A 144,179-nucleotide genomic window follows, 5' to 3' on the forward strand; every position below is an offset into this window, starting at 1 on the left:
ATGATAAAATAAATAACCGAAATACAGCAAAGTGATAAGACCTAACCGACATATATCAGCAGAAGGCAGAGAAAAATGTACAATATAAGATTAGATCCTGAGGATACTTGATTAAAAGTACTGGAACATAAAATTGGATCAGGGAGGCTTTTTCATTTGGGAGCACTTTCCTGAGACTACATTTAAATGCTCTAACAGGATCCAGTGAAATGTAGGGAACTTGTTACTGTTCTGGTCCCTATGAGCATAAAGAAAAGAATCGCCAATGCTAATTGAAGATAAAATGCTAGAATTGCATGGCAGACTGTGGAAAATAGGATTAAAGGCTTAGAGATGTGCGTATGCTGGAGGAAACAAATTGCGCAGAGCAGAAATACTCAAGACAGAAGACAAAGAAGATATACCATTGCCACAGCCATAAGGAATGTGTTTGTAAGAGGGGCACCGGAGGTATTAAAAACTTGGTGGCAGTTCTCTGTGAATAGGACTGACAGTGATAGGGATTCATTGATACTAACAAAAATGTAAGGACCCTTAAGTACAAGGTACTAGGCAGCTGTGCTTATACACTGGAAGGTATGACAATACAATTTTCCTAATGAGCTGCAAGGTTAAAGTAATAGGCAAGAATACTTCACACACATTGTCATGGAGATTGTTAACAGTAACAAGATAGCTTTAAAACCAAGCTAGATGGGCACTGCAAAGGCACTTACGCTGATGCCATCCACGAATAATCAAGGATAGATAATATGAAATGGGTTCTCATTCTAACAAAAATCATTTTTGCAGTTTACACAGTAAGACCATTTTCTCAATTCATGCCCCAGTGTCTCAAAAAGAGATTGGATCTACGAGAGAAAACTCTGTAACTCTATGAAAATTTTACCTAATAATTATTCTTTAGGCCTCCTTCTGCAGATCTGTGATTATTTTTTCAGGAAACTATACATTTGGAAGGGTGAGGATATAGCTCAGCAGCACAGTGCCTGCCTGGCTAGCATGAGGTCCTGAGTTCAAGTCCCAATACAAAAAGTAAATAAATAAATTAAATTAAAGGAAAAGAAAAAATTCAAAAATTGTGAAGACTTTCTGGGTACAGAAACAGAAAATATTGACCCTGAAACACAGTAGACCATTTTTAAATATTTTTTATTGTGGGTTAAACACGAGGTTTTTGCCCAGAACATTTTTGTTTTTTATTTTGAGACAAGTTCCCACTAAATTGCTAAGACATTTCTATAAGACATTGGCTCTTATGATTATGGAGCGTAAGAAGTACCAAGATCTAGATTAGGCAATTTGGAGGCTTAGCAGAATCAATAATGAGATTCTAGTTGGAGTACAAAGATCTTCAAATAAAAAAGCTGAGGGCATAAATTCTAATCCAAATACCAAAGAGTTTAAGATCAATTAAGAACAATTATTTCTGTTTGAATCCAAAGGCAGGAATAGAAAGACATCACAGCTAAAGCATTCAGAGAAAAAGAGTTCCCCATGTTTTTGAGACAGCATTTTTGTTGTATTCAGACCTGAAATGATTGGTTGAACTCCAATCGTATTAGTGGAGACAGTCTGCTTTACTTAGTCTCCAGACTCAGAGGTTAAATTCATCCAGAATCACCTTCACCAGCATGCACAGAATAGCCTTAAAGCTGATCCTTCCCCAGACAAGATAGCAAACATAAAACAATTTTGGATTTCAGAAGTGAAAAAAACTGGTTTCACTCTTAAAGTTTTAAAAGATGCAGAGGTAATAATCCTCATGAAATGTTCATTTATTTTATGAATATGACCTTGCAGAAATCATACAGTTTTTGCAGACAAGAGTAGAAAACTATGAATTCATAAGTAAGCTTGATTTGAACTACTATAGTACATGCAGTATCTTTACTAGAGCAGAAAACTATGGATTTAGCACCTTGAAAAGCACTCACTGACTTGGTAAGCATATTATTTTATAATTTATATTCAAAAGAGAACCAGAAAGTTTTATGTTCAAGTGAGATGGTTAACTTTCCAACCAAGATACGGCTTGAGACGTATGACTATGAATCCACTAACTGTTTTCATATCACAGCATATAGAACCTACTGATAAAGGGTCAAAATTTATGCTGAAGTGAAATTAAAACTCTATTAGAGGTAATAAGAGAATGGAATCGCATTTTCTTGAATCTTGAATACATCTTGAATCATGCACTCTATACATCACTGGGTACATGAGGAAAACAGATAAATATAGAAAAAAGTGGAAGCAACAATTGTTCTACCCCCCATGATTCCTAATGACTCACAGAAGCATTCTGTTTTCCATCCTCCCAGATCTTTAAGATTGTTGATTTTGTTGGTCATATTTGTCCAGGTACTTCAAAAAACAGAAATGTTTGACTAGAATATATATGTACAAATTGGCTTGTAAGGTAATGAAAACTGGCAACTGTAAATGTTCAAAGTGTGCACTAACTGACAGGCTGAAGACCCAGAAGAGGGGATAGTGCAAATTAGTTCCAAAGGCCACTTGTTGGTGAATTCCCTTCTGATTGGGAGATTGTGATTTTGCAGTTTTATTCAGTTTATAATTGATTGGATGAGACTCACCTGTATTGTCTGTACTTATATGCGCAAATCTCTGATCTCTGATAATCCAAATTTTGGATTTAATCCAAAATAATTCCCTTGATGACATATGAATTTAATCATTGTGAATCTCCTCCATGTCAAATTGATATCCATACTCTTTTCTGTAACCTATAGCTAATCTCTAATTTTTAAAAAATAACACAGTTATATGCTTATTTACCATGAACCACTATCTTTTGTAAACCTGAAAACACACTAATCTTTTTCCTGAAGGAGCTGTAAAAGTATTTGGATGATGTTTATATTTTCTTTGATGTAAAATTGAACAATACTTACATTGTATGATATAAAGTCACTATATCATATGTTACAAAACATAGTAATGACAATTACAGGATTTGTTTTCCGAGATGACAAATAGTTACAGCTAGTATTCATAACTACTTTCTTTAACTATTCTGTACTATCTTTGACTTAACAAGCATCTCAGCTACTTGTGCTTCTTTATCTGGTGGGATAACTCAACTTTTAATTCTTGAGAGTTTCACTTGGAATGGGTTGTTGTAGATTTTCATTGACCTTTTTCACAGAACTCAGTAGTACCATTCTGGGGTATCTCCTATATTCCAGATACAGTCTTACTGCTGTCATCTTGGGTGACCTTTCTTAGTAGCAGTATCAAATACTTCAGCTATTGCTCTCTTTGCCTGTTGACCCAGAGGCATGAAGAGCCAGAGAAGGCAAAATGACAGTCTTGATTTCCCATTATTTTACACACTTTGGAGGAAGGATAAACTTCCCTTTAAATTCTATAACTCTAGACCATCACTGTATAAAGTATTGGAAACAAGAAGTCAAAATATTATTAATTCATAACTCAGGGTGAGTTCAATAATGTCCATATCTGCCTTAATTTCTTTACCCTTGAATCTTTGGTATGAGAGAAAGATCACCATTCTGATTGAGAACATACATAGACTCCTGGAGTATCTTGCCCCAAAAACGTAAGATACTGTCACATACTTGGCCACATAACTAAGACTTCAAAAGGCCATTTCACCATTTTATGAAGCCAGCTGTTTCAAGATTCTGGGAAACTGGTCATACCAGTGAATTCCTTGAACATAGCCTCATTGCTGTATGTCATTTTCTGTGAAGCGAGTTTACTGACCAGAAGCAATGTTTTGTGGAAAACCATTTTATTAGTCAGTGTTGTCACTGGGGCAAAATACCTGGCATAAAAACCTACAGCAGGAAAGGTTTATTTTAGCTCGTGGTTTCAAAATTTCCAGCCGATGGTCTGATGATTCCAAAGGAAAACATCTGGCAGAAGGATACAGCAGCAGAAAGCCATGGTAGTTTTAGCAGAAGCAGCGAGTGCAGAAAAGGCCATCTGTACCCAGAGTAAATATTTACGGTAGCAAGAACATTATGCAGCCCTTTCCATGATGGGAATAGTCAAATGTAACAAATTTGTCACTAAGTAGCTGACTGACCACCCCACCAGACACAGGGCCACATCAGAGGCTTAGTGTTAGTCTAGAAGATTGGTCTAGACTAGATTAGTCTAGAAGTCTAGTGACCGCAATCAGGCTAGCCTTGTGAATGGAAGCCTACATTTCTGTTTCTGTTTCTAACTTTCCGTACGGCCAGCATGGTAAGTCTATTTATGACCTCATCAGAAAATGACTGTGACAGATAGGGAAACAAGCTGGTATCCACAGAATGTCATTCTATCCAGTTAATTACTAAAATGCCTCTCTGCCAAGGTTGCTTTTGGTGTTCATTTATATGAGGAACAAATATCTTCACTGCTTTTGTTCATTTATAGAATTATATCCACATACTTTCTCCTCAGACTTTGTTTTCACTAATTTTCCATCATATTCCTTCCAGTCCCAGGTCATTCAGTGAAACTATTTGCCACATATTGGGAATCAGTATGTAATTGCATATTGTGAGGTTTTTCTTTCTAAACAAAATGAATTACCAGTTTCACTGTTTAGAGTTCTTCCAAATAGAAGAATTTCCTTTACCACCACCTTCTGGTATTTCCCAGAAATAGCTGTAGTACTCAGGCTGTCTGCTGGGAAGTGGGATCAGCATATGATACAGAACCATCTACAAATTGCACCCTCAAGAACAGATAGTGAGGGACTCCCTTTGAAGACACTGCTACTGGCTGGCTAAGGTGAGTGGGGATCATGGAAGTTTTTGACCTCTTTCTTATGTAATTGACTTCTGCCTTTAAGGCCTGCATCAGTGAATTGCTTACCTTCCATTTCTATTTGGATATAGAGTGGTCTACTGTACACGTCCGCCTTTATAGTTTAGTGGGTCATATAATATCTAATTCGTGTAGGTTCAGGTCATGTGATACCTTCAGAGCCCCTGGCTAAATCTGAAGTCTTCATGGAGGTTTAGAAATAGGCCAAGAACTTCCCCAAAGAAGACAAGCTATCTGCAGATGTTGACAAGGATTTGCTACCAAATCTTAGAGGTTTGTACTGTAATTTGCCTATATAATTCTGTACATGCCACATAACAGCATCTGTTGGCAACATTGGTGGTATGAGTACAACTATATGTGCTGGATCACATGCCTCGAGGGCACAGTAGCTTAAATCATGGCCTGGATAAGCTGGAGGGCCCTCTCTTGTTACAGGGCCTACACAAAACTAATTATTTTTCACACTGCTTGGATATTGAGTCAAAATAACACAATACACACACACACACATGCATGCATACAAATTAAAACACACCATGTTGCCTTACTTTTAGATGTAGGAAAGACAATATGTAGGAAACTACCTCTAATCTTCAAAGGAATATCTGTACCTGTCCCTGGTTTTTTCAGTGAACAAATCTTGCACATTTTTGACAGATATCTATGTACTGGCACGTGAACATAATACCAGTAAATCTGTAGTTGCTACTTCTTGTTTACTTGATATAACAAATATTACGCTATCAATTTGAGGAACAAATCTATGTCATTAGGCTGTATTTTTGATATGAAACTAAAGTAGGACATGGAAAATACATTGCTTTTATTTCCAGGTAAAGGTAAAATGTTTCTGATTGTCTTTACTAACAGGTATTGAAAAAAAAGTATTTTATAGATTAATACTTGTGTATCAGATAACAAGGCATGTGTTAAATTGCATTAGCAATGATACTACATCTAGTATGGAATCTATAATGGAGTCACCATCTAATTAGGTTAGAAACAGTCTGTTACCATTATCTAAGATCCATCTGCTTTTTTAGAAAGCCATAGAGGTGAGTTGAATGGTGATGAGAGTGATGAGCTGAACGGTGATATGATGAGAGTCAGTATCCCACATCTTTAAAGTCCCTGATGGTGGTACTAATTTGTGAAACTCGTTTAAAAATGTTATGTAGCTTTTTGGTCTACTTTTTTTTTTTTAAATATAAGCAATTCTTATAATTTTCAAATTCTTTTTCTCAACATAATATTCTTCACCTCTGTAGACTAGGGAAAAACTGTGGGGATTTCATAGCTGCTGAGTGTATCTATTCCAATAATGCATTCCGGAACTTGGGCAAACAGGATACATGCAGGGACACACTTCCTTCCCTGAGACATGGGTCTCAGCTAAAGCTCTGTGGATCATCTGGCTCTGGCATTGCTCTGTTCTAAATGGTAGTCAACAGTGATGTTTTGGGCTTCCGGTAGTGTCAGGTCAGAGTCAGTGGTTAATATTCTATGACATATTTAATTATTTCTTTCCCATAATAGACAATCACTCCAGTAAAATGCTTATAATACAGGGGAAGCTCTTAACAGATATTGGTATTTTTATCTTTTGGTGGTACAGTGCTTTGCACACTCCAGGCAGGTGCTCCAGTTTTAGTGTCTGTAGAACTGTATTTCTTATACCTTAGAAAATTGATTTTGGAGAATTCCCTCTTACATAAAGAAGTTGGTCTTCTTGTTCTATCCATTCTTTCAACTAACTTGATAAGCGCCACCTATAATGTGGAAGAAAATATGAGGAAATTTAGATCTTCCTTCCCACAGGTCATTTAGGCTGAGGCAAAATACATTAAGGGAGGCCATTATAAGAACAGAATCCTCTGGGTGTTTTTTCACAAACTTTACTTTCCAGTGTCATTGTTGGAAAAATCAGGGACTTACTTCCACCTTTATCATGAGAAACTGGTAGGACTTTTATAAACAGAAAAATAAAAAAGATAAAAAAGGTAAGGGGTGGGTTCTCTTTAATACAGGTTCTGCCTTATAGTTATCTCTCAAACTTGTCTGTATTGAGCATCCAATAGGCTCTCCTTCTTCCTCTGTCCTTGCTCTGTCAGCTGTTTCTGACCCTAGGCTTTTCTGTTCTGTTTTGATTCTTTGTGTTCTGTTTTCCCTTTCTCCATTTCTGAAGACACTGATTTGCTCTATGATCTTGATTCTGTGATGGATCTAAGAGAAGCTGTTGCTTTTCAGTTTGTTCACGTATCTTGCAAAAATGAAGTGATGTCATTGAACCTAGACAGCTTGTTAGAAATCTAACGTATGGGCTTTATATTTGAAGCAGTTCCTGTAGTGATCAGCACCATAACAATAGACTCATGCTTCACACAGATTCTCATTTGCTGTTCTCTCAAAATTTCAGGTGACTACTTATATAGCAATTTTAATAGATGATAAAATGTTATTGGACTGACTTTAGTTTTCACTTACGAATATGACCAAATGAACAAGAATTGGTTTATTTCTTATGGTAACAATGATATGTGAATAAAACTTAATAAAAAACAATTCATGACAGTTGTGAGAATAATTCCTGTTAAAAGGAACTCCAAAACAAAGCTGAACTTATGTGCATAATTTGACTGGTTTGAAAGTTTTATCTAAAGAAATTAGAAGGTAAATGTGAATTTAGAAAATTTTTAAAGAAAAAGATGTGTTTTCATTAGTTGTATGTCACTTGAACAAACAAAAACAAGAGAAGAAGCAATTTAGAAATAAAAAAACTTTCATAAGAAATCAGTAAACTTTTAATTTATTAAATACAAGGCAAATTAAATTGTATTCCTGAATATCCACAAATATTGTATAAAAACCGATGAGAAAACAAAAGTATAATGAAAGTAAAATAGTAAAACATTTAACAAAAAATTAATAATATGAGACCTATTTTCTCTTTTAAAAAAATAAAAAATTTATAGGAGGGTGGGGAATAAGATACAAATAATTGAAAACTTCATAGCTTGTTTCAGGATGTAAAACCTTAATATTGTAAAGGTATTCAGTCATACCTAGATAATATGTAAAATTAATCCGGTTTTAATCAAAAGTTGGTGTTCACATGTTGAATAATTAAATCCATGTAAATATTAATTTTTATGCATACGTAGAAACCATTGAATCCACAAAGGAGTGCATATAAAATCACCCACAGCCAACTGTAACGAGGATGCTAATATGTCAGTGTTGCACATGTAAGAAAATTAAAATTCTGAGTTTTTTATACCTTGTGCCAGAATCAATTTGGAAAATGCAAAGCAGGCCAAGAAAATAGGAGAGAGCAATGGCATAATACAAATAACTAAGGAAGAGAAAAATTTTATTTAACAAATCAAGAATTCTGTTATTTGGAGAAATGGGTAAACAAAATCTGAGACTGATTCAGTAAAAAGTGGTTAGTGGGAAAACAGAACAGAATGAGATATCACAGACTAACAAGGACAGTCTTGTGTGGGGCTTTCTTTCTAGGAATGGAGCACTGACTTAGGGCAGAAAGACCTCTTGGATACCTAAAAGGAGGCAAGGAAAGTTACACACACAGAGAAAATATCACTCCTTTAGAAACAAAAGATTATTATAAAACTGGAGCAACAATCATATCCCACACACAAAAAAGCGCCATTCATTAAAGAAGTTAGTCTACCATAAAGGAAGTAGTTTTGAGTTTTTTTCAGGTTTCTACTCTTAGTTTGCATATAAACAATTGACATTTTTTTTTATTTTGTTCTTGAACTATCCTTTGAAAGGATATTACATCGTAAGAATACGTGTAAAATAGGAGAAAAATGCCTTCCTTTGATGGGTGGCTTGGCAGCTTTGTTTGAAACTCATTTCAGAAAATTTTTGTTTCCTAAATTCTGTTTTCTTTAGCCATGCGTGATACAAATTAGCTACAAGGGACGAAGTGTGGTGGCCCATAGGACTCTGAATGTGAGTGAAACTGAAACTGACAGTACCAGAGGAAGTGATGCTTGCTGAGTTGACTATTAGAGCCTTTTCTCTGAGTCTTTTAACATGTAGAACACTGTGGCAATCTCCCTCCTAATAAACAAATATTCCAGAATCTGAATCTCCACATTTCTACACAGTATGAAGGACAGCAGGATCATTTTGAAAGAGGAATATACATTTTGATATTATAACTTGGAAGAATTGAGAAAAGTGCAAAAGAAAGATAATATTCAAACAAAGTTTTTTTTTATAAAATTAACAGTGTAAATTAAAATGTCAATTAATAGTGCTAATCAAAAATAATAATAATAAATAACCACAAATCAAATGAAAATGGACAAAGTAAATCCTTATCTGAAATAAAATCCATATAAGAAATTAGAAAAAAAATTGACAATGGAAATGAGAGAGAGAGAGAGAGACAGAGAGACAGAGAGACAGAGAGAGAGAGAAGAGAGAGAAGAAGAAGAAGAAGAAGAAGAAGAAGAAGAAGAAGAAGAAGAAGAAGAAGAAGAAGAAGACAAGGCGAAAGGAAGGAAGAAGGAAGGGAAAAAGAAATTAAAGAACTGAGAAAATGAAGTGTTTCGGTATCATAAATAAAAATCTTTAGCACAGTATGATCATGGAACAATAAATTGAGAAAATAAATAAAAATCATTGTAAAGAATATTATTAAAAGTTAGAGTTGTATACTTAGTGAAAATTGCATTGATTATGAAAAACTTCAGAAATCTAAAAGCGGTATTACATTTTAACTGTAAATATTTTCCAGGTCACATTTTTGAAATGTGAAACATCTTCAATAGACTCAATTACCAGTCTCTGTTTGTATTGTCCAAGAAGCTGAACATGAACGATACTTTGTTCAGATATGAACATACAAAAGCATTTTTAGGAGCAACATCTGTAGAAATTAGGGCGAGTTCTGGATTGGAAATGCCCTGTCATATGCCTTGGCTTTCATATCACCCACATTGATCAGTCCCTGGATTCCTTATGGGAGCAAACATAAGAACTCAAATGAAGAAACTCTGTAGCCGAGGCAATTCCTGAGGGACAAGAATTTACAGCTCTTGCAATCCAAACAAGATGTAAAGCAAACTCTTCATTCAAAAGGAGGTATAAATGTCCCACCATGAAGACTACCATACCAACAATGCTTATTATCTAAATGAATGTTTTTTCCAAGTCTTTTTTTAATAAAAAAAATTCAAGCATTGCTAAATTGAAAGAATTGCACAGTGAATAACCACATATCTCCCATACAAATATCTTATTATTCTGCTGTGTCATACATTTATACATATACCCATCTCTCTATCATGTGTTTCCACTGTAACATTTCTGCATTATTAGCTTAAACTGTCATTATTTGTTTAGGTTTATGTAAAATTTATGTAAAATGAAAGATGCATATTTTGAGTGTACATCACAGAACTTTAACAAATACATACACACATGAGACCCAAACCTCTATCAGAATATAGGGTTATTCCCAACCACCAAAGTTCCACCATTTCCCTTCCTGGTTATCCCCTTTGCCCATGTAAAATAAACCACTGTCTTGACCTATTACTGCCATAGTTAAATTTTTTCTTATTCTAGAATTTAATATAAAGAAAATCTCACAGTGTAGTCTCTTTTGTTTAGGGATGATTTCGTCTCAGCATGTTTTTATTTATTTGTTTCATTGGTAGACTGTAGTTATTAGTCCTCTATAGCTTTTGTGTTAAAACTACTATTGTACAATAAATTACATTAGGCTTTTGTAATTTTCCTATTTATACACATAAAGACTATTTCCAATCTTGAGCTTTATAAATAAAGTTTCTAAGAACATTTCAAGCTCAAGTTTTTTTGCAAACACATTCACATTTCACTTGTATAAATGCCTTTCAGTAGAAATGCAGGGTCACGGGAGACATTTAAGTTTAAATTTATAAGAAATAGCCAGGCCTTTTTCCAAAGTAATTGCACTCTAGCAATAATTTATATTCTGACCATGTTTGAGATTTTAAGTTTTTCCACACACTTGCCAAGAATTTTAGTTGTCAACATTTTTAATTTTGAATATTCTAGTGCCTGTTTAGTCTTATCTCATTGTGTTTTAATTTAAATACCCATTAATACCACATGCTGGTCACTTTTTCCACACTTATCGGTTCTGGCACATCATCTTTAATGAAGTAATAATTCAAATATCCATCTAATTGTATTGGATTCTTTGTCATTCTGTTGTTACATTATGAGACTTCTTTATCCTGAATGCTTATCATTTATCAAGTACATATTGTGTGTGCGTTTTTATTAGTCTGTAGTCTGCCTATATATTTTCTTAAATGTATTCCGAGATAAACACATGTTCTTAATTTTGGTGACCACTATTGTTGGTTTGTGATTACTGATGTACGTGATGCAGCAAAGAAAAGTATTTTTTATACCCAGGCCACAATAGTAGTCCATTTTCCTTTGAATATAGGATAGCAACTTTTCTATATAGGTCTATGTTTCAGTTCTAATTAATATTTGTGTAGACTTTGAGAAAAAAACCCTCAAGGTTCATGTTTTTCCCATAGGTATAGGTACATTTGTACATGTTTCATATTCTAATAATGTTTGTTCATAAATCTAGCTGTTCTGGTTTATTTTTGTTCTATTTTTAGATGAATTGACTATTATTTTGCAATATCTTTATTTATATACTTGTACTTTTAGAGAATACTTGTATCTAGTTTATCTCAACTTGAAAAGTTCATTGTTTCTAGCTTTTTTACATATTTTTACAATCTTTGTCTTTTGACATGCATTTTTAATGCCTTAATACTTAACATAATGCTTGATATGCTTGGATTTACATCTATATGTTCTTGATATAGTTCCAGTTTTTCTCTTTTACTTTCAGTTTTTGACTATTTGTTCAAACATTTCTTCCTTTCTTTAGGCTAACTGGAGTTATTTGGGGTGAAGGGATTTGTACTCTTTGCCTTATTGGTTGTTCTAAAGGTTATATATTGGAGCCATCGTGTTTAATATTGTGTTTAGAACTAGTATTGTGCCATTATATTTCTTTTTCTTACTCACATTATTCCTTTTTATTGTGATTTGAAGAACTAGAGCATGATGGAACAGTAGTTTAAAAACTATTTTTTTCTTTTAGAACTATCAATGTTCTTTCAAGTACAGTCATATGAAACTGAAAACCTAGATTAACACAGATGTGTGATTGAAATGAGAACAAGCTTGTGTTCTTCTGAAGCACTGCTGGAGAATTACTACTGAGCCTTCTTTTAACACTGAGAATTACTAATAAAGAGACTGAATTTAGTGCTCTGTGACAACTTTTCTCCACTCTTACTCTATCTTACATTATCATTTTGGTACAAATTTTAGGAAGAAAATTGTAAGCCCTTGGAAGTGAGGGTCAAGGTCATAAAATCCTGAGGGTCAAGCTCATAGGTCCTTCCAGGCTTATTGCTATTACCAGTGTCAAAGATGATCATATGAAATAGCACTCACTGTTCTCAATTTATTATTAAGTGAGACATCATTGCTCTGGAAACTCTAAAGTTTAGATGGTTAAAGCCATTCTTTCCTACAACAGAGATGAACAAGGATCCAAATTATAATTTACAATTTACTACTCTGGAGAGTACACAGTTAAAGCAAAAGAGATAAAAATGTTCTTACTGTTATATGTTTTTTTTTGTATTTCTGTATTATATGTAACCTTACACTGCTTTGTTTTGTTTTGTGTTTTTCTCTTTTTCCTCTTAAATAAAAAAAAAAAGAGATAAAAATGTTCTAAGAAAACATCCTTAGGCTAAGATTGTTGGAGTCTTTTTCCTAATACAGAAAGTCTTTTCAAGGGAATAAAATTTTGTGCTATGAGTCAGGTACTAACTTGGTTAATTATAAATGTATATCAACTAATTTTTGCATTTAATCTTCAAGGTTGTGTTCTTTAGGTGATGCATTATTTTTCTTGTATTTCGTATGTGCTGCATTAGTTTGCTTAGGATCATGGTGAAAAATTACTAAACACGTGGTGATTTTCACAAGTAAAACTTATTTTTATTGTCTGAAGACTAGGAATCCAAAATCAAGGTGGCAATAAGATCATACTCTCACATTAAAGGCTAAGAAGGAAGAATCTTTCTCTTTTCCTGAGTTGTCATCATTTTGGCAACTTTTGATATTCCTTGTTATGCAGCTTCATCATTGCATTTTCTATCTTCATTCTTAAATGACATTCTTCCTATTATGGCTCATGTCTAGATGTTCCTCCAAAAGTCTCATGCAGTCGTAGAAGGGGTTTTTCAGAAGTGCCTGGATCTAGAGTGTGTGATTGATTCAGGGCACAATGCTAGGGTTAAGGGTGCTAAGACTGAGAGTGGCTGACTACTAAATCAGTCTGCTGATTTGTTTAGCACCATGGTAGTTCTGTTAGCCTGGATACAATATAAGGACAGAAAGAGGCTTGCTGTATCCCTTGCTTGCTTGCTTTCCTACCTTCTGTCTGCCATGAACTGCTTCTTCTCTGTATTGATGGATGGTCTACCATGCCACCCTACCTTGGAGCCAGTTGGATCATGGACTGAAAACATTAAAAACTGTGAGCTAAATAAACCCTTCCCCCATTAAATTTGGGTGTCAAATATTTTGTCCCAGTATTGAAAAACGTAATTAAGAATTTTCTAAATCTATCTCTGTTTTCAAATAATATACAATTTTTTTTATGTCTCTGTGTCCAGGGTCCCTGTTCCCGTGATATATGATATCAGTCATATTAGATTTAGGGTTAACATTAATTCTATAAGATTGCACTGTATCATAACCTAACTGTATCTGGAAATAAATTTCCAAATATCATTGCATGCAGAATTTCCTGGTGGGCATGACTTTAGCAGGGCATGATTCAGCATAGGATATATTATTATCAATTTGTCTAGTCAAGCTTTAATTCATGTATTATATAAATAGCTTTATTTGGCTTTACTCTACACTTTGATTCAAGACAAACTTTTAGTCAATACTTTATAAGTTGTTTTGAATATATATGGTAAGTCCTTAGTTTTCTTTTGGGTTCTTTCCATGTCTTACTTTATTGTTGAGATACTACCTTGCTCTCTAATACACTGATTTAATGTTGTTTCTTATCTTTACTGTTTCTCTCTCTATTTACTCATATATTTTTTGGTATTGAGAATCAAACTGAGGACCTTGTGTTTGCCAGGCAGGTGCTTATACCACTGAGCTATATCAGCTCTCCCATTTTTTTTTTTTTGTTTCTCAAATGAGTTATCTCAACCATATCTGGCTTCCTAAGATTCCTAACCTACCTGAGGTATCCTTGTCTCTTTTCTCACTTGCAGTTGCTTTGTAATGTGGAAATAATTTGTTTTGAGTATTCACTTTAAATTTTAATTAATTTTAAGTGTTTACAATAGTAGAAAGGATAACAATGAGAAACTGCTACCAGAATTGAAATACAGAGCTGGTCTCATAAAAGGTTACATACATTATTTAAAGGTTCATTAATTCTCAAAACCATATTCTAAAAAATAATTGTTGTTTTCATTTATTTGATATATTATAAGGTTTCAAATTTATTTAAGAAATTTAGGTCTGAAAACAATCTCTCTTTCAACACATTTTCCTAGAAGGATTTTGAAGTTTTATTCAAAGTATAGAGATCACAAACTTAAACAAATATCAAAATAAAGCCATTGACTATAAGACTCATGATATTCTCATAGAAATTTCAATTAGTCATCAAAATTAAATATGAAACCTTAAAGTTTTATATGTTCAGATTAAAATTTGTTTTTTGCTATTTATATACATCATGTAATCTACCAAATAATTAAACATTAGAGTGACTGGCTGCAAACGTTTTAATCAATGACTGAGGTTGCCTGCAACGTATCCCTTGCTGACCTTCTTATACCTCTCTCTGTTTTTCAGTCACAGACTCTTTCCATGATATCATGACTCATGCAGCCCTACAGGTTCCTTGGGTGAAGGGCTGTGAGAAGATGAGAAAATAAAAAAGAAACAAAGCTGGGATCAGGCAGAGCCCTTACTCTCCAAATGGGAGGCAAGGAACTGCCCCCTCACTGTAGGGGTATTTATTTATACATTTTAGCAGAACTTATAATGTCACAGAAAACCCTGTTGTTCCAGCGACACACTGGAAACTTTGTTTTTTCTGCTAGCCTGTTACTACTATCTGAAAAAAGGAATTAAAAAACTATAGCGTTTGTGATTTGACATTAGTGAATTCAGTTCTTTGAGGGTATAGGTGAAACATAGATTTTAATAATGTTATTTCAAACTCAGGGTATGGGACAAAATCTCACTAATAAAAAATCTTAGCTATCCTGTGTCACATAAAAATGTAGCTTTGTTGTTTTTCCCTTCTCGTATGAAAGGCATAATTGTTATTAAAAATTTGAAGCATTTACTTATATGTCTTCAATATTCTCTACTTAATCTTTTATAATCATGTATTTTATAGCATTTATTATATGTAGAATTTATAAATCACTCAATGTATACCTTGAGAAAGTCAACTGTCCTTGCTGTTTGCAAATTTTTCCTCAGTTCAGAAAAATTTGGTGACCTTATTGTATAAATTAATCGGCAAGGGACATATTTCACACTAAGATTCCTGAAGGCAAAAGAAACACTATTTACCATCTGTGTTCTCTACATTTATTCTGTACTAAATCTCACTCTTATGGTTAATCTGGGTTGAAAACTTGACTGCATTGAGAGATGTGTAGAACACTGATAAAGTACACTTCTGGATATATTTGTCAAGAAACTTCTAGAAACAATTTTCAACTGTATCAACAAACTGAAGGGAGGAATGAACCGTGAATATGGGTTGCACTATCAAATAGGGTGGAGCCTAAAGGGAGCAAAAAGTGTAGTAACTTCCATGTATGCGAGCACAATTCTTTAGCAGGTACCATTTTTACTGCTGCTATCATCCATGGGATGCAGCCACTCTATCCTCCTTAGCCATTATACATGGATGCACACCAGTAATCCCCCAATAGCTTTTCAGCCTTCAACCTTACACTAGGGGGTCCATCAGTGATACCTCTCATCCTGAGGCTTCCAGCCTCTTGGACTGAGGAACTACTGCTTTCCCCAACTCTCCATCCCACAGACAGCCATTATACGAACCTCTGAAGGTAAAAACCAACCTAATAAACCTCTTTTAATTACATGTGCATTCCACTTTTGTTTCTCCAGAGTATAATAACTTATATACTCACCAGAATCGAACTCAGAACACCTCAAGATGTTGCATTGAGTTTAAAGTTGGTCATTTTTAGAGATTCTATGTTTAAATCAGGCATCATAGAATGATCATTAGGCCATCCTGTGTGAGTTTTCTGACTTTTTGCAGCTTCTGTTTTTATAGCTGTTTATTAGGCCATTTCATAACTTAATGAAAAAATAAGAAATGATCTATTGATTGATTAGTTTCTGCACAAAATATTAGTTATTAAATAAGAACTAAGTTTATTTATTTATTTTGGTGCATGAGATCAAACTCACGGCCTCACACTTGCCAGGCTGGCACTTATGCTGCTGAAATAAATCCCCAATTTACTTTAGTTATCTTTTAACCTTTCTAAATCAAAAAAACATCAAATTCATATGTTTATGACATGCAATGCTGGTTGTACCAAGTTATGTCTTATGTGAACAAAATAGTAAGTATAGAAACAGATAAAGCATGTCGAAACAGTAGCACAATTGATTTGGGAAACATCTCAGTGCTCGTGTGATGATACTGATATCATTCATAATAAGTTACAATGGTGCTGATCTCAGCAGTGATGAAAGAACTGATGAGAGTTGATGTTTAAGCCAAGCAAAGTATACAGTTTATCTGGACAAATTATATCCTCAAATAAGATTTACAGAGAGTTACACGAAATAGGATCTTAGGATTTAATCTGGGAATGCCACTAAAAACTATGATACTGACTGTATTTTGCTTCATTAGGAAGAAGTTGAAAGAAAAGAATTGGAAGGAAAATACAACCAAGTGTCACCAACAGCTTATGAAAATTGCAGACATAAGTTTAAAAATGAGAATGTGACAGCTTTAAGGCATTTTGTTGTCATATTGTATCAGTTCTTCAATGTCATCTATATCTCAACACATGTTCTAAATTTAGCATTTCCATTTTAAAGGTAAGATTGCTGAGAAAGGAAAGCTATCCAGTTTAATATATAAATCACTTTCAAATCTGAGAAGGAAACTGCCTTTCCTTGGTAACCCAAGTTTGTGGGTTACACACATAATATATAGATAATATAATATGAACTAATAAAATAGTTTGGAAGAAGTTCCAAAAACAGTTATAGAAAATCAAATAAAGAAAATAATGAGGAAAAGAAAAGCATTCTTTTGAGATGAGATCATATAATAAAATAACTCTAAGGGTTTCTCAGACATAATAGTTTGATTTTTGATGTTTTTACCATAAAATGGAAAATATCTTTTGCCCTAAGAAATCATTGATATTAAGACAATATATAATACTGTGTTTTAAATTACTCAGCAGGTACTGTAATTTTACCATATCTTGAAATTGTTAAATGCTTTCTTTTTTAAAGACAAAAAAATTTAAAAAGTAATATTCTGGCTTTTTGGTCCTATCTTTAAGAGTTTGTTGCATCTGTTTTTTTTTTCCTTGAATGACTTAAATGAAGCATTTTTCCGGCTATAATTTGTGATGTAATCCATGTTGATTTTAAAAATTATATTTGAGAGTGTTCTAATGCCATTCAAAGTAAATAAACTAATTTTGAACTTTTTATTAAGTAAGAATATAAATATAACTCATTTCAGTAAATGGGTGAACCAGAGAATCGGAAGTAGCAAACTCAGAAGTAATAATCTTATTTTCTTTGGAATTCTATCATTCAATATTTTCACTATTACTTTTAATCAGTTCAGTACTCCATTCAAGAAATGCCTACCATCATTTTAAGATTAGTATTTTAAAAATTCTTGGAAGAAATCCTATTTATTATTCAGAGTAGGTTTCATTTTTTAGCAAATATTTATTGAATACAACATTGATTAATTCACAACAAATTTTTATCAAAAATATTACTAACATTATTATTTATTAATATTAGTTAATAAATTAAGGAATTATATTATGTACATAAAATAATATAAAGTATAACACAATAAGTAATTTACTAAAAACTAGCAAGTTAAAGGCTACTGAATTTTATATTCCTGTGGTTGGTAATATTTCACAATGGGCTCTCCAACATAAAAAGCTTGACACTCTGCATTTCTTTTTATTTAACATTTGGGTTCACCCATTTTCATTCACAAGCCCCACCTTTGTATTTTTTAAATTGAGTCTTAGTTCAGAATGTTTTCCTTCAAAATTCTTGATTAAGCTCACAATGTGTATCTACTGTAATTTAGGCTTTTAAATATAAAGTAAATGAACTTCCCTCACTTATTTCTACACTTTCTTCCATTACAAGATTTTTCCATCTTATTTAATGTATTTTTTTTGTCTTCTTGGAATATAGACTTTATTTATTATTTATTTTTTGGTACCAGAAGTTAACCTCAGTACCTCACGCCTACCAGACAGATGCTGTGGAGCTGAACTGTCTCCTTTGCTCAATGAACTAACTCATAGAATGTCAACCAACTTCATTCTGTGTCTTGGACATTCTCCAATGTACAGGTTATTGTGGAAAAAAAGAACTCTTAACAGTAAAAATTACATTACCACCTGTACCAGAGTTTAAAGCAGCTTTCATAATCCCTGAATCATAATTGTTCATAGTCCTTTAATAAAATTGTCTATCTTTTGAATGTTAACACAACCTATTTCTTACTTCTATGTAATCAAATAAAACCAAGATAAAGATATTAGTCAGTTTCGTGTTACTCCAACAAAATACTTCAAGCACTTAATTAAAAAAAAAAAAAAAAAAGGTTAAAAGATCCCAGTCCAATTATCTCATTGTTTTGTGTCTTTGGTCTTTGGTGGTGGTGGCTGTTGTAGTCAGGTTCTGCAAGAAAAACAATTTAATGTAAAAAACATAACTTATAGTCTCATTTTATGATAGTCACCCAAAGAGTCAAAAAAAGTACAAGACATCTGTCCACACACTGAAGATTCAAAGCATCCAGCTATGGGTCTGGATTCTATAGCAATATGAATGAATGAATGAATCCAGCTGAAGACCTAGAGCCTATGACACTTCTCTTAAAGAGCTCAATTGGAGGCCTAGAGCCAATGACATTGTCTCATGCAAGTCTGTTTCATGAATCTACTCTGGAAGGCCCAAAGGTCAAGGGTTGAAGCTAGAAAGTCTTATATCAGAGGTATAAAGGGTTTGTGTCTGTAAGCTAAGGGATCTGTACTGGAGCCAGACAATGATGCTCAAAGTAAAGACCGGAGCTCCCCGCAAAAGTACCATTGTCTTCCTCAGTGACTGTAAGATCCTGAGCTTCTCCGACAAAAGGAACAGCCAAGTTTATATAAGAAAGCCAGTGTCACAAGCTTCTCCAGGATAATCAACCACACCATCTTCCTTTCTAGAGCAAGGAAGCAATGCTCAGTGGATGGACCAGAGCTTCTGCAAAGTGAAACGCAGCTGTTCTTAGTACAACAGGTCTTGAGCTCCTCTGATGATGAGAACAGCCAAGTTCATATCAAGAAAGAAGCTTGACTAGCTGCTCATGAAGAACCAATAGCAACCAGAGAACAAACAACACCACTTCTTTTTCTCCAGTTTTCCTTTTTATGTCGTTGGCAACAGTCCTCAGGTGTGCCATCCATGCCAATCACCATGCTGCTTCAGTTCAGTTGGGTGTAACAAGTTGACCACCAGTTGTCAATCCACCAGAGTGGCAAATGGTATGGAATTGGAGCACATTACTTACATTTCAAAAAGAAGCAAAAGTGAGATACAGACATTGACTCTGCACACTCCCTTAGGGATACATATCCTATAACTGAAGGATTCCTGCTAAGGCTTTTCTTTCCAAAGGTTACTCAGAGTGGCACCATCTGCTGAGCAAACTTTTAATGCATGACCTTTGGGGATACTTAGCCAAATGATGCCAATAATGGAATATTATTCTTATATTACCTGGTATGACAAATGTGATCTTATAGTTCTCTAGTGATTAGGTTGCATTATATAAAAATGGAGTTCTAGAATCTTATTTCTTTTCCTAGTTAAAAAAAAAAAAACTCAATAATGTCAGCTTCTGAGAGTTTTAAGGAAATAAATCCTGGCATGGATCAGTATAAACTTAGAAACAGATGCTTCTCTGTCAAGTACACAAGTGAGAAACAGAGCTGACTGACACTTTGATTGCAGCCTTTTAAAAAACCCAGATAAATCTGGCCTCAATTCCAGATCTGCATAAATAGTAAAAAAATTAAATGCATGTTTTTAAACTTTCCAATTTTTTGTTATCATTTACATAGAATAAAAATAAATACATATTTTTACAAATAAAAATAAATACATAAATAAATACATTCATTACATAGAATTAAAATAAATACAAATAAATACACATACATAAAAAATTTTTTTAAAAAGTCAAACCTCCCCGGGCTAGGGATTTAGCTCAGCGGCATAAGCGCCTGCCTTGCAAGCAGACAGTCATGAGTTCCATCCCCCGTACCGATAAAAAGGAAAAAGACAAAAAAAAAAAAAAAAAAAAAAAAAAGTCAAACCCCCAATACCAGATCCAAAAAAAGGCATCTGAGATGAATACACACTTCTAAGATGAAGCAATAAAAATGGCAAATAAATACATGAAACAATGCTCAACAATATTGTTTATTCAAGAAATGCAAATTAAAACTACGCTGAGATTCCATGTCATCCCTGAAAGAACGGCTATCATAAAGGAATCAAGCAATTAAATGCTAGTGGGGCTGCGAGAGAAAAGGAAACCTTCTTCAGTGTTGGTGGGAGTGTAGACTGGGACAACCGTTGTGGAATCAGTGTGGAGATTCCTCAAAAATCTATAATTGGAGGTCTCATTTGATTCAGCTATTTCTCCTTTGGGTATTTTCCCAAAAGACGTAAACAGATCATTCCAGAGAGATACATGTGCATTTGTGGTTATAACTGTACAATTTTTAGCTAAATCTTGTAAACAATTAAATGTCCAGCAACTGCAGAATGGATAATGAATATGTGGTATTCTTATACAATGGAATACTACCCAACTATAAAGAAGGATAAACTCTAGGCTTTTATAAATAAATGGGTTTAACTTGAGACCATACACATAAGTGAAAAAACTCAGACTTGTGTGTGTAAACATGCTATTGTCTCTGTAGTGTAAAATACTGAAAGATTAAATAAGATTCAAAAGGTACAATAGATATTGTGAATATGAAAGGGGAAAATTGCTCAAAAGGAAGTAAAAAATGGGATGGGGAAATGAAAAAAGAAAGGAAAATATTATGATATTTGATATGATAGGCAATTATACTACTAATCTATTAGCTCACCAAAATAATGGTTTATACTTTCATTGTTTGAACATTTTCATGCCTCTATTTTGTCATCTGAGCAACTACTTGGAAGTACTTTGAACTACTTTGAAGATAACGATGTACAATTTATTAGCCATTGTGAGTCTCCTGTAATTTGTTTTGAAATTCTGTATCATCATTTTTATTTTTTTTCAAATTAAAATAAAAATTAAATAAGTACAGGTTTGATATCTGTGAATGTTTCAGTAAAATCATAACTAACAATACAGGAAGGCCCTAAAATGAGACAATGAGAAAAATTTTAAGACTTTAAACTTTCTAAACTGTACTGTAAGGCAATTTTTGTACACAGCAAAATTGAGTAGAATAAGCAGCATTTTATTATATCTCCCTCAAATCTCACCCATTAAGATCCTTTACCAGAGCGGCTTATTGGTTACAACAAATGAACCTACACTGGCACTGTGTTATTACCTGGTGTCTACAGTTTACTATGGGATTTATTCTTGGTGTTTATATTCTATAGATTTTATAAGTATACAATACCAAATATCCATTAGTGTATTACCATCCACAATAGTTTTACTGACCTAAAATCCTTGAGATCTGCCAATTCATTCTTCATTTTAATTTCAATTGACCACCAACTTTTTCCTTGTATTTTTTCCTTTTCTAGACTACCATGTTTGAAATATTTAGTAGGTGACTTGTGAAAATTAGCTTCATTTACTTAGTAATGTACTGTCAAATTTCTTGTTCATCTTTTTAAGTTGTGATAGTTCATTTAATATTGAATAATATTCCATTGCCTAAATGTATTACCATTCTCCTGCTGAAGAACATTTTGAAGGCTTTCAAATAAGGTTTCTGAAACTGTGACTATACAGGTTTTTCGGAAGAAACTAATAATTATTTCAGGTAAATAACAAAAATACAATAACTGGATTATACAGGAGGAATGTATTTAGTTTTGCTCTCTTCAAAAGTATCTGCACCATTTCATAAACACAGCAGCAAAGTGAATGCATCTTGTGTTCACATATTGACAACACTTGGTGGAGTTAGCATTCAGATTTTGGTCTTTATAATTTCCACTGCCTCAGTGACATAAAAAGTTGAACATTACCATAATGTTCTTATTGCCATTTGTATCTTTCTTTGATGAATTCATCTGTCTAGGTCTTTAAACCAAGTTGTTCGTTTTTTTTTTTTTTTTCTTTTTCTTTTTCTTTTTTAAATACTGAGTTTGAAATCTCTTTGTATATTTTGGATGACCATTTATTTTCTGTTTTGAGTTTGTCAACCATTTTCCCCAAGAATGTGACTTTTCATCCTCATAATGGTGACTTTCACTAAAAACATTTTTTTTAATTTAATGGATTTCAGCTTATTGTTTCTTTTAAGCTCAGTGAATCTAGCATTTTATTTCATACTTTCTTAATTGTGTGGTCTCATAGTAATTGTTTATTTAAGGTTTTGTGAGTCTTTTGACTTTATTCTTTACCATTAAATTGACTGTTTGATGTCTTTTCCCTCTTCTAAATTTAAAGAGTCAATTTATTGATACCCACTAAATAATTTGTTAGGATTTGAAATATAGTTGGGTTGAATCTCTAAGTCAAATTGGAAGAAACAACTTCTCTACAGCAATGAATCTTAGTATCTTATATGTGGAATATATCTCCACTGAGTTTTTCTTTGGTACCTTTCAAAGCATTTTACAGATTTACTGCTATGGATTACGTATATACACAGTTTTTAGATTTATAACAGCATAACTCATTTTATGGACATTAACATAAGTGAGATGATGTTTTATATTTATGTTGCAATTGCTAATTGAAAATATACAAAAGCAACTTTTTATATTAACTTCTAATCCAGTAAATTTCTATAATTGCTTATCAATTCCAAAAGAACTTTTTTCAGTTTTAAATGTTTGCTACACAAATGGCAATGTCACCTGAACAATTTTATTTATTACTTCTCTAACTGTGTAGACTTTTTCTTTTCCTTTCTTCCTTTGTTTAATTGGTAAGATTTTTCAGTATGATGTGTAACAGTAGAAGAGATGTCAGATTTTACAGTTCCACATTTTTACAATTAAAACTTTCCCTTTCTCACCACTAGAATGCTAGCTGCAGGATTTTATAGATGGTCCTTATCCAGAAGTACTCCTATATGGTTTACTGGGAGTTGTACAAATAGTTGCCTTTCTTGTTGTCAAATTCTTTATCTGAACCTACTGTTATAATCACATTTATTTAATTAATTACATTAAGTAATGCTCAAATGTTGAATTACCTATTCACTTTTGAAATAATTCCTACTTGTTTTTTTTTTTTTTTTTTTTTTTTTTTTTTTTTTTTTTTTTTTAATTTAAGAGGAAAAAGAGAAAAACACAAAACAAACCAAAGCGGCGTAAGGGTACACGCATGTGGTAATCATGATTCCCCATTAGGTGGCCTTGAAGCCTTATAAAGTTTTCACTCATTAATTAGAAAGGCTTTATTCTGGGCTTCTTGATATGAAAATATTTGAAGCTAGAGTATATGAAGTTTTACCCAAATAATTCCTACTTGTTCATGGTGTAAGCTCTTTTTCTATTTTGATGGATTCAGTTTGCTAATATTTTGTGGAGGAGAACTGCATTTATGTTTTTTGTTATTTTTTCATAGTTTTATCTTCTTTTAATGTATTTGGTATGAAGGTAATAGGCTTCTCATAAAATGAGTTAAAATTATTCTATTTGTATTTTCTGGAACATATTTATAAAATATTTGGTGAAATTCATTATTGAACCCATGTAGGTCTGGTACTTTCTGTTTTGGAAGGTTATTATTCATTCAGTTTCTTTAATAAAGTTAGACCTGCTCAGCTTATCAGTTTCTTCTTATATGTTGAGAAAGTGACCTGTTTTATCATGTTACTAACTTTGCAGGCATAGAATTATTCATGATATTACTGTTCTTTTCATAGCTGAGGATATTCTTTTCATAGCTCCCATGTCAGTAATTTGTGTCTTTCTGATGTCTTTCTTACATTTCTTAGAAGCTTACAGACTTTCTTGATCTTTCAAATAATGAGTATTAGGGTTTATAATCTTTCTCTATCGCTTTCCTATTTGAAATGTCATGAAATTTTTGCTATAGTTTTTTATTTTATTTTTTGCTTATTTTAGGTTTTTTTTTTCTTTACTAATCTTGTGGTGTAGGAGCTTAGAAAAATATTTCTAATATATTAAATGTTATAAATGTCCCTCTATACAAAGACTGTACTACACAACACATTTTGACTATTTATTTTCATTTACATTTAATTCAAGATTTTTTTTTGTTCCTCTTGATATTTGTTCCTTTAACACTATGTTATTTCAAAACATATTGTGTCTTCTAGTATTTCAGAATTTCCATTCATCTTTCTGGTACTGACTTCTAGATTAATTTCATTGCGGTCCGAGAGTAGGCTATTGGTTTTCTATTCTTCTACATTTACTAAGATGTGTTTTGTAACCCCACATGTGCTCTATTTTGGTGACTGTTTCAAATGAAGTTGAGAAAAATGCAACCTGCAGTTGTTAGATGAGTTAGACTCTGCCATGTGTATCCACTGGATTTATGAGCACTAATGAATTCAGTTTTATCCACACTATTTTTCTGCTGGCTAGACCTGTTGCTTTCTGATAAAAGTCTGTAGATATCTCTAACTGTAATAATGTTTTTCTATATATTACTATCTTTTTTGCCTCAAGTAGTTTGACACTTTGTTTTTAGGTAAGATATACAAAATATTATCATTTTTTCAGAATTATGAGCCTCTTTACAATGTGAATTCCTAGTAACTTCCTCATTCTGAAATCTATTCTGTCTAAAGTCCATACAGTTAATTTGAATTCTGTTATTGAAATATGTATTTCATCATTCTTTTACTTCACATATGGCATAGCACTTACCTGGTGAACCTAAGGTCATGAATGTAAATAAATGCATAAATAAACAAAGATATATATTATTTTTATCTACTTCGACAATCTCTGCTTTGACCACTGAATTGAAACTATTGATTTAAAGTAATTATTAATGTAGTCTGACTAATGACAATAATGCTTGTTATTGATTCTAACTTTTTGCTTTTATTCTTTGTTTCTATTTTTGGTAACAACAATTTTTCTGCCTTTTGTACAGTTAGTAGAAAATTACTTATAAAATCAAGTTCTTCCTTTCTCGACATATCAATTATACTTTCCTTTTGAAAAGTAATTTTTAGTGATTGTGTTAGAATTTATGATATTTATTTAAAACTAATACAAATTAAGCCTCTTATAACACTCTACTGCTTCATAAGTAGTAAAATACTTTAGCAAATATTCTCAATTTCTCTTCCTATCTTCTGCATCAGTGCTGTCACTCATTTCAAGCATGCACACACACACACACACACACACACACAAATACACAACAACATGCATAAACAAAGACATTGTTGTATTTATTTCATGAATACATTGTTATATATAAATAAAATATATTTTAAAATTTTATTTTCAGTCTTTTATGGTCTTTCTGTTCTTTTGTATTTCTAAATTTCTAATTTGAATCATTTTCCTTTTGTTGTTGTTTGCAACTTAAATATAATGGGAACAAATTTCTCAATTTTTGATCCTTCAAGTTGAAAAATAATTTTATAGAATTGTAGGTTGGTGGAATTTTTTTCTTTCAACCACTTTAAGTGTCTCATTCCAATCTTTCCTTACGTTCAGGTTTATTTTTATTACTGCTTACGGTAGGTGAGGTTTTTTCCTTCATTCTGATCCCTTTTTCTTCTTTTTTGTTGTATTTTGGAATACATATTAATTGCATTCATCTTGGAGAATCGGCGCATACACGTATCGCATTTTGATCACTTTTACTCACTTCCCCATACACTTCATTCCATTCTGAATACACTTTTGCTTAAATTCCTTTCCCATCTCCATAAACTCTCTGCTTATAAAATTAAAAATGGCTCAAAAGTAAGTGAGGAAAAAATATTGGAAATGAAAGAAAACAGGATTATTGTTACCTAGTAACAAAACTTTAGTAAAATTTTCTCCTGCCATTATACTGTGAAAACTACATGAAACTGATGAATTTACCTAGGTAAGGAAGAATACTTGCAAGAAAGAGGTGAAGATGCTACCTGATTTCTTCTTGCTGCTTGGATGAAGTCCTAGAGTGTATGGTAAATCTACAGAAGTATGTCAGGGCACAGACCCTGAAAATATTAAATCAAACTATAAATTCTCTATAGATAACTATTGTCTTTTTTAAAAATCACATTCTTTAGAAGTCAGCTGCTTGTCTGATCTGACACGTAGAGTAACAATATTAGCCCAGCCCAAGAAAATCCATCATCAAATGGAGGGAGTATATGTAAGATGAGGCTCATCCTGAGTGCACACTGCTGCTGTGTGAGGAAATGGCTCCAATATCCAAGGGCCCTATTCCTGCGATTTTGCCTTTTCTCATTCTACTTCAACTTCTATGCTCCATGACCAGTTTACTGAGGATGAAAAGACATTTGTGGAGTTAACTGATACTTCTTCATGATGATGTGAGGAGACAATTATAATACCTCGTTTTCAGTGAGAAACAGCTTTGAAAAACAGCAGTGAAAACAATCAAAAGGGGCAAATCTTCAAGCAATTTGCCTTATTTCTAATCATTATGAGAATGAAAATGAAGATATAAGACTATTGTGTTTCATAGGCAATGACTAATAATTTTGCTGGGTAGTCATGAAATTAAGGAAAACCCACTGGAAACCAATGCCAAGAAAATCTGGGTAAGAGGTTTAAGGAGATATTAATTTGGATGAATATACATATCTGTGTTACATAAGAATGCACACCAAAAAGGACCTCAAGAAAGGAGTGGAGAATGTGCTTATGCAGGGAAGTAAAATAACTCAGCATGTTTCTCAAGCCTCTATCTATCTACTAAGAAAATCTTTCTTTCTGTGTCCAACATGTTAGGCTTTGCAAATTTTGATATCTGGATTATAATAGGGGGACTGTTTTCATAAAACATAACAATGTACCTGTTAAACTGAAAGTCCAGGCAACTACGTGAAGACTTTGATTTTCTCATGCTTCTGAATTAATAGGCAAAAAGAGGAGTAATAGTACTGGCTGGGGAGATTAATCTTATAAAGGTAATATTTAGCTTTTATTAAATAAGGTAATTAAAGAGATGTATATGTGGATTATAGGTAATATTGTGTCTTGTGGCTAACTAAATGGAAAGCTAAAACCAAATTCAGTCAAGGGTATGATCCATAGCCTTCACAAATAAAGATTTGGTCATCCCACTAGATGAAGAACTCTGATTAGCCAAAACACTGAGGACAAAGAAAATGAGATGAATAACAGAACAAGAAGTTACACAGATCAGCTATAAATACATGGTTAGCTATAAAAATAAAGACAAATGCAAGAGTTATAATTATTTCTTTTTAATTTTTATTTGGTCTGTATATATTAACCAACTACTTTTCTTATCTATCTTATCATTTAAGATATTTTATTAATATACTGTATATTTTGCTTCCTTTTTTTTTTTTTTTTGTACCCTGGATGGAACTCATGACCTCATGCTTGCCAAGCATATACTTGTGCCACTGAGCTATATCCCCAGCCCAACAGACTATATATTTTACGATATTTATGTTACACAATATCAAACAGGGAATGTAAATAAGCGTGAGCCATTTTTTTTTATCAAAAGACTTCATATTTATTGATTGGAGCTGTGACAAATGGCAGGAAGCAGGTCCACGATGCGCTGCTGTTCCCACCATCGACTGGGAGCTGTAGGAGCCAGCAGGAAGCAAAGTCTGAATCTGGTTCCATCTCTCACCATTGATGGGACTCAGGGACCGGAGTAAATCCAATAACACGGTAAGACAATGACTAGAGTGCACATGATGGGCAAGTGGGGCTAGGGGCAAGCAAAAGTCCAAAGCAACAATAACAATATGAGTCAGCAGATGGTAAGTCAGGTGAGCCAGCTTCGTGCTTGGGAGAAAAACATGCAGAACAGGAGTGGGCGGGGATTGCCAGCTTCTTCGTTTTTTTTTTTTTTTTTTTTTTTTTTTTTTTCTTTTTTCTTTTCTTTTTTTTTTTCTTTTTTTTTTTCCCCCTTCTTCTTCTTCTTCTCTTTTTTTCATCTTCTCAGTTTTCTTTCTTAAATGGCTGGGGGGAACTCCAGCCATGTAAAACTTAGTCCATCCCCCAAATCAGAGACCAAGACGAGACCCGAACCCAGCACAAACCCACCTGCAATCTTGGCTACAGTACACACTCTAGGATCAGACTAGACCTACCACAGAAATGCAGACACTAGAGAGCAGACACAACTTTTATTTTCCTCTATCTGCTGGCTTTTTCTCTTGGAGGTCTGCTGCGATAGTTTATTTTGTTTTACTGTTTATTTTAATTTTATTTTTGTTGTTGTTTATGTTTTTGTGTGTATATGTGTGTCTTTTTTATTTTCTTTCCTTTCTATTTCCCTGTATTTTTTTACTTTCAGTATGTTTGTTGCTTTTTATCATGTGTATGATTATTTTTGTTTCTTGTTTTCTTTTCTTTTTCATTTTTCTCCTTTCTTTTTTCTTTCTCTTCTGTTTTCTATGTCTTTTCACTCTCATTCATGATTTAGAGCTCTAAATGTTCCTTTTGTATAGTTCTACTTTTCTTCCTATCTTTCACCAATTGTTTTCTTTGATTTTATGAGACTTTCACTGTCTCTTTCCTTTCTGATTCAATTCAATATTCATAGATTTTCTCTTCCAATCACTCCTCTTGTATCTAGCAATTACCCAAAAGTTGGATGATCATCCTTTGTCCACCAAATTTGTTTCTATTATATTTAACCTCATCTACTTCTCCATTCTACATTCTGTCCCTTTTAAGCTTCCCACACACAACAGGATAATATCACTCTACTAAGCAGGAAAATTTTGCTTACAAGTTCCTGGTGTAAATTGGATTATATTATATAACTATAGAACTTACTCCTATAGTTAAAGATGTTAGGCTAAAAGTTGCCACAGTTTGTTAATGGATGAGCTATGCTTGAGTCTATTTAGTTATTGCTATGTGTACTACTTTAACCAGGATGCTGTACCTTTTATAATCAGTTTTTTCTCTCCTGTATGACAACACTGAATTTGCAAGGCACCATAGGCATCACCATTGTCCAGTACCAAAGGAATGGGCCTTAAGACATATACATAGCAATCTCATATTCTTAATATACTAGGAAAGTAGATTCTTGGGATAGACAGAAAGACCAAGAAATACCTATAACTAGAAGAGATCCTTGAAGAACAGACATCTCCCAGGAAAGCATTGATACTAGGGATAAAGCTATCCCACATAAGCAGTCTACAAGCATCACGAAAGAAAAGAAAACAAAAGATACATTAAAATGTAGAAAATGACTAGAGGAAGAAACAAAATACACCCCCAAATACCCAGCCCACCCAGGACAAGTTCAGAACACAAAGAGATAGAGAACATCAGAAGCTAAACATTTGAACTCTCTAAAATGATAGCAGCAAAAGTGAAAAACCAAATGGAAGAGGTTATGAAAAATTAATATCTAGGCTGGGGATATATTCAGCCATACGATGATGGTCAGACAAGTTTGAGATCCTGAATTTGATTCCAGGTAAGAGAGAGAGAGAGAGAGAGAGAGAGAGAGAGAGAGAGAGAGAGAGAGAGAAGAGAAAGAGAGAGAGAAGGAAAAATAGTATCTAAGGTGCAAAAAGAAGTGACAATCAAAATGAAAGAGATTAAAGCAGACAGGCAATAGAGGATGCTAGAAAAATGATGCAAACTATGAAAGTCCAACATAATAAAAAAAATCGAATGAAACAGATCTCAGTAGATCCAGGACATTAAAAACTCCATTAAAAGTATATATAATAGATTGAAGGAAGACAAGGATAGAATATCAGACCTAGAAGACAGGAGCATCACTAGTGACCAGAAAAGAAAGATATTTTTAAAATAGCAAAGGACCGTGAAAAATCCAGCAGTTATAGATAAAGCAAAGAAGAACAATGTAAGATTTATTGGAGTTTGTGAGAAAGTTGGAGACAATGTAAATGCCATTAAAAAGCTCTTCTCAGAAATAATGGCAGAAAACTTCACAAACATGGATAAAGAGTTTGACATGCATAAAAATGAAGCATAGAATTCAAATAGCCATAAATTTTAAAAATCTACAGCAAGGCATACAATAATCAAGATTCCATGAATTCAACACAAGCAATATGGAAAGCAGTTAAAGCAATAAATCACATATAAAGGAAAGCCCATCAGACTCACAGCAGACTTCTCAACACAAACCCTCAAATTAAAGAGATCTTGAATTGAGATACTTCAAGCAAAAAATCTTCAACACAGATTTATGCATCCTACAAAACTATCTTTCAAATCCAATGGACAAATAAGACACTTCTTTTTTTAAGATACTTCTATAATAAAGAACAGCTAAAGAAATTCTTAACCACCAAACCAGCATGACAGAATACTATGAAGGATATATTAGAAAGAAATAACAAAGACCACTAACACAAAAACACCAATAGAAAGAAACTGCTAAACAGAGAAAGCTATTAAACAGAGGAGAAAGAGGAAACCAATAACAGGAAAATAACATAAAAAAGAAAAACCAATGCATGTCATTTATAACATCAATGTATATAGTCTGAACTCACCAATCAAAAGAAACAGAATGATGGAATTGACCAAGTAACAAGATCCATTAATATTTTGCATTCAAGAAACATATTTAATCTGAAAATAAATTCATAAACTAAAAGTCAAAGTTTGGAAAAAAATTTTCCTGTCACAGAAACCCAGAAAAAAGCAAGAGTAGCTCTTCTATTTGAAGACAATCTTTAAGCAAAAAGTGCTCAGAAGATAGGAGAAAGCTCACTGCATACTTGTTAAAGGACAACTCCTAGAAGAGTTAAAAAATCATATGCACACATGGATTAAACACCAGTGCATCTGACTACATAAATACTAACAGACTTGAATAACATTACAGAAAATTGTAATAGAGTGTCTTTATTTTAACTAGAAAAGTGTCCTTTATGAAAAACCAAGAGCTAACATTATTCTAAGTGGTCAAAAATGGAAAGTTTTTATTCTAAAATCATGAACAAGACAAAGTTGTCCACTATCAACTCTCCTATTCAACGGAGTCCTGGAAACATTAGCTAGAGAAATTAGATAAGAGAAAGAAACAAAATGAATAAGTATAGGAAAGGAAGAATTTAAATTATTATAATTTACAAATGACATGATACTGTACATAGAAGACCACAAAAATTCTACAAAAGACTGAATTATTAACCAAGTCCAGTAGCAAGATAGAAAGTCTACGCTCAAAAATCAATAGCATTCCTATACAAAAGAAACACACTCACAGAGAAAAAAAATTAGAGAATCCACTACCTTTACAAAGCATCCAAAAAAATGAAATACTTCAGAATTAATCTAACAAAAAAATCCATACATTGAAAACTACAGTATTCTGAAAAAGGAGACTGAAGAAGATGTCTAAAATGGAAAGATATTCCTTACGCATAGATAGAAATAACCAATACAATGAAAATGACTCTACTCACAAGACTATTATACAGACTTCCTAACACCATTAGGTTATGTACAGAACTAGAGACAACATTCCTGAAATCAGAGGAGACCTAGAATAGCAAAAGCAACTCTGGCAACAAAGGCAAGATAGGAGACATCACAATCCTTGATATGAAAATTACACTACAAAGCTACTGTGATAAAATAAGCATACTATTAGCAAAAATCAGACCGGAGGAACAGAAGAACAGAATGGAAGAGGCAGGCAAAAACATACTAAACCAGGTTGCCATTGAACAAGGAGCCAAACATGTTCAATGGAAGGATAGTCCCTTTAATAAATGGTGCTGGAAAAGCTAGCTTTCCATATGCCAAAGTTTAAAGCTAGACCTGTGTTTATCTCCATGCACTGAAGTCAAAATGGATCAAATAACTAGATATTAAAACATAAATACTAAATTTACTGGAAGAAAAAATAGGTAGCAATCTTAAAGACATAGATGTAGGCATAGAGTTCAAATAAAATCCAGACTGCATGAGAAATACAATGAAGAATCAACAAATTGGTTCTTACCTTATTAAAAAGCTTTTGACAACAAAAGAAATCACCAAAAAAGTGAAAAGACAACACATGGAGTAGGAAAGCATTATAGTCAGGTGTCCCTCAGACAAAGGACTCATATCAAGAACAATAAACGAATTGAAAAATATCAGAACCTCAAATTCAGATACAATCCAAAAAAAAGTATTTTAGATAAATATATGTAAAAAATGTTCAACATTGTTGGTCATTAGAAATGCAAATTAAAACAGTACTGACATACTACCTCACCCTGGAAAGAATGGCTATCATCAAAAAAATGACCAATAACAAATGCTGGCAGGGCTATATGTGCATCCATGTTTATTGCAGCACTATGTGTAACAGCTAAGTCTTGGAAACAACCCAAATGCCTATCAGCTGAGAAATGGATAAAAAAAAAAAAAGATTTTTTTTTAAATCTAGTGGAATACTATTAGCTATAATAAAAAGATAAACTTGAGACATTTATAGGTAAAGGGATGAAACTCATGATCATAATTGTAATTGAAATAAACCAGACCTACATATGTAAATATATTGTTCCATTAGAGTGAGAATCTCAAACAGTAAACAAGATGCAAAGTGTACAATAAATATTGTGAATAGGGAAGAAACTTTTCAAAATAAAAGAAAAAGTGTGATGAGAAGGGGAAAAGAAGGAAGGAAAAAGGAAAAAATATAAATACAGGATAATTAACACAGTTATACAGTGATTTATTTTGGTCCATTTAGGGTACAGCTTTATTTTCTGGGCAATGTTTGATCCTGGTATCTTGTAGTCTTAATAACTATTGTGACTGTAACAATGGACAGTGTGTTATTGTTATTTTCCTACCACTCAGTTTTGAAACCCTGTTTTATTGTTATCTCTTACTTTATTTCTGTTTAAAAAAAGACATTGTATTATATCTCTAGATAAATTTAGTACATTTTGGTTGTATGCATGGTAGTTGTATTAAATGAAATTATATATTTGAAAAGCCTATGTGTCTACATACCAGGTTGATAAAAGATGGACTATAATCCATGTGGACAGCCAAAGTATATTCTCAAGGATTCTCTTTCAGTGTCATTCCAGTTAACATGGAATATAAGAGAGTTTTGTTTCATTTTTAGCAAGAACTGAAGAATATCAGCAAGGAAACACTGATTGTTATCATTTATGGACAATTTCATCCATGCACTTTCCACAAAACTTTATTATAGATGTTGCTGTAGAAATTTTTCAAATCTAATTAAGCTGCCAAGTGAGTTGCATTTAAATTAAACAAAATTAGGATTTATCCTGGTTAGGTCTGAATAAATAAGGGAAAGACTTGTAATTAGAAAAAGACTTTCACTGGAAATTAATGTCTCAAAATTACAGGCAACTTAGGTTTCTTTCACTTTACTGAGCTTTTTCGTTCTTGGCTGCTTGCCTGTAGACTTTGTGATTTAGTCAGTTCACACAGATACATGCAGACACACACACACACACACACACACACACACACACACACACACACTTTGTAATGGTTCTCCCCTTTTGGCCAAAACCCTACTTAGACAGCAAGATCCATTCTTATCTACAACTCTTACACATACTACATGTACACACTATTAAAAAAATCACCCAACACATTTTCATCAGTGCAGTGCTGTCCATGAACATAGGGGAGATACTTGGCTTGAAAATCTCGCATCAGATGCACCAAGTTTTAGCAGTGTCAGAACACGATGCGGCATTATAGAGCCCTTCTGTCCCTGCCATTTTGAATCACTGGTGATACATGTATGACTGTCCCAACAGAAACTTGCCGTGGTGGAGGGAATGGTGCAGTCATGAATGGGACAGTCATGTATGTACCATGTGTTAAATTTTAATCTAAAATAAAAATGAATTACTTATTTCCTTTTTTGTTGTCATATCTGTAATTGCTTATTGGACCCCTGCTAGCTATTATACATTTAACATTGATAATGAACATTTTCTGAGGGAGATTTTGTAATAAAACTGCATTAAACTTCAATGTTCACATTGCTATAACATATGCATAAAACAATTCTTTAAAGAGAATTTAAAAATTCTAAAACAAAATACATATTTTGGTGAAATCTATGAATAAGAGAATATTTTAGTTTTCTTTCTTAGGATAGAGCTCTTTTATTTGATAGGCAATGATCCAATTATATGCAGATACTTATTAGAGAATTAAATGACATTATTTAAGTTTCCTTCACACTTTTTCTAACAATTGTTAACAGGTGTGAGTATTTGGTTTATTCTCTAAGCATTTTATTTAGAAGCAATAAAGTAATTCATGCAAACAACATGCTATTTGCAGAACACCTAAAATTAAATATGGCTATGTAATTCCAAATCATAAAATGTATGTAATGTTATGTAAATAGGCTAGGAAAAGTATTACAGCTAAACATGACCACTAGTTTTCTGAAGGCTTGCCAAATTCCAAATAAAAGCAGCATTGAGTAGAGTGTTTAGACATCTGGATACTTTTTCTTTAAATTCTAGGAAAATATTCAGCTTCAGTTTGAAATGTGGCTACCTACGACGCTATTTCCAGCACAGTCAAAATAGTTATTCTTTGTAATTTCCTGTTTGTCATATTACCTCTTTTCAACCATCTGATGATCAAAGACAGTCACAATATTTTTTAAACTGTTTTTTCTGTCTAATTTTCTAGTTAGTGTTTTAACAGGCTTGCATTGGCAAGTTAACTTTTCCTTTGACCTGCTCAGGCTTTCAATCGTCAGTCTTCACTGTGCCGAGAAAACTACGCAATTTATTAAAATTAAATTGAAGACTGCAAAAAATATTAACAAAGTTCAGCAGTTCACCAAAATTAATGTTGAAGATGATTTTTCCAGTCATGCTTATGTCACAGGAAAATTTTTGAATTCTGAGTAATTTCAATCTACAATAAAACCAGAAATAGGCCTTATATTCTGTTTGACCTTTTTCCTTAAAGTAGTCTATGAGTGTCTCTTAAAATTGAAACGTTCTTGGTTTAATTTTAGTACATAAAGTACATTTGGTGTCATTATTTCACCAAGAATCTTCTAATCTTGGCACTAGCTCCACCAACATTTAATATAATGTTGATAATATGATATGCAGACAGGGTAGTATTCAAGACACGGCTTTACAGTTAATACAGCTTCTGCATGAAGAAATTGGAATTCAAAAAGTGAAACATATGTTCAGCAGAAAATAATGCGTCCTCACAACTATGTCAGATGTATTGCAAAGTTATGTCTCACTTGCTTCTAAACACCAACTGACATGTGCACAGACACATGGTTGATATGAAGGGATGCTCCATCTAAAAACAGAAACATTTGTTCACTCAGATTTAACAAAATATTCAAAACATGGATTCACAAATGACCTATATATTATGTAAGCTTGATGCATTTTTCCTTCATTACATTACGTGGAGTTTTCAGTGGAGACTGAGAATGCTAAGTATGCTTTTTGTCACAAAAACATGTCATCACATTATCATCAGAGAATTGAGCTATTTTCTCTTTACTTTTTTGCTTGTATGCATATAGAACCCATAATTCTTTCATGAGTTAATCAATGTAACTAAGAACGAATTCTAAATATACCAAAGTAAATTTTATGGATACTCAACACATCAAAATGGAATGTGTCTTAATTTCATTTGAATTAATGTGTTCTCTTATAAGACTATTTGGAATCACATAGATATTATAGAAAGTTGTTACAGTTTTGATCTAAAATGATCCTCAAATACTCACAGGGTGGGGTAGGTTCTGATTGGCAAAGGGAGCCCTCCAGGGTTGTGAGATGGAAGCGTATGTTCTCAATCCCAGCTCCTCCTTTTCATCTCTGCTTCCCTGCTGCCACATAGTGAATAGCTTTTCTCCATCATTCTGTTCTGTTATGCCCATGGCTGTCTGGAAAAATGGCTGGCCATAGACCTAAATCATTGAAACTGTGAACCAAACTATACCTTCATTCCTTTAATTATGCGGGTGTCAGATATTTTGTTTCAGTAATGGAAAACTGGTTAATGCACAATTTAGTACCAGGGAAATGGGGTGATTTCTGTGATGGTACCTAACCATGTGGCTCAGAAACATTCAGCACAGGTTTCTGGAGTTCTAGAAAAGTTTGGAAATGCGGGCCATAGAAGCCCTAGAACATTGTGAACAGTGGTTAATTCATGCTACTGGTCAGTGCTCAGAACACAAAAATGCTGATTGGATTAAAGACCATAAAGTCCAGAATCAAGAATTTGGGCACAAGGTGGGCACAAGGACTCTTTTGATCTACAGGACATGTCTATCATGAATTAAGTCCACTGAAACTGTGAGCTACAATAAACCTCTCTTTAAATTTTTGGTCAAGTGTTTTGTCCCAATGAGAGGAAAATGATTAATACAAAAGCTAATTACCAAGAGATGCTATATTATAAATCATAGGAGAAGAAATAGATGCATTGTTTTCAAATAGCTCATGAGCATTTCATTACTTTATTGTGACTTGTGAAAACAGAGCTTACACAAATATAAATACTTGTCTTATCTCAGGATTGGTGACTTTCATTTATTATTCTACTCTAGTGTGTGGAATGAGAAGAAGAAATGCATGAAAGCATAGTTAAATAGATTTCACTTTGTAGGAAGGTACTGATAGACTACCACCTGCATTAGAATGTTATTAAACTCTAACCTGAAGTCAACCATATGATCATTGTACCACAAATTTCATGCTTTTTCTGTTCCCTTAAAATTGTTGATTCTTGTAATTATATTTCCTTGAAAACATCTTTGTATTCTATTTTGTACATTATCAAGATCCTGTATTTATCATTCAACACTTTAAACTGCTTTAAAATATTAATGGGTAATTTACTAAGCAAGCACAAAAATTTCTATCTCTAGATGACATGCAACAAATGTAGATAAGTTGTGTGAAAGTGCCAAACAAAATCTGAATTTAAGAAGAAAATATGTAGCCAGGTGTGATGGTGACCACCTGTAACACCAATAGGAGACTCAGGCAGAGTATCTCTGTAAGTTCTTACCCAGTCTTTGCAACTCAGGGAAATTTTGGCTCAAGATAAAAAATAATAATAATTCTAATAATAAAATGGCTGATGACATACATAGCTCAGAACATATTCCCCTTGGTTGAATTCCCAGTACCTCATAAGAAGAAGAAAGAAGAGGAGGAGGTAAAAGATGATTTCTGTACCAAACTCTAACACTAGTATTTAGAAGAACATGTAAATAAATTAGGGGATTGGTTTAGATTTTCTAACATCTAGTAATAGACAATAAAAACTCTAAAGGAAGGACAAAAAGATAAGATTTTAAATAAATTAACAACAGTGTACAATGATTTTATTTTTAGCATAAGTAAATTAACATTTGATTAGTAACAGACATACACATTTTTGATATTTATAAAACAATTTAAGCATTGGTTTCAAAGACTGGAGATGGAAAATGTCTAGAGAAAGAACAATATTTTATGCTGTTTGAATGTTAGAGTCTTTTAATTTTGTATTTATGGAATAAATATAATAAGAGAACCAAATACTACTAGGTTTGTATTATCACGTGGTAGTTGAATGTTTGCCCAGCACACGTGAGGCCTTAATTTAAACCTCACTGAAAAAAAAAAAAGGAAATAAAAGAGAAGAGAAAAATAAAACTATGTAATTGATTCATCTAAATGGGAAATAATTTTTTGATCTTGCTTTTGCCTCTACCAATTTCTACCATCAGAATAGAAATAGGAAAGAGTAAAAATAATATTTCTCTTTAATAAACTTTTTCTGGAGACTTCTTTGATACCTGGTGTACTATTTTATAGCTGAGCAATGCTACTATAGAATTCTTCAAAAATCCAGTGCTAGAAAAACAGTTGGTGAACTGACAAGGCAATCAGGACTCAACATCATGAAACATCATGATGTTAGATGATGTTAACATCATGAAAAGTAGCAAATCTAAAAGTGGTGATACTGTAGTTGAGAAACCAATATGTTCTGAAACAATTTATAGTAATTAGTGTAATGTTCAGCCCCAAAATTTCGACAGAAAGGCATAATGAGAGTCCATTAGAAGACACTACACAGTACTGAAGAAGTAGAAAACAGAGTTAGAGCTGTGGAAACAATCAGGACATACAAACTAACAATTACTAAGAAGTGATGCTCAAAGAAATGAACTTGGTGTCCAACAATTTACCTTACTGTATAAGAATTCTTAACCTGCATGATGGAAAAGCAGCCTAAAAAACTAAGCAAATTTTCTGAAGAACCATAGGGCCATAAAATCCTATACTCCTAAAAAGCAACAGAGTGTACAGTTCAGGCTGCTGAAAAAGAAGTTGCCCACTAAACACCAGAGATCCAGCTCGTGATTCTGCAGAGCTACAATCAGAGATAAGTGGGACCTTTCAGAGTCTCAACTCCAAAAATCAGGTGAGTACACATTTAATTGATAATTTTTTCCTGAAATCCATCTGCCTATCATAAGAAATGATAAACAGCCTTAAAGATCGCATCATAAAAATTTCCACTATTTATCTTATAGAAAACATAGCATTCAATTTGAAATTACTAAGCACACAAAAGCAGGCAAACACACACACTCACACACACACACACACACACACACACACACACCACATACATATATTTCACAAGCACAAACAATAACAAAACAGACTCAGAAGCAGCACTTATAAATTTTAAAATACCCGTGAGTTATATGTTCACAAACAGATTAAATAGAACACACAGCAAACTTACTAAAATAAAATTGTGAAACAAAATGCAATGAAATTATAAGTAAAATGAAATTAATGGACTTGGGATACAGCTCAGAGGTAGAACATTTGCTGACTAAGTGCAAACCCCTGTATTTGACCTCCAGCACTAAATTAAATGAAATTATTAAATTAAGACGAGTGTAGATAGAAGATGGGGCCAAGCAGAAGATAGAATTAGTGAACTGGAAAATTGGCAGGGTTAAGGGACAAGGAACAATGCTCAGGCAGTGTGGTGAAAAGAAAATGTGTATGATAGCACACAGAGAAAACTGTACAACTTAAGTGTTAAAAAAGAACAAATCAAATAAGGCAAAATCTGTGAACACTCAGTGGAAATTTTACAAAATGCAGAAAAATATGCAATCATTTATTCAATAATACAGATGAAACTAAAAATAACATACTTTTTAGAAGTACAAAAATTTAAAAAGTAGCAATAAAGCAGCAGCAATAAGACAAACAGCCAGTTTCTGAAGGATTGTGTTGTAAAATAGCAAAACATAAATAGTTGATGTGTTCCAATTAAAACATTACAAAATGGACAAAGATAACAAGACATACATCCAAGCAGAAGAAATTTTGTATGGTTTAACCCAAATATGAAAAAGTGGCTGAAAGATCATGATGTTTTGTGTCTGATATCTGTGGCAAAAAGCACTTACTGTGTTTTGGAAAATTTAACGTTGTTGCTATAGTAGAGTTCCTCTGTGCTCTGTCCCCCAAATGGTTGATGTGGCAAAGGATTGCTTCTAACAGTACTGCTTTTGGAAGACAATGCAACCTTTAGGAAGGGGCTGGTGGGAGGTCTTTGGATATTTGGAGCATGTCTTTAAAATGCATTGTATACTTCTGATCTACCTCTTAATTTTTGCTTTCCAGGCACAAAGTGGTAAAGTTTCTCCCACCATACATTCTGAACTTGCTGTGCCATCAAAGACCTAAAGCAGGAAACCAGCAATTCATTAACTGAAGGGTCTTAAAGCTATTAACAAAACTAAATATTTTCTCTTAATAAGTGATTATCTGAGAATGTCTTACAATCAATAGAAAGTTGAATAATAGATTAGATTTCCAATTATCAAATTAAATTTTTCACAGGCGTAGAACATTTAAGATGCCTTTAAACTTTGACATATATTCATTAGTTTCTCAGCTGAAATGGTGGCAGAAATATAGAAAACTGTACTGAAACACGGGGCTATCAAAACGTTGAGAAATTTGGAGTATTATTTAATGCTTATGCATTCTTAAAATTATGGCCCATTTCAGTATGATGCAAGTTTCCTAAAGAACAGTTTTGAGGTGATCATAAATGAGTTAGAAAAAGTAATAAGAAAAAAAAAAGATGAAGTAATACTGACCCAGATTTAGAAACCAAACCTAAGCTTGGCAGATTAGCTACTGATTGGGAGCAGCAGACAATGCCAAGGTTCTAGGTGGTCTAGAAGGTGCCTCTGGCCTCTAAGTGACCATACCTATTGACATCGTCCCCACAAGGAGAAGGCAAAAGGAGTTTTTAAAATGAAGAGATTAAGGCAAGTTCTTCCTAAGTATTAGGTTTCTTTAATTACAGCATGTCAACTTCTACCATTTTGTGTTCATCATGTTTATCATGTCATTTTCATTTCTTACAGCCAGAGGACAAATATTTGCCCTTTATAAATTTTACACTGTGCATACAAGTAGCACATAAAAATATAAGTGAATTCTGGCAATGTTAAGAAAACGTTTTCCTTTTCTTTAGATTGGTTTCAAGCATGGTGTCATATCACAACTTTAAAATTTTGATTAGGTTGTTCCATGCCCTAGGGAAATAATCTCAAAAGTGGTATTAATAAAAAAGTCATATATATCACTTTTATCATTGTATGATTATTATGAATATCAGCATGTATACTTTAGTAGGCAATCCTGCTTGTCAAAAATTCCTTTAAATTAATCCAGAATGATGACAAGTATAAAATTTTCTCAACTCTCTAGGATAAAAAAAAAATGTGACATTAATGTAGGATAACATACAAAGAAATATTTTTTCAAACTGAAGTATAAAAGACAGTATTGTCATTGTCTTCATTTTTCTAAAATTTGATTATATAGTCAACATTTGATTATCTGCAAGAACTCTTTATCATTTCACTTATTCTGAGCAATACTTCACTTCTTTTCATTTCTTTCTGTTCTTTTTTTTGTTGTCTTTGAATATCACTGAAGTCAATTTTTTTTGTCTTTTTGCTAAATTTTGCTCATGGTAAATTTAATCCTCTACTATGGAATTTAATTGTTTAAAAAACAAAATATACAGAAATGTATATCACTGAATATTATAGTTTGTGTTTAGATGTTCCTCCAAGCCTCGTTCAGTCATGGGGCAGGCTGTTCACTGGTGGGTGAATCTAGAGTTTGTGACTGACTCATGGTTCACTGCTAGGATTAAGGTGTGAGTGCTACACCCACCATAGAGCAGATAGCCTGCATACAATAAAAGGGGCAGAAAAACACTTGTCTCTCCTGTTTCCCTTGTTGCTTTTGGTGTCTTCTGAATTGCTTTCCTCTATGAAAGCCATCCTGCCTTGGAGACATCTGATTATGGACTTAGTAAACTCTCAGCTAAATAAACCTTTCTTCTGTTAGCTTTGGTTGCCAGGTATTTTGTCTCAGTGATGAGCAAAGCAACTAACACACTTAATGCAGAGGATACGCTGTGAAAAAAACATATCATTAGGAAATTTCATTATTGCACCAATTCCATAAAATATCAAGACATGAATTTAAATTCTGAGAATGTTTTATGGTGAAGTAATCTCGTGGGATCACAATTACATACACTCTCCATTTTTGACTGAAATGTCATTAAGTGGCTGATGACTGGAATCATCTTCCCTTAATCCTCTCCTTCTCACTTCCCAAGGAAAAATTGAAAAGAGAAGCAAAAATCACTGATCTAAACCAGAATAAGTGTCTCAGTCATTTGGGAGATGACAATGGAAAAAGAGTGAGGCACATATACATGTCTCACATAATTGATGCTTCTGTAAGAATAACCCTTCATTTATTTTTAGGTGACTATTGTCAGTGGGCAAAAACAATATATTTAGTATAGGGATTTTCACTTTGTTTTCTTTTTCTTTTTCTTTTTTTTTTTTTTTTTTTTTTTTTTTTTTTTTTTTCATTACTAGGAATTGAACTCAGAACCTTGTACTTGCCAGGCAGGACTTATGCCACTGAGTTATATCCCTGGCCCCTAATTCATTCTATCTATCTTTCTTTTTTCTTTCTTTCTTTCTCTCTTTCTTTCTTTCTTTCTTTCTTTCTTTCTTTCTTTCTTCCTTCCTTCCTTCCTTCCTTCCTTCCTTCCTTCCTTCCATCCTTCCTTCCTTCCTTCTTTTATCATGCTGGGTCTAGAATCCAGCTTGCCTTATGCATAGAAGGCAAGCTCTCTACCACTGAGTCACATCTTTAGCCATTCAGGTTTTTTCTAAGATGAGGTAACTTTTCTTTTATCATTAAATACTGACATTTATGGGAAAAATAAATAGACACAAAAGGCTACAAACATGCAAATTATGTGCCAGTGTGTTTTTCAAATGATGTGAAATTTTTTAAATATATTAATTTGGTACATAAGATACATATTTTATGTTTTACATAGTAAAATTAATTGTGATGCATTTAATTTTGTAATATAATATTTACATATATTTTATCTATACCTCTTTAGATGAATAAGTTTATAGATAAGTTAGATAAATGCAAAGATAGATATGTAATCCAACTTCCCATACTACAGGCTTCTACTGGTTATCCTAGATATTATTTCATCTTTTCATTTACTTTCAAAAACTTTTTTCCCATTAGCAACCTGTGTGCAAACTAAACAATAATGAGATATTGAACACAAAACAATGCATCTGAAAGCAGAGATCAGATTATCTTAGTAGTTTATGAGGTAGTGAAAAGCAATCCTATCTCAAAGTTATGGCTTGTGTCTAGCTGTCTTCCCAAAGCCTCATGTGGTCATAGGTATGGAGTTTCAAAGGTGGTTGCATTAGGGTATGGAATATGCACTAAGGGTGCGATACTGGGATTAAGGGTATGATTAATGGAACTGCCACCCTGGGTGTGGAAGGCAACAATCAATAGGCTTGCAGACTGGATGCAAAAGGACAGAAAAACAAAACAAAACAAGCAGCTGCTGTTGCTGATGCTCACTGCTGTTTCCTGATTTCTTTCTCATGTACTATTTCTCTCTTCAATGCCCTTCTGCCAGGCCACCCTTTTGAGCCAGCTGACTATGGACTGAAACCTCTACAAACCTTTCCCCAATTAACTTGTGAGTGTTGGGTATTGTGTCTCAGTGATGAGCAAAGCAAGTAAGACACTCAAGAATATAGATATTCTTGCTAAAGGTAATTATCCATTTTAAATGTAGTGGAGGGAAGACTGTATAACATTTTAATCTTATGAATGTCATAATAGTACAATATGAATAAATTATAGTTATCTACATATGCATATATATAATTATAAATGCAAACACTTATGTGTGAATATAAGTTTATATGTATTTATATACACACCTATGTATTTTACAGACATGTCTATATTATGTAAATATATATACACTATTATACATATACACTTATATATATATACACTAATTTTCAGGAAGTTCTAAGTAAATTCAGGGAAAAGAAGAATGAGACTAATCCCTTTAAATGAGAATGAGACCTGTAGACTAGCTATACAAATTTTTCACTTTTTGAAACCTTAACAAGGTCTTCTATTATGATTATCTAAATTTAAAAATAAGTTGATTGTTTTTGCTAAATAAAGCCTACTGAATTCCGAAATGGTAAAAGTAAGTTAAGAAAAATAAGATTAATTGTACAAATATTCTACTTTTGATATAAATAATGACAGCTATTCAACTAAATATACTTTGATGGCTATGTTTTAATATTTTAATTTTAAATAAAGAGCATATATTACTTTTTCAAGTAAATTCAAAACACATTGAACTAGTGACAGAAATCACACAACTGATTTTTTTTTTTAAAAAAAGCAAAAGAACCTCAATTGCATAAGAAGTAACAACACAAATCAACAAATGGGATTATATCAGACTAAAAAGTTTCTGTACAGCCAAAGATCAATTAGTAGAGGAAAGAGACAACCTACAGCATTGGGAAAAACTTGACCAGCTACTCTTCAACCAAAGTGTTAATATCTAAAACGTACAAAGAACACAAAAAAATGTAAAGATTCTAAAATTAAAAACTCAGTCAAGAAATGGGCAGGAGAAATAAGCAGTTGTATCCAGAGGAAGAAGTTCAAATGCATGACAATTATATGAAAAAATGCTTAGCATCTCTGGCCATTAGAGAAATGCAAATTAAAACAATGTTCCAATTCTATCTTCTGCCAGAAAGAATGACAATCATTAAGAAATAAAAAAATGCCGGCAAATCTTTAGTAAAAAACTTTATTGTTGATGGGAATGTAAAGTAGTATTACTATTATGAAAATCAGTGTGACGATTTCTCAAAGAACTGAAATTAGAAATTCCATGTGACCCTATGGTCCCCCTGCTAGATATCTTTCCAAAAAACTTAACATGTTGTACTACAGTGACGCGTGCATAGCACTGTTTATGACAGTACAATTTGTAAGAACTAAATCCTGGAAGCAGCTTATATACCCATCAACAGATGGATGGAATAAAAAACTGTAAAGTCTATAAAAAATGAAATACTACTAATCTATAAAGAATGATAGATCTGAGACTTTTCTATGAAAAAGGGTGGATCTAGGGAACGTAATGTTGACTGAAATAAACCAGACACACAAATTTAAATACCATATGGAACCTCTCATTTTAGTGAGGCAAAGTAAAAACAAAGAGCAATAAAGAATTGATAGAAGAGGATGAGGAGATGGATCTATTGAAATAAGGAAGTAGCTCAAGTGAAAAAAGTGCAAGAAATAAGGAAGAAGGAAAGGGGACAGAAGTAGAAGAAAGATGTGTGACGTACAAGGATCAAATTACCTCAATTAATGTAAACATCGTACACCATAACGAGCTAAGATTGATAATATCAATAAGAATAAAAATTGGAATAGGGGAATTGGAGAAGAGAGGGAGGGAAGAGAAGAAAAATATATTTAAGAAAAAAAAAGAAACAACCTGTAGGATGTACAATATCTACCCTTAAGATGACTACAAATTTCATAAACTGCAAATATGTATTCATAAATACAAAAAAAATTAAAAGTGAGAATTCAGCACTGAACAAGATTGCACTTTGCTTCCAACAAGCATATGTCTTGGGGCAAAGGGGACATCACACAATAGATAATGAAAATTCCAGGGGAAAAAATAAAAAAATAAAGATGCCGCTCATGAATTTGAGTTATAAACAGGCAATAAAATAAACATTAATTTCTGCAAAAGATTTCATTTTTTTCCTCTAGAAATATTACTTTGCTTCCCATTCACAAACATATTTGTGTGCCTTAAATTTGGAATTTGTGATTATACAAATAAACAATAAGTTGCAAAGTCAATTGAATCAAATGGAAACATGTGACTAATTTTGCTATTATAGTTGGAGTCTCATACATTAACTCCATGTAGTATCTAGGAAGCCACTTAGTACCATAGAAAAAGCCACCTATTCATGAGACCCACTGCGCAGAGAGACTTAATAGAGTCCCTGTGGCAAAGCACTTTACTCTCAGAAAGCTCCTTCTCTCCACTTTCTGCCCACCATAGGAATAGGTCAATTGATAATGATACACATCTCTGAAACTGCTGCAGTACATAAACATTTCTCCAAATTAATTTCAGCCGGATGTAAAATTTTCAACCTATGGATTTTTCTTTCTTTTTTTAGTCTATCTTTGTTCAAAGGGCCCGTATCTGCAGACAAAGCAGCTCTCTGAGGCTTGCATGCCAGAACCTGCCTGGGTAAATAGAGAAAGTTAAGACATTTCAAACTCATGAAATGATTCATCAAAAGTGTACAGATTTTTTTTTTCTCTTAGGCTACATCTATATTTCAATTTTAATCATTTCTGCTTTTATTCTAACCCTTCCTTTACAATCAATGTCATAATTTAAAGGAACAGTAACTTGCTCTTCCTATTTGAAATACAGAAATAATCCTGTTAGAAAACTGATTGTGGTAATTTTGAGGTTTTATTATTCCTGCTAACATTTTTGTTGTTGCTATTGTTGTTTGTTTGTTTTCTTAAGACAAGGTTTCACTGTGCAACTAATGCTGTCCTTGCTTTCACAAAGATCTTCCTTGTCTCAGCTTCTCACGTGCTGAATTTACATGTGATGCCCAGTTTTAACAGTTTTCAATATTCTAAAACTTCCTAAAATAGTCTACATGTATAGATATGCTTCTGTAAGGAAATCAAGTGTTAAAAGTATGGCTTCTCAACCAGTGTTAGTGTAAACATACTTTTACACTATTGACATTCTGGTGGAATGTCATTGACAAATCTGGTGAAAATTTAATTCTCACCATTTTCTACATGAACTTTCATCAACTGTGTTAAAGATTCTCATCAAAATTATTTTAGTTGAGGTAGAAAAACGCACCCTTTGAAGAGAATTCTGTGATTGTGCTTTACAGTACAATTCATTTGCCTCATTTATTTTGAACTTTATGCATGTGAGCTAAAGTTCATTTTTATTCACAGTCTTAAAGAAACGAAGATGCAGATAAAGAGCTAAAGAGAGGCACTTCCTCTCTTGTGTCTTTCAGGCTCTGGAATTTTCAAGGAATTATGAACTTCAAGGAAACTGATATTTATGATCTTTTATTATCTTGAATATAAAGATGAAAATAGCAGTATAACAAGGAGTTAAGTATTTTAAAAGAAACTATAACACAAGATTATCGATGATTTCAAACTCTTTGTAAGGTTGTCTATCTCGGGGACTGGAGACTTAGCACAGCAGGCATAAGCGCCTGCCTTGCAAATGTGTGGTCCTGAGTTTGATCCCCGGTACCCATTAAAAAAAAAAAATGGCTGTCTAACTCTGGTGTTAGGGTTTGTGTCTGGATGTCTCCCCAAAGCCTCATTTGATAATGAGGGGTGAACTTTTCAAAGACAGCTTGTTAAATCTGAACCTCTTGTTTTCATGCTTTCAAGGCAGAAGACAGAGTACAGTGTGATCACTTTGTAAACATGCTCAGCCTGTTCAAGAGGAAAAGGATGGAGACAGTGTGAGTGCTCCACCAGTGCCAGGGTGGGCCACTTGCGTACAGTATAGAGCAGGAAAAGAGGCTCACTCTCTTTTTGCTTTTGCCACCTTTTCTATCTTCTGCCACCGTGAACTGTTGCCTCTGTGCCACCCTGCCTCAGAAATAGTGGATTATGGACTGAAACTGCCACAACCTGTGAGCTAAATAAACCTTTCCTCCTTCAACTTTGAGCATCAGGTATTTTGTCTCAGCTATCATAGAAATATAACTCAGATGTTAGGTGTTTCTGAAAACAGTCATATATTCTAGATACAAAAATACTACGTATATTTAAGATAAGAAAATATTTCATAGTCTTTCTCTTCCCATCTCACTAGATATCACCTGATGTTCAAAGCCTCAGCACCTGGAACACATTAGCAGGGATGGTATTCTAAAGTCTACTGATGACCATATAAGCTTGAAGTCTGAAATAAAGTTTTCACCATTGCCTTTGCACATCATTTTTCAGTTTCATGGGCCTTTTGTGCTGACTCTGCAGCCTCCCAATGTGGACTCTTCCTGACACAGGCCCACACTGGTGACTCCAGTGAGTTTCTGGGTCTCCCATCTTTAACTTCTACTGCATCCTTTGGCAGTGCAGTGCACAGAAGGTCGTTTTGGATTCTTTCACCTCTGACCCTGAACATGGCCTTTGTTCTGAAAAATGGATAGATTTCATTATATAATTACAAATGTATTTATATTCATTCTGTTAATGTAGAGAACTCTCACTAATACAGGGCCTCAGGAACTTGGTAATATAACTCTGTCTTATGAAAACTAGAGATTTCAAAATAACAGTGCCCAGAGATAATTCATAGTTTAGTTGATGACTCATCTCATCAAGGCAACACGTAACATGAAAGGAGGACTATTGAACATGAGAATTGTCATTGCCACATGGTGACTTTGTACCGTAATACACCAGGACTCCCTCCCAAGGGGTAGTGAAGATTTGTAATTTAACTTTCAGTTCATAGGAAGTGCAAAAGATAGAGAAAATATTTCACATGAAGAAGAAACCATTAAAATATAATGTGGACAATATTACAAGGCATGGAACTCAATTATTTGAAAAGTTACTGCAGAAAAAATATTTTTAAAACATATTTGGGTGACAGGAACTGCTCTACATTAAGAAAATCATAGCACTAATGGGACAAATGGATTTGGATTGGATCCTGATAAAAAGGATCCAATTATAAAGAAATATAATAACTGATGATATAGGCAATTCTTTCTAAGATAGCAAGAGGCATTATGATAACCATTGTTGATCACCTTGTATTTTGTTTTTACAGTATGTATTATGTCCATCCTTTTGATTTGACTGGCTCTGTTTTGTTATGTCACATTTGGTTTTATTCACTTCAAAAAAAGTAATAAGAACTGTGGGAGTAATAAAACCCAAAATGTGTAATTGTCATTGTACAGAAGAGTGGAAAAGAAAGTGCTCTAAAGGATATAACTGCATGTATATTTAAGTGTATAAGATAGATAACCATATTACTGAGTTTTGTTGGATCGTCTCGCTGTTTGAATGTCCACTTTATATGCTTTAATTTTGTAACTTGAACAACTATTTCTAAGATGAAAATTTGTAATCTATTAACTAGTGATTTCCTACTGTTTATTTTTTCTGTAATTCTGTATAACTTGTACCTTTTTTTTCTTTTTCTCCTTAAAAAGAAAGAAATCAAGAACTGTAATACAGACTGATACTAGTTTATATCAAGATTAAATATGCTAATTGGTAATTATGCAAAAATTGTCTTATGCAAAAAGTACTTTATATCTGTACCTATACATGTGTATATATAAACATGAAATAACATAAAATCTGATAATTATGTTAAATATTTCAGAAAACAGACAGTAAGTGAAACAAGATTGGGAAATCTTAATAATATTTAAATCTGGTAAATGTGATATAGGATTTATTAACTTATATGTTTATGTAGATTTAAAACCTTTTAAATAAAAAATTTAAAGTGCTTTCCAATAACTTCCAAGATCACTTTGGGTTTGATACACAATTTCAGGTAAGTGCTTTGCCAATTCCTTAATAAAACCTTTATCAATATATGAAAAAAGCCAAGAACTGTCAATCAGACTACGCACTGAGGACAGGGCAAACATAGGGATCACTTCCTTGAAATTAAAAATTAGTAAGACTGACAGGAGAAATGCAACCCAAGGTACCCAAAAGCATGGTGGATGACATTTAATATATAATATAATTTGAATTTGCTTGCTCTAATACAGTTTAATCCAGATTATAGTGTACTTTAATGAACAGAAAATTCTCTACACTTATCAACATGCTGGGGATTAGCTGCAGAACCTGTTTGAGTAATGACACCCTCTTCCTTCTGCTTGTCCCTCAGATATTCTCTTTGTATAGTGCTCTAGAGTATGTATCTATCAAAATGGAACATTGATGAAGGATATGTAATTGGCTCAAAAAATGTGTTATGCATTTTTAAAAAGATCAAGGACACAAATTTGAAAGTATTGTATTTGAGCACAAACCAATATTAAAGTACATCATTTGGCCAAAGATTAACAAATTGTATTGTATATTTTAAACTATACAAACTTTCATGAGAAATAAAATATTCAATTTACATGGAATGGCTTAGATAATAATCATGAACATTCTTGCTCATGTTGTCTATTAATTTTGAGGGGAAATATTTCAATAGCTAAATGAAAACTAAGATGGATACTGTTTTTATACTAGTTGTGAGTAACCCCTTCTTCATTATTCAGAAATATGAGGGAGGAAAATAAATAATATAGGAAAAAACTTCAACATTCATAAAATAAAACCCTATTCTTCAGACTTAGAAATTACGTATGACTTTGAAATCTATTTACTGCAGGTTACAGAAGGAAAATTTAGACAGTAGCTACTTGGTATTATAAAATATCAATATAGATTAGACTCCAATAGATATTAATAGAACGGAAACTCAACTACAAACACTAAGTAAAATAAAAAATAAACTAGAACAAAAATATTAACAATAATAATAGAATTAATTTTCTAGAGAAAAGATATTTTCATTATGGAAGAACTCACCCTGTTCCATGCATACAATGTCCCGGAAATACCGTACTGGGAGCACAGTGTAGTACTAATAGATTTAAATCTTTCAAAAATACTTTGAGCAGGGAGCACCTGATTATATAATACTATCCAATTATTTATGAGCAACACCTCATGACAGCAAAAAGCATTAACAGGGTAGGAGGTGAAGAATAAATCAGAGCCCCAGTTTTCTATCCACAGGCAATGGATGTATCTTTGCCTATAGTTGCTTGGACAAAACAAATCAAAAGAAGAATTATGTGAAAAGAAGAAAGGGATGTTGCCAGGTGCTACACTGGCAATTGAACAGATATGAATTCAATTTGTAGAGTACAAACATAATTTTTAAAACATGACTGTAGTACAATGGTAAATAATGGTCTATAACGTTACAGTGAAATAGAATTGGATGATTATGGGTGTGTGATTGATTTTTATATATTTGACAAGTTAAATATGCTTTGGGTATATATAAAGGTAATTGTTAATCACTAAAGCTTACTGTAATATCTTCATCTTTTGATGAGTAAAGAAGAGAAAAATAAATACATGAGATCCAGAAATAAAGTAAACGTTATGGAAAAAATGATTTGCAAGGGTTAAAATAACAGTAGAAAAAGAAACATTATGCAAATACAAACAAAAAAAAAACAGTCAAGGTTTAGTAATAAAGGATAATGAAATTAAAAATCAAAGTACTAATGAAGCAATTGAAAAATATAACCCAAATAATTCATTTTAAATATGACACTATTGAATTTATATGCACTAAATACTGTTGAATCATTGTTACAAAATAAGGAAATATTAGAACAATTTAGCATAAGCTAAAAATACAAAGGAAAATTTTAATAGCATATTATTAAGATCTATCTAGATCTACTGGACAAAATCTAATTAAAAACAGAGATGAATGACCTTAAAGTGTATTTAAATTCAACAACTTTTATATCATATAACTCATGCTTCTATGTTTTTGGAATCTGTTGCAAAATCTATTACATACTAGACCATAGTACAAGTTTCAATTATTTTGAAATAAATTTTGAAGATAACATTTTCTGAAAACATGAAAACATTAAGATTTATACTGTTGTATAAATGCCATATTGTCTCTCTAGTGTAAGAAACTGAAAAAGCATAGACAATCCAAAATCTACAATATATACTGTATAAGGGTAAGAAATTGATCAAAGAGAAAAAAATAATTGGGATAGAGGAAAGGAGGAAAGAAAAAAGAAAAAGATATAAATTTGTATAAATATGCATAGGATAGTTTAAATGACTATACTATTAATTGTGTTAGTGATTGGAAAGGAACAGTTAATATTCACATGATTAAATCAGTTTTAAATGTCTGCATCTGTTAATCATTTTTTTTTTGTAACAAGAGATCAAACTCATGACATAGTGCTTGCAAAGCAGATGCTTATGTCACTGAGCTAAATCCCCAGCCCTTGTATCTGCTAATCTAAGTAGCCCTTTTGAAGGTAACAATTTGCAACATTACAACCATTGTCAATTTCCTGTCATCTTGTTTTGTAGCCCTGTATTGTCATTGTATTGGGTTTATTGTTGTTGTTTGTCTCTTTTGCTTTTTGTTTTTCTTTTCTGTGTCTGTTTTTCTCTTTATAAAAGATACATACTGTTGAATGTTTTGAAAGGAGAAATTTTGACAAATGTTAATACATGCAACTAATTTAAGATACAATCTCAAAAAGTGTTAAAATTAGAAAGTCACCAGTATATTAATTGGCTAACTTTTAAGGTAAAGTATTAATGGTCAAAATTTATGCTTTTGGTTTTCACGGGTTTGTCCTTGTTGTATTCTTCTAAAATAATTACGAAGGCTTCATAGTAACTGTACCATGAATGAAGAAAATAGTTTCAGTACTAAAGAAACTAAACTCTAAAAATATTATAGCATCTCAGAAAAAAAAAAAACTGAGTTTTCCATTTCTTACTAGTCATATATCATTAGACTGGATCTAAATGTTCAATTGTCTAAATTACTTTTCTTGCTTCTGTGACAAAATACCAGACACCCACGGTTAGAGAAGGAGAGGTATATTTTGTCTCACAGTTTGCAGAGGTTTCAGTTCATAATCTGTTGTCTCCAAGGCAGGTTGGCATGGCAGGGGTGCTCACAGAGGAGAAATAGTTCATGGCAGGAAGAAGGCAGCAAGCAGCAAGTGACAAATGCTAAGCAACAGGTAACCCACATGTGTCCCTTAATTTCATCCAGGTTACCCATCCTTAGACAGGTAGCACTCAGGGTAGCACTAACACCGAGGGTAGAGCAGCTTTAATCAATCCCAGCATCACATCCTTGATTCCAATCACACTCACCCTACATGCAGTCGCCTCTGAAAAGCCACCCCGTTGACCTCATGAGGCTTTTGGGAGACATCTAGATACAAGCCACAACATGTGTAAAATATTTTTTTTTACTTTGTATTGCTTATTAAATATCACTTCTAATGACTGTTTCTGCACATCACTAATTAATATTCAGGTTACATAGTAGTTTTTAATTTTTTTTTTTTATTTTAAGTAGTTTAAGACAAAGTAGAATGTAACAAAGCAGATCAGAAAGAACAAAGTAAGCAACACAGTATTTCACCATAGGACAGCCTTAATTTAACAGTAACTACCACAATGTCTCTTTCTTTGAAATAGTTGAGCATATCTTCATATACAATAATATCAAACATAACAAAATAGTATAAAACCATTCAAGAGAATGAAAGTATTACAGGGCATTCAGAACCAAATAACTGAGAATGAACAATGACTACTATATTATCTTCTTTTCCATGAAAAAATTGTTTAGACTATCACACATAATAAAATCCAGTAAGATACAATATGATAGAACAAGTGGAAACAGAAGAACAAAAGCATGGTAGGACTTCAGAGTAAGATAATATTAAATCAGCACTGGCTATTTTAATGTCTTGTTTTTTTCAAAATAGCTGTTCATGCTATCACAGAAAATAAAATCAAACAAACCAGGATAAAACCATTCCAACTAATGAATGAAAACTTTATAAGGCTTCAAAGCAAAGTAATGGGAAATCATGATTACTATAAACTCTTAGGTACTCTTACCATTTCTTACACTTGGGAGACTATACGGTATTTATACATGTGAGTTTGATTTATTTTGCTTATGAATATGGTCCCAAGTTGTATCCATTTATTTATAAATATCTCAATGTGATCCTTCTTTATAGCTGAGTAGTACTCCATTGTATAAAAATACCACAATTTTTTTATCCATTCCTCAGTTGATGGACATTTAGGTCGTTTCCAAGATCTGGCGATTACAAATTGTGCTGCTATAAACACAGGTGCATATATATCACTGTAGTATGATGTTTTCAGTTCTTCTGGTGACATGCCTAGAAGTAGAATAGCTGGCTTGTATGGGACTTGCAAATCCAGCTTTTTGAGAAATCTCCAGACTGACATCCACAATGGTTGCACCAGTCTACACTCCCACCAACAGTGTGGCGAGTTCCTTTTTCCCCACAGCCTCTCCAGTATTTGTTGTTGGTGGTTTTCTTGATCCTGGCCATTCTTTCTGGAATGAGATGGAATCTCAGTGTTGTTTTAATTTGCATTTCTCTAATGAGTAATGATGATGAATATTTTTTCATGTATTTATTTGCCATTTGTATTCATTTATCTGAGAACTTACACAGTATTTTTGAAGTTTTATTTTTATTGGTGGTGCTGGAGACTGATGCCACGGTGCTGTACATACTAGGTACCCTTTCTATCACTGAGTTACATCTCAAGCCCAGAAATTTTTATGTTATTTTGAAGCAATATAACAAATGTTCATAATGGCTCACCTCATTTTGTCCTCTCAGTCTTTGAGACATATAATGTAACATCAGAGCAGAGTCTTCTTACATCTGAGAAGCATAGAGTCACACCATGAATAATACAGCTTTTTAAGGAAATAGATTTCAACATATCCAGAAGAATGCAGCTCAGGAAACGCTCTTAGTCTCTTACCACAATATTACATGCAGGGCAACAAGTAACAGTGGTTTCAGATGCAAAAAAGCATGTATTTAGAATTAAACACATTTAGAATTTGACATTGCAGTGTTCATAAGTACTACCTTATATCCCAAAGTGTCCAAATTAATGAGCAATGGAAAAACTTATGTTCTATAATCAATATTTTAAAATATCTACTTAGTCTACTTTGAACAGAGAAAGAATTGCACACATTTTGAGGAAATAATGTTATGGTTTTATTTACATAAATATGTTATCTTATAGAAGAAGCAATCTGAATAATTTTTCATGGCCAAATATTCAGCATCTTCCAATGTGATTTAAAGAGAACAAAAAGAAAAAGGCCACCCCCTTCTCTGTTTCTTGTTCATTTAAATTTTTTTTAAAAAAATTTAATGTGGTGCCAAAATGAAGTACTTCTTTGGGGATATTTTTTTATTTCATGATTTAACAAGTGCACTGTACACTGACCCAAAAAATTCTCAGGAGAGGAGACAGGAAAGAGAATAAAAGAAGTTGCATATCATCATCATTTATTGATAAATGTGTCCATATTGCAATTGTGAAAGCTGATGCAATAGCCAATTATGTATAAAAAATACCTTTGATCATACTTTGTTTCCTAGGGTTTAAAGTTTGAGTTGTTGCACTGTCAAGTGTCTCCCCATGATTAAAATGCCATTAGGAGTGCATTTAGAAGTTGCAGATAATCAAATAAAATGTAAATGAAATTGAAAGCAGAAGGTATTCAAAGCAAGATGTTCATCTGAGTCTTAAGGAAACAGTTTTATCTCTATTTGTGTCCAATGTCCACTCACTCATAACATCATGTGTAACTTTGTTTAAAATTTCCTACAAACTTGATATCCTCAAAAATCTTAAGAAGGGAGAACCAAAATGCCTGCTGAAGGTCTGGTATCCCTCACCTGTACATAATGCTGCCATGATGATTTTCTTTTAAAACAGTAAGAGGGAGAGAGAAAGAAAATCAGAAGTATTTGTCAGCAAGATTCCTTAATGCCCATTTCTAAAGTCACAGATTACAGTTTAAAATGGAAGTCCCCTTTTGAACAAAAAAAGAAAGGTTATGAGAAAATACAGTTCACCATCACTGATGTACAAAGCTAGTTCCGATTGCTTCTGTCCTGTAGCTCCCCCACATGCACCACTGGGATATTGCCTACCTCTTTGAAAATGACAGGGACAGAAGCTTCAGCCATAGTTTCCCTGCAGCTGCTGAAATCCCAGCCTGAAAAGCATCACACCCAACCTCTCCTTTTCTTATTTAATGTCCTTTATAGACTGTTTATTAGGTGGTCTCAGTGTGGTTTGCTCAGTTAATCCTAAAAACATGAAAGTTATCAAGTCATAATTTCAGAAAAAGAAATAAAGTCAACTGATTTCTGATCATTCTTTTCTCTTGTTCCAGTACCTTTAAGAACATCCAAGTGTGATGAATATGAACTAGAAAAAAAAAATTCTGTTTAACTACACTTTATCCTGGCTAATAACAGCAATGGTTTCAACTTTTGCCTCACGATCCATATTTTTTGATCTTTCTATCTCCCTTTGCCCTGCCCCATTTCTCTCCCCTTAGCATAGGCCTTTGCTATGAAAGACTAATAGTAATCAGGTTTTAACCCTATGGTCTGTCTTTCCCTTCTCATCCTCTAATACACGAGGGAAGGGATTTTCAGAATAGAAGCAGACTTCTTACAGTGCAAACTACAATTATGTTTTGAAAAGTAACAATATAAAGAATATAGCACTGAATTTTATATTTTGTGACTAGCTATTGGTCATAAAAATAGTATTTACATCTTATACTTTAGTTTCTCTAAGTTGGAAATATAACTTTTTCTGTGTCTACAACCTTCTGCTTAACTTGCACATATTTTGCTCTTCGGTTGTTAAGAGACAAAGCAAGGATGGCCTTCTGTGCATCCCTGGTAAAAATAGTTTGAATGTCCTTTGCATTTACATAGATTTCTTGATCCTCTTTCCTCTTGTATGTCACTATTCATTCCTAAGTATATTTATCTACATTTTGTTAATTGCAATTTACAATTCCATCTTAAAAGAAGTACATTTATACCATAGTAATCTTGAAGGCGAGCAGTTATTTTATTGGGTTGTCACTCTTTCCAGAAATCAAACCCTCCCTGTCACATATAAATAGATTGCTTGATATACATGCAATATCCTGTCGGTGTCATGCACTCTATTCTTTAATCTGAGTGACACGGCACATAATAAAATGCTCACTTCAATATATGTCTGTTGCACTTTGCCTAATTCTAGGCTTAGTTTAATATTAGTTATGAATATTTCCTCCAACTAGACATGCATTTGAATATCTATAAAGCACAGTTTATGTTCATACTAAAGCAGAGACTTCAACCTTATTTTTTATTGCTTACCCTGCTTGTGATGAATTAAGTCATCTTGAAGAAAGAACTGAAAGCAACAGGGACCAGAACTGGTATCTTTATCCACAAGTCAGGGAGAGAGTGTGGGGGTAAGATTCAACTGCTGTGCTTTGCTTTTCTGAGCATCAGAGATGAGAGTTGGAGAGATCTGCTCAGTGGGAGAAAAATAACAACAGATGAAGCCATGTTACATCTCTGGATTTCTCTGAAGCCAAAAAAGCCACAGTACTTTCTAATACTCAAAAAAACAGTATATTTATTTTGTGTTTTTTTTTATCATGGATATATTATAAAATGATTTTATCATTCTTTCTTCTTAATTTTTAACAGTATCTCCTAATTAAATTTTTGAAAGAAGAAAAACTCATTAAAGTGATTTGTATTTTATATATATATATATATATATACATATATATATATACATATGACTGTGCACATTACATGAGCCCTTAATATGTGCATATGTACACTTGTTAATGTTCTTGCATGAGTAAATTTATGGTCCTACAAACTCAAGTCCTAATAACTTGAATATATTCCCCGGCATAAAATAATAGCAAAAACTTTTGAACATTTATCTGACCCATGGAAATACAGCATAAAAGGCAAACCTATTTACATTTACCTAGAATTTATAATATAGTTTATATATATATATACATACCACATTCTAATAACTTTAATATTGAATCAATATTCCTTTCACCTATATAATTTCTTTCTTTCAAACTGAAATGCCCTACTATTATATGTAAAATGATAAACCACACACTGATTGACTTTCTTATACTGCTATCATAGTGCTACATAGGAATATAAACAGAAAATCTCTATTATGAAATATCCTTTTATTCTATGGGTTCAAAATTATATAGGGTAAAATTTCTTTACAAACATTGAAAAGCAGATAAATATACCCTCTGAAGCTAGAAAGTTTTTAAAAATATCATCCACTAAACCCTAAAATAATGAATATTTTTGTCAATGTATTTGACATATATGCATGCGTATGTGTGTGTGTGCACGCATGTGTACATGCACGCATGCATCTTACTTTTGGACACCCTTTTTCTCCTCAGAGATTTTCCTGTGATACATTTATTTTATGTGAATATTTCCTGTGGTATACTGATTTCATAGAAATATGTGAAATATTTTATTTCATATTTTATCTTTGTTTTGCTTTGTTTTTACATTTTACATCACTGTTACACAGAAATAAGAGAACACATTACTTACATGATGGGCAGCATGGACTCCCAATGGACGTAGACAATGTATAAAATGAACTACTGGCTAAAACAGATTAGATGCCAAACTCAGTTAGCCCTTGCCTAATTCTATCAAAGTATGACAGTTAAGGACTTTCTTGACCTAAGGAAAAACAAATCTTGAAAAAATACCCTAGCTGATTGCTTATTCCAAACTGATTATGCTGTAGTCACTACTCTATGGTAACAAAAAACAGTCATGTAAACTTAGCCCTTTCCAACTTGTGTAAAGAAATTGCCATTCCGAGGGATTTTATGGAATGAAAATAGCAGCATTGAACAGATTAATTATAAATCTGGACAATGGAACAGATATTAAACCCTAGCCAGACACAATTTTGTCAGTGTTCCACATTGTTGTTGTGGAGAGGTTTTGATATGCCTGAAGGGTCTCATGACACAATTGTTCCAAAAACCCTCAGGATCATCTACAGTTATTAACTCGATGCCGCAGGTTTTATTAGATAATTATTTATGACACCTAAGTGGTAAGAGACTTAGCAGAAAGAAAAAGTTAAATATTTTGGATAAAATTAAAAACACAACCACCAGTCTCAGTGGCTAAGCCCTTGTGCAAGAAGCCACTGAACACGCATGCTGGAATTGCCTTGCTGAGGGTAAATGCTATAAAAGGCTCAAATTAGATGATCCAAAGGGGATGAGAAAAGAGTTTAGAATTGGAAATGGTACTTCAAAAAATGAGGCTGGGTCAAGTATTATATGAACACGAACATGAGTATGGAGCATAATATCTCAACTTGTTTTTTGAAACCCTGGGCTCAGTCTCAGGTAAGCCTATTGTTCCCCAAAGGCCACTTGCAGTTACTGTTAACACACTTCCCTGCTTTCACCAGAGCCCTCAGGAGCTGTGACCGTGCTTGCAAATGTGATGCTCATGACAAGTCCGTCTCCTTCCACAGCGTATCAGAAAAGCTGAACGCTATTAATAATACTAATGGAGAGATTGTCTTTAAATCTGCTTCTCTTTCTTCTTTGAAAATAAAAATCAGAGGTTTGTTTTAACACCCTGCCCTTTGCATAAAGGGTGCATGAAGCACATGAGCCTCTGCAGAGCCGTCCTTTTCAACTTTCCTGCTTAATTAAAACACTGCATTTAGTCTAAAGTGAACTTCTCACTAGTGCATTTTAAAGACATAAAGCATAATAGATTAATATAATGACATAATGATCAGTCAATTTTTATAAGAAAAAGAGTGTACTTGTTAGGTCAAGAGGACAAAGGGCCAATTACATAACTTTAAAGTGGCCGGAAAAGAGGTTATGCTGTGTCATTTCTATATTATGGCTTTCTTCTCTAGGGTGCCCACCTTAAAAGCTAGGTAGTAGCTAGGTAGTAGCTACAAAATGAAATACATGTGCAAATTTCTATAGAAATCTATAGTAGCAAAAAATTCAAACACCATTTAGGATTGAAAAAATAAAACTTAAGACAAAAAATGTGCGCTCTACTTTGATGTGTGATTATGTGCTGCCTCTAAACTGATGGCATTTAACATAATACACATATGACGAAAAAGATAACCAAATTCAGGCTCTTTTAAAAATGAATTGCTGAAGTTCTCCATTCCAATTTCAATTCACTCTCTAAAAGGAAATATTTTTCATATTTCCTGAAATAGGGCCTTGTGCAGAATATATATTCAAAGAATTTTGTAATTCTTTGGCAGAACCATTTGTCTGAGTATTTAAAGCTCATTTTCTGTGTTACACAACAAGAAGCATTTTATGTTCTTACTCTCCTTTATGCTTTTTAAAGCTAGAAGTTAAACAAATCATTTCATAAGACAAAAGCAGGAAGGTCGTATTGTTTTATCTGGAATAGTTGCTGAACCCCTGTGCTTGTCTCCTGCACATGTTGGCACTCAGCCTGCCTTTCTCTTTTGTCATGGATTTCAGCTATAAAGAGTGTTTGTCCTTAAAACTAAGCTGCACTGTGTCATACATTCAACCCTGCTCCATATAACCCAACACAACTTATCACACTCTGACAGCTAATATTTAAAAGAGAACACACACGTATTTCGAGGTTTGATAACTGCTATCAATCTCGATAATGGGTATCCAATCCAAAATTGTGACAGATATCTAGTGGATTGAGCATCTAGCAGGAGCAGCTAATGTTGAAGTAAATGAATCAGTGAGGCAGCTACTTCACACCTATAATTAAAAATGAAACAAATAAATGCCACACAAATAACGGAAGCCAGGAAGTCTGTCATAGCTCCAAAATGCACCCAAAGATGAAACTTGCAGTTGCCAGCTTCTAATTCACCTTTCCTCTTTCGCTGATTTTTAAAAGTGGAAGATTGCTACTTTTTTCATAAAATTTTTAATAGTTAAAATTTCCAGTTTAATACATCATTGTATCATGTTTTCATAGAAACTGTCAATAGAAAATAATGTGAATTCTGAAACAGCATTGCTTTGATCCTTTTAAAAATGCTCTCTTTGTACAGAGTAAACCGAGATACAGTAGTTTCCCAAAGCCATGTTGTAACACACAGCAGAATGGTAGTGCTATGTAAATTCCATGCATGCAGCGGGAATGTAAGTATAGCAAGACCAAATGATAGCTGCTAATGACCTTGAATTGGATTTCTGGATGTACCTTATTTTCATTTTCCCTTCTTTTGAAAATACATTTATATGAAACACTATCCATGCCACAAATGAGACTGAATAAATAGTGCACATTTCTGTATAGTCACTATTATACTTTACACTAAAAGATTTGAAGCACTTCCAAACTGTTCTAGTGGAGATGATACACACATCAGGACAATAATCAAATTCTGCTTTTCAGTTTAGAGACAAATTTCCCTACAAAACCTCCCCTTCCCCAAGACAAATGTTTGTTTAATATCTGAATTTAGTCTTTAAATTATTAGAAACATAAATGAGAAAGGGGGAATCATCAATATGTTTGATTTGGCCTTCGAGTGTCAGTTCCACATTTAGCAATAAATTATTTGGGAATAGAAAGAAGCGTATTGCATATTTTTAATAGCCATTTGTTCTGAGAAGTTCAGCTATTGAATATTATAGCATCATTTTTGCACTTGAAATGAGTTTCAGTAGACAGGTGTTGCATTTTTGTTGAGATAAAATAAAATGAAAATGTTTCACTATGAAGTCTACCCATGATTCTAGTTAGGATTTTAAAAATAAATCATAGTGAGAACTTCAAGAAAATATTTATTGTTTTTCCCAAGCATTAGAAGAAAAGCTTCTCTGGACCTGTCAGTCAAAATGAATCAAGATAGCACTGTTCAAACACTGCCAGAATTGCTGAGACATTGTCAGGAAGCACACACCTGGAGAAAAGAGTTCCATTGTCTTCAAATTTACTAACAATGTGCTGTGTGTTAGTTGAGTGAGAAAAATAATGTAGAAATACTGTTTATTGTGGAGAATCTAAAGAAAGTTCAAAACAGCCTGGAGTCTTTTTTCTTGTAAGTTATATTATTTCTTAAATTATCAGAATACTTAAGTAACACTAGAACTCTTCTCTCATGTTGTGATTTGGGAGGTTTTAGTCACACAAATATTTGTGCTTCTGTCATATAGCTACATTAAAATTCATGCTATAGGATATATATATATATATATATATATACATATGTGTGTATACACCTATGTATTTATATATATGGTCATACAATATATATATATAGGTGTATATATATACACACATCTATATATTTATATATATATATATATATATATATATATACCCTCAACTGTTAAGTGTTTTGGGATTTATATTATATTAATCAACTAAATTATAAGGTAAACAAAATATCACTTTAATGTGTTATTTCTTCTAAAATAGTAATTTAGAAAAACAGTAATTTAGGGATAATTTTAGAGAAAAATTCATTTTCTATTTTGATAGTTATAATCCATAAGCAAAATCTTATAGATAGAAGGAATGCTTCTTTTTCTATACTAACTCTGCCTCATGAATAGTCACTCAGATTTACTTTATTTTCCATTATTGTTTTAGTTCAAGACAAAATAAATTAAACAATGAATAGGCTACAGATATTTCCCACGGGGTAAGGGTACTTGATTTTATTTTCCCCTCTTCCTAGATAATATTGCAATAAGTGTCTTTTGAAACTTATGGCATGCAATCTATGTTGGCTCCTTTTTTTTAAAATTCCAAAATACAGCATATGCATAAGTCCTGTCAGACATGAATATTTTTTCATTAAATATATTTGCCCATTAAAATTACTTGGGTACAATTTTAAACACATTTTGGCTCACATAGCCCATGTGCATTCTTACAGCACAGATAATCCCCGCGCACACATTCCCTGTGAGACTGCAACAAAGGAACGCAGCACAAATCAGAGAGCAGCTCTGCTTGATTTTCCTGGGCAGTCATTTTATCAGGGACAAGGAATATTCCACAGTGTGCCCAGATGAAGGCTGCATGCATTTCCCAGCATTGCATTGTGTAGAAAATGAAAAATCTAATAGCATTTTGATGCATTCCAGTTAGGTTTTCCATTAAGAGAAATAGGTGATATGTTCACACCATTTGTCAGGAAAAGAAGAAATGAAGAAAATGTTGACAATTTCATTACACTCTGGTTATGGGGTGATCTGAACTTACCTATTACAAGATAAAAAAACTATACCCCATATTATTAGTTGAAAATATTATTGTTATAGTTACTTTAATGTGTGCTACAACTGTAGAGTTAATATAACTGTATAAGCTCAGTTTTAAAATGAAATATTTTATATCATTTACCACTTCACTTGAAAATTTGTATATTTTTGAATGCTATAGCATCATACTAAGTTGCACATTGCTGGACATTTCTCTGATAAATCTACTCCTAAAGAAAGGATGCACAAATTTCATAAAATGTTTCTGAGTATATCATTCTTTTCTTGACTCAGGTATTTATTCAGAAGATCTTTTTCCAATTTCTTACTTTTTTCACTTTTATTATTGACTATAGGACTCCAGGATTTTCTGCCAAGAATATTTCCCTAGGGAGAAGAGTCATTGTCTATTTAAAATCAAAGTTAAGAATCAGAACGTATTTTCCAGGGTGCCAGAGAGACAAGTGTTAGGTTCAATCTATTCAAATGGATGTTGAATTATACCTGGTCATTGATGTTTCCTTTATGGATTATTGTTAACTGTGATATTAGGCATTTAATACTATATTTGGTATATGCCTTCTAAAGCACGCTTACTAAATATTATTAGATTTTGTACTTTCAGGACGAAAAAAAAAATTAAAATGCACCATACATATAGTGCTTTAAAATATTTGGAGGTCACATATAAGACTTCATGAATGTAAGATCCTTTACTCTTAATTTTTTGCAAAGTGAATAGTATGCTAAGCAAAAAAATAAAAATTAGATAATGAGTTAACAATATGTTTTTAGCTGAACACATCCACACATTAGAAGTGTTGTAAAAATATTTCTGCATTAGTATAGGAGGTCCTAAACATGAACTAGCACAGAGAGCACCAGTCTACTTAAATGACACAGGAAAAATCCAATAGATCACTGGGGAAACAGAAGGCATGCAAGGAGGCTGCCAAAAATACATAATGTCACAAGTGACAAGTTAATTGCAAAATAATTTCTCCACCAGTATGTAATGTTGTATTCACACAATAATATCATTTTCTTTCAATCTCATAATATTTTGCAGCAAAACATGTTAGTATATTCAAATTTTATTTAGTACTCAATATATTGTGGCAGTTATTAGAGACTCACAGATATTTAATAAAGAAAAAAACTCAAAGATACACATCAGCCAAGGCAGTTTTGTGATCTCCAGTACTACTGAGTCTTAAAAATAATAAATAAAAGCAAAAAACAAAACAACATTTGTTTTTGTATTTTATTTTGAATCCTAAAATACTGACATTTTGTGATAGTAAGAATTAAACCTCACAGTGAACTCCATCCTCAAATCTTCTTAATTTTAAGATAAGATTTCACCAAGGCCCTTTTTCTGACTTGAATTCATGATCCTTCTGCCTCAGCCTCCCTAGAGTAGGGAGGTTATAAGCTGATGCCACCATGCTTAGTTCTGGAGTTTTTTACAAAGCAAAATGTTGAAGAAATTGAAATTAAAATAGTTGTAAAATAATGGTTTAACAATTTAAAGACAAACAAGTTGAATATAAAATAGGAAGTTTGCTCATACAAAGCAATTAATGCCAATATGTAACATCTTTATATTTTTCAGTTTACAAAGTGCTTTTTTAGATATGATTTCTTTTCACCTAAGTCTTGCCCTGATACATATGAGAGCTGTGTACACAAATTCTAGATCTGTGCTTCCAAAAGCATGATGAACTTTATCCATTCCGGCTCATTTAAAGTTAGAATTGCCAGATGCCTTACTTTGTTCTATGAAATATGATCAAGGTGTTTCAAAAGTGTTATGAACCACTTTCTGGCAGATGTTTTATGAGTTGCTGTGTACATTCTCACATTTTTTTTTTCTTTCTGCCTTGGTAACTGGCAATATCTTTGATAGTGGCTATCAACTTTGATCCGCAAATAAGGTCAGCAACACCTCAGAGCTGAGCCCACCTCTAATTTGTAATGAACAGGTAACATGAGTGGGAAATAATCTTTAATATTTTAAGCCACTGAGATTTGGAGGTTTTTGGTTGCGAGAGTTTGGTTGCTAGAATGTAAATATGTGATGATTGATACATTTCTGTTATTCTCAGTACATTTGCAATTGTATTTTCAAGCTAGGGAATATAAGGTTCCAGAAAAAAAATATGAAGATTTTCTGAAAATATATAGCCACCAAAATTTAATGAAATAATCAAAAACACAGGTTTACTGACTTCAGATAACGTGCTTCTGAAGAACTGCAGTAACTGAAGTTTCATGTACATATCAGTATATTATGGTCTGTGAGCCAGGAACATCCTGAACATTTTTCCTAAGCATCTCTCAATGATAACCTTATGTCACCAACATAATAATAGCCTGAGATAGTTGACGTTATACCCATTTTCCATATAATGCAATTAAAACTTAACAATACAAAATTACTTGTTTGACACAATAAATAATAAGAAATACTGACATCCTTTATTTTTGTCAATCTGTCTGGATTTTTTACTTATATCTAGTATACTTTATTTCTTTTCATGATACATTATTGTTTCCAACTTATAAAATTTTAAACAATTAGTTTTAAATCATCATTTTTCTAATAAGCAATTATGACTATTCTACAACAAAACTGATGGAAATATTTTTGAAGTAGATTTAATTCATGTCTAACATTCTTTTTGTTCCTGTCAGGTGAATATAATAAAACTCAAGTGAAGAAATTAGGAGGAAAAAAATAGTGAAGTACGCAAATAAAAACGAAATGGCATAAAGAAGGTCACAACCCAAATATTTATGGCACACTAGTATCAGTAATATTGTGTGAGAGAGTCTGAGAAACTCCATGATCGCACTTAGGGATTTTAATATGCTTTTTTCCCAAAGTCTTCTGTCATCGAAATTAAGATCTACTGCACTAAGGGTGAAATTTCACTATCTGACCACCTTTCTAATGTACTTCCTTGACTTATTGACTGGATCTTTGGGCTTTCCATTATTACAAAAATTAGTCTATAAAATTCTCATCTGTTAATTGGAGCCCCATTTAATTAACTCATCACATTTAGTTAAATTTCTTACAGTGCAATGCTGCATGTGAAAGTAGAGCCTTGGAGATCGCTTTTAAATCCAATGTTAATGTTACTGCTAAAAACTTGATTTCGGAAAATTCTATCTCTTGAAACAAAGCAACAAGAAAATCTAAGGAAAGAGATTTCTCATAATTATATTTTGTTTTTGAAAAACAAGTTTATTTTCATTCTGTTCTCACACATACAGAAAGGGTACTGGCATCCTAGAAAGGCCTAAATGCATTCTGTAAAGAACAAAAGAATTAGCTCTTTTGAACACATGAAGTTCATTCGTAAGAATAAAATATGGAATCCAAATTTGGTCAGTGATATTGAGGATGTACCACTGCCAGTGACTAGCTTTCACAGTTTTCTACCTTTTGTCATTTATTCCTTATGCGAGTAAAGTTAAAATGAGTTTAGAGACAATAGAGGAAAGGGACTGGACACACTTGTCAGCTGCGATAGACACTGCAAGCAGAGCATCAACCAGTTGCGGGGTTGTGGCTGCTGAGGTCAGATAGCAGCCCTGTGCTGGGCAGTGGGATAGCCAAAAAACGGGCAACTTCCTTTTCTCCACAATGTTGTCTTTGGTATCAGTGCTGTAGGAAAAAGACATACGGTTAAAATCATCTGGCATTGGCATCAGACATAAACACTAGCATTAAAGGATCACTCTGTAAAGTTTGAGCCCTCTAACAGCACACTGGAGATTGAACCCCCAGACCTTCACTTAGCCTACACAAGCATTGTAGGTAGATACGTTCCCAGTACTACCCAACTTCCTCTGCCTGATTGTTCTCTGTCTCCTTTCTCTCTCTCTCTCTGTCCCTGTCTCTGTCTCTCTCTTTCCCCTCTGAGGTCTTGTTAAATTGCTCAAACAAGACTTAAATTTTAACTTACCCTGTTTTAACATCTTCAACATTCCAATTAAATTAGCTGGTATTACAGTCTTGCACTATCATGTTCAATTGAAGACTTTTCTTAAACTTCATTTTCTTCATTTATCTGAAAAAATCAATATTATTGTCATTATCTTGCATATGATGACATTGTGTCAAAATTTAAGTGAATCCAACTCCAGATCTACCGATTTTACTATTTCACAGCTACTTAGATATTTGACTGCATCTTTATTCACCTGTCATTATAAATATCAAGACCTCTTAGAGAGTTTTATGCTGGTGATCAACATATAATGTAGTTTAAAATAGCTCTCATTCAAATGTAATATAATGAATTCTCCTGTATAGAAAATTCTGTGGACAATCACAAAAAATAACACTTTGAAAACAGTTATAAGATAGACAGAACAATTTAGAAATTTTTTATAGTATGACAAACTGCTCATCTAACAAATGTCAACATCTTTTACAATCCAAATGATTAAAATAAATTTTCACTATTGCAACATCTCCAATCATTGGTTTAACTCCACTTTTTCTTTTAAAGATGACAAAGGTAAATGGAAATACATCAACAAAATAACACCACGTAAAACTTTCTTGGTTAGCATATATAATAAATGTGTAGCACTAAATGATTTACAATTGTAATTTGAAAGTTTATCTCATTAATAACTAGTACAAACTACAATTACAGAAAGATATGCAAAATCTATATATTAACCTATATAAATCATTTGTAATTTCATTTTTGTTGGAACATTATAAGTAAATAATATGATGGACTCAAAGCAATCAGAATAACAGAATTTTCTAGTAGAAGAAAATACTGCTTGAATGTAATACAATAAAAAAAATGATGAGCCTCCAAAATGCACTTATTTTGCATCCATAGTAAAGCTTCAAAGTGGTTAGCATCAGACACAAAAGGTACTGTTCTAGATGAATCTACAAAGTACAAAAGAACTGGAAAAAATACATGTGTGTATATATTAATATATAATTTTAAGTAGAGGCACATGTACAATGTTGAATACACATAGTTCTTGAGGTTTTTAATGATCTGGCTAATATATTCTGCCTCACACACTAGACTATGTGTGCTTTTTTTCTCTAGTGTCCCTTAAATTTAAAAACTCTGTCTTCCTGCAATTATTATAGAACAGAAAATATAATATATAGATACTGTGCTGACAGTAGTTAAGGAAAAATACAGTACTTCGAGATTAAAGATCTGTGTATTATAAAGGTTTTCAAAATAGAAATCATTGATTAATAGTTAGTATAAAAACAAACCCCAAAACAATGGTTAAAAAGAAATAAGGCTGATCACCTATACATGAGTCTCTTGAGTATTTAACTATAACAAATAACTGTGACCACAAGGAGGAGCTTTGAGTTTTCCTTTTCTTCAAAGAATATTTAGGATGAGGTACTCAACACAAATATACAACTGTTGAACTAAGTCAGTAGATGCTAGCCCCAAATGGCCAGAACATCTCAGGGAACCTTGTGAAGCAATTAGATTAGAACAATAATTCACTAACTGGAAAGGGTTTCACTGTAAAAACAAGACATAAGCCTTTCAAACCATACATGTATTTGAAATACTAACTAAATAGTTACTAAAATAGTAACTATTTTAGTTACTGAAATAGTAACTAAAATTAAACCTCGTAAGTACTTGTACAATATCTACAGGGGCATTAAGATTTATAGCAATTTTCTCTTTCTATAATAACTCAGTATGATCTTGAAACTAAGCAGTTAGTCATCTCAGGAGGGGTCACCAGTCATGTTCCGAGGAAAGCAGAAGGTTGGATTGAGGTATGAGTCACCTAAAAGGAGGACATCGGGATAGAAGGAAAATTCATTTTATGTACAGCTCATCCACCCATGAAGCTAAAATTATCCACACATGTAAAACAAGGACACCATCGCTAACAAGTATTTCCTTTTTGATTTTTAGTGTTCTTGAAATATCTGTGCTATCAGCATGTACTGGGTGCTGTCATATTCCATTCTTTCTCTGTTTCCTTGGCTTTATGTAAGATGCACGAACACCCTTGGAACCCTAGATTCTGCCATTATTCATGTTTGGATCATTGTATATAAAGCCTTCTTGTGACAATACCATATTTCCAAAACCTCCAATTCATGAGCAAACAAGACAGTATTCCAGAGAGAAAAAAAAATAGTTTTTACTTCTCAAAGGATTATTTACAACAGCTTCTGCCTCTAAATCCCCATTTAGGTGTTATATTTAATACCATTTCAAGCCTTAATAGGTTTTGCACTCTATTTTATACTTTTCTCTTTCTTTCCTTGTTTTGTTTTGTTTAAAAATTTCCACCCAATTTCTCCTTACATCTAACAAGGGAGAGTATCATTCAAACAAGTCTCCGTTGCATATATGAATGTACAAAAACAAATTCAGATACTCACTTGAGAGATGAGAAGGTAGCACAGCCTTTTGTAATTAACAGAAACAAAGGTACCTTATGATTCAAGAGTCTGAATATGTCTCCCATTAAGAATAATGCAGTACTAGAAATGAATGCTGTGGATATGTGAGACCACCACTTCAGCACCAGAATATTTGGTGATTGAGTTATAATCCCAGAAATTGTATATGTGTCTAACATTATTATTTTCTGCTTTGTTTGATATAACTTTTAATATAAGCTTCCCACTTTCCTAGCTTCTCTAATAAAATAAGCATAATTTTTGGCTGACATGGAAATGTATTATTTCATTCTTATAATAATGTGATGCTTTCAATGGACTCTTCACATCAGTTTTTTTTTCCAAGCAGTCGTCTGTGAGCATTCTAGATTTCAAACACAAAAATCTACACAATAAACCTCAAGTTATTAGTGTCTATCAAACTGTTTACTGCCCTTAGTTTTAAATATTGTTCAAAATATTTTGACAAATTAAGAAAAATAATTAGAACATTACTTAACAGTAGACTTGGGAAATACAGACATCCAAAATAACTAGTCTTTTGAAGAAGCAATAAATATGTGGCAAAATTTGTAAAATTTAAAAAAAAAGTTTAGAACTCTAAATATTAATCAAAGGCTGACAACAACTCAAATCAAGTTTATTAATGAGTCAAATATTCCATTGCCATTATTGATCACTTATAATGCAGAAAGCATAAACAGCTAATTCTTTTCCCTGGGATAGCAGAGCCTTTCCCTTTAATAGCTCAAAGTCCCTACCAAATACCTTCATGTCTCCCGCATATACTTTGATAGGAAAGATCCATGGTGGTCCTTAGTGATCTCTGCCCCGTGTTATTCAGACTTTGTGGCAGTGCTCCAACAGAGTGATGAACAATGTATGTGACTTAAAGGACTTGTTGAAATAATATTATGATTGTTGAGACTAAATCATTGAAAAGAGCTGGGATCCTGCTCTCTGAGTGCAGTGAGATATTGGACTTCAAACCATGCTGTGGAATGCACCATGGGGGAAAAATGGGGCTCTGTGGGTACCATTCCGGCCAACTTGTAGGCCCCGTGAGGGAGCGAACCACCTGGAGAACAAATCTTCTTCTCCAACAGTGTCGTGTGGAACTCCAGCTAGTGTTGCAGCTCTCCTAAATGGTACTGAGGCAAAACCAGCCCTGTCCCACATTTCTGACAGTTAAGACATCATAATGTTTTATTGTCCTTTAAGCCATTAAGTTTTGGGGTGATTTATTATTCAGTAATAGATAACTGGCAAAGCTTTTGAGGTCTAATATCAGGTTGCTTAATGCCTTGACAAAAATGAAAGTACCACTCACATGTGATTGTGAGTCATGGGCATCATAGCAACCTCAAAAGCTCTCAGGAAAATGCTAGTGAAAGAACAGATCATTAGCTTCTGCTGAAGACCATCAAAGCTTGTGTTGGTGAGGGTTTAAAAGACAGAATAACATTTTGTTGGAAACTGTAAGAAATAGAATACTTTTTTGTAGTAATGAAATTTTAGGAACTAGGCTGCCTATGATCACTTAGAAAGTAGGTGATATGCCTAATGAATTGATACACACACACACACACACACACACACACACACACACACACAAACGCTTCCAGGTGATTGTTTTCAGGAGTAACATGAATATTGTTTGCTTGCAATGAATTCTGAGATGAAAATGATACGGACTATCTCAAATAAAGGAGCTGAACTTGCTAACTCTGGAACTTTCCAATTTTTCCAGATGACAACATATCCTGAAATTGAAGAAGCGATTTTTGCATAAAGAACACATGCTGGAATGGTTTGGGCAGTGAGGTAATGGTGGAGCCCAGTGTGCAGACCTAAAACATGTGTTAGAATTTCAAAAGTATCTAAATACTGCCTAAGCTACAAGTCAGATAAGAGGTTTTAAGAAGTTTAAACATTTTTTAATTCATCAGAGACTGCATAGAAACCCAAAATAAAGAGTAGTCATATTGAATACATTTGTATGGTGTTTGACTAATGGATTGATTCATAGATGACTCAGAGAGTTTTTAAAGAAAATTATATCCACAGACACACCATAAATTTGGACTTTAACAGCATGAGAGATTAGAAAAGGAAAAGTTTTAGATTTCAAAATTTCTATGGAAGGAAGACTTGTTTGTAATACAACTACGATGCAGATATGAGATATTGTTCATGTAAAAAAGAAAAATAAGTCAGAAAATGGAACCAAGGTTCAATGGGCAAATTCACAAGCCATGGAGTAGTCAGATTCTCCACATTAAGCCCTACTGAAGGAGTTGTTAATACATTGCCTGCTAGACTGCAGAACTAATTTGGACCAGTGACTTCTTCTGACTCAAATTTATCCCATTTCTTAGCAGAAAATGTATATAGTGGTTATATGTATATATTTTCTACTGTATGCAAGATTTAATGGAAGAGAGTACTTGGTTTCTTTGGTTTTCATATTTTCAAAATGACAGAATTTCAGATTAATATACATATATCTATATACCTTATATTTAATTGAAATGAAAAATTTATATTGAACAATGTTTAGCATACTGGAAAAGTCCAAATATGATTATTCTTCACTGCTTTGCATACTAAGCTTACTTTTTATCACATATATATGTCAGCATATTTTGGTTACAATTAACAAGAACTCAAAGACAATACATAGAACAATTATAAAACTCAGTTAATTTAAAATATTAGAGTTACACTGAAATTAGGCATCATCCTTATCCTGTTTTGATTCTCATCTTCAATTATTCAAATTTCATGTTAATCTCTATAATCAAGATCAGCAATAAAGGCAGTGTTCTTCACTGAATTTTCATAGTAAGACTACTTGTTGATTAAAGCCCTCAGAGCAAAAATATTTATATTTTATCATAAAAATGAATAATATCAAATATTGGTGAGGTTGTGGTGAAAAAGGAATCCATTCCAACTATTACAGGAAAAGTATACTAGAATAATCACTATAGAAATCAGTATGGAGATTCTTTAAAAAGAATCTAAAGCTAGAAATTTCATTTGACCCATGTATTCTACTTCTAAGTATCTTCCACAAACAGTTAAAGACACTGTATGACAGGCATATGTGCATATTCATAATTATAGCAGCACAGGTCTTAAGAGCTAAGTTGGAAGAAGCCTACATGCCCATCATTAGATAAACAGATACAGAAAATGTGGTACCTACACACCATGGAATATTACTCTGCCATAAAGGATAAACTTGACTTCTATCTAGGAAAATAGAACCACCTTGAGAATGTAATGTCAAGTGAAATAAATCAGACTTGCAGTGTAAAATACCACGTGGCTTCTCTTATTTGAGAAACCCAAAATATAACAGCAGAATGAAAGACAGATAATGGAAGTAGATCTTTCTCAAATGTGGAGATTAAGAGATGGAGGAAGCAGGGAAAGAAGGTAAGGGACCGGGTTGAAAAAAGAATTCAGGTGTGTTATGCACATGTTCCAAATTCTCACTGGGAATGTCATCAAGTTGTAATGCAATCATATACTGAAAAAATAAGTATTTTGAAACACGCACACATAAACGCATAGTTTAAGTCTCATATCCTTTCTGGAAACAGGTACACAGACTGCATTCATTGAGTTACTTAATCTGTGTCTGATTTTCCTAGAAAAGTGTAATGGTGGAAAGATTCTATTTAGATCCCATAGAAAATTCTAGATTTCTTGAAAGGAAAATTAAGGAATGAACAAATGAAGATTGTGTCCAGCATTTTGTTTTTTATTTGATATTTTGTTGTTTTTTTTTTTTTTTTAAATGAGGGCTCCTTTTTGGTTATATGATTTATTTCTGGGATCTAAGTAATGAAGACAATTCAAAAAGAAGTAACATCGTGTTGTATCTCTAGTATAATAACAATATAATAAAATATCTGTAGTAAAATAATAAACTGAAAGAGTAATATGATCCAAAATATATAATAGACATTGTGATAATGAAAGGGAAAGAAAATGCTCTAAAGGATGTAACTGTGTGTATATTTAAGTGTGCAAGATAGACAAGTTTTTGTTAGTTCATCAAACATAATGGTTTATAATGTCATTATTTGATTGAGCACTTTTTATGCTTTGATTTTATAACTTAAACAACTACTTCTAAGATAATTTGTAGTTTATCATATAGTGATTTCTTACTTTTTTTTAAAAATTCTGTCTTATTTCTACCCTTTTTTCTGTTTTGCTTTTTATTCTCTTAAGTGAGAAAAAGAAAAGGAAATGATCCAGCTAGGATATGGTTTGAACAAGGTTTCAGCACTTGCTCTTGATCTTTAATGTACTGTGTGCTTCCTAATAAGCACCCTTGTAATGCATTCTATGGGAAACAGATAGCTACTGTCAAAGGGCTGTGACTGACTGAGTTCCCTCCTGGCAGTCAGAAAGATGGCTGTGGAGTGAGAATTTCACCTCAGAAAAGAGGCAGGTTACACATTGTGTTCTTCAACATAGCAACTAGATTTCTGGATATAAAAACTAATATTTCTAAGAAGAGAATCCTTGTTTCTGTTTTCCTAAGGTTATTTTCTTGATTTAGAATGACTTATGATGGACACATTCTGGAACTAAAAATTGATGACCATGGCATACTGGAGCATGTCACATCCTATTGTTTCAGGCAGCTGAGTTAATATAGAAATATTCTAGACAGTCAGGGCTTGTCCTCAGAGGAGCCAGTGCAAAAGCCCAGAAACTTGCGACCATGGGGGGTGGCGGGGGGCAAGTACCTTCTGCTGTGGCCCAGGCCTCAAGACAAAAGAATGAACACATACACCCACATCCTAAGGATTGATATTCTAAATAGTTCTCTATCACCCTGAGAAGGTCAGGAGTTCCATCCCAGTCCCCTACAGGAAGAGTCACTGCTGTTAAGCATACCCACTTGCTAGTGATTTGCCTCCCCATTTGTTCCTGATTTAATCAATTTTACCTGAACAATTAATCTTATTGGTGGTTAACCATACACAGTTCTGCCCTACCTTATACCCACCTCATGAGTTCCTTTATTCCCCACCTTGACCCCATCTCACATATGATTTACTCTATAAAAGTCTCTAAAGAAGACGGAACCCCTGGCAACTTGCTTGGGACGCCTATGCCTCTCTCAGACAGAAACGTTCTTTCTCTCAATAAATATATTCTGTTCTTAACCTCCATGGTTCCTGAAATTTGTTCTTTGATTTTACAGAGCAGTGAACTCATACTGTCCATATAGTAGGTCTGGAGTTTCCCCTGTATCACTATGCTCTGAATCTTAAGAAATATGACTCTTTAGGTGGCTTCCTAGATCCACATTTCAGACTGAGCTTCAGATAAAGTACACAGTTCATGCAGTGTACCCATCTCTTAAGTACTAAAAGGTAATTTGAACTTAGACTGCGATTTTTAACGTGATATTAGTTACCACTATAGGAAAATGTAAAATATTTTCTTGGCTGTTATTGTCTTACAACTTTGGCTATAAATAGATATATTTGCATATATTAGAGACATATACTTCAGGAATTAGTGAGATGTAGAGGCCCCATTTCTCTAAAAATCATATAATCTGAAATTATCCACAAATTATGGAGCAGATAAATTTCAGATAGCCTGCCAATCGGCATGTGTACAAAATGGAAACTTGAGTGAATTCGAAAGAAATACTAGAATGTTTTAGCATTTCTGCTTTCACTAAGGGTTTAGAGATTTATATACTTCAGCCCCACGTTCTCCATGATTTAAGATCATCGTCTTAGCCTCTTCTTACCCACCAAACACAAAATATTTTTAATTTAGGAGATAAACTTTTATTTCAAACTTCTTAAATTAAAGGTAGCAATATAGAACATTAATTTCTTTTTACGTTAGAAAATTTAATTAATTTGTTCTCACCTCTCTCTGTTGTCATTGTAAGAGAATACAAGTTACTCAGTCATTGCTTCTTTTTCCTAGTGAATTGATGGAAATACCTGAAAGTGAGGTGGATTGTCCTAAAGACATCATCCTATTGAAACCCACAGGAAATCCAAGCAGTAATAAGGACCACCTGCACAGTGAGATGGCAAAGATTGTCTCTATTTCCATCCATGCTGGATCTCCCATGAAAGACCCACTTTTACTAAATATTCATAGCTTTTAGTCAGTTCTGAAGAACACAAAGCAAATTCAAAACTACCGAATCTATTTTCATTATCATCTATATTCAGAGACATAAAGGATAGAATCTGTGCATGGTCACTACAGAATCAAAAAACAGCAGAAATGATGACAAATTTTGTTAATCATAAAACAAAAGGAGATAAAACTGAAAACAGAAGTCATATTAGTAAAACACTGATACCATGTTTGGTAATAAGAAGGACAAAAATATTAAAACAGTGATAATAATGATAAAGATATTGTTAACTTAATTACACGTCTACTAGTGTACATCATCAGATGTGTTTTTTCTGTTATTCTAATTTTTAGTGTTTGTCTACAGAATATATTTTGCACTGATGCATAGCAGATAAATTGTTAAATATGCAAACCAGAAAAAAATCTTTGTGTTAGAAGAGAAAAAATAATTTGAAACTAAGAATTATATGACTGTTTTGGATTTTCACTGTAGTAATACAGCATTTTTGTGATATCTATTTTTTCTCAAGAGTTAAAAGAGTCTGAGGATGATTTAACAAATATTATTTTGTAACAGTAGAACTCTTTAGATTTAATTGGAGATAATGTCTTTGAGTTTCAGAAATGTTTCCATTTAAAGAAATTAAGAGCACGATAGAGGAAGGCACAAAAGCAACACTTCATGTATGGAAATATCTCTGTGTAGAATGTATAGCTAAAAAGAGACCAACGCATATATATCTATCCTACATATTCTTACATGTACATGTTTTGAGAGATCTGTAAACCAGAATCCTTAAAAGTAACTAAAATAACAGCAATGTGAATTAATCATGTATGGATTTACACAATGTTGATGTCAACTTTCAACACTTAACAGCATTCTCTTTGTTTTTATATATACAAATGGAAATTTTAGCTGATACACATTGTCTTTCATAAAATTTTATGGTTTTTTTATATGTGGAACACATGTTATGATCATTGATAGCAATAGTATCATTAACAAAATGTTTAGATTAGATAATTCCTAACAGAATTACTTAGAAAATTTACCGCAGTTGGTTGGACAAAAGCCTGGGATATATGAAAATGCATGTCATACTCAAAAAGTCTGAAAAAGCCTTACTACATTATGTCAAAACATTGCATCAGCTTTCATGATTTCTTTGTTGTCTAAAATTTCTAGGCATTTCTCCAATAAGTTTTAACAAATTATTATTGTAAATTATTCTGATGTCACAAGATTATTTGGTACATTTTTCTATTTAAAGGTAACTATTACATTAGAGGTATATGTGTACATGGAATCTTTACATGATTTCTAAAATCTTGGTAAACTGATTCATTGCTCTGTACGTAGGTCCCACAGGACCCATAAAAGTTTGATTCTCGGGCACTCATTGATATCAAAACCCATGTATACTCAAATCCCTTATATGAACAGAGTGAGTATTTTTATTTAGCCTATGCTTAATTTCCTATAAATCACTTTTACACTTTTTAAATTCACAATCCAATGTAAGCACTGTGTAAATACTTGTTATTCTCTATTAATTAGGGAACTTTGATAAGAAAATAGTCCATATGTGTTCAGTAGAGGTGTTATTATTTTTCTGTAATGTTTCTATATGATATTAGTTGATTCTATGGATATGAAACTACAAAAGCAGGAATCTGATACTTGGTGCATAAAAATGTCATATATATGTTTATATGTCATTTATATATATGTATATATGTAAATATAAATTTACATATATAGGGGAGAAGAAACCTGAGTGGATGTGAGAAGGCAAGAAGACAAGCAGACTACTGGTTGCTTCTCATCCTAGCATAAAAAGCCCATTTTTATGCAGTAAAAAGTAAAGTTTGCATGTATGTCAATTCATGTTTCTACTACTGACTTAAATATTTGTTTCACAAACAGATTTCACATGTGACATCTAAAAATCCAAATTGTAAATCATCTGCCTTCTTATTTTAGCACATATATTTCATAGAATTTACATGGAATTGTGGTTCCATTTTTTATTGGTTCATATGTTCTATGTAGTAACAAGTCTATCTTGCTACCTCAATGCTCATCTTAGATGATGAAAACATTTTCTGACATACTAGTTGACTTAGTAAATACATTACTAGGTGAATAAGTAAAATTGCCTCTACGTTTTTCTAATGTTTAAAATATTCTTTCATATCCCAACTAAAATGCATTCTTTCTCTCCCAACCCAAAACATGCTTTTTCTGTCCCAATCCAAAATACTTGACCAATTCAAAACACTCAACCATGTTCTCTACTGTTTTGTTCAACTTTATAATACTTAATGAGATAGACAATTCTTTTTAAGGAAGCAAAAGGCATTATGGTAACCATTGTTGATAGCGTTATACTCTGTTTTTACATCATGTGCTATGTCTATCCTTGGTTTTGACTGACAGCTTTGTTTTGCCATATTTGACTTTATTCTCTTCCAAAAAAAAGTGATAAGAACTATGGAGTAATAAAACCCAAAATGTGTAAATTTTGTTGTAAATAAGAGACGGAAAAAAGTGTTCTAAAGGACACAACTGCAAGTGTGCTTAGAGGTGTTAAATAGATGACCATATTAATGTTTTTGGTTGGATCGTTGAACACAACTGTTTGCAGTCTCACTGTTTGAATGCCACTTTGTATGCTTTGATACTGTAACTTGAGCAACTATCTCTAAGATGATAATGTGTAATCTATTAACTGGTGATTTCTTACTTTTTTTTTTTTTTATAGTTCTGTATTACTTGTACCCTTACACTGTTTTGTTTTGTTTTGTTTTGTTTTCTCTTTTTCGTTAAAAAAAAAAAAAACACTCAACCATCTATTTCATTAGTATTCGTGGATTAGTCACTTGTTTTATACTATTAATTTATAAATGTATTAGCTTTATGCTTAAATTATGAAATGATGGGATATATAATATGAAGTTTATGAAAGACAAAATACACAAATTTATAATCTTTTTTCTAATTAAGATATTTTCCTGCATAGAATGTGCCATTGTATTGTTTTACTCACCATTTCATATTTATTACCACAGCATTCTGGGGAAGTGTGTGCTCATTTATTTTTCAGTTCCATGTCTTATGTGTTGAGAGAGGTTTGGCTTGCAAACTGGAATTAAAGGAGAAATCCAATGTATGTAATTTTCTATTTTATTAACAGCGAAGTCATTTAAACTTTAGAAACTTTCATCTTCTATCAGAGTTATTTGCCTAGTTGTATAGTTTAGAAATTGATGCACATGCTTAAAAGATTTTCTTCGCAAACAATTTGGTTTGCAAACCGAAAGCACTTGGCAAAATTTTGTTTTTGTTTGCAAGCTGTATTTTAGGTGACAAATGCAATTTTGGCCATCTTTTTCACAATTGTGAAATGAATTAAGCTTATGAGCCCAGGTACCATTTCTATATGTAATAATAAAGTAATAAAATATACTTTATTTTTATAATGTTAATGATTGACATACACGCTATCAAGTTACATGACTTATGTGGTATTTTAGAATATATTATCTAGGTTTATGATAGAATATATATGTTATACTTGATATTTAATGTTTCTAAGATGCTAGATTATTTGGAAAATCTGACAAATACTGTTGAATTTCCTTAAGTGTTTTGGTGTACATAGATGTTTATGTATAAGCATGTACATAACTATATTGCTTTGTGCTCTATTTTACTGTACATGAATAGCTTACATCAGCTTACATACAAAGCTTTCAGAGTAGAAATGCAAATTAGGAACCACCTAAGAATTGAATAAAATGAGTTAATAAAAAAAAAAAATCGTGCCCTATCCTTTAAAAAATTAGCCAAACCTGTAACACAGTTTTAACCTCAAAATAAGTATATATTGGAACCAGAAAGATTCTGTTTTGCTTGGAGGATCAGAGATATCCTGTGGGTTATCTGGAAAATACTGTGTTCTCTATAACATTTGGGAGGATTGATTATATTGAATCAATGCAGTACTTGCCTTTCTTGCTTCATGCATCATGGCTAAAATCCCTCTAAAACAGGGGAAAGTAAAAGAGTGAAAGAATTCACTATAGTCTCTTTCTAAATACAGTATCAGTCAAAGCTTATCAGTGATCTTTACAGAAATAATTGTGGTAAGTGCCAACCATAAAAAAAAAAAAACAGAGTAATAATCTTCATGCCAGCGTTGAGAGGATTCTATACATATTGCTCCTATAGAACCCAGTACAGTAAGGATCTCCATGAGTATTTCCAATGGATAGTAATAGAAAATTTGGTGTGAATTAAGTAAGTGAATTTTACATAACTGAAAAGTCAAGTTATATCTCTAGACACGGTTTGACTAATTCTACTAATTTTTCAGCTATCTCTACTAACTTATCCAATGTATTAAATCACCTATCTCTGAATTTTTAAAGACTAAATTCAATTACTCATAAAAGCAAATTTCTCTAAATAATTAAAATTACAATCAGTTTAATAATTTTATTTTTGAAATATTTAACCTTTAACATAGGGTCAACTTCTTAGTTCAAAGGTTTTATCATCTTTCATATATATCTATTTTCCATTCAAATAAGTGCACTTGGATAGATATATTAGCTTTTCCACCTATCATAAACATGGTAATCACCCACTCCTATTAATTTATTTACTGAAAAGATCTCACAATAGTAGATTGAACAGATCTTAGTGCACTGAGGGCTCATTTTGACCCCTCCAACACCAGATGACACTTTGCGATGCTGATATATCTTAGTCACAAACTCCCAGTTTTTTAATTGTATTCGTGATAGTTGCTGTTGATTTCATTTTTAAATGTCACTGCTAGTCAGAATTGCTAATAAGCTCTTTTTTCCTTTTTTCTTTTCCCTTTTTAACTCATGACCTCTTAAGTTTTGCATCTAAATACTTCTCACCAGAATAAATACATATACAAACTAAGGCCTAATGAGAGCAAAGTTTGGCTGAAAATATCATTATGAATTTAATACTGTTGCAACCATCCTGAGATTCATATTCAGAAGGATTTTCTAAAGTTGTAAGCAAAGTTTTCTCATTATTTCTGAAAGCAAAGCAGCCACCTAGTCACTAATATATACTGAGGAACTGTTTTTTTTTTTTGTTTGTTTGTTTTGTTTTGTTTTTCTTTTTGTTCTGTTTTTATTTTAAGGAGAAAAAGAAAAAAAAAACAGAAAAAGGGCACAAGTAATACAAAATTTTAAAAATAAACAGTAAGAAATCACTAGTTAATAGATTACGTATCTCATCTTAGAAATATTTTGCTTCAAGTTACAAAATTAAAGCATATAAAGTGGACTTTCAAACAGTGAGACTGCAAACAGTTTTGTTCAATGATCCAACAAAACTCAGTAATATGGTTATCTATCTTACACACTTAAACATATATGCAGTTATAACCTTTAGAACACTTTCTTTTCTTTTCTTTTGTACAATGACAATTACACATTTTGGGTTTTATTACTCCCACAGTTCTTATTACTTTTTTTGAAGAGAGTAAAACCAAATGCAACATATCAGAACAGAGTCAGTCAAATCAAAAGGATGGACATAATAGATAATGTAAAAACAAAATACAAGGTGATCAACAATGGTTACCATACTGTTTTGTCCAGTATTTTTCTGACTAATGCAGTGAACAAGTTAGGAAAATACCTCACTTTTCTAAATCTTACTTTTTGCAGTGCTGAGTGAGTGGGCTTAAGATTCATGATAAAGAAAATCAGCAAGAAATGAATTTTTTAATAACAATGTAATTTAAAATAGCAAGTGTTATTAAATTGAGAGTAAAACATGACAAACTGAGAAGTGTTTGAATTTGGTATTTGAGAAACCCCTTCTCCTGGGGGGACATTGGAAATGATTTCTGAATTATGCAAAGTACTTGTCACTATAGACAGTTGAAAGCAGAAAATTCCAGACAAAAGAGAATATAAATAAGATAAATATTCACTTAAATATGCATATTTCCTTCAACTATTAGCTACAGAATTTCAAAAAAGTTCTAATACTTGAAATGTACTAGAAAAATACTGACCTAATTTTTTAAGGTATATTGTTTAAGCAGGATAATTTAAAAGTGTGTCACCACTTCTACAAAATATATAAGAGGGCTATGTAAGGAGGAATCTAATATTTGGTTTTTAATCTCATTGTCGTGAAATTTGAGAATCTGAATGTTCAGCTCAACAATCTTTTACTGCCTGTCTCTTAGAAAGTGTACCAAGTTAACTTAGCAAATGTAAATTCATTGATATGACTGTCTAAAACATTTTTGTAAACTATTTTTGAAATGCTTATACTGCTCCTAAACTGTAGTATGGAATGTTTTTTTATTTTGAAACTTGGTTCACACACACCCACATAGAAATAAATGAAAGACATTCACATTTTATTCAAAATGAACTCTAGTATTTTATTTTCCTTTTCATCTTTTAAAAGTTAATCGCCATCTGCTACATTGATTTTAAGACCTCCCAAATTGTCACAACTTAAATTGAACACCCTGTTTTGTAAGTCAATCATCAATCCACTTGAATCCATGTACTAAAAGCACTTTCTATTAAAATTCTTTATTCCTTAAGAAAAAATTTTTTTTCAATACTTTGACACACACTAAATCAAGAGACATAAAACAAAATTAATCTTTTCTTTGCATGCCCACAACTTCCATGGCAGCATGGTAATTCTATGTTTACTAGAAAGACAATATATGCGTTTAATGGAGGTGAAAGAAGAGATTCATATTTATAAGAAAAAAAGTTTTTCACTGGAACTGAAATATTGCTTTTAATTATATTCTAGAATGATGAAAAGAAGATTTTAAGAGTTTAACAGAGAAATCGAAAGAGACTTACAGTAAAAGAACAAAATGGTGTATGGTAAAAAAAATAATAGTAACAGTGAATCAAAAATATACAAAATGAAATTTTGGCAGTCATATCTGAATTTGTTATACAAATTTATTTCTGTATTTTTGTTACCTAAACTGAATTATTTTACAGTAAGTTTTTATATAAAAATCCTCTTGCATCAAAATACATGCTTTCACAGATACTTGATGTTACCTACCCTCAATAGTAACTAAGTGAAGTCACACGTAAGTATCTAGATTTCAGGAGACTGAGGGCCAATCTTTGTGATATCTTTCCCTTTCCTTTCTCAGCTCTTACTTCTCAGAGCAAGTGTTCTCAAACTTGATACAATAGACCAGTAATTGTCTGAAAATTAAGATATGGCTATTATATTTAAGAAGTTGGAAAAGTGAGTAGCTTGTATTGTAAGTCATATCAAGCAAAGCAAAAAGTAACAATTTTAGACAGAACCATGGCTTCTGGAATCATATCTCAATTAGCAAATAATTTGGTTATAAATGCTGGGTCTCTCATATCTAGAAAAATACATTTCAGAGACCATATTGTACTGAGAAGACAACATATTAGTATCTTGAACCTCAAGATAACTTTGGCACTGTTCATTAGTACAGTGGAAACAGTTCATGAACTTGTCTTTCCATGACTCTGGTTGGAATTTGTTCCATGATTCTGGTTGCAACTGAATTGTAAACTTTAAGTTTGTGAGCCAACGTGTGACTGACTATACATGAGATACATGGGTACTCAAATCTCAGGCCACCTAGTGGTCCTGGTCTGCAACATACAGAAAACAGCTGCTGAGCTGCAGAAGAATAGCTGGAAAATGAGTAGAACTTCATGTGTATTTACATCTCTTCCTGATTCCTCCCATTACTGCCTGAACCTTGCCTACTTCAGATCAGAGGATACATTAGATTTGCATAAGAATGCAAATCCTGAAGTTTCACATGTGAGGGATCCAAATTGTATGCTCTTTATGAAAATCTGATGCTTGATGATCTGCTATGAAGCTGAGGCTGTGATGCTAGCACTGGGGAGTGACTGCAAATAGAGATTAGCATTAGCGAAGAGGTTTTACTACATAGAAACCATAATAAGTCAATAGCTTGTGGATTCATTAAAATTCTATAAGTAGCTGTTAAATGGCAATAACTACATTTCATGACAGGCATTATAGTGTCAAGTGAGTTGCTGTGCTTCATTTGTATAACTGCCTTTCTGGGCAGGCTTTAAGTCTGAATCTAATTTTTTTTTTTTATGAAAAAAGATAAAACATAATTTCATAACACAATAATAGGATAATGACAAGACTTAATGCATTGTATATTGTCATCTTCTAAGTAGTTACTTAGAGTTCAAATATCGGTGCAAAAATTTTCCAATTAATACTAGTATGAACCTTCATATTCAATGAACTAAGAGACAATAATAGTAAACTTGCATTTTTCTTCCTTTTATCATCCTTCCTTTCCCTTTTCTCCCACCCTAGCAAAATCCAACACTTATTTTAATCTGCATGTGCTCAATATTTGATTTAATACTACCTTCACGCCTCTTTCCTGCACTACAAACATGTCTCACTCAGTTTAGTTAAGCCCATAAGCAAATCCCAGACAAAAAGGAAAACCAAATATCATTGGAGAGTTTTTGTGAAAATGGAGAAAGATACATTGATTGAACCACAGTTGACTCTAATACTGCCAACAAAAAGAAGATCTATAAGAAAGAAAATAAGAAGAGTCCTTCTTAAATTATGGGCTTATTGCAACAGGCTTATTCTACAAACCCATTTTGTTTAATGCAATATCTGGCAACCGCCAATCCAATGAAGCCATGTTAGTTTCAAATCACTTTGCCACATGGAGACCAAGTACATGGCATTAAATGACAATCTTTTAGTTTTCAAAAGAAATGAACACAAAGAATAGAAGCAACTGTAGAAGGTCATTTCATCAACTGTTATGCATTGAAAACATCATTTTTAGTGGCTAACCCCACTGCTAAAGCTAAGAATCTCCTCTATAACCTGTTAGTTCCTAAGGGCATTTTTGTGGGCTTCTAAGAGAAACTGCAGCTCAAAAGTTGACGTTTGTTTCTCTTTCAATTAGTACCAAATTAGACATATTCAAGAAATAGCAGAGCATCTTGATATAATAAGGTGGAATTAATGAGACACTGTGGTATCCAATATCCAGGGTGAAAATCTACTAATGTTAACAATAAAATTAACAATTGTATCATTTCGGGTAATACAATTTTTTAGGAGGATATGCACATCAACGTGTTATATACTTTTTTCTTGCCAATCAACACAGTAGCTGCAGAACTATTCAAGTGTTTGACTGACTACATATCAGGAAAACCAAATTGTTCATTTTTTGTACCTGGGTGGAAAGGCTTCTATGACTGGACAGCTTTCTGGTTACACTATTCAGGTCAAGGGAATCATTTCTGAATATGAGTATATGAATTGTTACATCCATAGAGAAATGTTGGCTAGCCAAAAAAATGTCACCTGAACTTAACAACATTTTGCAGGACGTGATTAAAATTTAACTACGTTAAACTACCTACCCATAACTCATTTTTATTTATACAGTTCTCTGAGAAATGGATACAGAACACACAGGTCTTCCCTTGGACATAAAGTGAGAAGGCTTTCTAAAAGTGATAGCTAGCCAAACTTTTTGAGATATGAGAGACACTCCAGAGATATCTTTTAGAAAAATATTTCCCACTAGCAAAACATTTCAGTGACATACAATGCATCACAAAACATGCTTATTTATGTGACGTATGCTACCTACTCGACAAATTCAATGTTTCACTCTGAGAAAATTCTATTAAAGTAGGCAGATAAAATGACAGCATTCAAAGCCAAATTGGAGTTGAGGGGGCAAAAAGTGAGTCATTTTATTTTTTACATTGTTTACATATTATCGGTAGGTTTGAAATAGTCTGAGCCAGGGCTTTTTTTTTTCCTCCCACCTGGGAGTATGATCCTCTATCGGAGAGGAGATTTAATAAGTTTGAGTACTACCCTCCAACCACAAATGATCCATAAACAAAGAAGAAATGGATCCTTGATCTATTTGTGAATAAGCCAGGTGTGTTGTTATTTTTTATTTCAGTAGAGGATCGACTACTTCAGATAAAAAAATAATTATTATAGGCTTGAAAGTATGTTTTAGATAAATTGGAATCTCCATATACTCTGGATTAAAATCTAAGAATAATCTCCTGAAACTGGAAAAAAAGACAGTGAAAAGTCTGCTTCCATTTCCAAAATCTTATCTTTGTAAAGCAAGGACTTCTGCAGTGACAAGAACCAAAATGAGATTATAGTATAGGCTGGACATAAACTACTCACAGTAGCTGTCACTGTCACCTATCATCTCCAGCTGAGACCACTTAGTTGAAGGAAAACAAGCTCAGAAGTCCTGATGATTTTGTATTATGGTGACCAATACTATATTTCTTTACATATGCTTTATGTATTTTGCATATTACAATGCAATCATACTATAAATAATGTACACAATAAGTATAATGTGTTTTAACCATTGTGAAATTATCTCCTGCACCAGTCTGCGAAAAAACTGTCTTTCATGAAATCAGGCCCTAAAACCAAAAGATTTGAAAAAAGCCATCTTAGAGTATTATTTTTCATGTGCTACATTAAGTTTTTAAATATACATACTACAAAATAATGGTCAGTAAATGCATGCCCCAGAAAGCTCAATAAGTTATATAAATTTGTTTAGCAAAAATCTGATCCTGAAGTGTGTCACAGGGAAACGTCTGTGCCTTCTGAACTATCTTTTAGTCTACCCGTGTTGCCAGCAAAATTTGGGTCCCTGCCTTCTTCCCATTACTCCTCTAACTCTCTGTGTTACCTGGGGCCAAGGCACCAATTTTACCATAAACATTAAGACTATTATAGACTGAAAGCTGTGCAGAATTCCATATCATGCATCACACAGACATCACCCATCCACTGACTCCCTTATTCTGCCTACAAACTTAGTCATCCAATTCTTACCTTTGCTTTACAACAAAACATTTTGGCCTCACTCAGCCATCTTGCATATGAAATGTCCATACCATCTTCAAGTCTCCCCAGAAAAAAGTTCTCAGAAAAATCCACAAGCACAGTATTACCTCTACACCTGTATTGAAAGTACCTCTATACATGTACAGAACTAAAAAGATGCTCAATCTAGATCACTGCAGTTCTCTTCAAAGCAGGCTCAGCTTTCACCTCCTGTTAAATGACAAACTGTAGACAGTTCAGCACCAGAAAAGGACAGATGTCCAAGTCCATAGATGCATTCTGGTCCCTTTTCTCTATTAAGAAATCACACCAAAATACTTTTTGTGGTGGACCATATGATCAAACCTCTATCTATGTGTGCTCACTTTGGCAGCACTTATACTGAAAAAAGAAACTATGTATATAGGCCATTTTTCATTTTAAGGCAATTTTATTGAAATATGAATTATACAGAATAAACTGCATAAATATGAATATATATTCATATATTTCATATATTTTGACAGATTTACTTACCTGTGTAACTCCAATCTAATCAACATCAAAACCCTTACATTACTCAGAAAACTTCTCAGGTCACTATCCATTTTTGGCCTATGGCAAAAGCAAATGCTGTTTTCTGAATCTATGTATTACTTAGTTTTGCAGTGTTTTACAAATTTACACAAATAAAATCATACTATATATGTGATTTAATTTAGACCCTCTTAGCACATTCACATGGAGACTGAACATGGGAATTGATTTATCATTATGTTATTACATTTATCATTAATTTGTTCCTTTATTGACAAGTATTATTTCATTACATACATAAACCACAGTTTATTAGCTTTCTATTAATGGTGTTTTAAATTTGAGAGTATATAAATTTTCTGTAACTTCTAAATTTGATAAACTATGTGAAATGTATGTAAGTGCACACATTATGGGAAACATATTAAGTAAAGAATTCCACAAAGAAAATTCTGTAAACTGTTCTTAGATTTCTTCTTTACTATTGCACTAACACAACTGAAAAGAAAAATGAAAGAAAGAATTGTGATTTACAGTCATCATTTTCACTAGATATTTTCTCAAATTTTTACTTTATTTCCAGCATCCAATTCTGAAGTTTTTAAAAATTACTATTGCTTTTAAAATGATTATACTTTTTGGTTCACAACAATGTTAAATTAATTTAGTATCCCATTTGAATTAAGTCAATGCATTAAAATTTGAATTTTATTTTTCCTTAAACAATCAACACTGCCCTTATTTTTTCATCACAGATTGCAGTTCAACATGTTTAAGCATATTGTTACATGAGTATAAAAGTGTAATGCTCTTGATCTGAGGAAACAGCTAAGTAAATATCAGTTGGTTTCCAAGAACTAGTCATCTGACTATTAAAATAAACGAAATACTCATCGTCTGGTTCATCATAACTCAAGTATCCTGTAAACTGGCAGCGGTTAAAGGCACTGTGAAAGAAAGAAAGAAAGAAAGAAAGAAAGAAAGAAAGAAAGAAAGAAAGAAAGAAATTAGAAGCATCAAAATTCTTGCAGAGAAACTGATTTGCAGACTCCACAACCCAATGCCTATTGATGTAAACTTGTCTTATGAATTGAATAAGTATGTGACATGCGTTTCTCTATTCTTCCCATCTGAGAGTACTTACTCCTCTTTATATTTAAGCAAAACATGTCAGATTGTTTTCTGGGATGCAGTTAGTTCAAACTAAGTGAAAAGTAATCGAGAAAATAGAAACAATATTTGTATATTGGGTGCCCCTGGCTCCAAGGATACAATTAAATCAAAGTGGAGAATCAAGAAATGACTGGAAAAACAAATTTGTAAAAAGACAATCAGGAGAGAAAGTAGGACAGAGACAGTGTAAGGCCTTCTTCACTGTCTAGAAGAGAACTAAGAGTGATTGTTCTTCCCCCTTTGGAAACACTTTCAGGAATTAACAAATGTTATCACACTACACTCTTTTATATCTGGCTTTAACTCTTTTATTCCAGATAAGCTTCAAACTTGGACTTACCAAACTCATGGATAAGCTGTTTTAGGATTTTGAAGTCTTTCAAGGAAATGGAAGCACAGAGCATTGAGAACCTTCACAATTAAGTACATGCTTCTACTTATTATTGTCTTTTTGTTATTTATTCTCTGCTTCAAGGCATCCACAAACTTGACCAAATCGCCTTCCATTTTTTCTTCATACAAATTAATCAGGCATTATAGACAGAAAGGAGGAGGAATTTATTCTTAACCCACCCAGCCTGGTTTCTGGTGATCATCCTTTTCCTTTTAATTTCCTTGAAGTGACCATGATTTCTCTAGAATCATTCAATGAGAAAAATCAAAATTTTAATTCCTTCATGAAAGCAATATTTATCTCAAATGTCATTCATAACAAAGATATAATTTTAAAATTCCTAGTTTTTCTCCTACCTGCACCTCTTTGCCATGGTAGCCAAAAAGGGCTGAAAAATACACAGAGAAAAAGGTGGTTAAAAAATGGAATTCAGAAAAGCAGACAAAAGCCAAATCCCTGCAAGCAACCTATGTTCTCAGTGTCACAAGACAACTTTTAAGGTATTTTGGGTTACATGACCTGATTTTATTTAACTAAATGAGAGAAGAGAATTGTCTTTTTTTTTGGGGGGGGAGGAGGCTGGGGATTTAGTTCAGCGGCATAAGCACCTGCCTTGCAAGCAGGTGGTCGTGAGTTCGATCCCTGGTACTGATAAAAAAACAAAAGCAAATCCTCTTGATTCAAGAATTGTACTGTGCTAATCACCCACCTTGTTTCAGGAGGTCTTCTGGCGGGGACTATAGTAGAAGTGTGGAAGTCAGAGGACCTACCAAGAATTTCACCAGTTCTTATGCATAAAGCTTAGACTATGGAGATTTTAAAATTCAGGCTCCATTCTGCCCCTATCTTTATTTCAAATGTATTTTTTGTTTTATATGATATGTAGTATTTATAGCATTACAGGAAGGGAAACAAATAGGAAACAAATTCAGACTACAGAAGCTGTACCCAGCCATATCCTTCTAAGGCAGCTGCTTGTTTCATCTGACCCCATGAGGGAATTCTAATAATGTTATCATTTGATTTCCATTTCAGGCACTTTGCATTTTTACATATGCTAAAGAATTCAGCAAGTCATCCAGCTGGCATAAGTAATAGGAAAACTTCCTTTAGAGCACAGGTGTACAAGCAAACAAATCCTTTCTGTGCTTGAAAACTGATCCTTCCATATAGCAAACTTCTCAGCAGTGTGCTGAACTGGCAAGAAGATGAGGAAAAGCTCATCTGTCAGGTAGAGGGAACAGATGGCCATCACCTCTTCTCACCTTCAGGCTCTGTAGGCAATAGATATTGTAACCCAGAACTGTCATTTCCAGCCATATTCCAAAGAAAGGAAGCAGCACAGCACTAAGGTCTGTTGGCCAAACAAGGATAACGAGCTGGTTAGCTCTGATGCCTTGCAGAGGTAATCTCACGTTATAAAGGCTATATGGGACAGTTAAGGGGTGTCTTGTAAATACTTTTAAAAGGAGCCTGTATCACAAATATATCATAATGCAATTAACTTGAAGAGTGAAACATTATGCAAATGCTCAAAGGCAAGTTCCAAATTTTATCAATAGAATCCGAGTGGAATTCCTATGACACTAAGCGAACTCTCTTTATTATGAGCTTGGGTATGGTTTTATTTGGTTGCTTTGTGGCACAAACTAAGGTCCCACATTCATAAATTCAATCATTACCTCCTCAGATCCACTGTTTTTAAAAAGGTAAAAATCGGAAGCAAGTCTAAGTTGTAGTGACCAGAGATTAATAACATAATTTTGTTTAAATGGACTAGACAATTTGGCATGGAAGCCACTTTAAATAGAGAATGGTTTTAGCGATTCTTCTGCCGATTGAACAGTAAATCTTTGTCTTGCAATAAACATGCACTTTTTTGAGGGTTGGCTGCATTAACCTTTTTTAACACATTCTGCTTTCTTCAGCTGACTCCAGAAACACTAACCTGTAACTGGATATAATTAGCTACTTCTCTTTGCTCTCAAATATTGATAATATGTAGTGTGAACCAAATGAGCAGGCCAAGGACACCACACCAGCTCATACATCTAGTACACTGCTCTGATTCTCCTTGTATTCCTCCTGTATTTCTGAAGTGTGGACACTCAAAGGAGCCTCTGTCCTTCCCTAGCTAAATCTTTCATTTGAGTGCTTCTTTAAACCTTGGTGACAACAAATTTAAGACATTCCAAACCTCAATGAACATTTTTCTTTAATCTCTCAACTAACAGTTTTGTAAGTAAAACAGTGCTTGCAATCAAACACGTGCTACCATTAAACATTTCTTGAAACGTGAATCACAGCACTTGCTCTTACAACAAAACCAGACTAAATTTTATGTTGACAACAGCAAGCATTTTATCATTTTAAAATTTTCTTCACTTTCATTTAAACTTTTGTGCCAGAAGTTTGAAGATGTCTGCCAAGTCTAGTTTAACCTAACTGTACAGCATTCAGCAGCCTACTGTTCCTTTTTATTTTTCTACCTGAAGAACTGATAATAAATATTTTAAGGTAAATTTTTGGCTAAGCAGTGTTTTCAGGTCAAATAGAAATTGTTTATTTTATAGACATTGTATATTAAAGTACATTCTGCTGCATTTGAAAATCTGTCAGCTTAATTTGTACTGGTATTCAGAATCTTTTCCTTTTTGACCAATGTTATATAAAGTTCTTCTGGGAAGATAATGTACATGATTGCAGGCTTGCCTTGTTAAAATCCATGGCTTTTTATGCATCATGTTTTCACCTATGAATAATGCATGAAAGAGGATCTCATTACATTTCATTTTCTTTACAGCAGCATCCTCTCTTCTAGACATACACGGGTTCCCATCAGCAGAGCTCCCCTCGCTCTGAGCTTGGCTCCATCTTGATGCCTTCATAGCATTTGAGACAAAATGGGCGTGTTTAACTTGTCACCCCATGGTTGGTATAAATTATTCACTGGAGCTTTGCAAAGATTTGTGAGATAACCAGCCTGGATTTAGAGAAATTGCACAGGCTGAGTGTGGGAATCTGACAGAGACATCGCAGGCCAGTTCTCCAGCACTTGTCCAAAGCAGAAGTCAAAAACTGCCTTCACTCCAAAAATCAGTGTCATTTTAATGCTTAAAATCCCCCACTGTCCTCATAGCAAAGAATTAGCTATAAATGTTTGCCCTCGATGTGCTTTTGTGTTTCAGTATTTTTCCCAGAGCTAAAGGTCACGGAACAAAGTCCCATTCTTGTTTTCTTTTGTTTTTTCTTCTTTTGAAATGAAGCCATTGGTCTTCCATACCTGACAAGATGAATTAAATGTGGAGAAAAGATCACAGAATTTAATCAGCACAGTCATTCAGTGTGTGTGGTCAAGAGCAATCACTCAAGGAGGCATATGGAAAACTAGGTTAGTATGCTTGTGTATGAGTATGAGAGTGTCTGTGAGTGTGTTATTATGAGGATTCTTGAGCCAGCCTCTAATATCCAGCTCCCCACATTTCTTTATAAGAAAACCAGGTTAGAATTGTGATCAATTTAGCCTGTGTCAAATTATGCTTTTCATTATACTAAAGTCATTCTGTAAAAAGTTGCATAACATTGGCAAGTAAAATAACACGCAAAAAAAAAAAATCAAAATTAACATCAGACAATGTGATTAACAAATCTGGCTAATTTTTCTATTGAATTAAGTATTTTTCTTGAAATCAATGAAAATTATACAGGTAACTGTGGGCAACTTTTCTTTAATTTAGAAAAGTTAAAGACCCACTGAAGCATATATCTAAACAAAAATAATACTTGCTCAATTTTCTTTTGTATTTCTTGCAAAATGCAGTCATGATGACAAAAAAGCCCTGATGTATCTCTACTGTCATATATTCCCTTTATGAACTGAAAACTCCTTAAAGTGAAACCCAAGGAAATGACTCATAATCTTTTTGCTCTGAGTAGTGGTAGTAGATCTTGTGATTTTGACACTGAGCTTTTGAAATATATTCCCCGTATATGGCATTCTAGGATATGTGAGTTTATTATAAAGTTCTATGCATTGTAAAGTAGATATGTTTTGCACTCCTACACTACTTCCATTATTGTTGCATGTTTGGTACATTTTCTAAACATGTTTATACATACTTATACATAAAAAATACATGTGCATAGTTTACATTATATGTATATATCATATGCATGCATAACCTTTACACTTGATGCTCAAATATTTTGCTTTGACATTGTTATATAATTAATGACAAATAACTAATGTATCAAAAGACTTAGTCCAGTTCATTGTTAATCTCTGTAAAACTATGTTTTATTTTTAATTGTCTATTTTTAAACTATAGTAATGTTTTCCTATATATTCTTCTGACTACAAATATTCTTCACAAGAAAGCTTAATAACAATATGTAATTATGATTTTACATCTAAAAGTAGGATTTGTCTAAATAATGGCATGTCCTTGTGACAAAAGACTATTTCTTCACAATGTAACTGCTACTGTACATGAGGTAGTGACCAGTTATAAATTAGAGATAGATCTAATGAATCAGAACCTCAGTCTCTTTTCATGCAAGTACAAGAAAATAACAGGAGTTGACATTTGCAATGGATTGCAGTTTCCCTTGAAAGCTTATCATTTGGCACAGTGACTGGCATTAGAAGAATGCTATTTTACTATTGGCAGAATGAGATGACTTAATATTATAGGTAGCCCTATAACATTTTGGAGATTCACAAAAGATATGAATATAATTCAATATGAATATGGGCGGAGTGGAGGCAGGTAGGTCAGATTCTAATGTTTTCTTTCAACATCCTCTCTATTGTTTCCCAGCAATAACTACTAGTGATTCAGCAGAGGATTTGTTAAACTTCATTTGATTTCTAGGAATTTTATTCAGTGAAATGATTTGAAAAGGTAGGGCAAAAGACATCATTATTCTTTTGATGGAAAGCTTGCACAAGAGTGTTTAATATTAAGTATTATCCACTGTAGTCTAGATGGAAATTTGTTCCAATTTCTCTGCATACTTGCTCATTTTAAGTGTCATTAAAAATAATCAGGATGATTTAGTTGAAATGAAATCTTACCTAAAGAGCACTGTTATATTTGCTTACTTATGTTATCTCTTATATAAATGATTGGTTTATGTCTTTCACAGTGCCCACAGGAGAGGGGCTGCTTCCTCTGGAAAGAAAGCGCATCAGTACCTGAGAGTATAAAGCACAAATGATTCATGCCTCTAAATGGCACAATCTCACTAACTCTCTAAATACCAGATCTTCCTTACCTCTGAGAGGGGCAATAACCTTGAAGGAAATTTTGTCTAGAGAAAGGCATTTTTCACTTTCTCCCTCATGTTTTCATGTTCTGACAGAAAAACACCAATACTGATAATTGCATCTTATAACTGTGACTTGCAATAGTAGAAAAAAAGAATTAGACGTTTCATGTCTAAAATCAGACTTTTCATCTATAGGCATGAGTCTGCAGATATCTCATCACTGGAACTGAAAATCTCAAATTAATTTAGTATTATTTCCTTTAAATTTGTGTCTTGTATTAAAAAGAGCTTATTGAAAAAAGTCTTTTGTTTAACACGGTAATCTTTAATACTGACTTCCTAACTCAATATGCATATTTCTATTCCTAATATAGCAATATGTATACTCAGAATTTAAAATGCAGGAGAAGATGAATCAAAACCAACTTTCTACTTAACATTTTTGTAGTGGAAAAGAGTCTTGCTTAATTAACTGAATGATCTATCAATTGTATTATAGACTGAAACTGCAATAGGGCCAGGGAAAAATATACAATGCATATGCACTGTCTTTTGTTTGGGTAAAATATAACGTGCCAGTACTTTTATCTTGATTAATTCCAAAATGCTTCTTTCACTTATCCCAGTGCCTCACCCTCTTTTCTAATCACATTGACATGTGAACTTTTTTGTCCCTGCCAAGTGAGTAATTTGCAATGGCAATATTAATGTATTTGAGCAGAATTGAATCAAGTCGCTTTCAAAAAAAGATATAGTTATGGGGTCAAATCACATTATATCAAGAAAGTATTGCATATATTTGAGATGAAAAAGGCCTGTCTAGATTTAAATAAGGCTAAAACTGATTTGGAAATCATAAAGAAAGTGACTCCACGAATTTCACTATGCTGTTTAAATATGGAAATATTAGTTCTGATACATCACAAAATTTTATTTAAAGTATAATCATTAAGAAACATAGATAACAACTAATTTTCAAATGCAATCTAAAGGAAAAGAAGGCTTAAAGTAAGGTCTAAGACAGAGAATCTAAGAAATAAGACACTTGCAACTTGCCAGTTTTAGTGATCTACAAAAGACTAAGCCAAATAAAATTGCCTTTAGTTACAAGGGAGGATTTCTATCGAATGTCAAGTTATATTTTTCCTTTCTCTGAGCACATATTGCCTGAATCAATCATTTGAGAATAAATCACATATCCTTTTATGACTTCTCTATTGCTTTATCAAAGTGTTATTTTGCATCTTGTATTGTTTCTAGCTTTTCTTTTGTCTGTGAACTTATGATAAAACACTAATTATTTTATTCTTCACAAGACAGATCTTATTTTTTTACATAACAGTCTCCATTGTAATATACTTTAAAAATGGGATTGATTTGATTTTCATACCTGTTGTCTTGAAAAAGTACAGAGGTAAGTGTGGTCTGAATAATCTTAGGTTGTCATGCTTAGACTCAAAGGAATGAGAAAGATGATCTTTTCGATGACCTAAGTGTTGTTTATAATATATAAGGCATGATTACCAGGCCCTATAATAGCCTCTAAAAGAATAAAAATTGAGGGTTAAAAGTGTAATGAAATGCAAATGAAACTGTCCTGAAAACAAACTGCACATTTTATTTGTTTCATGCAGAATCTAGGGCATAGAGAGTGTTAAAATTAAATACTATCAACATATCCTAGTTTTAAAATAACGGTGGAAATAACTCATAGTCTAATTAAAAATGTTACTTTTAAAATGAACCCCACCAAGTATTTGGAAACTTAATATGATTGCATGGATTCTACATTAAGAAAGGTTTATAATATTTCTCTCTGTCTTGTCTTTTTGTCTTTCTGTTTCTGTCTGTCTCTCTGTTACATTTCTTTGTTTTTGTCAGTAAGTTGTGTAAAATTGAAGACTACATGCAACTTCACATATTTGTTTCGCATTTGATTTTAAATCAAAGATAATTAACGTTTAAAATTTAGAGTGATCATTCTTACCTAAGACATATCTCCCCCTTTACCCTAAAAATTTTTTCTCTTTTAATGATGAAATAAAAGATACTAAAAAATGCATGACTTTTATAGCCTTTTTGAAATTTGCTCCATTTCAGGTAGATGTTGTTTAAATAGTTTTTCAAACAATGGCTATTTTGTGTTGCACTTCATTAAATAAAGGATGAAATAATGCAAGCTAAATATCTCTGGACTTAAGGAAATCTACTTCTACTGTATACATTCGTTCTTTATGGGATCTTGCACAAGTCACTTGACCTATTTGGGCTGCAATTTTCTCAAATGTAAAAGAACTTTTGATTTAGAACATCTTTAAGGGGCTTTGTTAATATCAAACCTTTATAAGTTTCATAACTTGTGAAACTTGTTTCATTGTTTAACTTTGGCAATGCAAGCTTTTCAAAAATTATTCTAATGATAACTATACTTAAACTCCTGAATGAATTATTCTGAAAACTATAAATTATCATTGTACATTGTTATCATATTGAGTCACAGCTGGCACTAATAAACTTAGAAGAATTAAGACTGTGGAGAATAGAGAGTTTTCAGGAGGGTAGTCCTAGTTTATTTCATGTCTCTTATTTCAAAAATGACATTCAGGGCTGGGGATTTAGCTCAGCGGCATAAGCGCCTGCCTTGTAAGCAGGCAGTCGTGAGTTAGATCCCTGGTACCAATAAAAAATGAAAAAGGAAAAAAAAAAAAAAACATTCAGTTGAATTTCTCCTTCAGTCACGTTTTACAAGAAATATTGCTGTCCACAATAATAATCAAATAATAATAAATCTTAATAATTTATGCCATATATGAGAAATTTTTAGCACATCTGAAATCTAAGTTTTGATAACAATGCTTCCGTTACCTGAAACTGTTTGAAATGTGAAATTAAGCAGCAACCATTGACAGCTCCCACCATAAGATACGGCAGTTAGCTAAGTCCTTGTGGGATATTTACTCTAGGTCTATACCCCATCTTCAAAGAACTTAAAATTTAAATCAGGAGAGAAAATAAATTTTGGAAAAATCTAGACAATAAAAACAGATGGTGGAATATATGTCAAAGAGAGCTATACATTACTTTGAACTGGGCAACTTTGTAAGAACTATCAAATTTCAGATAATAAAAATATTTCTTTAGGCTCAAGTGGTAGATGAATCTTCTACTGGAGAAGTCAGTTATGTCTATGGAATAGAACTGAGACTTAGTAGTTCCAAATCCATGTGTCCCCCTATTTTCCCTAACCTCCTTTTCATTTAGATGCATGGTACCATACCAGAAGTGAAATATGCCTTTTGAGATCATGGCAGTTTCATGTTAATAGATTTTTTCATCATTCTTTTCTGCTTTCATAGCTTTAGAAGTCATTAAGTACCCTAGACTGTGTAGCTACCAAATGAAACAGCCTGAACCGTCTGACTCACTGGAATTTGCATGAAGGACAGGTAAATCTTGGTTGTGATGAACTGAGGAGATATAAGGCATCAAGATTCTGCTGTAGCAACTTGCAGGATTTGTTTTGACTAGCAAAAGAGATGAGTAGCATTTAATTAAAGAAATAGGAAGGGAAATACATTATAGACATTTGGAATCCTAAAAAAATACTATTGTGTTGAAAACTGCAGAAAATACTATACAGTGACAATACACAGAGACACAACAAACATAAATGCATGCAATTGAAAAAAATGTAAAAGGTACAATAATATAATTTATATGATAATTACGATAAGTTTATGAAAAATTTATTGACGATGTAGCAGCATGGATTTTACCCTGCAAATTCTTGGCAAACAATGAAGATTCTTCAGAAGCATACAGAAATTGTCAAAGAAATTCAGGAGCTAGCAAACAAAGGAAGGAAATTAAACTTTAAAAGGTTATTTGATGAAGTGATCATCTAGGATGTCGAACTAGAAGGAAAACATATGTATATGAAAATATTAAAACCTCTCCATATGCTTTTACTATTACACTTATATATTCATTATTCACTGTATTTATAGCTACACTGTGTACAAAAAATAAAACATTGTAGCAAAGTAAGAATAACAATAAAAACATCAAAAGATTTTATAAAATTTCAAAAAATAGTAATAATTATATATAATGTATATAATTATATATAATGTGTATATTATTGTGAAAATAAGTGAAAGAAGAAAACTTGTCAACTTCTAGAAATAAAGTAATACATTGAACATACAATATTTTTTCAACTCTCTGACTTCACCTCAAGATTCAGCATCCAACTATTTTTCTAATAATACAAATGTATTTGTATCAAGTTCATATCATCCAAAAACCATTAGAATATTGACTGAATTAAATTTTTCAAAGTCCTATCAATTCAAACAATATAGATAAATTAAATAAAATTTTAAAGTTATAATTTAGGCAAGGACTGTCTGAACAAAATACCTATTACACAAAAAATTGCCACAAGAATCAATAAATGCAATCACATTAAATTAAGAAGTGTACAGGGTACAAACATATAAAAAACGAAATCCCTATTAATAAATGGACAATTGAATAGACACTTCCTTGAAGATGTACAAGTAACAAGTAAATTTATTATATAATCATCAACATTATTGAATGATAAATACAAATGAAAACATCACAAAGATTCCATCTTACTACAGGAAAATGGCTATCATCAAGATTTCAAATAATAGCAAGTACTAGTGAAGCTTCAGGGCAAGAAGAAAGTTTCTACATTATTAGTAGGAGTGTAAACTAGTATAACCATTATGAAAATCAACATGGAGGTTCCTCAAAAAGTTAAAAGTAGATTCCATTTAACCCAGCTCTTCTCTTTCTAGATATCTTTCCAAAGGAGATAAAAACCATTTCTACCCAATGAATATAAATATGTACTACAAGCATATTCTAATAAAACTTTTGTTTAAAAACTGATAAAATGAGCAAATGATTTGAAAACAAGACATCACAGTGATACAAGCACATCCATTTCCTAGCAACCCCTCTCATAACAGCTAAATCTTATAAGTGGCGTGTATGTCCATCCACAGATAAATGCCTAAAGAAAGCAAGTCATTTATCTATACAATGGAATGTTATTTGGCCATAAAAAAGGATAAGCTCGTCTCATTTTCAGGAAAATAGATGCACATTGAGATCATAATATTAAGTGAAATAAATCAGACACACACCTTTAAATATTGTATTTTTATATGAGGAATCAAAATAAATTAAAGGTGAAAGGATTGAGAAAAGAACTAAGTTGTGTGAGAGATACATATATTCTCCATTCTTAATGTAAACTTTATGTACTGCAAGTAGGTATCAATAAAAATATAAGTTAAAAAAGAAATGTATTACACTCCTAAAAACCCAAAACAATATATCTCTATATTTGAACTTACAGACATACAAAACTTCTTCACTTGCTCTACTGTGTAGTCATATACTAGCACAGACCAAGCTGTAGTTTTTAACACTTTCTTCAGTTTGATTTAAATCATGTATAAACTCATGAAAAAGTCATGCTTACTTTTTGTCACATACCCACAATATGGAGCTTGACGATACAGCTGCATGCCACATAACAACACTTTTGTTAATGACTGATCACATATGAAGGTGAATCCATATCATTATAATGGAATTAAAAACTCCGGTCACCTAGTGGCCATATAGCCTTCAAAGCATCACTATGCAAGTTATTATTTATTTGTTTTTCATGATGCCAGTGAAAAAGACCCCTTCTGTACAACCAAATATAAAGAAATACCATATATTTATGCACAGTACACAATATTTGATAATGATAATTAGTGAATATTTGACTGATTTAATTTTTTACTGTATCAGTATTTCATCTTGTTCTCCAACTTAACAGAAAAGTGTTGTCTTAGTTAATTTTTGCATTGCTGAGACAAAATACCCAGCACCCACAAGTTAAAGAAAGAAAATTTGATTTTGGCAACACATTGCAGAGGTTTCATTTCATAATCAGATACCTCCAAGGAAAGGCAGCATGGCAGATATGCGTGACAGTGGAGAAATGGTCCATGCCATCTCTTATCTTTTGAACCCACCTAGACTACAAGTCTGTTAAGTGATGCCACCCACAGACAGGGTAGGCCTTCTAACTATCCACACCCAGAACTATGCTCATCCAACCAGTGGATGAAGGCAGTAACACATACCCTGGATCCAGCTACCTGCAAAAAGTCACACTTATAAGCACACAAGACTTTTGGGGGGTCATCTAGATACAAGCCAAGACAAGTGTTATATAAAAGTATACATGTTATGCTGGAAATGTCCTCATATGTTTGGTGCTTACTGGATTTCTTGATTACATCAAGAGATCACAGTGAGTGACTGATCTGTACCAAGTACAAATACACTCTGTGATATTCACTTAGTGATGAGGTCATCTAATGAGAGAAATTTCTTTTTCATGGGAAGGAGATGGTTCCAGGAATAGAACTCAGGACCTCACACTTCCCAGGCAGACACTGCCCTTCTCAGCTAAATCCCTGGCCCATGAGAGGAATTCCATTTTTTTTTTGTCTTTTTCCTTTTTATCGGTACCAGGGATTGAACTTACGATTGCCTGCTTGCAAGGGAGGCGCTTATGCCGCTGAGCTAAATCCCCAGCCCTGAGAGGAATTTCTTAAAACATACTTCAGGCATTGAATGCCATGTGACTATATTTAATATACTATATGCTAATTTAAGATAAATAAAAGGTCCAAAGTAGTCACAGTAGCTTTAGGAAACTTAAAATGAAGATCTGGTCATTCTAGAAGTTGGAAAATAGGGTTAGTGGCATACTGACCAGTGTGATATATAGAAGCATAATTTGAGTGCTGGAAAATCAGAAAATCTTAGACATAATTACACTGTAGAATGGAAAGAAATACTACAGTAACAAGGAATCCTATTGCAAAATCTGCTTAAGACAAATGGGAAGTATTGTAACAATCTTTACGGAATTTGATTAACTGAATGCATTAGGTATTTCAAAGTAGTTAAAGCCAGCACCTGCTATATAGTTGAGAATCATAGTTTAAAGCTATTTACCTTTCAGTAAGCTGAAAAAGACCAATATCTAATTAAAATCAAAGCATGCCAGACTGCATGAAGAGTTAATAATATCTAAATTTGGCTAATTTTTTAATCAGTTGAAAAATAATCAGATGTTGGAAGGCAATGTAAGCTTTACAATATCTCATTTTTGAAAAGTATCCTGTTGTTTATAATTAAAATGACTAATATAGTCATTGAATTTAATACCTGAAGAAACTGTTTCATTAAATTGATGTATAGTTTAGACCTTTTCTCCCAAAACAAATAGGTTGAGAATTAGTAAATTTAATGGCACTATAGAGTTGTGGAGAAAAAAATAAATTTATAAAATAATAATATATACAAAGTGTAAACAAATTTAGCAGAATGAGTTATATTCTTATAAAAACCAAATACCTAGGAAGAGAAGTTTAAAACAACGTCTACCTTTTGTTAAGAAATCAAGCATTCCCAGCATGTCAAAAAACATACAACTTTAGATAAGCAGATACTATAATTATTATTAAAACCTTTATTTTCTCCAAATCAGGTAGGTCATTTAGTGACTTCTTGAATATTTCAAAGTGATGTTGCATGATATCCAATTAACATTACTGGCTTTTGTTTTCCACTTCAAATATTGTCTTTATTTGGATCTTGTGATCCATTTCTCCCTGATTTCTTAGATGAATTTTCTGCTGAAGCTGATATAACACATTTCCACACCCAGAACTCTGCTGATCCAACCAGTGGATGAAGTCAGTACCATATACCCCGGATTCAGCTACCTGCAAAATGTCACACTTACAAGCACACCAAGCTTGTAAGTCCGGATGGCTTAAACAATAGAAATTTATTTCTAACAATTCTGTAAATCAAAAGTCAGAGATCTAAGGAACAAGTAGGATATTGCCCAGAAAGCTCTTTCTTCTGGTTTGAGGTAACTGATTTCCTCACCGGGAAGAGGAAAAAAAAAAAATTCTTCTTTAATAGAACATGGCCCTCATAGAATTAGCAATTCATTTTTAAGTTATGTGCCAGTCTATCTTAATTGTCAATTTAAAGTGTGTAAGAGAATCCTAGAGAGATAATTGGATCATGTTGACACTATATTTTTCAGTGGATTAACCCGTTGATGTTCACAGCAGAATGTTATCCGAACCAGAACATAAGGAAGTGGGGTCCAATGGGGAGGAGGTGAGTCATGGGGATGTGATTTTGGAAGATACATCTCCCATGGGTGTTATTTGCCTGTGTTTTGTTTTTTGACCCCATGAAGGCTATCTTACTTTTAGATCCCTGATACACAGAAATCTTGAGAAAATGCACATTCATTTTCATAAGTTGCTAATTTATAGACTGTGTTAGTCAGCTTTCTGTAGGGCTGACAAAATATCTGAGAGAAAAACTTAAAAAGAGGAAGATTTATTTTGGCTCATATTTTTGGAGGCTTTGTGACCTGAGTTCTGAAATGCTTCTGTCTTTTTTGGGCCTCTATCCAGGTTCTTATTGTGATGAGCAAAGAATTGGACAATAAACAAGGTAGCAAGGTTTTATATTTATTAGTTATTGAAGATAAGAAAATAAGAGAGGAGATATATTTTCTGCAAAGTGAATGTGGGTCAATTAAACATAGGAAAAGAAATATATTCTGCAGAGCAGGCTGATGAAAAGACCGGGGAAAAGTCATCATATTAATGACATTTGTTTATTCTATTCCCCATTCTGATGTCAGATTTAGGCTGTCCTATCAAGATCCTGCCTGATCTTGTGCCAGAAGAATTGAAGATAGCAGCCTCTGGCTGTACCAGGCACAGAGCTTAGAAGCTGTTCTGTTCACGCGTCCTGGCTCTCTATGATTGACAGGTCATATCCATTTTCCCAACTGCTTTACCACACCCCAATCTCCAACCTCATTTCCCCTGGGAGCCGTAACTCCCCATAATTTTCTGTGGGATGTTGAGGTTATGGAGGTCTCTGTCTTCACATACCTACCTTCACCTGAAAGGTTTTGTAGGACCTACCTACTTCCAGGGTACAATGGACCAAGGTAAACCTTCCCATTCCAAAAGTGAGGAATAGGAAAATAACAAGGAGGAACTGAACCAAAGCAAGACTGACACCCAGGAAAACAAACATTATGTACAGTAGCCCTAAGTCTGGAATCTAGGTCACAAGGTAACATGAAATGGGTTCCAAAGGGCTTGAAAGAAGTTGGTCCTATAGCCTTGTGGCTGCAGCTTTCCCCGGCAGGTATTCCACATTCTTGGCTGTGGCCTTAGCTCCAGCTCCCTTTTCTTGGCTTTATACATCTCTCACTCAAGGACTTCAGTTATGTCGCACATTGCTTTGCTCGTGGACTTTTCTATGATGCCTCCATGATCCCACAATGCTTTCAGTCTTCATGCCTGTGAAACCAGTGTCGTATGGGTAATACTGTAGTGTGTTTTTACTATGGTCTGAAACATTGGGGTCCACCAAAACTTCTCTTGCAACAGCCTCTAAATGTTTGGAAGGTGGAATTCAGGGAAAGTTGCAGGAAAGACCATACACAGCCCATTATAAGCAAGTTGCCCCAGCTATCTCTTTACAAACAAAAACTTTGCAGCCTGTTGTGGGTAGGGCCTTGCTGATTCCCAAAATCTCTTTTAGCAGTGTTTTCTAATGTCTTCTTGCAAAATACTTGCCTAAGACCTCATTTTAAAAGCACCAATGTCTTTAGTCTACTTGTCTGCAATTTGAAAGATGCTCCTTTTCTGATAAAACTGCAAGGTAAACCTGATAGACAATCCTTACACTCTTGTCTTTGCTACAGATTTTCTCTGTAAATCTCGGCAAAAGCAGGCAGTAATACCATGGTACTGCCTAAGTGACGTGTGGCCTTGAAATCTCCTTGGGAATAGAGAGAAAAGAAAGCATGATGCTGCTGCTGCATGGCTTCACCACTCCTTGCCTACTAAAATAAATTTTTTGAAAAGAAGTAAACCATGTCACTTCAATTTCATGAGGGGAGGGACTTAGAAGAACATAAGTTGATTGTTCACAGTTATGGACAGCTGTAAGAATTCTTAATTTTATTCAGAGTGAAATGTTCCACCAAGGCAGAATTGGTTGTTGCTGCTGTTTTTAAGATAGCCTTACTCTATTACACAGGGTAGTCCTGAATTCTTGGGCTCATGTGGTCCTCCTGCCTCAGACTGGTGTGTCACTGAGACTAAAGGCAGAAGCTATTATAACTATCTCAAAGAAGGATTTTGAGCATGAGTAATAGGATCTGACTCATATTTTAGAAGAATTACTGATTGCATTCCTGTAATAGTGAGTGTTTGGGGAGTAACTCTGGAAATAGAGCTGTTGTGGGTGGGGTTAAGACGTTCATAAATAATTATTTCATTAATTATTAATTATCCCATAATTAATTATTTCATTAATTGTTCCATAATTAATTATTCCATTAATTATTTCATAATTGATCCTAATATTAGAGGGATAGGATTGAAGAAAGTAAACATAAATTGGATTCTGAATATATTTTAATGTTATATTTGGTGAAGCTTCCCAATGAACTGGGCAGGGGGCTGTGTTGGAACAGAGGAGTTGAAATATTTTGAACAGAACAAATCTGCCATCAACTGAATTTCTAAAACTGTGGAGAAGGACATTAAAGGATAAATATTATTAATTCAAAATGTCTTTCATATTTCCAAGTTGAGACATCTAAGGAGGAGTTGAATATACAGATTTAGATCATGAGAGAGAAACCTGCACTACATCCATAAATTATAAATCATTAATAGATATACTATGAAAGTCCTATGAGTGGGTGAAATCGCCAAGATGGTGAGTGTAGATAAAGAATAAGTCTACACAAACCCACTATTAAGAGCTTATTAAGAAGGGGAATCACGCCTAGACCATCATCGCCAGGGAGACAGCCAGATGCCAGTTCTTTCCCATGAGTCATTGCTATTTGCAGACTGTGGGGGAAGAGAATAAGAAACTACCAAGGAGCAAGCCCTTCTGGTGAATCAGCAAAATGCATGAACTGCCACCTAAGAGGTCAACCAGACCCCAGCTCCCTTCCGGCACATGGGTTGGGAAACAAGAAGAGCCAACCCAGCCCCAGCCCCAGCCTTCCAATAAAATGCAGTTTGACGCTGGTGGTGTTTGGTATTTAAGTGACTTTGAAAGTCTAGAGCAGGTGGTCTGATCATCTGTTCAGAGGGTAATGGTACACAGTGTGGCATCTGTTGGAGATCTCCTTTTGAAGGTGGTAGCCATTGTTAATTCCCTATTATCTTGTTTTGATCGTTTTCATTGTTTTGTTGGATTGGATTTTATTCTGTTTCATTTTGTTTGATTTTGTTATATCTGATGGCATGGGCAACTATTTCAAAGATAGCAAGATATATTGTGATAGCCATTTTGGATTTACTATTGTCTTGAATTCTTTTATTGAATTCATTATTTTTTTTTCTATTTTGTTCTGTTTTGTTTGATTTTTACTATGTCTGAAAGTATCTACAGCTATTTTGCAGAGACATTATGGTAACTATTATTGATAGCATATTATTTTGAAGTCCTGTATCAGACCTCTTTAATTGGTTTTATGCTTTTTTCTTTTGCTTGATTTTATTCTCTTTAAAACAAAGTTTTAAAAAATTATAAAAGAGAGAACACATTAACAAGAAAAACCAGCAAAGCTGAGAAATATAGAATGAAGAAGCAAGAAAAAAAAAAAAAAAACAAAAACAAAAACAGGAAAACATGTGGTTCCAAAGGCCAAATAAAGTATGCTCAATATCCACCATCAAATGACACTGAAAAATTCCATGCGACAAAAACCTTTGGAATGAGTAATGTGACTGTTACTGGTTATCTTACAACATGTATCTCTACCAAAGTTGCAGGATACACAAAATATGGTCAGTGAATGTCATTATACATTTGTCAAACCTGTGGAATGCATGACAAAAACAATGATCTCTAATGTATACAAGAAACTTTAGTTATTAATATTAGCATGTCAATATCATCATATCAGTTTCAAGATACATAGTCTACTAATGTCAAATTTATTTAAAAAAAATAGGGAATGGAAAAGGCAAGTGGGAATTATATTTTCTGCTTCATTGTTTCTACACACCTGACACTAATATATAAAACAAGGTATGCACAAACACACATGTATACACATATACATGTATAGGGAATTTAAGTCATGGTGATATGTTATTCAAAATTGAACAAAATAATATTTTATCACTGTACATGTTACATGTAATTAAAGGGAGATAGAAGGAATTAGTGGATTTGCATGAAATTGAGGAGCCCTATCCAAAAAGGAAGTATGCATGTATTAAATTGTTAGGTGATATGGTAGATTTTATTAGTTTTATTTATAATTCTAGTTTTAAACATGTGATTTTTGCATATGGCCAGTATATGAAATAATTTGTCTATCAGATATTCTTGAATATATATATAGATATTTATATCATTTTAAATGGTTGATAATGATTATTTTAAATGATTAATTTTCAGTTGATTCTAACTTCAGTACTTAATAGAAAAAACATATATTATATGCTCTAGAGGGATGATGATCAGATGGTTCAGACCTTATATGTTCCTAACATAAAGCATTAACACAACTTTTTGTGTGACAGTATGATAACTGCTTTGAGAAAGATCATAGTGTTACACAGTAAGCACAATTATTCAATAGAAATCAGTGGCTTTTTTTTTTTTTTAGTACTCAAGATTAACTTAGAGTGTTCACAGCAATCTATATCTTCAACGTTTTGTGTTTCATTTTCTTAAATTTATTTTGGGACAGGACCTCACTAAGTTAAACTGTGTAAGTTAGGCTTGAAACCTGTGATTCCTCTACATCAGACCCCCAGAACATTGAACCAAAATACCCAGCCAAAAATAACTTTTAACTGAACATATTCATAAAAATCAGTTTATTTTCATGCCTATCTCTAAATTCTTAAGATCTAATTAAAATCATAGTGGGATTTTGATGCTTGAAAGGTATAAATATGCCATACAAACAAGAGCATTATATAAGACTGTTAATAATGCTAGAAAAAAAAAAAAAAGAGAGAACAAAAATGAACCAAAACTGTGCTTTGTCATTGGCTTGAGCTGAATCTGATTCTACTTGTCTTAACCATTTACTATTAAAAGTGTTCCAATTTGGACATCAAATTATCTTATCTTTCTGAGTTGCCATGTTATTATTTTATAGAAAAGATGTTCTATTGGGGCCACATAATTAAATATTTTACCCCATAATGTTTCCATACAGAATTTTCTATTGTGTATTAGTTGTTAGACTTGGATACGCATCCCATTTTTTTCTCAAAGCTGGTCTGCATAAATCAGCCTGAACCTCACAGAGCAATAACTAAAACCCCCCACACCACTATGTAAATAGTGTGTAAACTCAAAGAAAATAAACCAAAAATAATTATTCCACTAATTTTGCCATCATATATTTACTGTCTCACAGAAGAATTATAGTTTCCCACAACCACAGGGTAACTTTCATTATTTCAAAGCAACAGTTTAGTGGAATTATCTCTCTCTCTCTCTCTCTCTCTCTCTCTCTCTCTCGCTGTCTCTGTCTTTCTCTTTCTCTCTCAACAAAATAAGTGTGAGTGATTTATTGCAAGGATACAAGGGGGGATCAACACTTGTAGGTCAGTCAAAGCAAGGTATCATGGCAACAGACTAAACGAGCACAGACTAAGCAATTGTAACTCATTCTTAAAAGTTCTCAGCAACTTGGGAAGATTTCTCAACTAGGCAAAGAACGTATCTAAAATTATATAACTATGATATTTAATGCTCAACACTGAATGTTTTTCATAAATGTCAATAATAATGTGATTATAACCATTTTATCATTTTATTCAAAATCATACTAGAAGATCTAACATCACAGTGACAGAAGTAAATATAAGTGATACAGACCAGAAGCTGTATATTATTAACTAATTTATTCAAGAAAATCTTTAGCAATATATTAAAAACTGATAAATCTAATAATTGAGCTCAGGAAAGTCATAATATTCAAGGTCAACATTTAAAATGTATTTCTGTCTAATACCAGTGATCATATGTAAGAAATTAAAACTTTAGTATACTCTGGGACAAGATGCTGCCTCTCATCCCAGTTACTCAGGAGCTTGGTCTAAGTCAGTGTTGCTCGTGCTGGTCAATCTTGCCTAGCAAACCATTCAGAGTGTGCTACAGCGTTCACCAAAACACCATTTCACTTATGATGAAACAATAACAAAATGGTTGGTATTATGGACTTCTGCACAAAGTTTAACTTGGTTTATTTTTTACACAATAGAGTCATTCAAAATTAATTCAGTTGAGCTGTAGTGTTAGAAAGTTAATTAACATAAGTGAAATGCAGTTATATATCTTACATGGGTTACTAGTTACATAATGAATTCCTATAGGTAGGTTAATTGGGCTGCATTTTCCTATTAAATATTTATACCAAAAATAAATCAGGCCAATGTTTTGATATCCTCATAATATGTTAAACTGTTAATTTTTAAACTTCAGATTTTTACCAAATATTCTATTTTAAGCATGGTAATAAATATTTCTTTCTTTGCTCCATTATTTGCATAGAGAAAAATTAGTCTGGGGAAATATTGGAGAGAATTCATAGTCATATTTACATTTGTGCATGGAAAAGTGATGATCATTGAGGATAAACCAAAAAGAAAAGAAGAGAAAAGAGGAGGGAGAAGGACTGGAGGAAAGAGAAGTGGTGAAAGGAAGGGAAGAAAAGACAAAGGAAAAAAGAATGAAGGAAGGAAAAAATGACATTAAGTCATATGGTTGACATCAGTCTCATCCAAGTCCGGAAAGACAGACAATCATATATAGAAAGATGATCCAATAAATATCTGTCAGGATGTCATTTGCATGGACAGTTGTCAGTTTAAAGTTTATTGCATGCTACCAAACTCTGGAAACCGGAGAGTTAAACATCTTGTGGAAATCCAAAGAGACGGAAAATTTGACTCTGAAAAATAGAATATTATCTATTAGTTTTTAAAAATTTTGCCTTTAATATCTTAAAATTTACAAAACTGTGATAGTAATTTTTAAACATCTTAAATTCTAATTGGTGCTACTAATCACATACCTCCAATAAACATTTATTGGGAAGAACCAAAATGTTATAAAAAGCATGCACAAGGAAGAAGGAAAAGAATGTTTTTTAGGAGACTTGCAATTTTATTGGGACCAGCATAATTGTATACAGAAATAAAGATAGTATAAAAATAAAAATATAAGGGTTGAGGATAGAGCTCAGTGGCACAAGTGCCTGTCTGGCAAGAACAAGGTCATGAGTTTGAACTCAGGTACCAAAAATAAAAAACAAAAACAAATATATATATATATATATGATTTACTATTAAATATATGTAAATAATGGCATATGCTAAGTAATGTAAAAAGGAAATAAAGTATATAGAGAGTGATATTCAATAAGACAAATGAAACATTCATAATAGTAATAATAAAAGGATGCTGCTTCCAAAGCATTTTAATTTACAATATTTTAGTCAATATTTTTTGCCCCTTGAGAAAGAAAAAACTCAAAAGTATCCTGGTACAGATATTTACTCTTTTAAGGTTTTGTATTGTATGTTTGCCATACAGCATAACTGCACTTTATATCGGTAATAAATATGCACACCCAGCTTTATCACTTTTAATTCCACTTACCTAGCCAACTTCCTAACTCTCCCTATCCAGGTTTCTTTCTCATCTTTACAAAGCGGCATTCCTGCCTTCTTCCATTCATACTTTATTTTGTCTTCACATTGTTTATATTTTTCTTGATATTTAAAATTCCATGATTGATTTGTTTCACTTAAAATTACAGACTCAAGTTGTTTCTATTTTACTACAATGACTACAAGTTTTACTTTTTATGGCTGGGAAATACTCCACTGTGTATAAATAATTTTCTGTATCCATCTTCTGTTGATGAGATTATAAGTAGTTTAAAGATTTTATTCTTATGAATTGTGCTGAAATAAACATGAGCACTCAATATCAACTCTTCAAGAGTGAAAGTGAAAACTGTCTACAAGAGATGCACCTGGATCAAATGGAGGTTCTTTTTTTAAAATTCCTAATATTGACTTTCACTGTAGATAAAGTCTGCATGCCCAGAAATGATCTGGGAATGGGAACAGTTTTCCCACTCTATACGTTCTCTTTTGACTGTGGGTTGTTTCCATGGCTGTGCAGAAGTTTTTTAATTTGATATATTCTTATTTTTGATTGTCATCATTATTTCTTGTTCAACTGGAGTTTTATTTAAAAAATCTTTGCCTATGTCCGTATCTTCAAGATTTTTACCTATTTTATCTTCCAACAGATTCAGTGTATTCATTTTAGTACACAGGTGTCTGATCTATTTTGGTTTAACTTTAGTACAGATTTAAAGATGTGAGTCTTCATTCATTCTTATTACGGGCAGCCAGTTTTCCCAGCACCACTTGTTAAAGAGAATATCTTTTGTCCAGTGTATGTTTTGGTCTGTTTCACAGAGATCATGTGACAGAATGTGGCTAGAATTGTTTTGCATTCTTTATTCTGCTCCATTAACCTCCAGGTCTGTTTATATGCCAGAACCAGACTGTTTTTCACTGTACGTTTGTAACACAACTTGAAATCTGTAACTCTGATGCATTCTGATTTGTTCTTGTTGCTCAGGTTTGCTTTGGCTGATCTTGTTTTTACCTGGTTCCATATAAATTTTAGAGTTTCTTTTTCTAGTTCTGTGAAGATGCTTTTTTTTTATGGAAATTCCATTAAATCTATGTATAATTTTGGTATTGTGTTAACTAGTATTTTGTGATATTGGTTGTGCCTACGCAGGAACAAGGTTTGTGTTCCATTGTTCTTTTCAAACTTTTTTGTTTTCATTGTTACATTTTTCATTATGGTGGTCTTTCCTTGGTACTTAATTCTTTTGAAACTGCAATGAGTGGGATTGTTCTCCTAATTACTTTCTTCAGGCCATTTCTTCAATAATGTACAGGACTGCTATCGATTTTTCTTCCTTGATTTTGATTCTTATTACTTTACTGAAATTTCATAAACTGAAATTGTTTATGAGGTTGAAGAGTTTTCTGCTGGAATGTTTTTGGTTTTCTGTGTAAAGGAGCATGTTCTCTATCTATATAAGGATGGTTTGACGTCCTCCTTTCCTATCTCTTCTATTTCTTTCTCCCACCTATTGCTCTGGCTAAAGATTTGAGTACTGTAATGAGCCAGAGTTGACATCCTCGTCTTAAACCTCATTTTAGAGGAAATGCATTCATTTTCCCCTCACTTAATATGATACTGAACACCGCAGATTTAAAATGCATGACTCATATCAGTTTGCATAACATCTTTCTATGTCTATTTTCATCAAGGTTTTTGTTTTTTAACGTGAAAAGATATTGGATTTTATCAAAGATGTTTTCTACCTCTGCTGAGATGATCTTGTGAACGTTTTTGCTTCTGTTTATGTGATATATTATGTTTATTGATTGTTGAGTTATCCTTGGGTCCCTGTCCGGACTTAGGTTAACATGATATATGATTTTTTAGTGACATATTAAATTTTATTTTAGTATCTAGACTCAGTATAGATTCTATACTAGCTAAGCATCTAAACACAGCAAAGAATCTATATATGATCCTATACTTTTCTTTTTGTTGCTGTTGTTGTCTCTTTTAATGGCACATTTTGTAGTACGTGATTATTTCATTCATCCTGAGAAGCTGATAAATGAACGTGACACATCTTAATTCTTTTATTATTCCTTTGTCATCCATTCTTGCCTGATCCCTCGGTCTCTTGGACCGCTTCTTAGGTTGTTTTGTCATTTTGTTTTGTTTTATTTTGTTTTTTGTGTGTGTGTCTGTGTTTATAATTCATAGTGATTGCATTCTTCCTAGGGTCTTTGTGCATGGACACAATAAATCACAATTTTCTTTTTTGGTTTACTTCCCTCCCCTCATCCCCACATATTTCTCTTTATTCCATTCTTCCAGGCAAAAATTTATCTCACTTTTTGCTACTGTGTTTCTTTTTAATTTTGCTCTTTCAGGACACTTTATGTTTTGGGTTTCTGATGTAAGAGAAACAGCACAGTAATTAAGATGAATGTTCACTTTGTATGCTTTGATCCTGTGACCTGAAACACCGTTTCTAAGATGATAGCGTGTAATCTATTAACTGGTGATAGCTTACTGTTTTGTTTTGTTTTGTTTTCTGTATTACTTGTACCCTTACACTGTTTTGTTTTGTTCTGTTTTTTTTTTCTCTGTTTCCTTTTAAATAAAAAAAATCGACAAAAAAAAAAGATTAACCATCTAATTTACTTCATTCAGCATTGTGGTCTTAAGGTGCATCTATTTTTCTACAGTTGACTCATAGTTTATCTTTGGGGCAGATCAGTGCATTTTGTATAAATATCATATTTTTAGCCATTCATCTGATGCTATGCCATATAAAAATTTAGCTATTATGATTTGTGCTGCTAAACTATGGGTATGTGTATATCACTATAACATGATTTTTTAAATTCTTTCAGGAATATATCCTAGAAGGAAAATGACTAAATTGAATTAAATTTATTAGTTTTAGATTTTTGAATAATCTCTATGCAGATTTTCATACTGATTGTGCTGGGGATTATACTCCCCCAACAATAAGAAATGTTGCTTTTCTCTGACAGACTCTTCAGCATTTTTTCTTCCTTGATTCCTGGGTATAATCATTCTTTCTGTGAAAGATGAAACCTCAGAGTTATTTTAACTTGAATTTCTTGAATGGCCAGTAGTACTGAACATTTAAATCATGTATTTACTGACCATTTGTACTTCTCATGATGAGTGTCTATAATTTCAGTTTCCCATTTTTTGACAGGGTCTTTTAATTTGGGAGGGATCTAATTGGTTGAGTTGTTTATATACTCTAGATATTAATCTTTTGTCAGAGGAATACCTCGCAAAAGTTTTTCATTCAGCAGTTTGTCTCTTCACTCTGCTAGTTCTTCCTTTGCTTTATAGGTACTTTTTAATTTGATGTATTGTACTTGTTGATTCTTTGTATCTTTTTCATATAACTATAGTTTTGTTCAAAAACTATAACTTTTATATAACTGTAGTTTTGCTACCTATGTGTCTTCGAGATTTTTTACTTATTTTGTTTTCTAGCATATTGTTTCTGTTTTTATATTTGGAACTTTGATCATTTTGATTTGAATTTAGTAAGTAGGGAGAGATACAGGCACAGACCCAATCTTCTGCACGTAGATAGACAGCTAACCCTGTACGGTTTGTTAAAACAGTCTATTACTCCTCCAAGGAAAATTTGTGTCTGCTTTATCAAACAGGTAGCTGAATTTGAATGCATTTGCATTGTTATCCTCTATATGGTTACATCAATCCAGAGGTGTGTTTCTTTTCAAACACTTTGCTGTTTTTATCACTATATCTTTGTAGTACAACTTGAAGTCTAAGATTATGATACAGTCAACTCCAGAAAGAAAGAAAGAAAGAAAGAGGGGGGGGAGGGAGGGAGGGAGGAAGGAAGGAAGGAAGAAAGAAAGAAAGAAAGAAAGAAAGAAAGAAAGAAAGAAAGGAGAAAGAAAGAAGAGAAAGAGAAAAAATAGAAAGTTTAAACTATAGGGGATAAGAAGAAGGAAAATGAGGTGAGATAAAGGATCTTACAGTGAGTAGAAGAATATTTATAGAATTTGTTCATTAACAGGAAAAAATGAGAGACAGAAATAAAAGAAAAAAGAATGAAAGATAAAATGAAGAATAAATATTTGAAAATGAAATGAAAAATAAAAATCAGTCTAAGTCATTAGTTGGAATGGTTTTATCTTAGTTTGTTTGATTTTATTATCTGTGATAGTGTAAACAGCTATTTTAAAGAAAAGAAGACGTTAGAATAGCCAGAGATGATTTGGTATCATCTTACTCTAAAGTCCTACTATGCTTTTGTTTTTCTGTTGCCTTTGGTTCTATCCTGTTACATTATTGGATATTATTATGTGTGATAGTATAAACAAATTTTCTATGGAAAATGAGATAATAGAGTAGCCATTGTTTTTTTTTCTGCTATTTGGTTCTGAAAGCCCCGTAATGCTTTCATTTTCTTACATGGTTTTGTACTGTTTTGTTATGCTTGATACTATCATATATGAAGCTATGCTCAACTATGTCAAAGAAAGAGACATTACGGTAGTTACTGTTAATTATGGGTTGTCTTGTGGTAAAATGCTGTGTTACTTGCTTTGTTCTGATCTACTTTGTTATGTTCTCTTTTGTCTTAATCTCTTTAAAATAAAAAAATTTTAAAAAGAAAAGAGTTTTAAAAAGGACAACAAAAAAAATTAAAGTAAAAAGAAAAAAGATAAAGGAAAATTCTCCATATTCCCATAAACCATGAAGAGGAAAGAAAGAGTTCTTCCTAAAATTTCTCTGTATTTCTTCCAATATCTGCAATATTTTATTTTTTTGTACCAGGAATTAAACTCACGACTTCTATCTTGTCAGGCAGGTGCTTATGCTGCTAAGCTAAATCCTCAGCCCAACATCTGCAATTTTGGAGTCTAGCAATTCTGTTTTCTCTGCCTAGCCTTAAAGGACTTTGATTTTTCATGGTGTTCCTAACATCTTCCAGAGACTCCTCCCTTCACTGGATCTGTGGCAATGTCCAAGCTGACTGAGATCAGATGATAAGGAAGGTAGTCACACTCTAGATCTGTGGAAGGTGCAGGCAGAAGGGAGAAGGATGGAATACTGAATGCTGAGATTTTCAAACCAGAACTAATGAAATAGCCTGGCCTCTGGCTGCAGTGAGCAAGAACTGTGCCCTTGCCAGTCTGAGATCAAACCAGTCTGAGAGTGGGGAGAGCTTCTTTCCAGGATGCCTCTCTCCTACAGCTGTCTCTTACCAAGTCAGTGTGGAAGGGTACATTGAAAACTCCAAAGTAAAGTTGTCCTGTAGCTATTCCAATCCGAAATTAAAACATTCAGCTCTGTCCTAGAATGTCTGTGCTGGGATCTTTCATCAGCTGTCAGCTATTGCCTGCGGGAACTGCTTCCACTGGAGCCACGCCTCATGCTGTCCCTGCAGGTTACTCTCACTGGCCTGGTTCATTGCCATTCATCCCTGTAAAACAGATGAGAGGAGGCACTCTCTCTCTCTCTTCTCTCTCTCTCTCTCTCTCTCTCTCTCTCTCTCTCTCTCTCTGGCTCTCTCTCCCTCTGGCTCTCTCTCTCTCTCTCTCTCTCTCTCTCTCTCTCTCTCTCTGGCTCTCTCTCTCTCTCACTCTCCCTCTCTCTCTCTGTCTCTCTCTCTCTGGCTCTCTCTCCCTCTGGCTCTCTCTCTCTCTCTCTCTCTCTCTCTCTTTCTGGCTCTTTCTCTCTCACTCTCCCTCTCTCTCTCTGTCTCTCTCTGTCTGTCTCTCTCTCTCTCTCTCTGTCTCTCTCTCTCTCTCTCTCTCTCTCTCTCTCTCTCTGGCTCTCTCTCTCTCTCTCTCTGGCTCTCTCTCTCTCTCTCTCTCTCTCTGGCTCTCTCTCTCTCTCTCTCTGGCTCTCTCTCTCTCTCTCTCTCTCTCTGGCTCTCTCTCTCTCTCTCTCTCTCTCTGGCTCTCTCTCTCTCTCTCTGGCTCTCTCTCTCTCTCTCTGGCTCTCTCTCTCTGGCTCTCTCTCTCCCTTTCTCTCTCTCTCATTTCTTCTATGCAAGGCATGGACCAGTGCAACCAGGCCAGTGACCAGCAGGTTCCCGTTCCTTCCTCCACTTTGTTCCCGCCGCACTTCAATGAATTGGGAGAGTTTGCTTCAGCGTCCTCCCTGGCTGTCCAGCAGTGTCCTCCCTGGCTCCCACAATGTCTTCTCCCTTGCAACATAGTTCAGTCAAACCTTGTGAGGACTCCTTCCCACCACAGCTGCTTCAGTTGGTACAGTTCCATTCTGAAGAACAGAGAAGGCACCTGGAATTAGTCAAAATCAAGAAAGGAGGGATCGGGGCTGGAGATTTAGCGCAGTGGCATAAGCACCTGCCTTGCAAGCAGGCAGTCATGAGTTCGATCCCCGGTACCGATAAAAAAAGAAAAAGACAAAAAAAAAAAAAAAAAAAAAAAAAAAAAAAGAAAGGAGGGATCTGGGCCCCGTATTTGCTTACCCAGCATTCACAGCAGTCCTTCCAATGGCTTCCCTGGTTTCAAGCCCAGTCCCTTCTGAAACAGGTCTGTAAGCAGCACACAAGCCCTTAGTCTAGGAGGGCTCCTTGCAGTGTACTAGCTCCTCTGCTGCAGCACAGGCCCAGTTATAATAAACTTTCACTTCGGTGTTTCTATTAATCTGCTAGTGATTTATCTCTTCAGTAATGTGAGGTCTAAAGTTCTGTAAATGTACTCAGGATTTTTATGGTAAGTGGTATGGATGGAGTGAATAAATAATTAACAGTTAAGAGGTCCACAGATCAGCAGCCAGTGAACAGCAGCTAATGAAGACCAGTGGCAGTGACCTCACACATGGCAGAGCCAACCTAAAGTACCCAGCCCAAATTGGCATTGGACAGTGACAGCCAGTAATGGCAGAAACCCAGCACCAAGCAGTCATCTGTGGTGTCCAGCATGAACTGGTATCAGGCCATGATGGCTGACAGTGGGAGCTGGCTCTGTCAGCAGTTGTCACCTGGTACATCTGGGCTGCTACAGAGGTGCACTTGGCCTATTCATGGTTTGGATCTGAATCAAGCTAAAGAACCCTCAGTAGATTAGCAGCCCCTGCAGCCCCTAAGATCCCCTGCCCCAGCCCCACTGTTTAATTTGTTTTGTCAGAATCAGGACAGGAAGAAAAATATAGACATTTTTATTACTTTCTCTATGTTGTGCTCCACCTCTTCAAATTCTCTAGTTTTAATTTTCTTATCAGTTGCTTTCAGATGCCTCAGGATCTCTCTCTCTCTCTCTCTCTCTCTCTCTCTCTCTCTCTCTCTCTCTCTCCCCCCCGCCCTTCTTTCCCAAGATTTTATTTTCCAATATAGGAATTTTTGAATTTTAGATATTTGAATTGCAGCTGCTCACCACCTGCCATTTTTCCAGAAAACCTGTTGTCCTTTTTTCATATCATTGCAATGCTAGCTTCCAGGAATAAGTGTGGAAATGCTAATTTTTATAAGTTCGTGAAAAAGTTTGAGAAGTATTGGCACTGTACCTTTCCTGATTTCTGTAAAATTTCTGCAGTGAATCCGTTGAATTCTGAGCTTTTATTAGTGGGTAAGATTTTTACTACTACATCTATTTTATTTTGTGGTATTGGCCCATTCTGAATTTTTCTATCTTTTTTTTTTCAACTTTGACAATTAACATGTCTAAGAATGTATCCATTTCTTCTAGTTTTTTTTCAAACTTGGAGTATAAGTTTTCAAAATGAACATTATATTAAATCATAAAGCATGTTTAAATAGATACAAAAGAATTCAACAATCCTCTACACACAATTGGCTCAGAGGAGAATATAACTGAAAATTAACAGCCCAAAAAAATCCAACAATAAAACCACACAGAAGCTACACAAATACAATAGCAATTAAAGACATATGGAATAATCAAAAGATACAGACAAAATTGAAGAAGCAAAAAGTTCATAAAATCAAAGAAAAATTGGAAGCACAGTCTACTACAACCTGTGGAACACAATGAAAACAGATCAAAGAAAAAAATATGGCTCTGAAAACGCACACATTAGAATTATCAAGCAATATTAAATAATTAAACTGCATATCTCAAGGTCCTACAAAAAAATAGAACTAGCCAAAGCTGAAACTAGTGAAAATTAAAAAATTAAAACAATCAGACCAGAAATTAATAAACTGAGAATAAATACAATTCAAAGAGTTAACAAATCAAAGAATTGATTCTTTGAAAGATGAGCAAAACTGAGAAATGCTTAGCCACATTTCACCAAAAGTAGAGAGGAAAGCCATCGATACAATTAGAAATTTAAAAAGATAAGGGTTGGGAACATAACTCAGTGGCACAGCATCCTGCTTGACAAGCCCAAGGTACTGAATTCCATCTCTGGTACAAAAAAAAAAAAAATTAAAAAGTGAAATCAGGACATGGGATATAGTTCAACGGCATAGTACCTGCCTGGGAAGCCAAGGCACTTAGGTCAACTCTTGGTATGGGGGGGGTAGAGAGAGAGAGACAGACAGACATACAGAGAGACAGACAGATAGAGAGACAGACAGACAGAGACAAAGAAAGAGACATTATAAGAGACACTGCTAAAATATAATGGATTATATTTACTTTATTTGTGAGGCCAAAACAAAAATGGTTCATTGTTCTATAAGTGGCAATTTTATTTCAGCTCTTCCAAATGCATTTTATGTGTGTGTGTGTGTGTGTGTGTGTGTGTGTGTGTGCGTGTTGGTTGGTTTTGTTTTGTTTTTTGAAAGAAGTATTTTGTATGTTCTTGTTTGATGTTGAACTCTTGATCCTTAGCCTCCCAAAATGCTGGGATCATAGTCATACATTAACCACTGTGCCCAGATTTTCTTTTTAAAATGTATGTATTTATGTTATTTATGCCATTATTATATCACAAACTATAAAGGATTCTTTAAATCCTTTATTGAATATAATAAGAATATAATGTGCCACATTTTCTCCTTATTATATATAAATAAGGAAACTGGATATTTGAGAGACCACATGAAAATTATAAGTAACTTGTTATAAATTATGTAGTAAATTTTTTCTCTTGAAACTGTATGTTGAAGTAAAACATGTACATCAAACAACTGCTTATGGAGCAGCCACTGCCAGATATTGTGCTAACATCTGAGGAAAGAGTAGCAAACAAACCACAGCAGGTCCTTCTGGCCGAAAATTTAGATTCTACCTATAGGAATTAGAAAATAAGTCAGCATGGGAGTGAATACGCATAATGATTTCAAGGGACAATAATTCTATTTTAAACATAGATAATGTGATGGTGACTATTGTATGATATACAGAAATAAATGTTCTCTCTGAGACTGTTGATTTAAATCGCTACATAAGAAATGGAAAGGAACCATATAAAGTAAACAGTTGTGAACGAACATTTTCATAGAATACAAGATGTTAAAGAAGAAAGGGCTGAAAGAGTGCTTCACGTAGCCAAGAAGAATGGAAAGAGGGTTGAAGTTCTGGGCTCTACCGATTAAAGGGAGAGTTGCATGAAGACAGGCTGAGAGGCAAGCAGTGGTACTCCCATGCAGGTTGTGAGGCAAAATTATGAATAACATTTATTTTTTAAATAATGAAACAAAACTTCATAATCAAATAATTAGAGAATAAACATAGTTACTACATTAGAAAACCCTTTTTAGAGTTTTCAAGAGCACAAAGACATTGTTTGGTTAAGTATCAAGCCAACAAGGTTAGGATATGAAACTAATATTCTACAATTTTAAGGTATTTAATGGATACAGATAGCAAAAGCAAGCAAGTGGATAAATACATAGATGTACAGACACATTTATACATAAAAGGGCAATGTTCATTTGTTGCATAGTTTGAAATAATACATCCAGAAAAAACAGATAGCTGCTAGACTACAGTCGGGTGAGGATTGCTCAGTTAACTAAAGTAAAATTTTGTGAGTAGAGTGTGCAAACAGGGCTTATAAACAAACATCACTCACCTTCTCCCCAACACATATTCAGGCTCTGTTCAAACTCTAAGCATATGGAAAAGGAACTACTTAAAGACTGCAAATTTGCAGAGTGCCAAATTATTACCTTCCAGTATGCTGTCGAATCAGGTAGTACTTTTATTAAAAATGTACATTAATAAAATTACTGAAGTTGAAAAGTATATTACTGGTGTGTAATTGGCCCCAGTACGTTTTCCTGGCATATCTGGAACCCAGGTGTTCTTAAGCTTTAATCTTCTTCAAAGATTTACCTTTAAACATTTTCCAAGATTTAGAAAGAGTTATGTATATGATTCACGATACAGCAATACTAAAATTTAGTCATGCTCTGTACTCTAGTAATAGTGGTATAGTTGATTGAAAGTAAGACATGGAAAATCAAGTATACACATATTACACATGTTGTCAAAGTTTTCTTGCACTATTATTTTGAACAGTTGAAGTTATGGGATTGCCTTTTAACAAATTAAAATAAATGAGTTGAATTTTCACCAAAATTAGCAGACATGAAGATAGAAAAAACAGACAGACAGACATCAGACAGAAACACACACACACCCTTAAGAAAGCAACAGTTAAAGCTGGTTTCAAAATTCTTACCAGATTCTTTGCTTGTTTTATGTCTTTGAACAAATTATCTAAACGTTCTGCTTTTTTTTCCTACAAAATGAGAGTAGTAATAAATTCTACATAGCAAAACTGTTTGGCTTACATGAAGTACAAAAACAAATATCCCTTAGAACAGTGTGTGACATATAGTACAGTAAATACTTTAGATGTAATGTTATTTTTCCAAATGAGAAATACCAGTATATGTACCTTTAATTGATACTTTTGTAAATATTTACACTAACCTTAACCTAAATAATACTCATAATGTATTTACATAACATTGTTAAAATTTTTAAATTATACCTATACACTTTTTTTTCGAAATATAAACTGTTAAGTACATATACAAGGTATACTTTTAAATGATTTTTGTGTTGCTAATTATTATAAGAAAAGTATTAGGTTAAGAGATAGGAAACTTGATAGACTTTGTTAGAATTAATCTCACAACTTTCAAGGGAGGCATAATTAAAATTAATCAATTAGTTTAATTTATTAAAATAAAAATAAATTAAAATTTATGTAGAGAAAAGTACAATAATACATTTGTACATAAAGGTTACTTTTGTGGAAAACTTGTCCATTTTTAGCACAATTTTATAAAAAAACTTTCATTTCTTATTTTCTAATAGTAACATCATAAATGTATCCTATTAGGATCAATATGCTGTTTTTTCCTCATGCAGTCTGTCTCAACAGCCTCCATGTTTGGGCAGGTCAGGAAACAAGAGGAGATCAAGGAAGTGGCCAGCCCCCAAAACTCCCAGATAACCTGAATTAAGACCCTCATATGAATGCAAAACTTAAAATGAAAATGGCTTGCTTTGTTGTGAAATACGTTACAAATGTGTAGAGCGATGCCTCGGGCCGAGTCTGTGCTCATGAGGTATTGTTGATGTTCTCTAAATGTTTCTGTGTCTGTTTACCTGCCATCTGCCTTCAATTTCAAGCCAGATGAGGTCAGCATATATGCCTCTTCACTGAAAATAGGAGTAGGAGAGAAGAAGCAGGCAAGAGACGTCTTCTGTGTTCATTAAGCTATGGTTCCCACCTTTCTCCTTGCCAGCGCCAGCACATTCTGTTGTTTTAGAAACTGAAGTTTGGGAAGGCAGCCACAGACAGTGCACCTCACAACAGGCATAAGCAGTGCTGGGCCACATGGACAAGTAACTAGGCCGGAAAAACTAAAGGTAAACTGCATGGAGAACATGGAGCATACAGTCTGGAAAGATGGGTGATTCTTGCAGAATCACATGAAAAACTAAACACAGTAATAGGAATTTAAAACACTGTTAGTATATGGCACACCGTGGATGGGAGCCTCAGATAGTAATATACGTATGAAATACATAACTTGCATGGGTAATGCATACATATTCAATCACTTCAAGTGAACAATGAGAAAAAAGACAGTAGCCGTGACCCATTGTGTCTGTGAGAGAGAACTTAGAGTTTTAATGGTGTCCAGCAGTTTAGAATATATTTGATATGCATCAAATCCTTTTTGGACCAGCTCATGTTCCCTTATTATCTATCTTCAAGGATTCTGGTTGGAGGGAGACAATTAATGATAGAGAAGAAACATCACTGTAGTTGCTTTGGTGTATAAAGTTTGGTGGGGCAAGTAGGCGGATAAAGCTGAGGGTGCTGTTCGTTATATTTAGCTCCGCAAGAGAAAGCTAAAGCTCACCATTGTGGGAACAAAAAACCCCACGCATTTTTGTTCTGCTTTTGAGCTCTTGGGACTCAGTGAATTTTCCAGATAGCTCAGAGTTCCAGGCCCTTTGCCCAATATCTCTTCTGTCTTGTTCCTCTTTATTGATTGGAAGCCTAGATTTTCTCTTTATCTGGGATATTCTCTAACAGAAGAGATGTCAGTTTTACAGGAGGTAAGAAATACTTGGTTGCTAAGTTTTATATGGATAAGCCTCTTCATTTAATTAATTTAATTTAATTTGTGAAAAAATTCACAAATTTCCTATAAACTGCCTTTATTCTGTACAATATTATTTTAGGTTCTGTTGAGCACTGAAGTCAGACAAGATAAGTCAGAATAAAATGGGAAAATGTAACTCCTAATCCATTGTATATCAAATGTGCTGAGTGTATGATCCTACTTCAAGGAATAAAGTAACAAAGCAAAGAAAAAAATTAAAAGTTTTACTGAAAACAAGGAGAGAAGAATGGAGTCTGGGTTTCTGGAGAGGTCCTGACCTAGGAACCGACCAAGGCCTTTGTCAGAGGTAATTTATACAACAAAGTCACCACTTTGGCACTATGTGAGTCAAACTGCCATTATCTTATAGGATTACAAGTGTAGCTGCTTTTCAATAGTGATCCAGTAGAAAAATAAGTCACTTAGCAAAGGTGCATAGTAGAAGCAAAGGCATTTTGGGGTAGAGATGGCTCCAGATTCTCTCTGGATATGGTCACATATCTGAGTGACTGATGCTTGTCTTAGTTACTTTTTACATGTTGCTGAGACAAAATACCTAAAGCCCAAGTTGGGAAAGGAGAGGTTTATTTCTTACAGTTTTTGGAGGTTTCAGTCCACACTCAGTTGGCTCCAAGACAGGCGGGCATGGCTGGGCTGCAGTTCATGGTGGCTGCAAACAGCAAGCCGGAACCAGCAAAGAGCAAGACACATCTTTTTCCTGCCATTACATCACATCCTGGCTCCACCCCTATGTGGAGCACTGACACCATCAATCCAAGCACTAGACAATGAATCAATCACAAATGCACAATGCAAACTAGTGAGCCCTGGGGGGCCACAGACATAAACCATGACAATCCCTATCTGGACTTATTTAACTATGTGATGTTAATCACAATACAATCTCAAGTTGTCATTTATCCTTTAGGGAGCCATGCATCATTACCTTGAGGACTGGACTTCTTCAGATGCAGCTTCAACCACAATGCTGATGTGTGTGTGTGTGTGTGTGTGTGTGTGTGTGTGTGTGTGTGTGTGTTTGCTAATTTTCTTCAGGGCCCAGTCCCTCTCTGTATATTAATTTTTATCTAACTAGGCTGCCTATAATAACAAGAGGTCCCATAATGAGTTGCATATGGACCAAACTTTCCAGGTTGGTTCAGAAAAAATGAAGAAACCAGTCCGATAGAACAATAAAGGATAATTACATAAATAATATCATGAGATATTTTAGATATCATAACTTCTCATTAATTACTTTTTAATGGTGAAATAAATCAATACTTTATATAAGCATTGATAAATATATTATCTGTATTTTGAATAGGTAGTTCTGAAAATTGTATAAAGGTAGAGGTATCTAAAAATATTTGAGACCAATATCCCAACTTTGTAAACATGTGAAGTCTTATTTTTCAAAAAATCAGGATAATATTAGAATTTCTGAGAAAATCAATTTGTTCCTAATGATTTTAACTGTTCAAAACCAATAATTTGTGCTTGTAGTTGAAGATAAAAAATATTAGTCATAAATTTTACCCTTCATAAACTCTCCATAGCCTCACTACTTTTAACATAATAGCTATGATTAGACTTTTTTGAAGAATATATATTTCTTAGATACATATATTTAACTGTTGCTCAAAAATATGATTCATGCAGGTAGTAGAAAGGTCTAGAATTTACACCATAGGTAGAAATATAAATCATACTTTGTTAAAGAATAATAACACATTCTAGTAGGTACTTCGATGTTTAACAAAATATATCTGACAAAGTGGCACAAGATGTATGATTTTTTTTTTTTTTTTTTTTTTGAACCTGGAACCAAGCTCGGGGCCTTGTGCTTGCCAGGCAGGTGCTGTGCTGAGGAGCTATATCTCGGGCCCAATATATGATCCTTACCAGGCTGAAATCTATGCCAAATGTTGATTAAAATATGCTTTCTACACAAATGAAGCAAAAACATCAAGCCCATTACATTTTAAATCTGCCATTATCGAGTTGCTTTAAATAGTAAAGAGTTGATAACAAGATCCATTCGGTGAGATTTTTCTAATTATCTGATGCAATTATTTTGCTTTATAATTTTTACTGCAACCTGTAATAGGAGACACGTTATGCATGGCAAAATGCTAGGCAAGAGTTTCAAACATCTGAACATGAATCCGAGTAAATGTGCTTAATCAAGAATGTTTAATCAGTTTTATCAACATTCTCCATGTCAGAATTGGTGGGAAGCATGATAATGGGACCTCATTAAATTAATACTTGTGACGAGGATGAAAATGACCACTGAATATCAGAATAAATAATGCATCATCTTGTATTCGTTTGCCTCTCCTGTTTTAGGCATCTGGGGAAATTAATAAGGGTTACTTGTGTCAATCAGGCAAATCAGAAGTAAAAAGAAATCTTCAATTAATCATGGTATTTTACAACAATCCCTTTGGAAAAAAAAGAACCCTATTAATAAAAAAGCATTATGCCTTCTGTTGCAGTTGACAAACAGTGATAAGCTTCTCAGGGGACATCATGTGTGAGAGATTCATAATGAAGTTTTCCTTGTAAATTTCTCTAAAATCATTTCAACTGTAAAATCTTCGCTCTTCTGAGGCATAGAAACCCTATGGGACATCATCTAAAGACGTTTTCCTTTTGACCCTCCTACAGCAAGCTGGTGATTACTACACAGGTCCTTTGTCACATGCTGCCAGCTGCTGTCACAGTTAAAAAACTGAAGCATGACCCTTACACCAGCAAATTTGGCTAATCAGGAAACTTCCTAGGAGCCATACAAGAATCAGCTTGTCTCTCTCCAATATCAGCAGGTTCAGGACACTCATAGTGAAAGCATTTGGAAACTTCATACACCATGTGGTGTGAAACATATTGGTCACTACTTGGGAAATGATTCCTAGAAGCTTCACCTGAACTGGGAAAAGGGATTGGGTTGGACTGAGCTGCTGATGGGGCGGAGCTCTTACTAGGCATGAACCTGGCCTTCCATAGCACACACTGTTATTTCTTTGTGAGTTACCTTTTGTTGTCTCATCACAAAAAGCATGTTTTCACATTTTATTTTAACAAGAATTAATTTTCTGCTTGGAACAAAGAAGTCCTACATTTCCCTACCACTAATGACTTTATCTTGATTGTGGAGGGAGCGAGCTGCTGTAAACTGTAACTTAAAATTTCAGCCCCAAATAAAAGCACTTAGTACTGAAATTATCATCAACTTTTCAACAGAAAAGATGTATTAGGAGCAGTCAATTCTTAAAGAGCATTTTGAATATTACTGGGAAGAACCATTTGTGAAGATAGATAGATGATAGATAGATAGAATTGTGAATATATAGATATATAATTGTTCTAGAAAATACCAAGATTTAGACATAATTCTTTCATTCTATTTTTTACTACATAGTGAAAACTTAATTTTAAGTCTTTATTTTGAAATGGAACAGTATAAACCATGTTTTTAAATATTAAGAAATAATCATAGAACAATCTATATTTGCTTATATTTATTCATGATTTCAAGTTAACAACTAAAATAAACTAGTCATGTGGTATTTGTGTATTAATTTAGGTTGATATTTTCAAATGTTGTCTCTCATATTTTATAAAGCTATTGTTAATATTATATGTGCTATGTATGTTTATATTTTTAAAGACAGCTATCTTGTCTTTATAAAGTTTTATTTTATCAGTAGTATTTTCAAACTTCTTGAAACAGAAAAAAACATATGTCCTAAAGTTTAATCATTTATCAAGATGTTTGAACATAAAATCGAGTTGTGAAAAAAGTGGCATACATTATTGATGCAAGCTTACTCCTCAACATACATATACAATAATCATAGCAGACTTTTTAAAAATATAGGAGGTATAAGTTAATATTTTATTGTCACAAAAAGGAATATTTTATTACAAAAATAAGGAACACCATGAGATGTATATATATTTTTCATCATCATAAGGTTATGACCTTGGTAATTAATTTAAAATTTTGTTCTTATAAATTATGAGATACAATCTTCAGTTGAGTAACAAATCATATGATATAATACTTTTATATTTTTATTTGTCAATGGTGCATCCTATCACTTTATCTATCTAAAGCAATTTTGGAGTTACAGTGAGGTTTAAAGATAGACCTATTCATTATTAATGGTATTCTTTTATACAAAATAGCCTTCAAAGATGCAAGAAGAAAATATGACTGAGAACTGAATATAAGCACGGGAATTAAATGTGGATCTTGATGAAATTGCAAGTATCCAACAGTGCAAAACAGCAATAATGTTTATAAATCTATCTACTGTGATTTTCTAGTTGTCAGTTCACAAGGATATACATAGTAATAGCATTAGTCCTTGTCTTTTGTTAAATGTAATTGTTTCTCATGAAGAAGTAGGTCTTTTAGAAGAATGACTCCCCAGAGAGAAAGAGAAAAGGAGATTAAGATACAGAGTTCTGGCAGGAGCTTCTATAGAAATTCATGAAAAGATCATCACACAGATGATGTTATTTTTCTTACTGCAAATCAGGGATTTTTTTTAAAGCTGTGAAAAATAAAGCATGCTAAATTAACAAGAATTTCATGCTTTAAACTATTTTTACCAGAATATGATTCACAATTGCAACGGAATACAAAAGGTGCTTGCCTGTGTCTGCTGATGAGACAATGGAATTCATTCATTAATTCATTCTTGTCATGTACTGATTGTATGGATCAGTCAAAAGACATTTATCAAGCACTTTAATGCAATGTATTTTGATTTTCATATGGAGTTGCATTTGGGTGGATATTTATAGGTGCCAGAATATTTCAGATTTTTTCGAATTTAGGCTGTAAGTTAGAAGATCCTTCTTGGCTTGTATTGATCACTTATTATGTGCCTCACAATGTCCAATATAACAATGAATGATAATATTTCGAAAATTATTTTCAGTCTTTTTGATTTTGGAGTTGACTCTCTCGTTGCTTTATCATTGGACAAACACTAATTGTATCTGGCACTACAGTAGGTCTGTAGATGACTGTAGAAGGGAGGAGAATATATTCCTGCCTACACATGTTTGAATTCGATTGGGAATAAACATACCAACAATTGTGAAATAGTAAAGTTACATGGATGCTTCTGGAGTGAAATGAGGATCAGGGATAGATTTAATCAGTCTAGGGAGGTCAGGGGCAGAGTTTTGGATGATATATCAGGTTTAAACTAAAATATTCCAGAGAGAAGTATATAAGGCAAGTGAGACTTTAGACACTTCAGGATTTTCTGGGAAAAAAAGAAACTAAAAACTGTTGAAATGTAAAACAAAGAAAGTTGGTGGCCTATGAAGATGACAAGCAATTGAAGTCTTCAAGTAAAATTCATGCAATACAGCAAACTCTTGATAATTATTATTTTTTAAATTTTATTTTAAAGAGGGTAAAATTAAACAGAACAAAACACAACATAAAACAATGTAAGAGACACAGATTTCAAAGCAAGACAATTGGAAATCTTCACTATCATATTATCTCTTATTTTCTTCCAAATATTTGTCCATAATTTCTTCCAAATATCTTTCCATACAGTGAATTCACTAAAAAAAACAAAAAACAAACAAACAAACAAAAAAAACCCATAGTATAAAACTGATCCAAACAGGAAGATGAAGGCATTTTAGGTCTTCAAGACCAAACAATAAGGAAGTCAACAGTGGCTGTCATAACGTCTCTCATTCTCTTCAAAATGGCTGTCCATACCATCACGTATGTTGAAATTAAACAAAACAAAACAGACTAAAATCACTCTGAAAAAATAATAACAGTATTGCTGGATTTCACATTATGATGCTACATAATCTGCACTGGGTACCTTAGTGTCTCTTTTTCTTCAAAATAGTTGTTCATTTATCATACATTATATAATCATTTCTCATAAACTGTTTATAAGTTCTACACATGCATGAGTCTCCTTTCTGTATTAGAGGGAAAAACAAAACAAATTTCTAGAAAAACACGATATGAAAAAGTCATATAAAACCACAGTACAAGGTGATCTAAAGTGGTTACGCTGAAGTCTCTTGTTATCTTCAATAGAATTATCTATATCATCAGGCATAATATAATTGAACATAGCAGTTTATAACAATATTAAAAACATTGGAGACATTATAAGACTTCAAAAGCAGGTAATAGTCAAACTAGAGTGGGTATCGGTGAATCTTGTCATCTTCAGAGTATTTGCCTATACTCTCAGCTCTTGATAATTATTTGTTAAGTTTAATGAACTTCATATTCTCAAAAAAAAAAAAACTACTGCAATTTTTGGGGAAAAATTCATAGTTCAAATTTTAGACCACCCCACCCAAAATCAAAAAACTGTTCTGAGTTTTTTAGAGGCCTCATAAGACTGTGAGTTTGTTTTCTTCTCTCATTCCCCAGAAATTGCATGGTGTCCTGGTCATATATCCACTGTATCTATGATCTTTTTATGCTGATTGCAAACATGAATCTGATTTCCATTCAGGATCATTTTCCACCTCAAGCTCCTCTAACCAATCTCTCAAAGTACCTATTTAGAATAAATCCCATTTGGCTTTTCTAGCCATGAGAATGGTGTAATTCAGAGCTATCTCCATGCTCTCACCATTCACTAATGGGTCACTGATTATTTTCTCTTGATTGACATCAATATTTGCTCAGTCTTTCCCAGTTCTCAAAAATGTAATCAAATATTGAAAAGCAGATAATGCTCACAGTCTTTTCTCACTGCATCCCAAGATGTAGTCATAGATAATGGTTACACTGTCAGCTCAAACTTGCAATTTTCAATTTCTTCAGATTGCTCATAATAGCTATATTTATTTGCAAACTCAAATTGAGACTAGAATTACATGATTGTCATAAAACTTATCTATGTATAGGCTAATATAATGTAAGAAAATGTTGGTATTTTTAGCATTTCTCTTTCATAACTATGAGCTTTTTCCTTAATTATCTGAATATGCGTATCTTCCACTGAGGGAGATTGTTGCATAAAGAAGTAGAGTAGTATAAGAATACATTAGGTTATCTCACATTTGCCAAAACTGAAGAAAAGTTAAGGAACAGATTTAGCTTTCCAGTGAATTAGAAATGGCATTGGGAGTAGAATCAAGTTCTACCTGGCTGATACTGTTTGACTTGATCTGGAGATAATTCTTTGTCTATTCCTTATTGTCAGTTTGAGAGTTTTAGACTACAGTAGACCATGTGAGATGAATTGCATCATGAAAGAGAAATAAAGACAGACCGAAGTTAAAGAGCTTAGATTTTAAGGGAAAAATGATCCTTCTTTCTTGCTCTTGGTTAATGACACTGAAAGATTGAGTAGAGATCAAAAGATCAAACAGAGAACCACACAGGGAGACCTTTATTCTGACTGCTGCCCTGGGGACAACATCACAGGCTTCTTCATGGAAACTCTGTTGACCCCAGAGAGACAAATTCCTGTCACTTTTTTCTATTTATGATGATTCTTGCATCAAATCCTCAATTAATTCTTATTCACAAAGAAATCATAGTCTGGAACGCTGTAATTTCTGAAGTAAATGCTGCATGATGGATTGTTGTTGGTTTGGGCATCTTTATGATAAGCTATTTTCTCCTCTTAATAAGCTGGGGAAGCAAAAATCTAAAACTCTAGAAGCAACAGCAAAATACATACCAGTATTCACCTAGTAATCAATTGTCAGAGTCTTTGTTAACTCTGTTATTCCTGTATGAGCTACTGCTATTTTGCCTGATACTGTTTTCAAGAGTATTACAATAAGTATATTTAGCTGCTTTTCTCTGTGTTACTTGTAATTTAGTTTTCATACTTATTTTTGGCACTAAAAAATGGAACTTGTGTAAAAGAGCTCTTTTCCATTTTGAAAGGCAATAATAAATTCATTAAGATAGTCTGTAACAGAATATTTATGATCATTTATATCATAGTACTTTATGTTCATTTATAAAGAAATGTTTTAGTATATCCTTGTTTATATGCATTCATTATTTGTTAATTTTAACAATCTTGAAAATAAATTATTCTTTTTTAACCTACCTTAAACTGATTATTTAGTATCACATTTTTATTACAAATTAATTCAATAAATACTTCTAGAATCCTTTGGAAGTAATAATTAAAACAAATACTGTTAAAACATGAAAAATAAAACTTATTTTAAAGACATTGTTAGGGACAAAGAAAGACTGATGTGGTAAAATAAGAGTATTTTAATAGTTATACAATGATGAAATTTACTTATAATAACACTAATATAAATACTAAGCTAGATAAAGTTGATACAGATTCATTACTACCTAACATTTGTATTTCTTAGTAGTGGATTATTTATAGAAAAGTTTGATGTCGTTTAACTTTGATATATGTATTACTTTATGCTGCACAATAACGTGGCAGATCTGTCTAAGAAAAGGTGATTTATTCTATTGCTATCGTATGTAATAGTATGAAAGGAATACCCTCAATTTATATTGATCATAATGAAGTAAAGAAATATTCGTATCTTCATTCCCAAGCCTCATCCATTATGTACCACATTTTATAAAAACCTTTCATCCAACTCAAAGTTTAGCAAAATATTGGAATAATAAACTATTTTCCTCCCAAAATTCATATGTTGGTGTCTAAACCAGCAGTTTCTTGGAACGTAATTCTTGGAAACAAGAATGTTTTAGAAACAATTAATTAAGGTAAGTTTTTTTTCTGGAGTGAGTAATGTCTCTACTCCAACATACTTGGTATCTTTTTAATAGCAGGACTTGGTGACAGACAAACACACGGAAAGAATTACAAATCAGTGTTAAGGCAAAGATCTTGTGATCCATCTACAGTCTGGTAATGCTAAAGAATGTCAACAAGTTACCAGCACAACAGGAATGGAACAGCTTAGTTTTCAGAGCCTTCAAGAGAAACATGGCTTTGCTGAATACTTCATCTTGGACGTTTGGTTGCTAAAGCTATGAGATAATACATTTTTGTTATTTAATGCACTTAGTTTGTGGTCCTATTTCTGAAGGTTTACACCCTAGCACCCTTAATTAGAAGTTAAAAATGTCTAAATAATTGTATGATTCACAATGCCTCGATGCTCCAACGGACACAAGAAATCCCTTTCTTTCACAACATATAGTCTGAAATCAAATCACAGATGAAGTTAATCTTATATTGTGCTAAGTTTTCTTTTTTCTTTCAGCATGTAGCTTTCCAATAAAGTAAATTGTTATATGTATTTTCTCTTGTAGTTTTCGTACTCCTCTTTGCTTATAAAGGTGATTTTCTATAGTCTATATCAATCAACTACAATTTCCAATATTTCTAATCCCAACCTAAATATTCATTACTTTGGAACTACAAAATTTCTTAATTTGAGGAACCCAGCAATAGGAAAAAAATAGAGACAAAATCCTCAACATCCAGAGCTAACTTTCTAGTCCTCATTACCAGTTCATATACATAAATAATCATTGATTCAGCCTTAGTCTTCTCCATGCTTCTGGGTATAAGAAGCACACCTGTCTTGTTCAGAGTGTCTAGGAAATTGTAAGGATTTTATGCATTTTTATTGAAAGTGAGTAAATGAATGAATGAGATCTTTATTGTTATGTAACAAGCTTTTGTACTTAGTGTCATGGCTCACAAAAATAGAGCCTGACTCGAATGTGTTGTTTTGGATGTTGTACCATAAAGCACAAGAGAAAGCAATGAATGAAACCAGGAAAGGAAGTGAGGACACAATGGAAGTTAACACCAGCCAGCAGGTCACTGCAGACAGCAATTGGTCTCACTGCTGCTGGGATCCTCCGAGTAATCCAATAGAACTTGCCGCAGAACAGTCTCAGTCAGATATTCATCACCAGCCCCATCTTCCCTAGCTGAAACAATGGCCTTGGTTGCAAGACAAAGCAAGAAAATCCTCAAAATAGAGACAAATGGATTTCAGTGTACATGCTAGAAAGCCATTGCCATGCTGGAAATAGGCAGCTGTAACTGTACATAAATTCATTGACAAAAATTGATAATCATAAAAAAATCAGACAGAAAGTGAACTTCACATACAGTTAATTTGTTTTAAAATGATCTTCATATACAATATTACAAAGTCCAGTTGGGGAATTTTAGTTCTGAAATATTTCTACTGACTTGTTAGTGTTTTCTTTTTAAATATTTCAAGGATGTAGCAAAACTATCACTCAGATATTGTTGATGAGAGCTTTTCTAAGTGTTACACAAACTCGGTATCTCAGATTTATGTAAGTAATCACTTAGGATTCAGTCATTTGGGTTACATCATCTACCTTTTTCTCCTAGTTTATCATTTGTTACTTATACATTTTTAACAATGGTATGATGGTGAGCAATCCTATCATATCCTATTATGCTAAACTAGTTCATAAGAGACTACAAAAAAGAATTTATGCAAAAATAGTAATTAATTGTAAAAAAGAAAAGAAAAGAACAGATTATAAAATATTCTACAATTATAACTTTTAATGGTTTCAGTGGCCGGTAAATATCTGAAGACAGCCATCCTACAAGAAAGGGTTACAATTTTATTTTTTGAATTTAAAAAGCCATTTCTATTTTTTCCCCTTTCTTCCTGATTCTACTTTTCAGCACTGTCACCATAACACAAGGCAGAGAAAATATTAAATTCACTGTGGGAAACGAGCCTTCATTTTGTTCTTTTTAAATAATAGGCTTATAACTATGCAGGACAAATCCTCCCTGACACTGACAACTTTAAAGCATCTCTTTCTCCATCGTCAGCTGAAGGAAGTAAAAGCCATTGTTACTGATGTATGTGAAATTCTGGGAAAGAAGCAGAGCAGGGAAAATATGTATTCTCCATAGTCCCAGTTCGGAGACCAATTTACAGTTTACCAATCGCCATACAGTTGGTTTTATTCATTCTATTCCTTTGATTATTTGTCCAGTTGCAAAACCACATGCACATACATTCCTTGAATTTAACCAGATGAGATCTGAATATTGCTGGAATAAAAAATGAATGGTGTTTAGTTGTCATTTTATTTGTCAGTGGGCTATTCAGAAAATTAACTTAACTGCAACCTCTCCTCTTTATCATGAATTATACTTTATGTTTATCATGTAGTGGAAATAGGATACAAAGTTGAAGAACAGAATGTTATTAGTTAAGAATGATATACCAATGAAGCAGCTATGCACTGCTACCTGGTTTAGAATATATACTGATAACACTGTAAAATGATTCCTTTCATTTATTTGTTTCTATTAATGACTTGCAAACTTGTTTATAGAAAAACTGTGATTTACGTTACTCTGAACTTAGTGTTTTATACTCCGGTATGAATTGTACTCTGAAGATGATAAGAATATTAAAACTAGATAGAGATGGTGGATAGAGGACAAAAGATACAGCACTGAGAGATGATAAGGTGAAAATTAGTACGAAAGGAAAACCAAAAAATACAGAAGGAAAAGGTAGAAAGATGTCTCAAAACCATAAACTATGGTTAAAACTGTGCAGTTTCACAAAAATAATTTTATAGCACTCATACATTACTCTAAAATATTTAGAAGATTTTTAAGAGTGGGTTTGTTCTACATCTCAATTAACAGAAATATGATAAACTGATTGAAGGTACAAAGATATATTTGTTTATATATGCACCTAATTTTGTTCTCAACATGACAAAATTTTATAAAATAATGGGTTGTTTAATCATTGAATTCGTGCAAACAGAATCTTAATTATTATCCATAAAGTCAAAGTTGATAATTATTTTGATTAAGAGGAGATATAGGACTCTCAAAATCACTTCCTTATCCATGACACTATATATATATAGTGTATTATGTTGTCTATTGAATGTTTTGAATTCATCTTCCCTCCAAACAGGATAAAACAAAATTCATTTAATATATTTTACGTTCTCTATAGGTAAAAATTATAAGCTCATAGAATCCTTTCAAAGGTTATTTCAATCCAAACTAGTATAGATGAGCGATTTAATTTTTATTTTTGTGTCATTTGAATTTTAAAAAATTACAGATGACTGAAGAGGGCAAAAAACACAAAAACATGCACATGTGAAGCAGTGATGTGAAAAATTTGAGACTTGACATGTGTTCATACAAAACCCTACCTAAAAGAGAACGTTTATTCCATAAAACTGCTCTGGAAGAAATAAAGACATTTGGCAGTTTGTTTCTGTGAAACCATACTGAAGACACCTCAAATTACAATTCTTCTAGAGCACACATAAGTGGGTGTGTATTTAAAATCCCTATGTATTCACAGGCTACTTTGAAATATTTCACCACAGGTAATCTTCAACCTCAGCCATTTAAACGATTCTGAATCATCTGGCTTATAACACAGCTACAATATTTTATTTTTTATTATTATGTTTGCATGTTGATATTGAATTCATTTATTGAGATATTGAGTTTTAATAATAAACTAACAGGTATAAGTTCTTTAGAAAATCTTTTCACAAATCAGTGACAACTTGGTTCAGTCAACCAACTGCGTGTGACCTGTAAATTTAATTATGTTTACGTTCAGAAAAAGCCAATTCACTGGGCTTTTTTGAATAAAACCAAAGTCATTGAAATAAATCTAGAAAATTTAAGAAATTTTTAAAAAATGACAAATTTCATTTTGCAACATTCTTATGAGTGTCGTGAGTCATAAAGTTTTGATAAAGGTTTAATAGCCCTACTGAGGTTTCTCAGTACAGATTACACGCACACAGACACACACACACACACACACACACACACACACACACACACACACACACATGAGAGAGAAAGAGAGAGAGATTATATAGGTTATATATAGTACATATAGGAGGTTAATGTTTCAATATATACTATATATACACATATATTCCATGTTTTTAACATGAAAATCAAATCACCTCTGAAAAGGATGTATGTACATACTAATTTAAAATATTGCTATTCTTACACCTGTGCTATCTCACCAAAGAAGTGAAAATGAAATTAGGCAAATATATAAAGGTCAAATAAAAAAAAAAAAAAAAACAATGCTGACAAATTATTGGGACAAACCTTGTTTTGTTAGAGTCATATTTATTTAACAGGGTAGCATTAATCATACTGCTTTTAAGCAAAGGTTTATGTGAAATTTTAATTTTTAAGATTACCTAGGACATATTGTTTCTGGACTATTAACTTTTTTTCAGTATTTAGATCATAACTCCAAAAGACTTAGCTATATTTTGACAGGTACTGACAAACGGTGCCATGGAATTGTGACTCAATTGTCACCTTCTTAGTGTTCAAGCTGAAAAACTCCAGATGAATGCTAGGTACTAATTAGTACTGTTATATTAGTAAAGTAAATACAATGGTGTCTAACATTAAACAAAGCACAGTTCTCATCAAAAATGATTTCTTTTGTGTGTGCGTTAGTCTATAAAACCATTTTGCATGTTAATGAAGCACAAACAATTATTGCCAGGGTACCTAGTTTCAGAGAATTACAAAAAAATCACATAAAACCCTATTGTTTGTTGTCTTATGATTTTTTAATGCTAATTTTGCACTTGATAATTTCAAATTTCATTTGTCCAACAGTGCACAATTAGGTTTTTTATATCTGTGAAGACGAAGGCTAATAGTGGTAAAAATAACTCCTTCTGTGAGAACTAACAGAAATAATCACTGCCAGGGAGCCTATCAGATAGATTGGAAAGATGGAGAAAACCAGCGAGGGGAATTTCCATCGGGGAAAAGCAATATTACTTTAGCTAAAAGTAGAGAGGACCCACACTGTTCCTTACAGACACTACTGAAAGGGAGAGAGAGACAGAGACAGAGAACAGTTGAGTACTGGAATTAGAAACAGAACTCTGAAACGGTGGATGACATGTGTGAGGAAAACACCAGCATTAAAACATAGGCCTGATGATCACCAAACTGCCACCTATACATGGCAGGGATGAATAAAACTACAAAATTAATAGAGTAGAATACAGTAGACTTAAAAGTGAGAGTCTCAAGTAGGTGTTAGAATTAGTTAAACAAAGAAATGCTACTATCCCTCAGATGTTTCAAGTACTATTAGAAATTTTGGTGGCACTGTTGATAAAAGATTAATTAAAGAAAAGTAAATGACAGAGAGTTCTCTATATCAACATCAATTGGAACAGGAAACGAGATTTTCTTCCTCCAAGTGTTTCTATTTTTCTCATGTGAGTACAAGAAAATGTACTACTCAAACTTGGTCTTAGAACAAGAATATAATCTTTTACTCCAATCCAGATGTTTGTGTTAATTGTTTTTATCTAGCAAAATATGAGACATCTAGTATGGTAAACGTCATTTATTTAGTTTTTTGTTTGTTTGTTTGTTTAAAAAACACAAGCCACAGGGGATTTTTTTTGGATAAATGTTTACCTCTGGTAATGTTTATAAGAATTCTGAATTTTCTGGTTACTATTACTTCTTAGTACCACAAGCATTATGTACAAACTTAGGTTTAATGCTACTTTAGAAGCTGTTGAATAGAGTTCAGTTTAAAACATGTAACTTTTTGTAAGTCTCTTTCTATAACTTTTTAAAATAAATAAATATTTACAATGACTGTTTGTGCTATTAGAATAAGTGTGTCAAAATCCCAAGTGTTTTAACATAATTGTTAGTTCACCCACTTTTCACATTCAGTATTGTCTTTTGTCTGGTCTATTAAAGCATTACTCACTGTATTTATTTTCCACTGTTGGATTTTCTTAGCACGAATGTTATAATTAACTTTTGACATTCTTTCTCATTCACTATGATTGAACAGGCAGAAAACTTTGTCACATGAAAATATCATTAGCATATCCTTGTGATGATGGACTGCTTTAGTACTAAAACTTTTATGTTAATATTTCATAATCATCTTAACATAAATACATACTATAAATTTCTCTCACTACTCTCTGCTTAACCTTTTCTTCTTTTCATAAATCGCAAATTTATCAAAAATGATGAAAAAGGAGTAAGGAAGAAAAAATTGCGAGAAAGAAGAGAAAATAAAAAGGTAAGAACCAAGGAAGTGAGAAAAGGAGAGAGGAAGAGATGGAGAAAGAGGAGGAATGGAACCTGTGGGGCAGTTCCAGCTCATGCTTTTGCTACCTAAAGTAGAGGAAATCCCTAGGATTTCATTTTAGGTATTTCTAGCATCGTTGCTTAACTTTATGCAAGTACAACGATATGTATTCTATAATATTTTGCATTCCTATGATAAATACATACTGAATATGTCATGTGAATTTTTAATATACTATTTTTAAAATTTGTCTAGACAAATCTGTTGAGGCAAAAATAAGAATGTTAATATTTAAATAAATTATAAAAGTATATCTGCTTCTTGTGAAACATCATTTTTATATCATAAAATTGTGGTTGATTGTAATAATTATGAGTTTATTGTCATGACATTTCATTTGATGTTTTATGTATTTAAATATATATTAAAATATTCCATATCTTTCATAATTATATTTAAATGTGTATCTTGTCTTAGTATTCCAAGAACACATACATAGGCTAAAATAATTACTCATTTGTCCAATATTTTTTATAATAAGCCTAAAATAGAACCGATTATGAGAGGTGAATAGTTTGACAAATCAGTAAACATTTTGGAGGATGCATACTTCCATAAGCACTACATTAAATAATCTCTTTAAATGGTTAGATACAAACACTTCAAAATAGTCTGTTTTCTGAATGTAAATAAGGTAAAATCTTTTCCCTATAATGTTTTTAAGGCTTTAGACAAAACACAGATGGCTAAAGGAATCTATCATAAAAAAGTATTTGCTATTCATAAACCATAAAGTCATTTTTCTTTCCTGAAGTTAAAAAATGATAATTACAGTAAAATTTCCCTTAATGTAAAGTTGTCACCAATATTTCTTCCTCAGATTTAATCTCCCGCACCAAACTTTGTTGGCTCAAGAAATGTAACAAAAACACCACCAGCCTCTCTGGAAAATCTGGAAGTATTACATGAGCATCTCTCTGTCTCTGCACCTAACCTTACCCTCTACAACTGCTTTGTCTTCCTGGCTAGGGGATCAGGAAACTTCTGTTAAAGGAATTTTGAGCTACTCAGTTTTCAAAAAGGGGCATGTTCCCTGTAAGCTACCATGTGAAGTTCCTTGTCTGCACCTCCTCCCAATCCAATTCTAAGCTGCAGAGGTAGCCCTTGGAACATGCCTGGTCTTTGCAAATCCAGGCATGGTAAGAACACTCCTTATCTCTCTCCTAGGGTTTTCAGCTGCAGTCTCCATGCATCCATTCCACAGCTGGGAGGACTTGCCCTACTGTTTTATTTATGATGCAATCACTTGCCATAAGAAGGTGAACAGTAACTGCTATTCCATTGCATAAAAAAGCCTTTTTAGCCCTGTGTTATAAACATTTAAAAGTCTCTCTTTTACCCTTTTAGAAAAAGCACAGCAGGAGGTAGATAGAGGTCAGTAGGAGCCTCTAATTCATCTACATTTATAGTAGGTGTTGCAAGCTCTATTAGCAGAAAATGTATGACAGTGAGACTTAAATTTAATGTTTCACTTAAAATATCTGCCTCTGTAGCTAATGCCAGGAGCCATGTCCATGATTGGTGGCATATAGGCAGTATTAGCTAAAACTTCCCCTTTGGTAGAAACCATCATTTGGAAAACTGATGATGAGATATGTGAGTATTATCCCAGAAAACACTATTAAACCTTTTTTTTCTGGAAGTCAATATTACTGTACAGAGTGTTTTCTGCCAATATAAACACTGATTTGTGCTAAAATGTGGTATGTTAATCGACATGTATGTATATTATGTTTTAGTTCACAAGTGAAAATTCATTTCAGCAGGGATACTCAAACTTTTCTCGTTTCACCAGCACCCAGTATCCTAAAAGTGACTTCAAAACCAGTGCACCAACTTGGCACCCCAAAAAAGCTTGCCAAGTGCTGCAGGCTGATTTTATCCTGTAATTATAATGGTTTCCTTACTGGTCTCCCTTCTTTGGAAACTGTCATCTTGTGAGTACTAAATACATCATCAGTGAGCCTCATTCTCATGTATTACACTAATACATCATTGGGATGACAACTGCTTGTGATGATCTATTAATGCAATACATCAGAGTGAGGCGTTTGAATGGGGTATTACTCAGAAACCAGTGCCGTCTCCATAAAGCTAGGTCTAAAATCCAATTCCATTTAATGACACAGAATTCATAGCATGCTAGCAGCTGGCTAATACTACCAAAATTCTAGCATCATCAAAGGAATTATTTGCATTATCATTAAATTATCAACAAAACTTTTTTCTTTCCTGAAAATAGATTAGTCTGGTAAGTCAGTAATTCAGACCGCATGAGCTCACCCTCTCTTACAACACACCACAATTAAATTGCCCACGAATAAAACAAGTACCTTTTTCCCTATCCTGATTACGGTCTTAGGACATTTCCTAGTCCTTAAAAAGGACATTAGATTTTCTCATCTGAAACACAATTTCATTGCTAAACATGTACACTGCTTTGAATGTTCTTTATTTTTAGTCACTAGACACTGTCTAAACATTTATACTTCTGTACATATTACATACAGGAAAAAAGAAGAAACAGAAGAAAGCAATGGAATTTGCTCTAAAGTCACTTACACTGCATCTATTCGCATGTCATTTGTCATAAAGCTAACATAAAACACAGCCAGTCTCTGTGTTCTTCATGCCTGTGTAAGACGTGTCTATTTGTGTTTGTACAGCTCACTGTGAAATTTGAATTGTGTAATCTATAACTATTTGGTTCATGCTATGAGTAGGATTTTTGGAATGACTTTAATGATCAAATTTCAAAAATATTTGTATCACATCTTTATTAGCATGAATTATTTTTGAAAGTCAGTTTTCATCTGCACATATATATGTGCATATAGTTTTTATGTAAATGTAAATATATACATATATATTTCTTTTGCTTGCTAGAATCCTTTCAGTATTTTCTATGGTGTTTCATAACAATAATCCAATATAATCTAAATGAAACTGGTATCAAAATTTCAGTGTTAACCTCTGAATTTTAGATCGCTTTATTCTCTGTTAAAACTAAGACCAAACAATAAAGTAATGACACAGAATAGTGTCATTGTTTGTGACACTACTGAAGTCCAATTGCATAACATCCTTTTATCTTTGTAACAGATTTTCAAATATCTTATTTTGTTTAAAAATTGCTAATTTATTGTTAATGTCTTTAAAAATTTTTTCAGGATTTATACTAAAGATAAAGATAGATGTGTAGAATTATGAACCATGCCTCAGCCAGTGACATGTGGCCAGATATAAGTTACTACAGTACGCTTCATGTGTGGGGCAATCCACTGTTTGCCTGCATTCATTATATTTCTTTGCTATGTAGTTTTTCTTTCAGTTACCAATGCTATTACATACTCGTAAATGCCAAAATCTGAACAGCAGGCTGAAAAGAATGCTATATATAGTTATACCTGTGTGTCTTTATATAGTCACTCACCTCAGTGTCAATTGTATGTATTAAATATGCATTTCATTGAAGTTTGAGACAAAAATAACAACAAAAATAATCATTTAAAGCTATTTGATAGACTAGAAAAGAACTTGTACAAAGATGTTATGATTTTGGTGCTGTGTTATCTGTGCCTGCGTGTGTGTGTGTGTGTGTGTGTGTGTGTGTGTATGTGACAAAAAGAACAAGAACAATGGTAAATAATGTATGTCTCTAGAAATATGGATTAATCAATCTAGTCAGAAACTGTGATAAAGACCCCTATCATTTAATAAAATGAATGCAGATGTGCTTGAATATACGCTCCTTCTGTTTGAGTTCATATTTCCTCAAAACTTACAAGAATTTCTCCTTTATTTTTTTCTCCTTTAATTTTAACTAAAAATATCTTAGTCTCTAATCTCCAGATTTTCATTTTATTTTCCAGTAACAATGCTCAAACTGGTTGTTTTTAGTTCTTGCTAGTTAAAATTTATATTAAAATTAGATACACAGCTTTATCTAATTGTGGAAAAGTAGCATAATTGCGATATATTCCATTGATGATTTTTGTTTTTAAATATTCCTTTTAAAACTAAACAATATTTTATCACTCTCACAACTTTTAGCTTGGTCTCTAGCAGTTGCTATTGCAGGGGTGGCCACATATGGAAAGCAACATGCCTGCATTTTGGCTGCACTGGGTGAACGTAGGAGAATGTCTTTTGTGCTTTGAAGCTATGTTGCCAGCCAGTTCATATTGACAGAAAGTCCCGTGCAATTTCAGGCTTGTCACCATGAAGGGGCAAGTTGCCTGGCTACCCTCACTCTGAGTCAAATCAGAGGCTCAAATTAAAATGTGACCAATCTAAAGCATGACTCTATCAGGGAATAGTACTCAAGAAGCCAAGAACAATTATTTCAGTTCATACAACGTTTAAGCCATATACTTCCTAGGATAAATGCAGTACATTTATGTGCTGGAAAATTCTTAAAACTGAATTTGGGCAGAATTTGGTGAGGCCTTTTTACAAATGACTGAGAGAAGTTAGAAGAGGAGGAGGAATCATTTGAGATGCTGCCTGTGTTTAGTTGTGCATTTCGGGACCCCATATCCTTATCCTATATCACGTCTGTTTCAGAAAGTCTGATCTGTTAATGTCCTCCATCATGTTGAGAGAAAAACTGAAATAAGTCACTTAATTTATAGATTGATGGAACAAACTTATTTAAAAATTCTCAGGATGTTATCATGAATCATGTAGGCCTATTAAACTAATTGCTAAGTAAATTTAAGCACTATTACAGTAGAATTCAGTGGAATTTATCATCAATCTAGAGAGATCTTTGGTGGTCTCATGCTGCCCCCCACAGATATGTCTCAGAACATTCATTATGCCATAATTACAAAGTCTCTTTGAAGAGGCTAAAAATCCCTAGACTCCTCTCATCAATTATTTTCACCTGTTAATTCATTTTGTGTGAGGTAATAACCTCAGCATAATAACAAATGTGCAAGTACTCCGATTTTGCAATTAAAAGCAGCAGGGCTTCTATTTTGATCATACAGACTGTGACATCCATCATAGAAAACAATTTGGGCCTAGCAGGATGACAGATGCCACACTGATGGCTTTACTAACTAACTGCCTGTCCTAGAAAAAAAAAAAAAAAAAAAAAAAAAAAATGGTCGGGCTTCAGTCTGCAGCTGCAAGCTATCTGATAGCTTCTGACCAGTCAGCAGGAGAAAGCCTGCAGTGACTAAATTACTGAAAGGTAATTTTACTTCACAAAATGAGGATTTCTGAGCCATAAAAGTATGCATTCCAGTGGCCGCTGTAATTTAGAAACAAATAGCCCTTTTCATTTGAAAATGCCTGGAATCACTGTCAGTGCTCAGGACGCTTTGTTTCTCAGGCTTTTACATGAAAAATACAATGTAATTCTCATTATTTCTGCCCCCATTCACATCTTATTAGAGCAGAGAATGTAAGGTGGTTATCTCTGCTCTCTTAGGTTAAATCTGCCCAAGGAAGGTTTTTTTTTTTTCCTTTTCCTCTCCACCCTCTGGACAGGTGCCTAAATAATAGAACACTCATTTCTGCCATTCAGTATACATCAAGTCCCAGTGAGCTCTCTGAAATGGATCCCACCACCCAGCTCAACTAAAAGACAATCACAGTAAAGGGCAGGAGTGATTACCTTACCATTTTGACTGTTAAAAAGAAAATTAGGTACTATAGATGCAGAAGAAATATTTCTGCCCTTATTTTTTTAATTATAATTTTTAAAAAAATATTCTTAACCCATGATGTGACTTTTCTTTTTGCTTCAAAATTCTAGTGCCTGGGATCCCATCCTAGTCATCAAAGGAGTAATGACTATCTTTTCTGAAATGTGGACTATTACACTATTGTCAATTTTAAAAAGGGGGCAACCATATGTGAGACTAAGTGTGCTTAATGGAAAACATGAATATCACCATTATTAGTTTCAAAGGAAAAAGATCTCAGTAGGCATTGAGAAGGTTTGGATATCATTGTTTCTCTTGCTAAACTAAATTCAGGAAATAGATTGTGGAACATAGACCACCTAACATAATACAAGCAAATATAAAGTGCGAGCAAAACCTATATTCATGGAAATCACTACCTTTTGAGATTTCTTCTATGTGAAACAAGATATCAAAGAGTGAGGGTAAGACAGAAGGTTAAGTATAGAATGAATTTCAACTGTCTTACCCATTACAATGCAAAGCCAATCCTATTTAGGATATTAACAGACCAGAAGCATTACATTTGCACTCTGCCCCCACATGCCTGGCAGAAAACTAACAGAAGAACTCTGTTTCTTGGGAAGAATTCTGCAGCTTCTTAGTCCATCGTTACCAAACTCATAAACACTGTCAGCAAGAAGAATGAATAGGTAGGAGCAGGGCTGCACTGGCCACTGGAGGAACATGAAACAGCAAGGACAATGTTTCTCTTTATCGGTGCTCTGCTTATTTTCTTCCTTGACCACTGAATGTAGACTAGGGATGTACCTGGCTTCCCTTTGATTTGGTTAGAATAATCCTTTCACCGTTCGTTGGTAATAAATCCCTTAACTTGGGCAAAAGACCTGCTCCTCAAGGCCAAAGTCTCTGTGAATAGCTGGGCAAGTTGTGACACCGTG

This window comes from Cavia porcellus, unplaced genomic scaffold (assembly GCF_034190915.1).
Source record: "Cavia porcellus strain 051 isolate PalLab524CR breed Dunkin Hartley unplaced genomic scaffold, mCavPor4.1 scaffold_10, whole genome shotgun sequence".
Classification (NCBI taxonomy): domain Eukaryota; kingdom Metazoa; phylum Chordata; class Mammalia; order Rodentia; family Caviidae; genus Cavia; species Cavia porcellus.